The sequence below is a fragment of the Microchirus variegatus genome, assembly GCF_963457635.1.
Source record: "Microchirus variegatus genome assembly, chromosome: 18".
Taxonomy (NCBI): domain Eukaryota; kingdom Metazoa; phylum Chordata; class Actinopteri; order Pleuronectiformes; family Soleidae; genus Microchirus; species Microchirus variegatus.
In genome coordinates this window covers 15,469,399-15,613,577 of record NC_139819.1, presented here as the reverse complement: position 1 = coordinate 15,613,577, position 144,179 = coordinate 15,469,399, and the positions used below count along the sequence as shown (strand labels likewise).

At 40.1% G+C, this 144,179-nt stretch overlaps 5 protein-coding genes across 5 annotated transcripts; 2 read left to right on the top strand and 3 right to left on the bottom strand.

Moving 5' to 3' along the window:
- Nucleotides 1-9,149: 9,149 nt before the first annotated feature.
- Nucleotides 9,150-13,982, bottom strand: nudt12 (nudix (nucleoside diphosphate linked moiety X)-type motif 12). The gene is made up of 8 exons (XM_083904462.1): nucleotides 13,896-13,982; nucleotides 12,565-12,794; nucleotides 11,731-12,031; nucleotides 10,596-10,875; nucleotides 10,283-10,450; nucleotides 10,058-10,171; nucleotides 9,750-9,949; nucleotides 9,150-9,289 (listed from the first exon to the last, which is right to left on the bottom strand). Exons 2-8 carry the CDS (start codon nucleotides 12,765-12,767, stop codon nucleotides 9,179-9,181), a joined length of 1,377 nt encoding a protein of 458 aa, XP_083760588.1. The 5' UTR covers nucleotides 12,768-12,794; nucleotides 13,896-13,982; the 3' UTR covers nucleotides 9,150-9,178.
- Nucleotides 13,983-14,898: 916 nt separating this feature from the next.
- Nucleotides 14,899-33,233, bottom strand: LOC310939622 (solute carrier family 12 member 2; the record flags this gene model as incomplete). Its single annotated transcript, XM_083904427.1, has 26 exons — nucleotides 14,899-15,319; nucleotides 15,456-15,523; nucleotides 16,663-16,798; nucleotides 16,973-17,059; nucleotides 17,152-17,263; nucleotides 17,896-18,015; nucleotides 18,151-18,291; nucleotides 18,375-18,454; nucleotides 19,930-20,036; nucleotides 20,201-20,341; nucleotides 20,440-20,551; nucleotides 21,079-21,178; nucleotides 21,297-21,452; nucleotides 23,152-23,253; nucleotides 23,399-23,522; nucleotides 24,750-24,857; nucleotides 27,246-27,394; nucleotides 27,501-27,585; nucleotides 28,439-28,566; nucleotides 28,673-28,781; nucleotides 29,230-29,340; nucleotides 29,424-29,563; nucleotides 30,523-30,618; nucleotides 30,846-30,921; nucleotides 31,534-31,656; nucleotides 32,781-33,233. The coding sequence occupies 26 exons, from the start codon at nucleotides 33,231-33,233 to the stop codon at nucleotides 15,184-15,186; spliced, it is 3,300 nt and encodes a 1,099-aa protein (XP_083760553.1). The 3' UTR covers nucleotides 14,899-15,183.
- A 4,127-nt stretch (nucleotides 33,234-37,360) lies between these two features.
- Nucleotides 37,361-48,874, bottom strand: gramd2b (GRAM domain containing 2B; the record flags this gene model as incomplete). The annotated part of the gene is made up of 14 exons (XM_083904607.1): nucleotides 37,361-37,402; nucleotides 38,001-38,085; nucleotides 39,158-39,265; nucleotides 39,370-39,445; nucleotides 39,544-39,681; nucleotides 40,092-40,206; nucleotides 40,529-40,618; nucleotides 41,564-41,635; nucleotides 41,722-41,817; nucleotides 44,427-44,530; nucleotides 44,770-44,839; nucleotides 45,505-45,592; nucleotides 46,564-46,680; nucleotides 48,780-48,874. The coding sequence occupies 14 exons, from the start codon at nucleotides 48,872-48,874 to the stop codon at nucleotides 37,361-37,363; spliced, it is 1,296 nt and encodes a 431-aa protein (XP_083760733.1).
- Nucleotides 48,875-56,594: 7,720 nt separating this feature from the next.
- znf608 (zinc finger protein 608) lies at nucleotides 56,595-99,353 on the top strand (the record flags this gene model as incomplete). Its single annotated transcript, XM_083904606.1, is given in 10 exon segments — nucleotides 56,595-56,616; nucleotides 56,619-57,661; nucleotides 75,237-75,507; nucleotides 84,669-84,756; nucleotides 88,068-90,528; nucleotides 91,462-91,930; nucleotides 92,714-92,880; nucleotides 95,788-95,935; nucleotides 96,851-96,907; nucleotides 99,334-99,353. Coding segments are annotated over 10 exon segments (4,746 nt in total).
- A 4,057-nt stretch (nucleotides 99,354-103,410) lies between these two features.
- On the top strand, nucleotides 103,411-126,784 carry cep120 (centrosomal protein 120; the record flags this gene model as incomplete). Its single annotated transcript, XM_083904605.1, has 20 exons — nucleotides 103,411-103,459; nucleotides 105,638-105,794; nucleotides 106,094-106,208; nucleotides 106,287-106,431; nucleotides 108,447-108,595; nucleotides 108,981-109,178; nucleotides 109,268-109,492; nucleotides 109,575-109,791; nucleotides 109,874-110,057; nucleotides 111,203-111,352; nucleotides 111,543-111,722; nucleotides 111,808-111,904; nucleotides 112,216-112,389; nucleotides 112,472-112,561; nucleotides 113,015-113,107; nucleotides 113,795-113,956; nucleotides 114,057-114,179; nucleotides 115,255-115,353; nucleotides 125,797-125,942; nucleotides 126,577-126,784. 20 exons carry the CDS (start codon nucleotides 103,411-103,413, stop codon nucleotides 126,782-126,784), a joined length of 2,961 nt encoding a protein of 986 aa, XP_083760731.1.
- Between the last annotated feature and the right edge of the window lie 17,395 nt (nucleotides 126,785-144,179).

The window sequence follows — 144,179 nt, the reverse complement described above, 5'->3', positions numbered from 1 at the left end:
TTTTTTTTCTCTCGCCTAAATTTTTTTTGCATTTTAAAGCAAATAACACCTTTAAAATATGCAGCAGGAGCTTGAAAACGCATGGGGGTCATGTAACAACACGTGGACATGAGCTGTGCAAAGATGCTGTTGAAGTGAAGCAGAGTGAAATTACAGAGGTTTTAGTAAAGAGATGTCTAGGCGTTCTCTCTTTTGGCACTGTTTGGCACCATCTGTGCCACTTGAGATTTCCAAATGACCAAATTATTAAAACCCATTTAATTTGATTTACATGTCACTACAGGTGTAAAAAGAACTTGTTATGAAAAAAAAAAAAAGTATGATAACTCGCTGTAAATGGATGCTCCCTGTGCAATGCGTAATAACAACAGAGTTACGCAGTTACGCAGCGCCATAGCTCTGGCTTACCTTCGTCAATTAGGGTGATTGACAGCTCGTTTTAAACCTCTAAACCGGTAGAATCAGACCCCATTCTCCAAATGCGTGTGAATCACTCAATTAGCGAGTCAAAAGGACATAAATGCATACGACGCATTTGTGCGAACCTGGGCTTCCATCCCACCTCAGCAGTGCCACAGACTGATCACCTTCATGCCACGCCAAACTGAGGCAGTAATTAAAGCAAAAGGAGCCCCAACCAAGTATTGAGTAGATATAAATGAATATTCTCTCCAGAAGGCCAACGCTTGTGTGTGTGTTTTTTTTTTAATTGGTCTTATGGTGTATTTCATTTTTTTGAGATACTGAATTTTGGGTTCTTGTCTGTATTGAATTCATATAATACAGGGTTTCACTATTTGAGTTGAATTACTGAAATAAATGAACTTTTCCATGATATTCTAATTGGACAAGACACAAGGGCCTTTTTGCCTGGGCATGTTCTCCCTGTATGCATGGGTTTTCTCTGGGTTCTCCAGTTTCCTCCCACAGTCCAAAAACATTTGGGGATTAGGTAAAATTGGACACTCTAAATTGACCGTAGTGGATGGTTGTTTGTCTCTATGTGGCCCTGTGATGTAGTGGCGACCTGTCTAGGGTGTACCCCACCTTTCGCCCGATATCAGCCCCCTCCGTGACCCTCATGTGGAGGACAAAGCAGATCTGAAGCAAAGATCTTTTCTCTCTCTGCAGGATCTTAACTTCAACGAGGCTGGTGGCCGTGTCCTGGGTTACCAGGTGACCTATGAGCCCATGAAAAAGCAGCGTCTACGGGACAAATTGATACGTAACGTCACAGAGGTGATGACAGTCCTGGTGGTGGAGGAGGGTGACTGCACTGTTACTGTTCGAGCTTTCAATGCGGCAGGTTATGGACCAGTGGCACATCTCAGCGTTAACACACAAAGACAAAAGGGTGAGTGGCTCAACATGTGTATTTATAATGCCTTGATAAGGTGCAATGAACACCTTACTTGACCACTAATAGTTAGTGGATCACTAACAAAGGGCAGTTGGGATTACTGAAGTGCACAATCCCGACCCAATCAAAGCCACTGGATGCAAACCAAATGCTTTTTCGATGTCATGGGTTTATCCTGCAGTCTCTCCCATCAGTCATGAAAGAGTGAGGGCAATTCCTTTGTTTTCGGGGTTTGACATAAAAATATGAATATAACTAAGGCAAGAGTAATCAGTATTTCCAGGTATTAGAGATATGCTAAACGTAGAAAATGGCCTTGTTTGTAATGGAACACCGCATTTTTAGGTGAGCAAAAGTAAAGGAACAGATACGTAGACTTGAATGTGATTTCAATAAATGATACTTAATATTTAGATTTCCTGCAGAGTTTCTCCAGAAGTGGTTGAAGAAGTGTATGTTGTTCGTTTGAAGAGACTCTGAATCATCTACTGGTGACACATACACACATCTATTTTGATCTGTTAATCTTGTATCTGTAAGTGTTATCCGGTTAAACAGCACCACGTGTGTGCAAGTAATAGAGTGGTTTAGATAAACCCTATTGCAAAACTCAAGATGTTCTGTTTTTTTTTGTCTCAACATCAGCAGCTGCCTGATATTTTCATCATACTGTTTATCTGAAGAATATACATCATGTTGTACAATGTCAATGCCAACTTTCTGCATTCTGTGAGTGTTGATGGAGAATGTGCTGATGAAGAGTATTTGTCTTCATTCACTGCAGCTCTTCCTTCGGTCACAAAGCTGTGGGTTTCAAGTTGTTTACCAGTGGACAAAGGTCTTCTGCTGCAATGGAACATCCCATCTACCCTGTCCATCACTTATCTTGTTGTTCTGTGGCACTCTGATATGCATCCATCCGTCAGACACACACACTGGGCCACAGCGGATGCCTACAACACCTCCATTGTCCTTCAAGGTATTAAGGGTCATTTTTCCACAAGTTACGTGACATTCAACTTTTTACAAAACCAGTAGAAAACATATTGAAAACACATCAATGAGCCACACTGTGTCACATTTCTTCATCGAAAAACAAATGATGAAGTCGCCACTGACGATAGTCATGATCAAATGCACCATTTCCTCTTCACCTTGTGCATGATGAATTTTACATACTTCAAACTCCAAGAGTGTGAACTTAAGATGTTATTCTCTGATTGACTCTTCTGTTTTGTTGCCATCTTGAGACCAAACTGTCCATCCAGTTTCTCTGCTGAAAGTCTTTTACTGTGTAGACTTCAGAGGAGGCTTAATTTCTGCTTTACTTTGGTAGTAAAGTATGTTCTCCATCTAACATGTGCACTGCAAAGTAATGGTGGTGTGTTTGCAGATTTTGACCTTGACGAGTCCTACCTGATCAGTGTGTTCACTGGCCACCAGCAGCAGTGTGGAGCTCCTCGGTCTCTACCTGCAAGTCTGCAGCAAGGAGGTAAACACAGGCTCATAGGAGACGAGTCCCTCTGTGCGTCTGGATGTTGAATCACGTCTTTGTTCAGTTTTTTTTTGTATGTATTAGTATGAGGTTATTGCAAATAGTCAGAGGTGACTGCCACACATGGCACAGGCAGGAAAAACATTGCGTAGACCTCAATCTGAGCCTCATTTCTGTGTGGTGTGCTTGGTTGGGGAAACAGGTCCAGAGACTCAGGAATAATGTTCATATAACAAACTGAACTCACCAACAACAACAGTACAGCCAAAATATTTGCATTAAAAAAAATATTTTGCAGACTGCAAATCATGTTTATGTTTTGAAACCATGTTTTGGCATGTGTCGTCACCTATTGCCGTCTACCAATCATTGCATTCAGTAGAGTCTCTGCTACCGAGCAACCACGGGTTGCCAGTTACGTCAAAAACGAAACCTAAAAGACATCTGTATTTTGAATTTTATTGAATTTTTATGCCTCATTCTTACATATGACACCTTTAATGTAGTTGAAGTGAACCTTTCATTTTCAAGTTTTGTTTCCAGATTTCCAGGAAAACATGACTATGAATAAACAGATATTTCCATGAAAGCTGTGTGATGGGAGATATTTCCTCATGTTTTCCTCAGCTCTGATGGAGGCAGCCAGACTGAAGGTGGCTGCTGTGACCAAAACATCTGTGACAATTAAGTGGGTGTGGCAGAGGAAGTCCGGGTCAATCAGAGTGAGCGGATACAGAGTGATGCTGACAAAAACCTCACACAGACAAAGTTGGTCAACAACAAAACAATCCGTTTACAACAATGTTTATTCTGTCTGGATGGTGTTCACAATTAACTGTTTCTGTAAATGCAGAGAAGACTCAAGTTGTGTCTCTCTGGCCGGAGGAGCAGCAGCACACTTTTATCAACCTGTCACCCGACACAGAGTATTCTCTTCATCTATTGGCTGATAATGTTTCCACGAACATTGTCTCTGTCAGGACAGAGTTTGGTGAGTAAACATATCTCAATATGAGCCAATAAATACACTTACTGAAGAAATTGAATTACGTTTTAATTTTAAGATATTATCTGTGACCAGTTAGTGGAGGGAGTTTTTTTTATTATGAGGTATTGACATATAACTAGCACTGTGATGCCTCCAGCTTACTCTCATTAAAAAAAAAAAACTTGGCTGCCAACAGAGATGCAAGGTAAAACTGATTTTAGCCAATTCAGAAAAATCTGAACTAATAAAATCTATACCAGCTCAAGGCCCCAGCAATATTAATATTAAAGGGGACATATTCTGCTAAATCAACTTTTTAATCATTTAAATCCTTATATTTGGGACTCTGGAGGCCCTATCAGTCGGCAAAGTGTGAAAAAAAGATGACTCATGTTTTTGTGGTCCTCCTCGGTCTAAGTATAGGAGATGAAACACACGCTAAATTCCTGGAATTGTTGTCTCGCAGAGCCCCACTTTGTCCGTAAAACACGTGAGAGTGCTGGCGAGGGCAACGGTATCCGAAAAACGGAAGTCCATGAAAAGTTCTATTCTTGGCTCCACAGTGCAGCACAGAGTTCTACACAAACTTCCAGCCTCAGAGGATTTATCTGTCCAGTGGATACATGTTATATATGACGGCAATGTGCCTGCTAGAGCCTGCAAATGATCACTTTTCCAAATGCTAAATGCTGTTAGCTCCCAGTAGCCTCTGTGGCTGATGTCATTTCCTGTCCCTTAACTAAACTGAGCGTTCTGAACAGCTATATCTAGATATCAAATACCTGAGTCACAAAATAACACTTGAAGTGAGTGGTTTATAAAGTGACACCAACTTTACTCAGAAACTCCGTGTTCCCATCAGTGTGTTATCTTTATGTGTGATTTGGGGTGTGCTGGTTTTCGTGAGAACTGACCACAAATGCATTTCCTTCAGACAACGTCCCAGTGGTGGTCACAGCTGCAACTCTGCTGCTGCTCCTTATCACCGTTTTAATAATCTGCATCCTGTCTAGGACTGTGTAAGTACAAACACACACACACACACACACACACACACACACACACACACACACACACACACACACACACACACACACACACACACACACACTACATCTTGTCATATGACCCAACACAACAACCCCTGGAAAGGAGATGTCTCCAGAATTCCTCTTTACTCCACATGTCAAATCAAACTTCATTTACTCTGCAGGTACAAGACATACTTCTTCCCCCTGATCTCCAGTCCTCGAGGCAGCACATCAGGACAGTGGCTGATGGACCCAAACAAACACCAACAGGTACTGTATATTTTGTTTGTTTAACTGTTTCAATACTTCCATCCATCAATTATCTACCGCTATCCTCCACCAGAGGGTTGACGTAGGGCGATAGGCGGGGTACACTCTGGACAGTCCATCACAGGGCTACATATAGAAACAAACAACCATTCATTCACACTTTCACACCTACGGCCAATTTAGAGTGACCAATTTACCTAATTTACCCCATATTGCATGTTTTTGGACTGTGGGAGGAAGCCAGAAAAAACGTTAGGTTACTCACGTAACACCAGTTCTCTGATAACCGAATGAGGTATCTCACTATGGGAAACGCCCTCTGGTGTGACCGATCATGGAAGCTCCAATGACACCACGTCTGTCATATGACAGACCAATCATCCTGAGATGCACAGGCCAGTTCGCCCCCCCTTAAAAGCGCCCTGTGCGCTGTACCCGCCATTCTCAAGCGTATTTCTTCCACCCCACCTAAGCAAGTAGGGCAGTGTGAGATGCCTCACTCGGTTATCAGAGAACCGGGATTACGTGAGTAAGTAACCTAACGTTCTCTTTCAAACCTCCCTCTGTATCTCACTATGGGAGATATAGCCCACTCCAGGATTTGCATGCTCCGAAGCCCACAAAGCGGCGACCCTAAACCCTCCCTGAAGAGCAGTTGAATGAATATTCTGAAAAACAGAAAAGCTGAGGAGCTTGGTGGTCTTCACGGTGGAAGAAAGCGAGAATGGCGGGTACATCGCACAGGACGCTTATAAGGAGGGGGGGGGGGGGGGGGGGGGAGCTGGCCCGTGCATCTCGAGATGATTGGTCATATGACAGACGTGGTGTCATTGGAGCTTCCATGATCGGTCACGCCAGAGGGCGTTTCCCATAGTGAGATACCGAGAGACGTTTGAAAGAGAACCCACGCACACACTGGGAGACCATGCAAACTCCTTGCAGAAAGACCCTTGTTCCAACCGGGGCTCAAGGTTGTTCAGTTTCCATACTTAAAGCAGAACTAGACCGGAAGTTCCAATTATCGTGTTTTTTAGTGTGTATCTGCGTCCTTACCTTGTTTATGAAGCCCTGAAGTTTCAAAACAAACAGTTCAGCCACTGCTGAGAACGCTGTGTTTTATTGTAATCTCGGGGCTCAGCGAGATCTCTGAAAATCCCGTTATAGTTGCGTAAACAGCGGTTCTCCGGAACAGCCGATCGTCCTGCTCCGGGCACTAGTCCGGGCACATCCGGTTGTGTACAATGAACCACAGAAGAAGAATAACGTCCGTTGTGGAGGTGTTTCACGAGCGACAGTGTCTTCTGACTCTGGGTCTGACTCCGGGTCAAAGTCATAAAAGGGACTGCGGCGGGGAGTCGTGAAGAAGCTATTTTTAAACCCTGTTAAAATAATGTTTTGATAATGAGGAGCAGTGCATCCACCGTTCCAGAGGGGGGAGCTGTGCTTCTGAGAGCGGGTGTGCTGATATGCCACTTCCAGGTTGAGAGATTTGAGTCTCAAATCTCGCGGCTGGGAAACACTGTCAGAAAAGAGGATCATTTACAGCAACTAGGAGGTTTTTGACCATAAAAACAAGTTAATGTATGTAAGTAGACCTCCATAACTAACATATATGTGCAACAGGACCACTCTATGTGAGCTTTAAAACTCTTAAACAGTTAGTTTACCCACATCTTTAATTAGCAACACTCCCACAAAAAAATTTTTGTGATTCAAATCTAATCATTTCTTTCTTTGGGCAGATATCTTCAAAGAGAAACATCCTGGATATGAAAAACTTTCAGGTGACAGAGCAAAGTGTCTCTGTGGTTCGACCAAACTCTCTTTCATCAGAAGAACTACAAGGAGATGGTCTTCTGCTGCCACTTTGTCACCTCTTCAACAAACTGGAATCTGACTATGTAAGTGAAACTCAGCTGGGCACAGAGAAACTCCAGTCTGATCGTCCCAACCATCCTGATGGAATTACATCTGAGGAGAGAGAGGTCAACGTTTCTCTGCTGCATCAGACACATGAAGGTAACAACTGGTTTTCTCGACTCAACCCCCAGACATCACTGATCGCTGACACTGATCAGATCACCTGTGATGCAGAGTATTTGGTACACTCGTCATTTCCGGAGAACCCTGACCCTAAAGGAGAGCGCAGACTGGCAAAGTCTAATTATATGATCTGTGAGGCTGACTATATCACTAACAGCTGCTTTACTCCTGAAACTGCCAAATAAGGTAATAACGTTGGTTTTGCATGCTAGGCACAAAGGCTTAGTTGGAAAAGCTACAACGTCTGGAATCACACAAGAAATCACTTTTTTTGTGATTGTAACATTTATTACACAGCACAAAGTGAAAAAGCTGGATGGACGAAATGGATACAAATGTTTGTCCTGTTTATGAAGCCAGGAGTTATAGTGTTTAGAGTTAAAGGTGCCATATGTAAGAATTTGGCCAAAAAGGGTTACTACACTCAAATTCAAAATACCAAGGTCTTTTAGGTTTCGTTTTCTCCGCCATTGTAGCTCAGACGTAACTGGCAACCCGTGGTTGCGCCGCAGCTGAGACTCTACTGACTGTAGGTGGCGCCACATGCCAAAACATGATTTCAAAACGTAAATATGATTTGCAGTCTGCAAAATATGTTTTTAATGCAAATATTTTGGCTGTACTGTTGTTGTTGGTGAGTTCAGTTTGTTATATGAACATTATTCCTGAGTCTCTGTGACATATTAGGAGGATTTTATGGCCAGTTGCTTTACATTTATTACATAATGCACCTTTAAGCTTACAGGATTGTCTTGCTTATGATACGTCTTGTGCTATTGTTTACACGAACTGTGTCTAATAGGTTAAATCTAATGACCTGCATATTTTACAAATCTACCAGGTAAAAATGTTTCTATGGGATAAAAAATGTTTTTCACTCTAATGTGCAAGAAAACAATGGATTTGAAGAAAGTAAAAGTTTTGAATTCTAAATCAAAATGTTGGGATTCTGGGAAGAAAACTTTTCAGTTTACAAAGAAAACTTTTGAATTTGCAATTCTTGGAATTTACAAATAAAACTTGAATTTGCAAAGAAAACTTACATTTACAAAAAACATTTTTTGAATTGGCAAAAATAAATGATTGCAAATAGTGAAAAAGTGATCATACTACATTCTATTTGTTTGCAATTGTTTTTGCATTCAAATCCATTCCGTTTGCTTGCACATTAAAACACAAAAGGAACTCCATAAGTTTCTGCCATACTCTCCTACTTCACCTGGTCTAGCTTGTTCAACACATGCAGCAGTGGTAATCGTATTCAATTATACGACGTGACATGAAAGGGATGTTGATAATATCAACACAATTTGCATCACGTGTGATCTATTCATGTCTTTGCATTAACGTGGTATGTATGTGATTTCATTGCATTGCAGTTCATGTGTCAACGTTTGTCTTCTAGGATTGAAAGGATGCCAAACCATCTACATTTAGAATGAGATGCACATTAACAGCTGTGTTACTGTAATGCTCACAATGTTTGATGTCTGCAGGATTATCAGGACATACCTTTTTCATTTTTAAGCTGTATCATTTAATAGCTTTCGTTTAAGATCCATCATATTCATTTCTTTACAATGCAATGTTTGACATGTTAGCACAGTATTTCTGAATTAGCAGTAAACATGCCTTTATGATAATATTGTCAATATGTTTCAGTGAACAAATAGAATATCAAAGATCAACTTATTTTCCACTTAATTTCAGTTTATTAAAAAAAATGAATTCAATCATTTGCTATTTTTTGTGACCTTGACACTAACGGATGTATCATCTTTACTAGATTACATTTAATACATGTTAAAATATCATTGTTAATAAAATTGCATTTACAGGCATATGCACACATATTTTTTTTTAATATTGATTTACTGTGTTAGCCTGCATCATAAAATAGTAATAATAATAATAATAATAATAAGGACACTGCTGTTTGAAAATTCTTCCGTAGCTTTGTGTATTTTTCTGTTTTAAGGCAACTCTTGAGCTTATAGGTTAGAGTTCATGCCAATCCAGTGTTTGATGAGCTGGTGGGCGATGGTCTGTCTCGGGGGAGCTGTGAATGCTGGAGTCTCTCCTCTGAACAAAGAGTCAATCACCTACGCAAACACAAAACACAGTTAAACAAAAGAAACTGAATGTATAACTTTGACAGAGCAGTTGTGGCATCACATCATGGAGGCAAATGCGATGTGTTCAATCATTTAAAAGGATCATATTAAAACTAATAGTGCAAACTCACTTCTGAATTAAAGCAATACACTGTTGTAATTAGTACTGTATCATATAACAGTATTGTTGTATAACTGACCTTAAAAGATGCAGATTTATATATCCTTTATTTGTAGGCCCATTCATTTAATGAAAGAAAGTTAAAAGATGAAAAATAATCCTTCATTTCAACTGAATCAACTTCATGTCAGCCTGAGATGACACCACCCACTGAGATCAGATCAGTTACTAGTTAACTCAACTACTTTGTTGTCATCAATAGCTTTCCAACCTATTGTTATTATTTTAAGATTCCTTTTATTACTCATATTCTTGAATTCATCCTACCTGTTGCCTTGTGAACCAACGAGCCTCCTCTATCTCATTTTCATCCACTCTGATGTCGGTCGATATGGCGACAGCCAGGCAGCCAATCATGAGGTTGGAGGGCATCGGCCAAGGTTGACAGGAGACGTATTGTACTGGTCCGATCTTCACACCGCTCTCCTCCTCCGTCTCCCTCCTCACGGCATCCTCAATCGTCTCCCCTTCAAGAACATGAGGAGAGGAGGTCAGAGTCTGTGTGTGACTCACTTCTGTATGTTAAGTAGGTCGCGGAGAGATCCATGTGCCGTGCTCGTGTGCTTGCTTATTACCAGGCTCTATGAATCCAGCCAGACAGGAGAACATGCCAGAGGGGAAGATTCTCTTCCTTCCTAATAAACACTGATTTCCATCAGGGTGGATCACCAGCATGATGACCACTGGGTCTGGACATGAGTGGATAACGTCATATATGTCACACACACTTTAGTGGACTTACAGATAACGATAAACAAATTGCTCAAAGGCATTTAGGGAATGTGGGTGGAGCTTCGTACCGACTCGTGGATAACAGGTGTTGTGGACCCCCCGCAGGCTCCTGCAGTCTGAGTTCAGACAACTCCTTTTGTATCCTCCCTCCTCCAGCTTGGTGCTGCTGCCACATGTGGGACAGAAACTGTAGCGGCTGTGCCAACACAACACTGATCGAGCCTGAGCTGTTACTCCTGCAGGACAAAGTTAGCTGATTTTAAAATACTTAATCAAATAAGGCAGCTGTATATGATCGTTTGTTTTGACTGATACACGATAAAGAGCAGCTATGCATCATTTGTGTAAATGACACCAGATAAACAACAAAAACTTTCTCACCGGCTTCTTCCTCAGTGAGTTTCAGGAGGTCTCGGTTGGGCACCTTTGGGAAGGAGCAGTTCTTCTGTTTACAGCGTTTAAGAAGTTCAGCTGCATCTTCGTCTGTGCAGATGGCAAACCAAGCTGCAGGATCCTGAACACCCCCTTTTGTCTGAGAAGGGGAAAAGGAGGAAGAGCAATTCTTCCTTTTCTCTACTCCTAAAAAGACGAGCACAGTTGCCGGTTTCTGGAGCAGATCTTTGACGACCTCGTATTTGAACCGACACAGCTTGGTCTCACCCTGTTGGAGTTGAGACACACGGTCAAAAAAAGTCAGACGGGTCAATCACATCACGTCAAGATATTTTTCAGGAAATTTTTTTCAAGACATTTGTGTTTTCATACACAACGCTAAAGACAATTTTAAGGAACTCTGTAGATGTAATTCAAGTTTGAAAGCAGCTAAAGTGAGGGCAAAGTTTGCTTTAGAACAAGATTCAGGTCCCAGCACATCATCTAGTTCACGTGTGTCAAACTCAAGGCCCGGGGGCCAGATGTGGTCCGCGACATCATTTTATGAGGCCCGCGAGTGATTAATCCGTCTTAAAAATCTATTTTAAAATTGGTCTATGCTTTAAGGCGTGCGTTGACCATAAACTACATTTCCCATAATGCATGGCGATTGAAGAAATCACCCGTGTTTCAGAGTCTTTTTCTGAGTGTGAGTTTTTGAAGCAGTGCATGCTGAAGGTGTGTGAGCAGGTCTGCCCTGACCAGATACAGACTTTTAAAACTGTTAGTTTGTTAAGAAACACCATTGTAGACCAGGTTACATCTATAATGCATCATATTTGTAACTTAAATAAGTAATAAATACATAAAGCACTTACTTAGCAATATGTTACGGAGTGGTTACCTTTATATTTTACATTATATTTAGTTACATTTATTCTGTATGGCAGTTACATCTGGTCCTTTGAGGGCAACCATTATGCTGATGTGGCCCTCAGTGAAAATGAGTTTGACACCCCTGATCTAGTTGTAAATATATATAAACTAAACAATGATAACATTGTGCTTGTAGCACTAGTACCTGGAGCAGACTTTGAAACAAACCCAATCACATTATTGTGATCACTTGTTACCAGACACATACCCCATCATTGCTGTCCTGTGGGCTGCTGACCATGGGGCTGAGATTGGAGAACAGCAGGTAGATTGTGTCTGGGTGGCTCTGTTTGGCTTCCAGCCACACCTTGTCGGTCCTCTTTGCGCTCATGCGGTCCAACGTTTCTCTGCTAAAGTAGTTTTCCTGCTTGTCAAAGTCAGAGCCCGGCAGTAGTCGCTGGCAACTGGCATCTGTCTGGCTGAGTAAGTTGGAGATGTGTTTGTGGCCCCAGAACTTAGCAATATCGTAGGCCGTCTGTGACGAACTGTTTACCAAGAACCTATCACAGCTTAAGGATGGAGAACAGAAAAAGAAGTTAGGGATTTCAATCTATTTAAGGTTTGTTTTTGTTTTTTAAATGTAACATACAATTGGTGCTCTTAATGATTCCCCTTTACCTTGTATCATGTTCATTTAAAGTGCAGCTGATCCATATAAACCACAATCTGCTGGCTGCATGGAACTGCATTCAACTTTCGCATCAGAGCTTTCTTTAACTTCCTAATACAGCCCCTTTGAGCTAGATTTAGCCTTTTTTAAGTGTCAATTTTTACCGTATTTAGTGCTAAGTTTCTTTCTTTCAGGCTTTTCTTTGGGTTCTTTTTTAGTGTAGTAGATTTAGTCATCTTTCATGTTGTTTTAGTCCAAAACCTTAGGTCTTGTTTTTAGCCTGTTTTAACATTTATGTTTGGATTATTTTGTTTAGGATATTTCTTAATTCACATTGAAACAATCACAATACTATAACACTGTCTTGAGTCTCGCTCACATATTGATTTTAATATTTTGTGTTGAATTCAATTCAGTATCTGAATCCTTTACCCATGTGAAAGCAGATTCTCCACCAAAGGATAGTGTCCATTGCGAGCAGCCAGCATCAGTGCTGTCCAGCCCCTGTATCCTTTGGAATTGATGAATGAGGGGACTTGGGACAACAGCGTGGACACCATGGTTTGATCTCCTCTGGCTGCAGCATCCAAAAACTTCTCCACCATCTCCTCCTGTATACCCAGCTGAAGGCTCATGACTCTGTCAGGACAACACGGAGGAACCTTTGTGCAAATCAAAGACAGAGGATGTGGTAGGGAAGTAAGTATTTTTTACCCACGGAATAATCCTTTTTAAATGACGTGTAGAGCAGATTCAGTGATTTTAATCTCGAAAAAATGACATTTAATGGTGATGTTCATTTCTCATTATGTTCATCAATGTCACATCTTTTTATTTATTTATACTATAATGATATTAAACATACATGGGGCATTTTATGCTTGAAGTACTTAATAGTTGAGGTACATCTTTTAAATATATATTTGCATACATTCACCAAAATATAATTTTAAATACAGCAACTTTCATGTGCAATTAAGTTTTTTTTTTTTTTTTACTGTGTGATATTACTTAACAATATTCAGTGCATGTCTTTTGCTTGTAGTGTGATTTCTTCCACAGTGTAGCGTTAATATTTTTACTAAATTAATATTTACAGTGCATGTATTTTACGTGTAATGTAGGTTGTTTAGTGTGTAGTACAAATTCAACAACAACTACATTATTGGAGCATATCTTTAAAGTGTAATTGGAGTATTGCTACAATATTGTAGTAGTAATTTACAACAGTGTATGTATATTTTTACAATGCAGTGTAATGCAGATAATATACATATACTATACTTGATTTTTTTTCTTTTTCTTCTATTTCTGTTTCTATTTCTCGCCTGCCTCTTTGTATTCACTATGTTGTTAACAGAAAGTATATTGTGAACAATTTCGTATAAAATTAATTTTTTTAAGTATTCTGGTCACTTCCTCCTCCGGCTGACCTTCTTCTTATTGGTGGAAACAGCTGTCAACCAAAGCCAATGTGACTCAATGTGAGGAAAACAATGTTTTCTGTTTTTTTTAACGTTCCTGTGATGAAAATAATGAAGTCGTGCTGCGTTCAAGAGTCTACAAGGTTGTTGTGTGTGTGACAGTGTGTAAATGAACGGTGTGTAAATGAAACACAACGGTAAAACAGTGTGTAACAATAACAGCGTGAACACACTTCTTCTACACTACTTCACAAGAGTGAGCTGACAGAAGAGGCGTGTGAGCCGGCTACCTTCCTCCAGCAGTACAACAATAACAACAACAACAACGACGACACTTACTGGTTTGCTCCTATATTCGTAAAAATTAAGTACCAACGAAGCTGCTTTTTCAGGTTTTGGTGTATAACAACGTCCCAGGTTCCACTGTCTGTGTTTCTCTGTGCTGTAATGGAGAAATGTGGTGGCGACGAGCTGCGTTCAAGAGCAACTCCGTGTTACCTTCAGGTACACATCAAACTGTCGTATTTCTGAAGCTTTCACGTTTTGGAGATAAATGTTTTCATATTAGGGATAATGTCACACCATCTCTGTAAAATTATCAATTAATCCCTTCAAGTTGTATATGCACACATTTTAATCCACTAATAATAATTATATTAAAAAACAGTTGTTATTTTTACTTACAACAAAAACGCAATAACTATAAACAGATGATTAACTAAATACATGCAGAACTACGTAAAAATTATCTGTGAAATAAATGATAAAATTCCCCTAGTGATAGACTATTGTGCATGTCAAAAAAGGATGGAAATTTGATCGTGCAGTCACCCCAAATTTGACATGAAATATCAATACAGTAAAATTAATGATTTATTTTATGTGAATGTTACATTTCTATTGATACTATTGAAGTATTTATTTTTACAGCAAAATAGAGTAAGTACTGAAAAAATACAGCTATAATTATATTGTTGGACAGAATCAACAAACGTAAAATACGTACATGAGAACACACATAGATTATGCTTTAAAAACCTGATTAAGTGCTGATGATTCTGTACATCAACTGGTAAAATGAAGGAGGTAAAAAAAAAAGAAAAGAATAATCTGTTATAGGGAGTAATCGTCAATATGTGATTGATCTTCTCTTATTTTTAATTGATCAGGTCACAGTGAACACATTTTACTTTGAAACTAACTATTATAAAACGCTGTTCACACACAGACTCCACAGAACCTTTATTAATATTTGAATATAATGATGTACAAAATAATGGCATCAGTAGTTCACATTCTAAACACAGTGAAAGAAAAATACCCAACACTAATGAAGTCACACTTCACACATAATTAACAGTAAAGTTAGTATCTAACTGTAGTTCATATTCATGTATAACTCACAAGGCCACGGGCCATTATTGTTAAAGAGAAAACAATATTATTACTGATTTATTATTATTAATTAAGGACACGTTCACTTACATCACGTTAAAGCAGAAACTTAGAAGTAGCCTAAAGCGCTTAAACAGCAGCAGAGTTTCACATCTGTCACACACAACTTTCATCGTGACAGAAACAGATACACATGTGTTTGTGTGTGTGTGTGTGTGTGTGTGTGTGTGTGTTAGGAGTAAAAGGTGAGGACACTCTGGTGGTTTCCTCTGACAAACAGCAGAGGTGGGACGTCTCTGGACAAAGTTTCTAACCAACACATGTATAGAGCGCTCGACACCGTGCCCTTCCTCGCTAACGGCATCGTCCTATGTGCAGAGAAGGAGAGAGGCAACATCATCATCATCATCAGGTCAATGTTACCTTATCACTGGTGACACTGGTATCAGACATTTCTCAGCTAATAATCAACATGAAACTGGAACGTGAAGGTGTATTTCTTACATGACAATCAGTTTGGCATTGCAGGAGTGCTCCTTCAAAAGCTCGTTCAGCCTGATCTGACGGTTGGTCTGAAAGTGACGTAGAAACACAAACTTGTTAAAATGAACAGAACTGTTTACCACCCTATCTTGTGGTTAAACAATCCTTCAGTGCAAAAGAGTGGCTAATTAGGGGTGGGTCAAAATATACATTTGGGGATATATCGACATAAATTAAAGGTGCCATATATAAGAATGTGGCCAAAAACTGTTACTACATTCAAATTCCAAATACCAAGGTCTTGTTGGTTTCAATTTCTGACGTAACTGGCAACCCGTGGTTGCTCGGCAGCTGAGACTCTACTGACTGCAATGATTGGTAGACAGCGGTAGGTGGCGCCACATGCCAAAACATGATTTCAAAACATAAACATGATTTGCAGTCTGCAAAAGATTTTTTTTAATGCAAATATTTTTATATTATTCCTGAGTCTCTGTGACATTTTATGGCCAGTTGCCTTAGATTTATTACATAATGCACCTTTAAGGCGCTCTAAAGTAAACAGTCGCCAGGCATCGCTACTCCATGTCTCCTTGTGGCAGCGCAGCTCAAATGAATGAGGGAAACTTGGGTGGACGTTACTTGGCCAAAGAAGAGGGAGTTGACAAATGATGGCAGAGGATGACATAGACTACATATACATTCAGTAATCAGACGTAAACACAAAACCAGAAACACAAGGAACTTTCTATGTAACTTTGACACAGAAAGATCTGGCAGCTTTTTGCAAGAAGCAAGGCCTTCAGTGTATGACCATTTTTTTTTAATCTGTTTAAATGTTTAGTCCATAAAATTGTGAGAAATGTCAAATTTATGTTAACAAATCTTCAAAAAAAAAAAAAAATAGCGTCACCTTAAAGACATGCCCCATCCTGGTTCAATGAATAGACATTAAATGCACTTTGTTCTCTATGATTGTCTTGGAAAATGTTGATAATCACAGAATAGTTGTATCTCGATATTATTGATATTGTGGACCATGTATCGTGTCTTGAGATACCCTGTGACTCCCACCCCTATGATCTAATTGTGTTTTTATCTTCTGTTTTGTTAGCATTGACTATGTGTGATGAAAAAAACCTCAACTATCTCTTTAACAGCTCAGACACTGTGAGCTAATGTGTATACATTTGGACAGAGCTGATTGGTCAGCAGTATGGAGACTGACCTTTGCCTTGTAGAGCTCCAGCTCATTATCAGTTATCCTCCATGGCTCTTGGGCCTTCAGCCTCTCTGCAGCTTCCTGCTCCATGTCGTCTTCTTTCAGCCTGTATGGCTCGATCAGCTCCTTAAAACTCAGTTTACTGCACAAATAAGTCATACGCAGGTTTAATACAGTAACTGTCCCATTACCCCAAGGGTTAATCAATATTCATGACACAGTTTTTCAAAATCCTGCTAAACTACAAACAAACCAACAGATGCCACGGGGAAAACGTCCTTGGTGTAACACATATAACAAAAAAGCAGGCTCATACTTGTGTTTCTTGGGTTTGGTATTGATGTCGCCAAGGACGTTGATGTCAGAGAAGTCAATCCTGAATCTGCTGAGTAGTGTAGCCATCCTGATGGGACACAAGAAAGTACAAAACAAATATTGTCGCTCACATTTGCTTATGAGTGACAATAATGTTTGTAGCATGTGTGTTAGCCTCACACTCGGCGGTCGTGGTCGATGCGGTTGATCTTCCCCCCGATGAAGACGCGGATCCTGCAGTCACCCCACTTACTCCGGTTGGTCAGCAGATAAGGAATCAGCAGAGTCAGACCTGCGACAGACACAAAAGCTGTTTTCAGACCTGGACTCTGAAAAAGTGTCCAGAAAATTGGGTGCAGACAGAGTTAGCTGTTCTCATATGAATAGTGCAGCAGGAGGTCAGAAGTGTACACAACAGCAGGAACATTTCTGAAACTCTCAGATGAGGTGAAGAGGCTGTGTCAAGAATGCACGAGGCAAGAGACTCGCCCATTACTTGTTGTGAATTTTGCAGATTGTCCTGTTGTGTTTGTGTCACATGGGCTCACTTTAATGTGTCCAGGAAGCTGGCAAGAAGAGTGCAAGAAAATGTTCATACTGTTGATAACAGCATGTCTGACAACATACAGAGGTTACTAACAAAAGCTTTTTACTTTACCCCTTTCATGCAATGTAAATTTAAAGGTGCCATATGTAAGAATGTGGCCAAAAACGGTTACTACATTCAAATTCGAAATACCAAGGTCTTTTAGGTTTCGTTTTCTGACATAACTGGCAACCCGTGGTTGCTCGGCAGCTGAGACTCTACTGACTGCAATGATTGGTAGAAGGCTGAATACAGTAACCGTAAATAAGCAAATTTCTGTATTTTTGCATTTAGTGGCACATCAGGGATGTCCTGCACAGCTGTTGTAAAAAAATCACCTCCATCATCAAAGAGCCACCAGACATCTATGGTTCCTTTGCCCTGTTTCTTCTTAAACTGCTGGCTGGACTCCAACAGACGCTGGTCCGTCAGGCTCAGGGGACTCTTGGTTTCTGTGGCTGATGACAACACATACAGTAACATGATGCAACACCAAGTTGATCTCAAAGAAACTCTCCAATCTGCATGATTGCGCATGTTGTACAGTTACCTCCTGCGTCCAGAGACAAAAGGTGTGGTTATCGATTAGTTACCTCTCATAATAAGTGGACTGCTCTGGTTGCTGGTGGTTTTTGAAGGACAGGAGTCAGAATCCGAGTCTTTAGCCATACTTATGGAAATCACCACCTGCTTAGCGCTGGCTGGTGGCTTCTCATTTGATGAAAGCAGCTCGTCTGCAGTACACAAGCAGGGAACACAGAACTGTACAGAGGTGGTATTTGGTGAACCGACTGTAATATACCGAAAATGGATTTACCCTGTCCCTGGGTGTGAGAAATGTCCAGTCCTTCCTGCAGTCGGAGGATCACAACTCCAAACTGCAGGTCAAAGGCATCACTGGAACAGAAATCACAACTGAGTCCAAAAAGTATTTATATGGTGAAAAGTTACCAGTCATGCGGCGGGGGGTGGACTTTGTAGGTGTAAAGGTGCATTCACACCAAAAGAATGCAAGCTATCTGACTAGTTTCTCCGTGATACAACTATTTGACACCGAATTAAAATGCCCTCCTTACAAAGGCTTTCATGGTGTGATCCAATGGCTGATTTGAAAGGACATTGACATCCGCATTCAAAAATGCTCTTTTCAAATGTGCACTCAATGCTTCCGGGGTTTTAACTTTGAAAACCGGATGTCAGCATCCTTAGGACTTTGACACCAAATAGCATGTTGCTAAAGAATGTATGTGGATGTAGCAAGTGGCTGCATCATGGCTTATGTGTAAAAATGCTAAGCTAACCTGCTACTATAGCAACATCCTCCACTCAGCTAATTTCTCATAGATGGTGATGTCATAGATGCGTCGCAGAATGGTTCTTCATCCATTGGTCAACTTCATCACAAATCTGGCTGTGGACACTGTCCGTGTTGACATGAAACCTCGTAAATACACACTAAGAAATCAAAGTACGAGACTTGCACCTAAAAAGGTACAAATGCTTTGTCGCTCCAGTTGTACCCTATCAGGGTATAAGGACTGTACCTTTAAAATTTGTACCTGCTTGTTTGTACCTCTAAAGCAGGCATGCCCAAAGTCTGGCCCGGGGGCCAATTGCAGCCCATGTTCAAATTTTCACCAGCCCGCAGCCTCTGTTATAAAATCAATGATATGTGGCCCGCCAGCACTGTTGACCTGAGTATTAAATGCATGTGTACAAAAAAACAACTATTTTATATTTCACCAGAAGATGGCAGTAGCCCTGTCAATCCCCGCGGGGCATGCCACGGCAGCGCACTCCACACAGCGCAGCCTTGCGAACCAGCCGTAGTCAGCGAGCCAACGATCAGCTCCGATGATCGTGGCACTGAGGTTCCGCGGCGGTGACATGGTGCCGATGGTCTTCGCGTTCAATTTGGTTCGTCTATGCATACGTGAAAGCAAATCGTACCCACGTATTCGCTAAAGTGTTTCTTTGCAGATTTTTTCTTCACTTTTTCTTCATTTTATGTGGTCTTCAAATACGAAAGTGATTTTGGTAAAAAAGATTTTGGAGTGATTTTGGTAAAAACTTGAAAATTAAAAAAAATGTCATAAAATGGATCACTTGTTTTTAATGTTATTGGTTCAAAGAATGTCAGGCTGAATGGTCGGCCCCCACTCGTTTTCACCTTACCAAATCTGGCCCTCTTTGTAAAAAGTTTGGACACCCCTGCTCTAAAGAAACATTTCTGCACCCCTAGTGACAAAAATGTACCTGTACACACTGAGAAAGGTACAGTGTTTGTACCCTGATAGGGTACAACCGGAAGGCGACAGCAAAAGGTACAGTCTCATACTTTGTTGTCTTCGTGCGTACACATTCACCCTTACTGTAATGTGTTGATGTAAATCTCCACGTCTCGCATGTCGCCGTCGCTCCAGTTGTTCTTAAATCCCATGACCAGTGTGTTAGGCTTCAGACGACCCAAACCCACAGCCTGAAGATCAGAGGACAGATACTGAGACAGAACTGGGACAATGCATTTATAGCATATCTGATTTCATTTTTACTTATAAAATACAGTATAGTAGTTGACACCTGATACACAAACCACTAACAGAGGAAATATTGTACATTTATCTTTTGAAGAGTTGCTCATACCTGCAGGAGGAACTGTGTCCCATGTCTGAGGTTATCGGAGAAAACAGGAGTATAAAAGGCCTTGAGACGTTTCATTTTGAGCCAGCGCTGACAGCGAGTGTGATCCTGGAACAGCTCCTTAAAGTTTGGTCGACGAGATGTCTATAGGGGATGAACGAAACCCAGATGAGGTAAGCCCTAAATGTTAATTTCCACTCTGTGTGATATGAAGGAACTTGCTGTTGCTGTATGATACATACAGTCTTGATGTGACCGCAGACCAAGAGACCAACGTTCTTGGTGAAAGCATGAACCAGTTGAAGCAGAGCAGGTCGAGAGTTTGGATAGCCGGTCAGAACCAAACACTGAGGCCTTGAAATATTAAAATTTGTAATTTAGGACATTTTGTGGAACTTCAAATTTAAGGAGTATTCAGTTATTTAATTTTGGGCTCAATAAAAATCAAGTACAGTTCCACTGTTTGGATAAGCATTCTACTAGAGCTGAAACGATTATTCGATGAATCGATTATTAACCGATTACTAAATTAATCGCCAACTATTTTGATAATCGATAATCGGTTTGAAGCTTTTTTCATGATTAAAACAAGATTTCTGATTGTTTTAGCTTCTTAAATGTGAATATTTTCTTAGTCTTTTCTCCACATAACAAAGAAATCATTAAAAATGAATCATTTTGGTTTGTGGACAAAGCAAGACATTCAAGAACATCGTCATTTCCAGGTTTGCCAAACACTGATCAATGTTTTTTTTTAACATTTTCTGACATTTTATGGACCAACCGATTCATCGATTAATCGATAAAATAATCAATAGATGATTCAGATTTTTGCCTTATAACTGTGTCTTGTTACTGTCAAATCTACACAAGGAGCTAACCTGAAGTTTTTCACATGGTCCTCAACTCCAGTGAGGTTCAGACAATGAGTCAGAGCCTGGTTGTACATCAGAGCCTGAGTGGACGAACCCCAGTTTACATCTGTAGGAAAACAGTACATATCAGTGGGATATGACTCACAAGTTTAAATAAAATGTTGCTAGTTGTATGGCTTTGATATGAGCCATACAACTATATGAAATCATCAGCACGTCCTTACCAGGTTTCTTGTAGCCGACATAGATGTAGAGAGCGAGGACAATGAGCAGAGTGACCAGAGCTGCCCACCAGTTAATGACAAACATCACAACACAGCACAGAATTGCACCGGCAAGAGAAACCCACATGTTATAATACTTGAAGCTGGGGCGCCACCCTGTGGTGAGAGACAAGCATGAAGCATACAGTAAAAATACTATTACGGAGTGCAATTTTTTTGTTTGTCACTGTTATAGCAGCAAAAAATATACAGTCAGGTCCATAAATATTGGGACATCTACACAATTCTCTTCTTTTTGGCTCTGTTCACCACTACAATGGATGAAACGAACAAGATGTGCTTTAACTGCACACTTTCAGCTTTAATTTGAGGGAATCAGGAAAACGGTGTAGGAATTACAACACTTTCTATATGTGCCTCCCACTTTTTAGGGGACCAAAAGTAATGGGACAATTGACTGAAAAGCTATTTCATGGACAGGTGTGGGCTATTCCCTCATTATTACATCTTCAATTAAGCAGGTAAAAGTTCTGGAGTTTATTCCAGAAGTGACATTTGCATTTGGAATCTGTTTCTGTCACTGTCAGTGAAGTAAGCCATCATTAGGCTGAAAAATCAAAACAAACCCATCAGAGAAATAGCAAAAACATTAGGTGTGGCCAAATCAACTGTTTGGAACATTCTTAAAAAGAAAGAATGCACCGGTGAGCTCAGCAACACCAAAAGACCTGGAAGACTACGGAAAACCACTGTGGTGGACGACAGAAGAATTATTTCCCTGGTGAAGAAAAAGTCCTTCACAACAGTTGGCCAGATCAAAAACACTCTCCAGGAGGTAGGTGTATGTGTTTCCAAGTCAACAATCAAAAGAAGACTTCACCAGAGTGAATACAGAGGGTTCACCACAAGATGGAAACCATTGATGAGCCTCAAAAACAGGAAGACAAGATTAGAATTTGCCAAACAACACCTAAAAAAGCTGTTATAATTCTGGAAGAACATCCTCTGGACAGATGAGACCAAGATCAACTTGTACCACAGTGATGGGAAGAGAAGAGTGTGGAGAAGGAAAGGAACTGCTCATGATCCACAACATACCACCTCATCAGTGAAGCATGGTGGTGGTAGTGTCATGGTGTGAGCATGTATGACTGCCAATGGAATTATTGATGATGTAACTGCTGACAAAAGCAGCAGGATGAATTCTGAAGTGTTTCCAGCAATATTATCTGCTCATATTCAGCCAGCTTCACAGTGCAGATGGACAATGACCCAAAGCATACTGCAAAAGCAACCAAAGAGTTTATTTTAAGGCAAATAAGTGGAATGTTATGCACTGGCCAAGTCAATCACCTGACCTGAATCTGATTGAGCATGCATTTGACTTGCTGAAGACCAAACTGAAGGGAAAATGCCCCAAGAACAAGCAGGAACTGAAGACCGTGTCAGTAGAGGCCTGACAGAGCATCACCAGGGATGAAACCCAGCGTATGGTGATGTCTTTGCCTTCCAGACTTCAGCCTGTGATTGACTGCAAAAGATTTGCAACCACGTATTAAACAATGAATGGTTGATTTATGATTGTTTAGTTTGTCCCATTACATTTGGTCCCCTAAAAAGTGGGAGGCACATATGGAAAGTGTTGTGATGGATGGAAATACCCTCAAATTAAAGCTGAACGTGTGCAGTTAAAGCACATCTTGTTTGTTTCATTTCAAATTCATTATAGTGGTGTATAGAGCCAAAACAAAGAGAATTGTGTAGATGACAAATGCTCCACTTTGTTATTAAACTTTAAGATGAGTCTACAACAGTGTGACAATAAAAATGAAAACTGAGAGCTGAGAAAGTTTACCTGGAGAGTTGGCCAGGGAGGCATGGAAGACAGAGAAGTTGATGAGAGCGTAGGAGGCCAGGAAGAAGTTAGAGATTATGGGAGCAATGATGTTCAACTCCGCTATCAGAAAACCACACAAAGATTCAATATTGAAGTCAATAGTTGAAGCTTTAGTTGGAAGATCATAAACTAAGCCTAAACCTGTAAATGTAAACCATGAAATCTGAGTATAGATAGAGTTGTTGTGATGTGTAGAGTAACGTACCAATGAGGATGAAGGCAAGGCCAATTCCAAAAGTCAGGACATAACCACGAAGCGGCTCATTGTTTTTCCCATAACCCTTTGCAAAAACACCCAGCCCTGGATAGATGTTGTCCTTACACAGAGCCTAGAAACACAAGACCCAGGATGAAAAAAAACAAACAAAACAAAACAGTTATTTCACCATAGGATTGATAGACACAAATTGACCAAAAGACCAAGACAAGTCCAATACACAATGTATATATATATATATATATATATATATAATGATGATGTATTCTCCTGTCGGTTCGACAGATGAGTAGGCATACAAGTCATTTGCCAAGGTGGGTCCTCGTGAGAATGAAGACCAATTTTTGACGCACATGAACGGCCACAGATGCTGCACAGGAAGGAACAGACAGGGGTGGAGCGCTGTTTCCTCCTCTCTGTCTTCTCCTGAATGGCAGCTGCTCTGTTGGCGTCAAAGGCCCTGGTTCCTAACGGGCACTGGTTTCTCCAAAGCGCTCTGTCGTGGGCAATTGCTTCCCAGAAGTTGACGTCGATGTTGCAGCTCCTCAGGCTTGCCTTCAGATTGTCTCTGTATCTTTTGAAGGGGTCTGCCCTGGTTGCGATGCCCTTGTTTCAGTTGCCCGTACAGTAGCATCCTGGGGATTCTGTTGTCTTCCATGCGGACATTGTGTCCTGTCTATCTTAGCTGGCACTTGATGATCAAACACTCAGCGCTGGGGAGGCCACACCTTCTTCAGGACCTGCAAGTTGGATACTCTGTCATGCCACTTGATGCTGCAGATTTTCCGCAGAAAAATCAGTAACTGATGGAACTGCTCCAGCAGCTGGATGTCCCGGTGGTAAGTTGTCCAGGTCTCGCAGCAGTAGAGAAGTGCACTCAGCACCATGGCTCTGTACAGCAATCTTGGTGGAGAGGCGGATGCCGTGGTCGTGCCAGAGTCTCTTTGTCAGTCGGCCGAAGGCTACACTTGCCTTTTAAATTAGCTACATCACCTCCGCGTCCAGAGATCCACTGCTGGTGATTGTGCTACCCAGATAGCAGAACTTGCCCACAGTCTTGATTTCTGTGTTGTTGATGACAATGGGAGGAGGTGGTAGCATGTTAGCAGCCTGTGATGGTGAAGGCTGGAACATGGCATCAGTCTTACCAAGGCTGATCGTGAGTCCGAACCGTCCGCAGGCAGTTGCAAAGCGATCCATTATGTGCTGAAGGTCCTCATGGGAATGCGCATATATATATATATATATGTAGTCACATTCCGTTTTGGGAGCACCTATTATGAAAGGTATTTAACTTTTTCTACATGTCAGGTGATAAACAAATGTTGTGATTTCTGACCTGGAATACTTTAGGTGCGCTGACCAGTGAGGCCAGAGCTGAGGAAAGAGTGGCTGAAAATATCCCTGCAGTGATTAGAGGACTAAAGCCTGACACCAGACCCATCACCTGGACAACACAAAAAACAATTATAGTTCATTTAGTTTCACAGTCAAAATCCATTCTGCATTTGTGAACAAGTAAATTAGCTCACAAAAAGCTTGTTAATTGGAAATAGTTAAGTCATAATTTGTGTTTGTCCACACTTAATCAAAATGGGCTTTAAGGGATTAAAAAAAAAATCTAGTGAAGTGTGGATTCAAGTGTTGACTAAACGTTTTTTACCCAGTTTATATTTGTCAACAGGTACCTGGTTACAGCAACAATGATGAGTTTTATAACTTTAAATGGACATAGACTATGTGAATGCTGAATCATCAACAATGACAATATGAAATCTACAGACCTATGTGGATTTCAGCACATCATCACTAATAAACTTGTTAAGTGTTCCTTAAAAGTTAAATAAAGAAATCTCATCATATTGAATTGACTGACTGGACCAAAATGCGGAGTAACAGTTATATGTCAAACCATATACCTACCAACTCCGTGGGTCATCTGTTAGTTGTTAGTACTGATGAAACCTCACCATCGGTGCCTCAAAGCAAGTCAGAGGATGAGAGAAAGATAATTAATGATTTATTCACATCTTTATTTTGTAATCTCAAAGTAACTCATCTATCTCAAAGAATTAAAATAAAACAACAGCAAATGCCAAGCGGAATGAATGAAACTCTGTGTGTGTGTGTGTGTGAGGCGTGAGTGTGTGTGTGTGTGTGTGTGTGTAACATTGTGTGTAGGTGGACATTGTCAATGTTCTCATTCAGCTCCGTCTCCAGCCAGCAAGATCCTTGTGACTCAAAACAACAGCCACTATTATGACTGCTGCAGTAACACATGCACACACACACAAAGGCCACATCACAGACATAATGCATTCCCTAGCCCCTTACGCTAACCGTAACCATCACAACTAAGCGACTAGCCGTGACAAAAAAACGTAATTCTAAACCTCACCCTATAACAAACTCTTAAACCCTTAAAGCCCTTTAAAGTTGCGGGGACCAAGCAAAATTTTACCACAAAGTCAAAATCATAACAGTGGATTGAGGGCTGTAATGTCTGCCATGCATGTGGCAAATGCATCAGTGCAAATGTGACACAGTTTAGCTATTTGGTTTAAAAGTTATTTTACAAAAACATGGTATTGGACCAATATCGGATTTGACATTATAAAGTGACATCGAGCCACCCCTAAATAATAACAGGTACTTACAGGTGAAGCATTGAATACTTAAAGGTAGGAAGTCCAAGCCCCTTTCCTCATACTTCAAGTTTTTTGGATACTTGCTCAATTGACAATGTGAAAAATAAAAAATTCTCACAATCACCAGCCATCAGCATTCAAATGCAGCACCTATGTTCACTCTGATCTTGGATCGCTCTGCATCAGCAATATCTTTCCCAAAAAACATATTTCGTTTGCAAGCAACACCTGTTGATGGCACTTTTCTTTCCATAAAGTTGCTGCAACTGTCTCATTGGATTTGGCAAGCTACCATAAGCTCAGGTATTGTCTTCTCAGCATGTGCAATTAGTGCACTAACACGCATTGGGGGGAGGGGGGTCAGATGGCAGTTTGATTGATGCATCACTATCCATTCTATGTGATTGGATGGGGATTTACAATGCTGTCTGTTCCACAACTGACTGACATTTTTCATTTTTGTTATCTGTTACAACCGGGTTGTGAAAAGGATTTTAAGCAATACAGCAAAAAATGCTCCAGAAAACGATCTCCCCACCCTCCGTTTAAGCAAAGTTATCATTATGTAAACAAAAGAAATAATAACTGCAAAAAAGCACTGAGACAATATAATCTCAAATGAAGAAATGAGAAAAACAATCTGCCTTTCACAAAGATAACCTAGCTCAGTGTCAGATGTTTAAATTGAAGTAGCAAAAACAGTGAAATGACTTATAAAGTAACAATACTTAAATGTTACCATGACCAAGTTAAAAGAGCCATGTCCATGTAACAACTGTTACATTTCTGTTTACCTTTCTTGATGTATGCAGATGATAGAGTTGCATCCAAATGTGACATTGCCACCAATGTAGGCTTCCATTATAAACAATAACTGTGGGTGTTTAGATGCACATTACACTCTGCTCTACATAACAAACTTTCCTGAGGTTTTCAGTGTGGTTAGAGGAAATAATGTATCATCGTCATACAAAGCCTTTACCTTTTTGCAAAGTAAAATACTTTTGAATTTGCAACTCATACATTTCAGATTGGCTACATCTGTCTTCCAAGTTGTCTGGAAATCATCAATACCATGTGGTATCAGACCACTGAGAGAAAACACCAAAGAAGCTTCCACCTATGTCCTCAACCATCGACATGTGTCCTAAAAAAAAGAAATCACCCAGTCTGTGTGTGTCAGATACCTGGAAGTCATTCATTAGGCCATACTGACAGCCTCCCTCCTTGCAGATGGAGAAGTCGTAGCCTAACGTGCAGGCGGCGTCGGTGCAGTTTACTGTGTCGGTCACAGTGTCATTGTGGTCACCAGTTGCATCTCTCACAATGCAAGATCCTGCCAATGGAGAGGACACTCTGATATAAGCACTTGGCCAGGTTTGACAAGAGTTACTTTCAGTGTTGTTTAAATGACACTCTGTGGGTTAGTGAAGGATATTCACCTGCAGAGATGGCCACAGCCACATAGGTGATTCCTGTAATGAGGATGGCCAGTAGTGTTCCTTTAGGGATCGCTGACTGAGGATCCTATGGGTAGAAACGATGAGACTCGATTGAGATGATGATGATACAGACTGATGCCAATACTGTTATGACCCAGACTCCTCACTGACCAGTGTGGCAGGAGTGCAGAGAGAATCCCTTCCAAAATCCGTGAGAAAGCATTGCTCTTCTAACCTATTACGAGAGGCCAAAGTAACAAGGGGAATTCAGGGCTGTACCTGAACTCGCTTCTGGTCTATTTTCTACTCTTGTACAAAGTGTCAGGATAGTTCTAGCTGCAGGAAAATGTCATTACTGTTCACTCACAGCCTGGCAAGGTCCTAGTTCCAAAGTTAGCAACATATGTCACTAGGATACACAGCACACTTGGGTTACATCAATATTACTATATTTTTATTTGAAAACAGTGATTTCATGTAAAAATGATCTGGGTTTCAGCTCCACATCAAGTGATCTGTATCCATACCATCAAACATAAAAACATTCGGGAGCACTGGGTATGTGTGCTGGTGTAAACAGGAAGCTCTGTACTTGTTTGCTAGTCTCACGAAGTGCGACAACGAGAAACGGCAATCAAAAAAGTCAGAGTGAGGATGCAGACATGGTGAAATTAAAAGTAAAAAGCCAGATTTAATGGAACTCTTCCTTTCGCAGCTAATAGTCAAGTTGTGGCAAATGTGTGCAAATGCTTCATCATCTTCAAAGGCCTCTCTCCCATGTCCCATCATGACTAAAACACTTTTTCTCTGGGGAAGTGTGGATGGTACATGTAGCTGGAGCAGAATGTGTGCTTTTACATGAACATTGAGTAGTGTCAATTACATTCCCCTGAAGCAGTATCAGTTTTTATCATCCTCCTTAGAAAAGCTGAACTTACTGTGAGGTCTCCAGAGATATTGGCTCCAGCCAGGATCCCAGTGGCTGCTGGGAAGAAGATGGCAAACACAGAAAAGAACGTCTCTTCTTCTCTGAAGTCCGGACCCAGGTTCTCGATTAAAATGGCCGCTGTAGAGGTTAGGACCAATACAGAGAACTTTTAACTCAGGACACTAAAAAGGCATAGAATTGAAAAATATGAGATTCCTTTGCATGGATAACAGTGCACACTGACTGCGATAGCCAAAGAATCCTTTGGGCTCTTTGCTTTCTGTTGCCATGAAGCTTCCTATGAAGTAATTAGCGATTGCTCCCAGCAGGATTACCAGGAGGACAATCTGAGCCTGATAGATAGAGAAGAAATGGATCGTGAGGATGGAATTAGAACAGAGGCACTAAGAAGACTGAAAATATTCAGCTACACTGGAGGCAGGAGTACTTTGACCTGAATGTTAACATCAATACCAATGACTGTCTAAAAAGATGGACAACATGACAAATCCTGAGAGCATCACTAAAATATTGGCATCGATGTACGGCTGCAGTATCTGTCAATTCCCTCCATGTCAGCAAATGGCACATGAACCAAACTCAACAGGACACATCAAATACAGTTTTCGTGTTTGCATCTTAAGAGTAACATGGACATGGTCAATTTCATGGAAATCCATCAATTTTGTTTGAAAAGAAAAAACTACATTCATGTCTGCTTCCATCTACTGTTATATGAATATTAGCTGAGCCGTCGATATATAAGCAGTAGATGATATTCCCCTGCTTTCACGGGCCTACCTTGGCTTCCCACTCCATCCCAGCCACAGAGATTCCCAGCAGCAGGATGACAGTCAGAGTCCCAACAATTCGAATGTCGTTCAGTTCATCAGTCATCAGGGCATCGACGTCCTGCAATCAATAACCAGAACAAAGATGAGATGAAAGCACTATCGGGGTGATCAGTATCAGAGAGTTTGAGGAGTATTCCTTACATTAAGCATCTCAACGACTGTTTCTGCGAATCCTACGACGTACATGGCCACAGCTACAGCATTGGCAAAGGCAAAGATCAGACCAATGGAGCCTCCAAACTCTGGGCCCAGACTCCTGGAGATCAGGTAGTAAGCTCCACCTGGAAAAAGGGGACTCAGAAAGTTAATAAAATTTGCTATTTTCAGACTAATTAAATTAACTCCGGATAATGTCTGGAGAATTAGGTCCAAACATTCTCACTTAAGCCTGCAGGAGTTGCCAATTATTTGGAGATCCTCCTGCTGCGTTTCAGATGAGATTACCTGAGGATTAAAGTAAGGAGCTAGCAGGAAAATCTCTGGACAATGTTTGGGACTTTAAGGCATGTCTGAATCCAGTTTTTTATTTTTTTACCATGAGTTCCTATTGTGCAGGAAGAGGTGTGCAGGTAGAGTTTGGAAAGATTGGAGCAAGTTTTCTAACAAGCAACTGAATGAAAGATGTTGCAGCTGAAGCTGTTAAGGCTTGTGTCCCAATTCAAGGGTCAGATCCTTTGAAGGACAACCTGAAAAGAACTTGACTTGAGGATTACAGTTGCAGCATTGCCCATTTTCAGCTGTGGAACCTAGCACTATTCACTGTCTACATAGCTAGCTTGTTAACTTTGTGACTGCCATGTACATAATCCTGGGATAGGTTGGCCCAAGAATCCACCAATTGGATCATTTATTGATTGAGAATGATAGGACACATTCCTTAGCCACATCTTCAAAGGGGGAAGCTTAGTAACACCACCGTGATGCAAACAATCGTCTAATACAGGCCCCCGAAGGATGCAACACCTAAATAGGAACAAAGTGAATGTCTGATATTCATTTCGAAATAAACGTAAGCTGGTTTGCAATTGGAAGTTACGTAGGGAGTCAGAATATAAATGTGACAAAAACATGCAGATTTTAGGGAGTAGTCAAATTGGACATTCTAAATTCATCATAGGTGTGAGTGTGTCGCGTCTCCATGGCCCTCATGTGGAACATAATCGGTAGAAGATGGATGGATGCAAACCTCCTCAGGTAACATTGTTAGAATAAAAGCTCAAACAAACAATTGCTCTCTCACCTCCTCGTACAAAGCCGTTGGTTGCTATAGCAGAGGTGGACAAACCAGTGATGGTAGTCACCACAGAGGCCATTAGGATGATTGCTATGGTCAACCCTGTTGCACATAAACAAATGAAAACAAGCCAAAAAAAAAGAGTGTTTTAAGGAAACCACAAGGGAAGTCCAAAACATAACATATCATCTTAACTGAAGTCATGGTGAACATTTTTTCTATTTTTTCCACAGAGAACATTGACTGGCAACTACCAAAGTCCACTTTACTTTGACTGGCTTGTTGTCTTACCACAAAGTGAAACCTCAATTTGACTAATATTTACCTACCAATTCCAGCTTGTCCAACAATCCAGGACATTCTGATGAAAAGCATCACACCCCAGATGTTCAGCATGCAGCGGATCTTTAACACAGACAATTCACACGTGTTAAACCTTGTTGGGACCAACTTGGGTGCCCCGAAAGGAAATGATACCCAATTAAATACATGTATTCTGTCATTCACGTGGTCTTTAAGTTTTACATTTCAATATGAACATGGTAAATATCACAGGTAGAAACAGAGGTTTGACATTGTTGTGGCAATTCTCTTCTGCTGCTGGTGAAGAATGAAATAGAGACTTCTGCCGGCTGACAAGGTTTTATTTGCATTGCAAAGAAAAGGTCAATCTACACACGAGTGGTCAAAGATGAAGAAAGAGCCAGAGCATGGCAAGAGCTAAACTTTTATACCTAAGGAGCACCCCTCTCACATCACTTTGTCTGTTGCAGGGGTCTGCCCCTCCAGTCCGTGCTTTCACACCCCTTTTGTCTATTGCAGGTATCAGGGCCCACAGAGGTATCCTGCAGGATGTTGTATTTAGGTGCAAAGTTGAGTTTAGACATCCTAATTTGAATACACAAAAGGATCTGGTATCTTGTGTTAGGAAAGGGGTGTTGGGCAGCTCTAGCTCTGAGACAAAAAAATTTAATTTGCCATTACAACATCCCTCCAGATACTGTACATCATACTCACCAAGACTCCCTTCACCCAACCAAATTTGACAGACCCTCCTTTTGCTTGCTTTGCCGCCAATGCCGCCGCCTCCTCAGCTGCCGATGGTTCCTCTCCATTGGCCAGACCATCCTCAAACGGATCCTGACAGCCAATCACAGTTGAGATTAATACAGGGAAATACAAAAAGATGTGCAGGTTAATAAATGAGGTCATGAATTAATTGTAAAGATACGCTGACTTTTAACTTTTGAATTATTAATACAATTTAAAAAAGGTTTTATGAAATTTGTTTTAAAGCCAACGAATCTTTGAAATTGGCCTGTGTGATATTTGTGACATTAAAATCAAACCTATTCTAATCTTGGATATCTAATTAAGATGTAAATCAACACTTTGTGTGTATTCACCTTTTAACTCTTATAACAATGTATGTCTATGTTACAGCTGCATAACATACATGAACATGACTGGGGGATGCCTTCAGGGTCATGAGACACAGCATTGTAGTGTGTCCGTGTGCGTCCATGTGATGTCACTGAGCCCACTTAGAACCCACTCACTATTTATTTCTCCGTTAAAGCTTTTCGCTCACCTTTGGCTAACTTCCTGTCCTCACTCTATGTCATTTCATTAACACTTTCAATCAATGGGGCATTAATAGACCAACAAACTATGCCTATCTCCATTAGCACAGAACTCTGCCTCTTTGAATAGATAAGGTGTCATGGGATGTACTGTCAGGACCAGGTTCAACTTATTATTATTTTTATTTGTATGCATCTTTTGCCGAAAGGGATACAATTATCACAATTTGGGACTTAAGGGCCCCCCTTGATCATGCATCATCACTAATGTCTATAATGTTTTATCTATGATGGCAACCCAACGTTTTATGATGTTACTGTAATGGAGATATAAAAACGACAATGTCAGATGGTCAGAGTCTTGGTTTGACTTTGTTTTTCTCTTGCCAATACGGACAATGTTTTTGGGAGAAATTAGTTTTGTCATAAATTGTCAAAATCAATTTATGACAAGGAAAGAGCATTGTCTGGTCTTTCAAAACTTTTCTCCTCAGAGATACTGAAATCGTTGAGTAATCACTTAATAATCGATTTAAATGATATTCAATGAATTGTCGAGAATAAGTTTTACAATTACTTTAAATGTATATCTGAGTTTCAAAATTATTTAAGATGGTATAAGCAGTTATTGGGGAAAAACTAAACAAAAACAAACAAAACAAAAAAAAATCAGTTTTATACTTTATCCAGCTCATCGTGTAGCTCCGACAGCGAAGGTCTGGTCAGCTTCTCCGCGAATGGCGCAGCAGTTTGTCGGTAGAACTCGATGTTGGGAACCGCGTCTATGGTGTTGTGTCCGAAAGTCCTCATGTAGTAGGTGTTGGAATGGGAGTCGGAGATGTGCGTGTGTCCCGTGCCTGTGGAATGGAGGCTAACCGAGTCGCTCTTTGCCGTGTCAGGCTCGTGGAAAACATCAGGTGGGAGACCGATGTCCATGGCGCTGCCCAGTGCGCCTGGATCCGTGAAGCCGACCACCTTGAACCGACCTTTGGACTCCTCGGGAGGCTGTTTGGATGCGTCGTGAGCAGGAGCAGAGGCCGGGATCGCGGATGGAGCTGCGGATTCTGTCACCACATCCACCTGGAATCGGCTCCCGGAGCCGCCGCTCCTCAGGGACGGTTTCTGTCCCGACATGTTCGGGGGCGACGATGAAACCGAATAATCACTGAAGCTCCGAGAGATAAACTGTTACCGAGAATTAAACAAGCGAGTTCAAGTCCAGGCATTTAATTCCTAGCTGTCAGAAAACAAACATTTAGAGATAAAAAATCACAGCATCAGCCAGTTTGACAGTAATCCACTCATCCACTGTCCTCTGTAAACTCTTGGTACTTGATGCGCCAGGACGCACGGCAAACTGCAAAGACCGGTGACTAATCTGCGTAAAGGACACAGATCTCTCTCTCTGTCGCTCTCTCTCTCTCTCTCTCTCTCTCTCTCTCTCTCTCTCCGTCCATCCACCCACGAGCTGGCGTGACGTGGGGATCTTCCCCTCAGATGGACACTCAAAAGGTTTATTGTCATCGCTCTCTGTCTCTCAGCCTCTGGACTCCCGAGACATCCCAGCGTGTCAGGACACGGAGGAGGAGGAGGAGGAGGAGGAGGAGGAAGGGAAGACAGGATGGATCAATGTCGATTACACGTCCAAGTTTGGCACGCGCCCTGACGCTTCCACGTGGAGGGACGGAGAATGATGACTTGTGAAAAGATGATAAGTGTTTTTTTTTCATATATATATATATATATATTTATCCTCATGGAGTTCACATGCGCCAGTTTATGTGTATGTGTGTCGTCATTAGCATAGTGAACAACAGCTGCCTTCTCTGTCAAAGTTCTTGATGCTGAGGCCAAAAGCACTGGCGCAGAACAATGAGAGAATAAGAACCAATTCAATTCTGGGATCCACATTCTGTTGCTGTGACTGTTTCAGTAAAGGTCAACACATAGGTTATACACATTTATTGTGTGTTACATGTGTGTACATACACATAATATACTGTTAAAAAAAAGATTTGTTGACTTCACTTATTCAAGTCATCTTGTTGCTATGACTGAGTTAGTTTGAGTCAACTTATATTGTCAAGTTTATTACACTTCAAACCATGAGTTCCATGCAGTCTGTCACTCAACTTCCCGTATCAAGTAAGTTGGACTAGAAAATATTATTTGAGATGAAAAGACAATTCAATATAAAGGACCTTTATTAAAATTCCAGTCCAACTCTAACCAGCCTTGCTTCAAAATAAGTGTCAAGTCGAGACAATGTCGAGACACCAAAAAATAATTTCATTGGGACATGTTGCACCCTCTAACACATTTTCCCTTGCGGCTGCTCACAAACTGAAATTTCACTGTCCCACACAAATAATATAATACAACGACACAAACAATATTTTGCTGCTAACCTCACAACTCTTCATCAATGTAGGATTTTCCTTCATGTACCATGGCAGGCCCTGCAAAGCTGCCACTCTCTTCCTTTGGTTTGATGCCTGCAAAACACGTAAAGCGAATTCAGTTGATTGCAGAAGGGATTTTTGTCAACCCTCAAATGACGGAACCTGAGCTTTCAGGTCAATAGAGGTAACTTAAACTCTGACTTTCTCACTGGCAAGTTTTATTCAACAAACCCAGTTTCTCTCCACCTCTTCCATCTTGAGCAGCTATGTTATTTAATTTTCTTATTCATTCAGTCTGTATCAAAGTGATTGGAGGAGGTTTACTGTCATAATCAAAATCCTCGTCCCAGTGCGGTTGCACAGTTAATGTGGATTACAACAAGGCGATCAGAGATGTCAGACTTCACCTTTACATTTTAACGCTTTTGCCAGCCGACAAGGTTTTATTTTCTTTGCAAAGAAAAGGTCAGTCTACACACGAGTGGTTCAAGATGAAGAAAGACCAAGAGCATGGCGAGACCTAAACATTTATACCTAAGGAACACCCCTTTCAGATCCCTTTGAAGGGGTCTGCAATTCCAGGCCGTGCTTTCACATCCCTTTTGTCTATTGCAGGTATCGGGGCCGACTCCTACAGAGGTATCCTGTGGATGTTGTATTTAGGTGCAAGTTGAGTCTAGACATCCTAATTTCAATGGTCAGGGGCCTCATGTACAAAGGTTGCGTACGCACAAAAACGTGGCGTACGTCGTTTTTTCACGCTCGCGTTCAGATGTCTGAAACGTGAAATGACCGTGGAAATGTGCGGTGCCCCACGCCAACTTCATGGCTGGCGTACGCACATTTCTCCAGCTATTGTTCCTTTGGCGACACTTAGTGGTGATGCTGGGAAACTGTTAATAATGTGAAAACATTAGTCATCAGAGTGATGTGCACATCAGAGACACACGTATGAACAATTAAAACCTTGCAAATGGTGCAATCCGACGTGAGCGTGTATTTAGGGATTTACTTGCAAACGATGATAATTGGCTCATAAGCCGATTTCGGTCAGGAGTGTGCCAGTCTGCCCAGCAACAGTGAATACTATTTTCTGATTGGCTGATAGGCCGCTAATTCCAGACAGTGGTATGAATGAACTACGCAGAGCAATCACCGATTCATATATTACTAATTCATGTGTGGTGACCTTTATCACTTATCAGTGAATGGAGCAATGTGAATGGAGCTCTGCTGCCACCAGAAATACCACAGCAAGCTGCCACAATTTCCGCTTGCTGTCACTCAATCATCACGCCCACAGTGGTGCTCACTCACCCCTCCTTCCCTTCCCCACTCACTGATAACTCCCTGCCCACTTTTTGTACATTTTAAAAATCAGTCATCGGGCAGAGTTAGCCTCAGACCAGGGGTTTAGTCCCTCTTTAACATCATAACATCTCAGCACTCTAAATAGGCCAAGGAGGTGGAGTGGGTTCGACTCCGGAGAGCTCTGGGTCTCGACTCTCCACATCTGGAGCACATGCAGCAATGGCTTGCAGAACAGTGCGGGCATGAGCACGTACTGCATTACTGTCTGAATGTGACAACAATCTCGCCTGGTTAAATTCTGGCGAGAGGAATCTCACAACACAGCAGCTCGCTGAGGGAGTCCAGGGCATTGAGCTTACATTGCGTTTCAGTTTATCACACCAGAGACACATATGATCAATTGTTGGATACTTGTCTCCCGCAAGTTCCCACTGTGCTTCATAGGACGGCTTCAGAAAGTCTATCAAAAAGCCCAGTGTGTCCGGTGCCCCCTCAGCAACCGCGCATCACCTGACCGCTCATTTACCACGTAAGCCAGAGTGCAAGCCCAAGACCGTGCAAAATTATAGAAATTAAGCAAGATCTTCAGCTCTAGTCTAAACTCACTGGGCAATGGTTCGAATATAACAGACATTCAGTTAGATTTAAAAGGTACAAACTACAGCTTTAAACCTGACGCTCTCCCCACTAACGTTTAATTATTTGTATAATGGTGACTGAGCTGAGAATGAATGAATGCAGACTTTGAAGCAAGAGTTGCTAATGGTGCTAAAGCGACATGGTGTCCATCTTTGTTGGGTGAAGTCTGGTGCTGCTGTTTGGAAATCAAAACATTCTTCTTCTATTGCACAGAGCACAAGTGCCGTGTACATGAGCAATAACCCCCACGTGACCTCAGCTGCAACTATTGGACCAACAGGGAATTTTGGTAATGCCACTTTACCTGATGATATTCAGGTTTATTGAATTTAACCTTTTACCTAATTCATCAACAATTTTTAGAACATCGTCAAAATGATTGAAGAATTTGAGCGATTGGTATGTGTCATTTGGGATTGGCGCCAGCATCCCCCACAAAACTCATGTGGAAGATAAAATGGTAGATGAATGAAAATGCACTTAAAACGTGGACAAAACAATGCAAAATGACAGAAGTGAATTGGGAATAGGAAGAATGCAGAAATACAACTTTATTGGACACACAACTGTATTCTCTGACAAAGGAAAACAAATTCCATCAATATATCTACAGAATCACAGTGATACTTGGGCAGAGCGCCCCCTGCGACACTCACATGGAGGATAAAGTGGTAGAAGATGGATAGATAGATGTCTCTGTAACAGTCAGTAATTTAATAATAATTAATAATTTTCCATCAGCATAAAGCAGAGATACCACTCACCGCTCTTCTTTGTGTGCTTTGTTTTCAAGCCCAAAACAGTATATAATCCAAAGCACATCAGAGTTGATAGTGTGTAACTACAGCAATAATAAAACTATATATGTACAGAATATTTACAGATCTTTATGCTTTGATCCTGATGCATTCAGACGGCTTCTTCCAACAGTCTCTGCAGATTCCTCTGCACCTGCAGAAATAGATAGAAGTTATTAAAACTAATGATCTGATGAGAAAAATGTGATAATGGAATTAGATGAAACTAAAAATGATGATCATGAATATAATATCAGGATAACAGTATCTGTCAGCTGCTGTGCGTGACCCGAGTGTCCGTGTGAAATGTCATTCAGTGCTGGATTCGAGGCGAACTCTTCTTACAGCTGATGCTGTCATCTCTGTGTGAGCAGATCGCTGACTATAAATGTTTGATTAACAGCAGTGTCTGGTTTCACTTTGGAAACTCCGGACTGAAGCGTTTCTGCAGGTTTAAAGGCATATTGCGAAAGCCAGAACATCCTTAGGTCCATTATGCAACATTACGCTTTACTAGAAGGAATTTTGTATTGTATTACACTTTTAGATTAATATTTTATAAACATGTTAATGTTATTTATTGATGGAACCATTGACTTCTGTGTGCAAGTGGAAATGTGTCTCTGCAGACACAGAATGCAAAAAATGAGCTGGCACTAAAAATGAAGCCCTTGTGACTGGCTGCTGTATACATTACAAGCCCCGCCCAATTACATTTTACCTGGATGACCATATTCAACCAACTGACTCACCTTCTCTAGTTTAATCAGGTTGATGGTCAACAATTCAGAGAAAAGCTCAGTGTTCAGGTCAGCGCTCCCTCGCAAAAAGTTGTTTCTGGAAGAAAATAGCACACTGAGCATAAATCCTTAAATATCATGACATGTTTAAATGCATTAAAGGGGTCATATTATACCCTATTTCTCCAAGTGAACCTAGTTCCCTGGTGTCCTAATGAACATGTCTGTGACATGCTTTGGTCAAAATACCATAAGGATGAAGCACCACAGCAGTTCAATCACTCTGCCAAAACAGCCCTGTTCAGACACTCTGTTTAGTAGTATCTCTTTAGGTCCACCTTAAAAAAAATAAAACCAAACTTAAGGGACAGGAAATGACAGCCATAGAGGCTACTGGGAGCTAACAGCAGTTAGCATTTGGAAAAGTGATAATTTGCAGGCTCTAGCAGGCACATTGCCGTCATATATAACATGTATCCACTGGACAGATAAATCCTCTGAGGCTGGAAGTTTGTGTAGAACTCTGCGCTGCACTGTGGAGCCTGTTTTTTGGATACCGTTGCCTTCGCCAGCACTCTCGTGTGTTTTACGGACAAAGTGGAGCTCCGCGAGACAACAATTCCAGGAATTTAGCGCATTGTGACGTCCCAGTGAGTGCAGAAGTCAACATCGCGTTTTTTCATCTCCTGTACTTAGACTGAGGAGGACCACGTAAACATGAGTGAGTCATCTTTTTTCCACACTTTGCCGACTGATAGGACCTCCAGAGTCTCAAATATAAGGATTTAAATGATTAAAAAGTTGATTTTGCAGCAAAGGAGTGATAATCCTGGTTCAGCAGGGATAGTGTAGCACTATATTATTCCACAGCAACGACAATAGTGTTAGAAGCATCCTGAATGTGTCTCCCGTGACCACAGTTTAATCTGGCCTTCCCTGCCCTTTATTCAGATATCTTCACATACTGACATTGTTACTATTTGCAAGAACAACATTATATTTTTAACAAGTCTGACACATCATTCAAACAACAACACTGTGGTTGTTGGTTTGCAGGTGAGTGAAAGAAATGTTGATTTTCTCAATGCACGTCCATATCAGTCTGTGTAATGTCTGGTTTCCCATAATTCCCAGAAACGCAAGGATCCATTTTCAGAACGTGAACTCACTCTCTGTGGTGACTGAACTCTGTGATAGCACTGAGCGTCGACAGTGTCTGCTCCAACGAGACGATTTTAAAGGCCAGGTAACAGGAAGACAGGGCAAGGACACACACTCTGAAAACACACACATATACACACATTGTAAATAATAAAAAATAGGTGATCTGTGACTGACTGACTGACTGAATGAATAAATGAATGAATAGCAGTAAACCTACAGAAACATATACACGAACAGCAGAGTGTTAAGAGAAACAGGTTTGAGAGTCCTGCTGTCGTTCATCACATCTGATCCTGAAACAGAAGAAATCAATAAGAAGATATGAAACAACTACAACAGCAACAAAGACACAAAGCAAAACAACTACAAAAAGACACAGGAATCATGTTACCAGCAGCTTGCGTCTCATGCTGCTTGTTGTCTGAGCTCTGACGCTGGCTCTTCACCACGTGCTGACTGTCCAGATGTTCAGGAGGTCCTGAACCGTCTGCGTGATCTAACACATCCAGGAACGGAGGAACAGGGAATTCTACAGCAGTGTGAACAGGACAAGATTAACCCAGAGAACTGGACTTTTAGCAGATTTTTATCCAGCTGAGATTTCCTTCACCTAATCAAGGAAAAAAGGAGAAACATATGCATGCCCACCACTGCACTGCCACTGTATACAATCAAACTGTCCCTCAGTCAGGTCTGGTAGTATTGCTTGACAGAGCCAGTTTTCAGATGAAGGATGCGTTGAGCATCATTGGAACACATTATGGATAAAATACATTTACTGTGTGGCTGATATGATACATATCCTGTTACTCTCACACATGTCATTTATAATTATTTCAGTCAGAGGGTTGTTTGAATGGTTGGGATTTATACTTTGTCAGCTGACAAGACTACAACAGTCATCTACAGCATGTATGATTGTGAGCACAACCAGCTGACCTGCTATCTTGTCGTAGTCGGGGGTTTGAGAATCGGAGCTGCTGCTCTCCTCCTCCATCTCCTGCCTTCTCTGCCTCACTGCTCCATCCAGGTCAGCAAAGTCACCTGGAAAACTCTACAAACACAGACACACAAACACATATGAGGTTTTCAGGACTTTCAGGGGACATTGTATTGACTTACATTCATTTCCTGGAGACTTACTCTAACCTTAGCCATAATTACTACTGGCCTAATCCTAACCCTGACCCTGACCCTTACCCTGACCCTACCCTCAACCTAACCTTAAAACCTTTCTTCACCATAAAATATAATCATTTACATTATGAGGACTTGCTTTTTGTCCCCACAAGGAGGACAAGTCCCCATTATGTGACTGTGTAAACAGTTAGTTAGTCGGGAAACATAAAAGAATGGTGTGTAAGTGTTTGACTCACCAGAGGAAAGCGAGGTGATAGTGGTGTCCTTTGACCTCTGAAGCTGCTCTCTGCTGAGGAGGGGATGGGACTGCTGCATGGACTCCTCTCCTGCATTTACAGTAGTATGTGCATTTACATTTACAGGTGATGAGGAGGTGCTGAGTGGGTATAGGGTTTGAAGAGAGAAATGTGGAATGAGGTGCAGAGTTCAGTGGGGAGTTGAGGCAAGCTCTGTGAGGTAGTGAGGAGTTACCCGATGACTGGGAAAGTGCAGCTAAAGTGGTGAGGGATACAGCCAAGATGGTGTTTTTGTGTTTCCTTTGGACAGAGCAAACAAGACAAGGAAACGTGGTTGGTGAAACGAGGAAGTTCAGGACGGAATCCAAAGGAAGACGATGGAAAAGAAAAAGAGGGATGACATTCAAGCCTGGGACTCGGAGATGAAGAAAGTAGGCATGAGTACTGGGAGTCTTGGCGTGTGGCAAAGACTAAGGACGGAGGGAAGGACTTGTATCGAGTGGCTAGACAGAGAGACACAGCTGGAAAGGATGTGCATCAGGATGACGATTGAAATGTTCTATCAATTGAGCAGTGTGTTGAAAAGATGGAAGGAGCTAATGAATGAGGAAAATGAGAGGGAGAAGAGGACAGATGGAGGAGAGACAGACTAATCCTGTGCAGATGATTAGTAATGAGGAAATGAGGGCAGAAGAACGAGATGATGGAGATGAAGAGTGGAAAGGCAGTTGGTCCAGATGACATACATGTGGAGGTATGGAGATGTCTAAGAGAGAAACCGTGGACTTTTTTGACCAGATCGTTTAACACAATCTTGGAGAACAAGAAAGAGTCTGGGGAGTGGAGAAGGAGTAGTGGGCGATGTGCAGAACTGTAGAAATTACAGTGGTATTAAGTTGATCAGCCACACCATGAATATATCGGAATAAGTTGTTGAAGCTCAGTGAAGGAAAGAAGGGAAGATCAGCGAGCAGCAGTATGATTTATGCCAAGAAAGAGTACCACAGATGGCATGTTGGCTTGGTCCTGTCTTACCTCCAGGTGAAGACAGATGGACATCAGGAACTTGTAGGTGTTGTCTCTGGACAGCAGCGACACAAACACGTACTGCAACAGAACGCATTTAAGAATCCACCTAGATGTTATTCGAAAACAACCGTGTGAAGATGAAATGATTGCGTGTGCTTTCTCACCCTGTCATTTGCCGTGGCAATCACCAGAGCGTTTGGCACCAGGATAGCAGTTTTGGTCTTCTTGATCTGAGTGACAGACATCACTGGGATGGCGATCTGAGATGGACAAACACCAGTAGAACAGTTGCAGGGACGAGTTTACGCGTCCCTGCGGCGGGCGAGGTAAACACTGATACAGGAGAATTTAAATACTGTTAAAGAAGTTTCTCTAGTTAAATTTTGATTATTTAAAACTGTATTGTGTAACTTTTAAATACATTCAAATCATTGTGAAATGAGTTCACACAACGCCGATTAAGCCTATCAACTCCACACGACTCAGTTTCTCAGTATAGCTGTGTTTAGATCTTGTTTCATGCACTGGCATTCCTGTGATGCACACAGGAAGTGATTTATTTAAATTTTATTTCAACAACACAAAGAAGCACCCAAGTTTCAGAATTGAATTTGATTTCTCAAAAACCCAGTCATTCAGCAGTTTGATAAGATAAATACTTGCTTCTGCCAACCCCTGTGTTACTACTTTATACACACATGGGTCTGATAGTTTTACTTGATGGAGTGGGGCAGATAAAATCATATTTTCAGAGGAATCGTTCAAATAGTGATACAAGCACCAACATTGGCACAGATACTCCTTAGCCATTACTCTTTTCAAAAAAATATGCGGGCCACTTTAAATTCAAGATGGCCGCCCATTTTCAAGATGGCCACCATATTCAGTAATAAATATGCACAGATCTGGCCAATATGGATGATTCTGACATCAATACATAAATGTTTTACCATGTAGAATCCATATATGGGACCCTTAAACCTCTCAAAAGTTTACTTCTGCCTTATTCTGGCCTTAGATAAAAAAAAATCCACTATGTTGGCTCACAGGCTAAACCAGGTGAGAGTGTGTAACACATTATGAGAGGGGCAGAACTTGTTTCCAGCAGTTCATGGAGCCCCTGCAAAATGAGGAAGAGGCCACATTATATGACCCAATCATGAAAAACAGTAACCAGCTTCTGCTGATGGAGGATTCCCAGCTCTTCTCCAAGCTGTTCATCTCATGCTGCCAGAGCAGAGAATGTGACCTGCATGAGTTCTTTTGCCAGTAAAATCAGCAGTTCCCTGCTGCCTTGAGTGATGGTTGGAAGCTTTACTCCAGTCAGAAGTCCCAGCTTGCAGCCATTCTTGAGAGCCATGTTACAATGCCTGATGTGGAACCAAAGGGTGATGCAATCAACATTGATGGTTCAGCATTGGTGAACACCCTGCCACCACGAAACCTCGAAGACTTTTGAAGACTATGCCATGTTGGATGTTCTCCCCAAAGTACAAACAGACATCGTGTTTGATGTCATCAAGTCTCAAGGCTGAAACCAGGTCAAAGTGTGGACATGGGGTAAAACGCAGAGTAACAAGCAAGGCAAAATCCCCTCAAACTTCCTATGAGACAGTGCAGCTCAGTAACAAAACTGAGCCGTTCAGATGTCTACACCCACCTTGATCGTGACCAAAGATGTAGATGTTGCCTGCAACGACACGATCAGTTTGGGACAGCACCATGTAGTCACGAGGAAGCAGACACACCCATCTTTGTGCAGTGGAGGCGGGGAGCAAGGTCCTGATGGTTAAGGCCAGTGACACAGATGTCCTCGTCATAGCAAACAGTGTCCTGCCTCTCTTTCAACGGATTGGTCTGCTGCAGTTGTGGGTGTCCTTTGGTCAAGCATGCAACCTGAGGTGCTTTCTTATACGTGACCTTTACACCTCTATCGGACTGGGAAAAAAAGCAAAGGAATACTCTTCTTTCAAGCCTTCACTGGTTGCGATGTTGTTTCAGGCTTCCGCGGCAAAGAGAGAAAGTCTGCATGGCAAACCTGGGATGTGTGTGTTGAGGCATCTGATGTCTTTGCCAAGCTAAGCCAGCACCCACCGGATGTCCTCAAGAAGTTTGTGGTGACAATGTATGACAGGTCCAGTACAGTTGCACGTGTAGATGATGCCAGACTGGAAATGTTTGCTCGGAAACAGAGCAAACAGAAACATACGCAGTCAGACAATACTGACTGGGAATGGACAAAGAGTGCAGATACATGGAAGGTCTTCTGGACAGCACTTCCACCAACTGCAGAGACTTGCCGACAGCTGAAGTGTGGATGCCATTCAGAATCTTACCTGCTGAAGGCTATGTAGCTGCAAGTGTGAGGCTTAGGAAAACTTCAAATTCCCTATACTTGTAGACACCAAGATCATCCAAATTGATCAAAGTGTTGAGATTATGTGTGAAAATGTCCCCATTTATAAGGCTGCATGGTGGCCATCTTGGACAATGGGCGGCCATCTTGAATTTCAAGTAGTTTTTCAAAAGAGTAAAGTCTAAGGAGTATTTGTACCAACTTAAGTGCTTATATCACTATTTGAATGATTTTTTCCGTTATCTGCTGCACTATTACAAGTCTGTATGGCGGACATCTTGGGAAATGGGCGGCCATCTTGAATTTCAAGTGGTCCACACACTTTTTCAGAAGAGTAATGTCTAAGGAGTATTTGTACCAAGTTTGATGTTTGTATCATCATTATTTGAACAATTGTTTCACTTCTCTGCCCCACTAATTTGATTTGATAAAGGGACATAAAAGTTATGCTTATTTTATATATGTATATGACAACAATCCTCTTTAACAATAGTGAACTCCATCCCAGTTTACCTTTGTGTCTTTACCAAACACCTTAGAGTGGAAGCAGATCCAGTGGTCGGAGACAAACAGTCGTCCCTGATAGAGGATGTCTTTCTGCAGAGCACAGGTGTAACCTGATCAACAGGAAGAAATCAGCATGTTACCAAGAGAAATCTGCAAAACACTTCAGGTAAGGAAAAAATAATGAGCTTTATTTATAAGGTTTTAAAGTTTTGTTCAAGCAGACGCATATATATATATATGTAATTACCAAAACACTGCTATATAGGTTGGCCTTTCTGTCTCACACATCTGCTGAAGGATTTGGAAACAGCTATTAACTAAAACCTGTTTCTGATCATGAAACACTTACTTTGCCTCAGCTGTTCCTCTTTGCTGATCTCCTTGAATATTTTATGGTACTGACAGTTGCTCTTAGAAAGCTGAAACACAACATATACACACACACATGCACACACACACACGCTCTGGTTAGGATATAGTGTTAGTGTGTTGCTTGTTTGTAATTCACTAACACAGTATTGTCTAAATTATAAAACGTGCAATACTAAATTGACTTGATCAGTGTCTCAAATGAGGCATCTACTCTGTGACACATGAGGAGATCCATAAGACGTTATCAAATGTTATAAGAATATATAAGCCTATATCTTCTTTTTTTTTTATAAAATAAAATAAAATCTATTGTGAAATGATTCCTGGGAAAATATATGTGTGGATGCCTTAAATATTTTCAGGTATCGTTGACCAACCTCTGGTTTTGTCTATTTTATCAAACAATTCATTATAAGTTGCTAACTCTTGATCCTTATTAACATATCTGTTTTAATGTAGGCTGCTCTTAAAAGGAAGACATTCCATGATGTTGACGTGCATCCAGTGTGGTAATTAACAACAAAAAAAGAAAAAGAGTGTATTCTGGTCTGAAAATAGTGTCAGACCAATCTTTCTGTCATTTTTCGTGATTGTCATTGGAATGTTGGAAAATGGTCAGTCAGAATTGATGTGCGAGTGACTCCCATGCTGTAGTGCTTACAAGTGTTCTAACAGTTTTTTGCCTATCAGAGTTTCCAGACTGAAAGCTCACCTGGCTGTATTGAGGCTTCTTCCTCTCTATCTTGGTCTCTGGGTCTGTCTGCGTCTGAGTCAGCATGGAGTGATCGAAGGTCTTTGACCTGCAGTAAAAGCCATACAGAAGCAGATCAGTTAGTTTATTATTTAGCCGATCCAACATTAAATACAGTATATTAGATTAATTACATCTGTGCACTGCCACACATTCAAGCATATTAATCCATCTATAAAGCAAATTATGTGTGTCTGTCTGTGACGGGCTAATCTCGCTAACTGTTAGTCAGATCGCACTAAGATTTTGGATATGGGTTGAGCATGGCCCGATGGTGTGCATCCTTGATTTTCAAATTTTTTGGAGTAATTTTAATTTTTGCTGATTTATCACGGAGGAGAAGGGAGGCTGTCCTCACGGTGGGTGACACATTTTCACACGGTTCAACGCAGAACATGGTGTTATATTGAAACGACGAAATCTGTGTCCATTCACCGATACGCGAGCACATATTTATTTAGCATTAGCATGCTAGTATTTTGCGGCTAACTTGGAGAACCTGTTTCCAAAGGTAAGCTAGCGAGGCTACGATTAGCATTAGTGCAGCTAGCTGTTTTGTGACTGTCAGCCACGCTGGAATCTCTGTACAAGGCGTATTTGAGTTGCATTGTGCCTAATGATCATGCATTACCATAACTGAAAAATCTTCAGCTCCCACTATAAGAATACATACTTCCTACGGGCACTGCACTAGTATGTATCACACACATATACAGTAAATCTCTGTTGAATAAACCTAAAGCTGCAAAACAAGATGACACACGAGGGCACATTCAAACCAGGATAGTTCGGGGGACTCAGTTTGATCGGTTTTGAAATGTCAAAAATATTTCACCACCATTTGGTTTGGTTAAAACAGGAAGACCAGCTGGCTTGTTCACACAAACAATGGAGCAACACCACATTTTTTAATGCACACTTTATGCAGTCTTGGGGTATCTGTTTTTTCTTTGGTGTTTAAACCTAATTGGTTCTTCACAAGAAGCTGCCCAGTATGAGCATTCATTGTCTGTTGTTTACCTGATTAACGCTGGTTTCTTCCTGCTGCTGTAGAGATCGTGATCAGCTGCCTGCTGAGGCTCGCTGATCGTCCGACCGTTCTTCTGATGCTCCTCAGCCATGTTCTCTACATCTGAACTACAGAAAACAACAGTCAGCAAATGTGCACAAAATGTTTCCGTATAGCAGCAAGAGCATCAGGAGAAGATGCAACAAGTCAAATAGGACCATACAGAGTTGTAGATGCAGGGAACACTGCACAAATAGAAAAGACCAGCAAATGCAGAAGAGACTGGGGCTTCCTGACTTGTAAAGTATTTAGATCCAGACAAAGATTCTGTGTTCAGTGTGTGTCAGTTACCTTGTGGTAATGTAACACCGCATTCACACCTGATGATGATACAAACTGAAGCGTGAGGAGCCTGAAGGCAACACGTGACTGATGTTCATGTTATAGAATTTCACTTCCAGTAAATGGACTGAGATGATAAATAGATTTGAACTTTTCTTGAGCATCAGAGCTAATAGACACTTGTCAATTTAATCTCACCTCCAAAGACAGTTAGCCTTGTTTACACAGGATGAATCACAATAACCATAGCACATGGTGATGATTAAATCAAAGGGATGAATACAATTAATTGGAACACATAATATAATGAACTTGAGCCTCAGCACAGGAGGAAATGATTCCGTTTACTGACATATTAGACTTGATCAGTAATGTGGACATCATTTTTCTTGGACAAAAAATCCCCCACAGCAACAGATTTTTAAAAAGACCATGTGCCAATCTCATAGTTGATTAAAAATGACCGTTTTACCGAAGGAAAACAAATCTGCTGCTATCTTACACAAGCAAGCATGTGTGACACATTTAAAGTGAAAGATGAGGACCAATGAGGTGTCATGGTGAATTCAAATGGGGTCATGTGTTTACGAGATGAGTCCATTTGAATGCCACACTAACATTACATTCACAGCATTGTCCGTGGAAAGTTTCTTACATTTTTGGTCGCCAAATACTTTTGCTGTAATTAAAAAAAAAAATGGAGCCTGTTAAAGGTGCATAATGTAATAAATCTAAAGCAACTGGCCATAAAATCCTCCTAATATGTCACAGAGACTCAGGAATAATGTTCATATAACAAACTGAACTCACCAACAACAACAGTACAGCCAACATATTTGCATTAAAAATATTTGGCATGTGGCGCCACCTACTGCCGTCTACCAATCATTGCAGTCAGTAGAGTCTCAGCTGCCAGGCAACCACAGGTTGCATCAGAAAACTAAACCTAAAAGACCTCTGTATTTTGAATTTGAATGTAGTAACCGTTTTTGGCCGCATTCTTACATATGGCACCTTTAAAGTTAATTTTATGGTGGATTGAAAGGTTAAATTTTTTAAAACAATTTGGCATTGTTGCATTTGGCGTTCACAAATGACAAATGTTCTCCCTCTGTCAATAATATTTGCATTACATTAATACTGTAATACACAAAGCACTGGTGCAGAGCAATGCTGTGCTCTCCACTTTCTCATTTGAAGGCAATGTCATGTTAAAAACTCCTCATGTTGTCATCACACGTTATTGCGATTGCTGTATCCAAAAGTTAATGCTGCAAAAAAAACATTTTATAAAAAATGGTAAAAAGCTGAGGTATAGGAAGTCAGACTGTGAAATGGAAACATTGTCTTTAAATAACATAAAATATAGCTTTCCTGTTGTGATTTCTGTCACTATTGCTCAACATTGATACACATTGATAGGGTTAATGTTTGCTGTGATAAGCTGTCATAAGGTGGTCCATCAGTCAGGGTTGATTCACAGTGTTGGCAGAAATGAGTGTATGTGTATATCTTCTGTTTACGACAGATCGGAAATAAAAACAAACGATTTGCTTTATTAAAAGCTAAAATGTTTAAATTGCTTACGATGTTTCAACAATATACTCACAGCTTTATCTCACCATTAGACAGCCTATTCCCAGAGTTTATGTTGCATTGCGAATTACTCAAAAGTCATCAAAGTCCATAAAAAAAATCACACTTCAAAAAACCTGCACTATCCCTTGAATGTGAATAGAACAAGAAAACTATTGATGAGAAATGATCCGAACTCAGTGTTTGCCTCTTTTAGAGCTAACAGAGATTATACCGCCTCAACCTGGACTTTATGACTGTGACAGCTCAAAAATAATCTTCTGTTTGTTTGTTTGCATCACACACTCACTGATAATCCCTCTCCTCCTGCTTTGAGGCTCCTCTGTTACACTTCCAAGCATCTTCCTGAGACGTCTGGTGGCTCACACACTGCTCTGTCGTCATGTCAGCCTTTATTCCTGTGATCTGACCAGATTCACCACATGTGCTGGTTACTGGTCGCGCGTGTCCTGAAAAAGCTGCCCAGAGAACTGAGAGGTGGAGTGACTCTGCGGTGTGATCCCGATCTTGTGCTGCTTCACCTGTCTGTGGGAGTGTCTGCTACAGGGCCTCCTGGTCTCACATGTCACAGCCAATCAGAGGGTAAAACATGATAGTCTATATGTGTGTGTGTGTTTGTGTGTTTAAACCTTTGATCAGTGACATTTTACCCAGCTTTCTTTTAAATGTTTTATGTATTTTCTCCTCGGAGCTGCATTTCTTTCTCTTTGTTCACGTGGCAGATCCTGCGGAGGTGTTTGGTGTCATTTGGAACATAATGTTTCCATGCAATTTCCATGTTACTCTTTCTGGCTTAGTTTGCAGGAACTCTTTATTCACTTTTTTTTTTACCTTTAATGGCGCATTAAAGATAACAAAAAACCCTAGCCACAGTAAAATCTTATTACTTCCCCTTTGCTGAAATGGTGGGTAGTTTTTTGTCATTGTTAATCAATAATTCTGTAATAGCCTTTCAGTATATTGTTAATCAAATTATATGTGCGAGAAAGTGACTGCGCACACACTGGTATCCACTCAGTTCAAGCTTATAGTCAGAGGCGATTCTAGAGCCTGTAGGGGCCCGAAGCAAAAATTCCCAGGGGGCCCTTCCTTCCAAACAGTGTTCATCACCTTTATGTTACAAATAATCTGACACCAACGAAAAATGTATGAGTTCAAAATATTGTTTTTTTTTTTTCCAAATGAATGAAATAACATGGAAAAACCTTGTAATTAAAAAGTATGTGAATATATAATATATTAATAACATAATAATATAAATGTAAAGAACAATAAAATACTGTAAATATCTTTAAAAAAAACAATATAATTATATATAACAATAACATACTGTAAATAACTAAACAAAACATATAAACTAATGTTTATAATTAAACTGAGTAAAAAAGATATGCATTACACTGTAAATAATCCTCTTCATTTTCCAACTTGCAGAACGATAACTTCACACAGGTTAACGTGAGGTGGGGCCCCTTTAGGGAGGTTTCCTACTGAGATGTCATTGCAAATTGTTTTTTTAAGGGGGACTGGGATGCGGCTGGTCACTACACATTTCGGTAAAAACAGCCCTCAGGCGCCGAGTGTCGGGGGGCCCCCTATCAGCTCGGGGCCCCAAGCAGTTGCCTGCCTTGCCTGTTCACAAGCTGCGCCTCTGCTTATAGTAGAGCTGGCTCTAGTAATGCTGCTATAGACCTAGACTGCTGGTGGTACACTCACTCTCTCACACAGGGTATTAATATGACTTCATTACAGTATATGTCATTAAACGTTCTTTCTCTCCCTAGTTTGTCTTTCCTTCCTTTCCTCGCTCTCTCTCTCTCTCTCTCTCTCTCTGATCTCCTTCTTCCGTCTCTACCTCATCTCCCTCTTGTCTCCCACCTCTCCTCTGTCCCTCATTTTTCCTTTCACCCCAACCGGGGTGTCAGAGATTTCTTCTTCTGTTAAAAGATAGTTTTTTTTCCCTCTCCACTGATGCCTAGTGTTTGCTCATTGTGTGAATTGTTGGGTTTCTCTGCTCTGTATGGTGTTGTCTATGTACAGTGCCTTGAGATGATGTATGTTAGGATTTGGCACTATACAAATAAAATTGAATCGAATTGTTTAGAGACTAAGGGGCTATACATTCAACAATTATAGCATTCCCTTCTACACCATTATCTTGCCTCAAGTCAAGTAATGAAATGCAGAATCTGCTGGTGTGACATTTCAGTCATGTGACTTCAAAAAACAGGCTCACAACAATGGAGAAACAAGAGTGTGCGTGTGCGTGTGCATGTGCATGTGCGTGTGCCTGTGTTCACATAATATAAATTGTTGACTGCTATTGTGGCCTTGTAACTCACAGATGATAACACTCAGCTCAGATTACCACACACACACACACACACACACACATTGCACTTTGAAATACAAACGTTTGCCAAATCTTTTTTTCTTATCTGTCTACTTTTAAGCTTGTTAGTGATTTTTTTTGTCCGTTTTCTGACACCATGTTAAAGCTAAAACATTATCATGATGTGATAATTATTTTAACTAAATTGTGTTTTCTATTACCCACGTATTGCAGGTATTTTCAATTTTCCCATATTGTCATTAATCTTCCCTGAGTTCTGTTCTGCTCTGAAACAAAAAAAGGTGAAGATCTGATGTAACTTGTTCTTCAGTGGCTTGGACTGATTCACATTCAGAACGAGTGACTGGCATCTGGACTTTAATCGGTGAGAAGTGCAAAGCTTTCCCTGTGTGTTGTGGTGTGCAAACAGGGATCAGACGATCTTTGAAACACAAACATGAACCACCTGAACTGAAGCTGAAAACATGACAAGACATCGCAGGACAGATTCAGCTATTGGCAAACGTATCATTGTGCGCGGACTGCCGCACAAATCAGCCCACAAATTCAAAATACACCTGAAAATAATGTTTAGCTCATGTATTATCAGAGTGGAACACATTTTTTAAAAAGACGGCTTTTTGTAATTTAAGTCAGAATTTTCATTGAAAACAGATCCTGCCATCCTCAGGTTCTTAAACCACACTCTCTGAACATAATATGCATGTCTTTGATAAGTCAAAAAATTGGACAAAATGAAAATGTACTTATTTTATGAATACTATTCTATTAAAGAGGAGAAGGAGAGGGCAAACCAAAAGAATCTCGTCTGCATTGACTTTTTGAACAGAAAACCAGTGGGAGGCAGAGGAACACATACAGTGACCCCACAGGGAATGATCCTCTGGGTGCAGCAGGTTTTAACACCTTCCTGTGAAAATTGATCATGGTGATGTAGCTATACAGTTAAAAGTTTAAATTATACCAGGCAGCATTTCAAACATTTCACTCCATAAACTCCATAAATGATGACTAACTTTTGCTGTAAAACCGCCATCCATCCATCATCTACCGATTTATCCTCCTGGAGGGTCACGGGCGGTGCTGTGCCAATCTCCGCTGACATAGGGCGTTAGGCCATTGCATGTGACCAATTCACCTAATCCCGAGATTGCATGTTTTTGGACTGTCGCAGGAAGCCGTAGAACCCGAAGAAAACCCACCCACCAATAAAGGCCTTTGTTCCAGCTGGGGATTGAACCCGGGTCTTCTTGCTGCAAAGGCAAGAGCGCAACCGTGCAGCCTGTAAACCTGCTAGATAATAATCATTATTATTATATTATTATCTTTTTGAGGCCAAGTTATAGTTCAGGATTTTGAAGTAAAGATGTATGAGGTTTTGACAGTCACCCCTGACTGTGTTACGTGTACCAGCCAGGTAACATGGAGGCTCTCCAGGTGTGATACCAGGACAATTAAGGAGTGAAATGGTTCAGTTTGTGATTTTTTTTTGCGTTTCCATTAGAAATAGTACTAAAATAACCGGCTCCAAGATTCAATTTTTTGGTACCCTTCCCTTGTGCTATACCAGAGTAATGGTATGGTACGGGTGGAACTCAACCCACGACAGTAGAGCTGATTGTGTGACAGAAAAGCAGCACTCTTCTGCGACCAGTGTTTCTTCAACACCCGCAGTCTATTCTCATACAAAGTTTCACGTCTAGTTGAGACAAACAGCCACAAACCGAGAGGAAAATCATTTCTGATGGATGTCCTCCATTGTTGTCCATTGTGTTGCTGTCTGTTGTTCACATTGTCGGTGCACCTATACATAGCCATAGGGTACAGCTCACACCCCGCCTACCAAGTAAAAGTATACTGTTCTCAGTCGAAACGCAAGACTGACCGAGAGCTTTACCGCTCCAAACTGTACCAAACTGAACTGTACTATGATGGAAACATGCCTGTTGACATTAGCCACTAAACAAAATGCTCAACTACCTAAATCTATGCCTGCTTATGTCTATAATATCTTGACAACAGGTTGGTTGTTTTATGTCGTAGATGAGGTCAGGACAGGAAAGAGCACTCATTTAAAGACTTTTTACTTTCTATTCTTTGTAATTGTGTATTGTATGTTTTGGGTAACATCTACTGCACGTCTGTCCGTCCAGGGAGTGGATCCTTCACCTGTGGTTCTCCCCAAGGTTTCTACCTGGTAGTTTTTCCTTACCCTGATCGAGGGTCTAAGGACAGAGGATGTTACCAAACCATGTTGTAAACTTTGGGCTATATAAATAAAATTTGATTGATTGATTGATAGTTAGACTGCTTTTTCAAGCTGGAAACCGATGTCCATAGAGGAAATCTACTGGTTTATTGCTGCCTCTTTGGATAAGTTTGTCTCACTGATGGTGGCAACAGTGGATCCTGTGCATAACAAAATGTTAATCTAAACAAAAGTTACAGATTTGTGTCCAGGTCTGAGCCTTTCTGTGTGGGTTTTCTCCAGGTGCTCTGGTTTACTTCCACATGTCCAAAGACATGCAGAGGTCAATTGAACACTCTAAAATTGCCCATCGGTGTGAATGTGGGAGTGAATGATTGTTTGACTGTAAATCAAAACCTGAATACCTTAAGACACTGGGAACATTGTTGGTCGATTGAATCAATGCTGATATTGAGCTGGGTTTGCCAGAGCATAGAACACTTGGGACATCGTCCTTTTTCTCATGAAGAGAAACAAGACGTGCTGCAGTTTACAATTTCCGTCTGATAACTTAGTTTACGGTTCAAACGTAGACTGTTTGTTTCACATCAGTGTTTGAATAGACCCCTGTACCTCGGGCCTGTTTACTGTCAACTGTATTTGATTCCTCTGATATACCGCGGGTCATGCTGTCATTGACAAACCTTCCAAATCTCTGTAACTCAAGTGCTCTGTCCCGTCTATACAGTGGTTGTTTGGTTGGTTTGATGACAGTTCATTTAGACTTTTCACCGATCACCTCAGCTTCTCTTATCTGTGGGTCTGGTCAGTGATTGACAAACTCATGTCAGTGATTTGCTCTTTCACTGAGAAAACAAAATTGATTTTGGGAAATGTTTGTTTGCTCTCTACTCCAGAGACATCTGAAAAAGATACCAGTTTATAGCTCGATATAGGCAACATTTTTCTCTTTGATCAATAATTCAATTATAATATTCAGACAAATGTAAATCATGTAAACTGAGAAAGAAACAGCGTTCTGGACCTTCTCTTGACTCTTTTTCCAGGTTTGTAGAATTATGGCCTATGACTGGAGACTTTGACCAATCATTCGTCAGTTCAAAGAGATTGGGTGCCTCCTACTGGCGGTTCTGCTCAGAAGATGCATGTACATGCTATTTCAGGGAACAGCTGCCTATACTGCTAAGGAAATAAGGAAAAAGATAAAGGAAAAAGAGTCAAATTCTCATATGAAGTGTGGACATCTGTCAGTACACAAACATCTAATTTAAAGGTGCATTATGTCATAAATCTAAAGCAACTGGCCATAAAATCCTCCTAATATGTCACAGAGACTCAGGAATAATGTTCATATAACAAACTGAACTCACCAACAACAACAGTACAGCCAAAATATTTTCATAAAAAAAATCTTTTGCAGACCGCAAATCATGTTTTGGCATGTGGCGCCACCTACCGCCATCTACCAATCATTGCAGTCAGTAGAGTCTCAGCTGCCGAGCAACCACGGGTTGCCAGTTACGCCTGAGCTACAATGGCGAAGAAAACGAAACCTGAAAGACCTCGGTATTTTGAATTTGAGTGTAGTAACCGTTTTTTTTTTTTTTACCACATTCTTACATATGGCGCCTTTAATACTAAAGCTTATACTTGCACTTGAGTATACTTTTTACTTCTTTCTGCCACAAAGTACTAATAGTTAGTATATCTTGATCCAAATACAGAATGAGGCCAAGACATTGACTCGTGCTTACATTTAATTTAGCAGAATACAAATGTTTTTCAATACACATATTTGCTGTGAGGTTATTACTCTGTTATAAACGCACATGTTCAAGATCATACAGAGCTGGAGTTTAGCAAGTAGCTGAAAACATGTCATAAAAGTAACGTTTTTGTTTCTATTGAGTTATTTATTTTTGGTTCCAAAAATGTGCTCTTTTCTTTTCCCTTTAGTTCTCAGTTGGAGACACTATTTTGTTTACATTTTTACAAGCAAGTGTACGCTTTACCATTTTGACAAAGGAGGACTTGATGTTGGAGAGACTATTATTTTTACATTTTGTTTTAGGAGTTCTCTTTCTTTCTCACATTTTTATATATATTTTTTCATCTTTAGTTGCTGCCAAGTACGTTTGCTGCCTGTTGGGTTGCTCCTGTGCCCACAAACACACATATGGAATATAATTGTTGAATAAGTGGAATAATTAAGACAAAACATTTACTTTTTTCTCATGTATTGGCTTAGTCAGCAATTTTCTGCCACACGAGCTCCCGCTTATTTGTTTTTTTTTTTTACTAAATATATGCTCACTTTCTGCATATGCATTATTAATAAATCCAACTCCACTGCGGAGAAGTAGGAGGATCGAGTCTTCTTAACACTTTTTGCCATATTTATTCACTTGTCTTTTAATGTAAAAGACAAGTGAATACAATTTGACTGTAAGTATTTTGTTACATGTTGTTTGGTTAAGTCATTTAAAGACAAATGCAATGTCTCCCAAGTGGACTGATTTTATTATAGCGCCCCCTGTGGCACATCACTGCAACTTTTACACTCTCAAAAGAGAACAACTAAGGGTATCAGATCATTAAATGTGGTCCAATCCAATCAGTTGTGCCAAATATTCAAACATTAAACAAACTATACAGCGCCATCATGCGGTCAATAGATGACACTACAAGTTTTTTTCATTATCAAAAATCAAAAATCATTATCATTATTATTATTATTATTAATATTTATACTATGCGCAACACTATAGTCTGTACATTATTATAGGTATCAGAAACCACCTATTTGTAATAGTTTACACTGTTATTATTTAAAACCTGAAATATTTTAAATATCAATTTAATTTGCATACAGGGGCGTTTTGAAGGGTTTTGGGGCCTCAGAAAAGTGTCATGGGGCCACAATGAGATCATTACAAACTTTAAATATTTGATATTTACATTATAATAAGTAAATTAAATAATACATTTACACAATTTGCCAAATAACAATCAGTAATAACATACTTTTAAAAGATTAAGCTAGAATTGTAAACCTCCACTTTTGTGTTTTTGTTTCTGATGTCCACAGGGGAAGGTTATAGGGTTAGGCATTAACTAGCTATTGTTGGGGATAACACTTTGCTTATAGGCTATCCAAATTAATGGACATCCGTGCAGTGACTTGTATGTTCTTGTATTTTTGTATATAGTGAGGACATTTTGGCTGGTCCTCACATCTTTAAAGTGCTTTTGGGGGATTAAGACTTGGTTTTAGGGTTAGGGTTAGAATTGGGTTTAGGTTAGTGATGGTTAAGATTAGGGTAAGGGTCTAGGGAATGCATAGTCTATGAGTGTCCACCCTATGAATGAAGCGCAAACGTGTGTGTGTGTGTGTGTGTGTCAACTGTCACTCAGCCACTCTCTTGCATGTGTGAAGTGTGTGTTGAAAGGAGCAGGCCTCTCCCCTGCATGTGTGCACCTGCAGCTCGCTGCTCGTTGTCTCGCTGCGGAGGGAGGCTCCTGCTCCGACAACAATGACCTGAATGCTGATGATTGTGGAGATCGACAAAGGAGACAAGGAAAGGAGGAGATGAACCGCTTCCTGAGGGCTGCAGGCGAGAATGGAGCAGGGCTGCTGCTGACCGACTGCAGGAACCAGTCACCCAACCCCGCAGCTCCATCCTCCTCCACGTCGTCGTCTTCCTCCTCCTTCATCTCCATCACCTCCTCCTCCTCCTCCTCCTCCTCAACCGACAGACACGCAGCCCTACCCTCGCTCCAGACCCGTGCACCTGGCGGCGGCGGGTCGGAGCTGAGGAGATCTGCGTCTAAACGCAGCCGAGCCGGCCGGGAGGGACAAGAGGAACCGGGGGCGGCAGCGGCGGATCACTCGGCCGCTACCGTCGCGGTGCACGGCGGCGGTGGAGACGCGTGCGTCGCGAAGCAGCAGCAGCAACAGCAGCAACAGCAGCAGCAGCAGCGTCGGGAGGTTCAAGGACGCAGCGTCGGTGGAGACGCTGTGGGGATGATTTCAGCGGTCAGCAGAGAGGCTGACGGCGGCGGCAACAATAACAACTGCATCAGCAGCGTCTCCGAGGTGACCACGGCCTCTCCGTCTGCGCCATGCGCCAAAGGCAAGGAGGAGAGGAAGGGGAAAAACGTGATCCGGGGCTGGAAGAGGGACAGAGACAGAGACAGAGACAGGGACAGGGGGAGGGAGAGGGAGAGGGAGATGGACGCCGCCGCTTTCGCTCCTCCTGCTCCTCCTCTCCGCACCACCAGGAAAGAGAAGCCTGGTGATGGCGTGTCTCCTCCTCCCTCCGTCTTCCACGCCTCGTCCGCCCTGCCCGAGCATCATCTGTGCCGCGATGGCCCCGGACTCTGCCGCTGCGCCTCTCCGGACTCCAGGATCATGGGAGATAACAACAACAATCACAGCAACAACACTAACAACGTGAACAATAACAACAACAACAACAACAACAACGTCGTGAGTAACAAAAGCGCGCTGCAGGATTGTGGAGTTAAAGGCGGCGGCGGCGGCGCTATTGTTGTGAGGCGGCAGCATGACGACACACCGGCCGCCAAGAAACACAGAGGAGCCGAGAAGGTAAGGAGAAGATTGTATTGTTTGAGGCCATCATCATCATCATCATCATCATCAAAACCACACACAACAACAAACAAACACACAAACAAACAAACTCTGCACAGCTGCAGCCACTGACGCGCACATTTATACACGAAATCATGAAGAGGGGATTGAAATATGTTTGATATTCAGAGCACACACAGTCTGTCAGATGCAGGTGTGCAGGCCACAAAGAAGCAGTAGACACGCACACGTGCGCGCGCGCACACACGCGCACCCAGAAGGGCTGGTTCATGGATGGATAGATGGATGGATGGGTGACCGCTTTCCTGCCACATGATATTACCTTCTATTGTTGTTTCCCAGTTGTGGTGTCATCGTTCTGTCTCACTGTCTACAGGCTCATATTGACCAGTCTGGTCATGAACAGAGGAAGATTTTTTATTTTTTTTTGTCTTTCTTCCTTTGGAAATGAAGACGAAGAGAAGCAGGAGGAGGAGGAGGATGAGGGGGACAGCAGTAGCAGCAGTATGTCCTTCATCTCTATCCTCCTGCTCCTCTTCCTCCTCCATTTGGAATTAAGGCTGAATGATTTATGTAAAGAATGTTTATCTATTCTTTTAAGGATGTAAAGATGAGAAATTTATGAATTACTGTCAGTACAAACACATTTTCTAATGTTGTTTGTTTCAGATGAATTTTGATTTGAAACACGACTCTATTTAAACCCATCGTGTTTTGCTGTAAATTAATGTGGAGGAAGACAACATTGACATGTGCAGTGTGTCTCAGCCAAAACTGAGAAAGACTAAGTATTCACATTCTTCACATGCTCTGGCTTTGTTTGCTCATTTTAATTTCAGTAAAAGAGTCGTGCAAAAAAGAATCAGGGTCCGACTCTGCTCGATTAACAGCTGCAGCTACACCAAAGTCCTTTTGATTTGCTCGTCATGTGAGGAACGCGAGCGTGTGAAGCTGCCACATGGGTGAAATGGTTTTATTTTAGTTCATGTCATCCTCCCGGTGATGTTGGACGAAGATGGAGGAAGATGGAGGAGTGGATGGAGAGGTGAGGTGGGAAGAGAGATGCTGGATATAGAGGGAGGAGTGGGACGTGACAGCAGAGGACGCAGCCTGAAATGATCGCAGGAGAATCACGAAATACATGGAGGATATGTGAGGGATGAGACCATGTATGATTGTGTCTTGTATTGCCATAAAAAACACTCACAAGTAATTCATTGATCCACAATATCACTATCACTAAAAATATTTATACATAACTTTTATATAGCTGGGATGATATGCTTTCGGATTATATCTTTTGGATTGGCATGTTGGCATATTTTCATTCCGATCAGGCTTTTATTCTGATTACTCTTGTCCATGCAAATATAGCTAGTGTCAGTGACAGACTTAAGGGGTCTGCTCAAATAGACACAAAAATAAGTGAAAAAGCAAGGCTGTATAAACGGCAGCAGTGGCCTCCCTCCTGAACAAAGAAACAAAAGAGCAAATCCCTGGTTGTCTCGCACAATTAGACATCAAAATACATCAAAATACACGTTTACAATACAACATTTTCAATGAGCAGAGAAAAAAACAAAGCAACACTAAATTTGCACATTTCCAAATATCTCCCCTCGGACAGGAAACATACAAAATGGATACAGTTTTAGCCAAAATAATCATAAAACAGCTTTATCACATACTAATTTGTTGTCATTAACAAACATATATAGGTTTGATATATAGGTTCAGCTCTTCTCCTGCATCGGCTACTTCCAGGTTTTAACTAACATCTTGCAAGAGTCGCGACCTTGTGGCACTGAAATGTTGCACAATCTCGCAGTAACGAACATCTCTACATGCCTTAAAGGTGAAGTAAGTAGTTTATAGTGCCATCTAGAGGAGAGGCTGAAATTTACAACAAAGAACTGCTCCTCTGCTCACCCCCTCCCTTCCCTGAGCGATTACGGTATCCTCAGCCGGTCAAATGTCGTCCTCGTCGTCTTTCTCCGTGTCAGCAGATGAGGTTCGTGAGGCGAGGGAGAGGGCGAGCTACCGCGGCCGTAGCAGACGAAGCGGAGAGAGTGGAGGCGGGACTTCCGCTACAAGTAAAGAGACGCTTGATTTGTTCTCTCGCGTTTGTCTATACAGGCTCCCGTAGAAACATGGCGTCGTGGCAATGCAGTAGCGGACCGCGACCGTGTTATTTTACATGACTTTTTGAAACACTACGAAAATGAAACAAAGAATATTATACAGAGACTAGACAATGCAGGAGCACATAATATGTATACAAAAGTGGATTTTGGGTCATATAAACCCATAAGTACTACACAGTGTCAGGGGTGTCAAACATACGGCCCCCAGGCCGGACTGGGTCAGTACTACCGAGTATTTTCATAAAATCAAACGGTACCCGGAATCAGTACTTGAACGCATCCTTGTAACATTATCCGAGTGGAAGAGTAGGCAATTTCCTAAGCTGTCTTGAACGCAGCACTGCTCGCAAAGAGCGTGATGACGTAGTTTGTTAACATCCGTCATTCATTGGCTGCGACGTTCGAGCGTCATAACGTCAATGTGCTGCGTTACCGGCAGTTAGCTCCGGTGTGGCTAACAACAGCGCTAAGCAGTTTCAGTTCGTCTGACGCTCTCTGTGCGTTGCTGTTATTTTATCGGCATTGTTGTCCGGTCCAACATAGTTATATGAACTGTTGGCGTGTCTTCGGCGTTAAACGGAACGTTAGATGGGCACACGGACGCTTTTGAGCGAAGAGAACTGTAAATCAAATCAATATTTGGTGTGACCACCCTTTTCAATTCTTCTACGTACACTTGCACAGAGTTTTTGAAGGAACTCGGCTGGTAGGTTGTTCCAAACATCTTGGAGAACTAACCACAGATCGTCTGTGGATGTAGCCTTTCTCACATCCTTCTGTCTCTTCATGTAATCCCAGAAACACTCGATGATGTTGAGATCAGAGCTCTGTGGGGGCCATACCATCAATTCCAGTCCTTCTTGTTCTTCTTTACGCTGAATATAGTTCTTAATTTGGGGTCATTCGCACACCTCCCTGGTGGTATTGCACGATGGTAGTATCTGCCTGTATTTCTCAGCATTGAGAACACCATTAATCCTGACCAAATCTCCAACCCCATTTGCAGAAATGCAGCCCCAAACGTTCTATGAACCTCCACCGTGCTTCACTGTTGCCTGCAGACACTATTATTATTGTACCACTCTCCAGCCCTTCAATGAACAAACTGCCTTCTGCTACAGCCAAATATTTCAAATTTTGACTCATCAGCCCAGAGCACCTGCTGCAATTTTTCTGCACCCCAGTTCCTATGTGTTTTTGTGCATACTTGAGTCGTTGGCCTTGTTTCCATGTCGGAGATATAGCTTTTTTGGCTGCAACCATTTGGCTGCGAAGACCATTTCTGGTCAGACTTATCCGGACAGTAGATGGGTGTACCTGGGTCCCACTGGTTTCTGAGCTGATGGCGCTGCTGGACACCTTCCACTTTCGAAGGCTAATAAGCTTGAAGTTTCCTTGGCCGACACTGCGTCTACGATCCTCAATGTTGCCCGTTTCTTTGTGCTTCTTCAAAAGAGCTTGAACAGCACATCTTGAAACCACAGTCTGCTTTGAAATCTTTGTCTGGGAGAGACCTTGCTGATGCAGTACAACTACCTTGTGTCGTGTTGCTGTGCTCAATCTTGCCGTGACATGAATCTGTCTTTCACAACCTCTCCTTGGTAGCAGAGTTTGGCTGTTCCTCACCCAGTTTTAAGCCTCCTACACAGCTGTTTCTGTTTAGTTCATGACTCAAGAGTTGATGCTGGAGGCAAAAGGTAGTAACTTTGCAATGTGTAAATTGATAAAAATAAACAATCCTTATTTATATTTCTGAAAGCATTCTTTGTCGACTGCATTTTTTCACAACTGCCTAAAACTTTTGCACATCACTGTATGTAATGTACAGAACATACATAAGGCTGTCATTTTTTACATTTTAAACAAGATAATCATGACAGGAATTTTTTCCAGAATGTTTGACCTACTACCTGCTGACAGGCCTCGGCTGCTTTATTTATTTTTTCATCTGAAGGATACCCATTCAGCAATGAAACACACACATGCACACACACACACACATGCGTATATTTGACTTACATGACTTCAGGAGACATTGCATTGACTTACATTCATTTCCTGGAGACTTAGGGCCAATTCCAATTCCTATCTTAACCCTCAATCTTAACCCTCAAGCTCAACCCTTAATGTTACCTGGCCCTCAAAACCAAGTGTTGAGGGTTATTTTGTCACTTAGAAATGGGACACCCCTTAAATGCAGATACGTCTTCAGACTGCGGGAGGCAGAATAACGCGATTGCTGCGTCCAGTCTGTCAACTCCAAAAAAGAAGAAGAATAAGAACACATTTACGTCACGATTATTTATGTATTATTTTATTTCAGTCAAGTTATTAGGTTGTCAGTAAGTTATAAGATGATACTCATACAAATACCACAACCACGGACATATTCAGCTGACAGTTACCACACACCACGGCTTATTGAAGGGTAAACGATAGCAAACGATCGCGTGTGCGCACCGGCCGGCTATTGACAAAAGATCGTAAAATAAAAATAAATGTCACGCAACAATGACGTCAGTAATCCATAATATGGGCCTAAACTAAGATAATACAATGGTTTTCATCATTTTTATATCTCTATTAACAAAGAAAATACTTAATTTGTATTGCACTCGCTTCCCTGCTTTCGACGCCATCTTTCTTATGTGAAAACACGCTATGCATTCTGGGTAGCCCTAGCTCCCAAGGGTGGTCTCGGAAAATCTCAATATTGAGGGCGATACAGCCGTTAAACTCGCCCCTCAACTTAATTTTTCTGAGAATCGGGACAGCACTTGCACTAGCGGGAGTGCGCATTTTTGAGATTGAGGGTTAAAATTGAGGGTTAAGCAAGGAATTGGAATTCACCCTTACTCTGACCTAATCCTAACCCTGACGCTAACCTTACCCTAACCCTAACCTCAGCCTAACCTTAAAACATAGCTTCACCTTAAAATTCAGTAATTTATGTTATGGGGACTTGCTTTTTGTCCCTAAAAGGAAGAGAAGTCCCAATAATGTGACTGTGTAAACAGGTTTCGGTCCCCACAACATTAGTAATACCTGGACGCACACACACGCACACACGCCACACCAGGCCTCTGTGGTGGTGGCTGTTATTCATCCCCTGTCAATTGATCTGAGCTCCACTCATGAATTCACATGTCTGTGATACTTTAGTGTAGGAGTTTGACTCACTGATACACTGAGAACAGGGTTTAATTATGTCACACTACAATGGAAATATGTAATGTTCACTGGGTGGATATTGATCCAAACAACAGACACACACAGTGGTGTGCCCTCTTCAGGCACAAGACCTCCGGCAGCCTGTCAATAGAGGGCGCTAGTGCGTCCTTAGAGGAAATTATATTCAGTGCTGCATTGAAAATGCTAATTTTTCAGTGATTGAATGTGATTAAACAATAATGTGCGGACGTTCATTTAGACATCCACATGAAATCCCCATGGCCGAGCTGCCTTTGGCCCCATGTCACACTTCGGACATTCCTGCGTTAAAGCTCACATAGAGTGTTCCTGTTATATGTTAGTTATGGAGGTCTACTTACATACATTAACTTGTTTTTATGGTCAATTCGTATTCGTATTCGTATTGGCCAATACCCGGAAGTGACATATTCGGCACACCCGCTCTCAGAAGCGCAGCTCCCCCCTCTGGAACGGTGGATGCACTGCTACTCATTATCAAAACATTGTTTTAACAGGGTTTAAAAATAGCTTCGTCACGACTCCCCGCCGCAGTCCCTTTTATGACTTTGACCCGGAGTCAGACCCAGAGTCAGAAGACACTGTCGCTCGTGAAACACCTCCACAACGGACGTTATTCTTCTTCTGCGTTTTAATGTACGCAACCGGATGTGCCCGGACTAGTGCCCGGAGCAGGAGGATCTGCTGTTCAGGAGAACCGTTGTTAACGTAACCGGACCTGTTTTTTTCAGAGATCTCGCTGAGCCCGAGATTACAATAAAACACAGCGTTCTCAGCAGTGGCTGAACTGTTTGTTTTGAGCCTTCAGGGCTTCATAAACAAGGTGATGACGCAGATACACACTAAAAAACAGCGTTAATTGGAACTTCCGGTCTAGGTCCGCTTTGAGCGAACTAGTGTTGCCTGCTCCACCGGTGCACAGTAGGTGCCCTTTTCATTTTTGCCCCTGCCCTTCCAAACGTCTGTACACGTCCTGCTCCAGACATTCATGCAAATCCTCACACACTGAGGCAACAGTGACAAAATCATGTGGACGCACTGAAAAATGTCTGACGTTTGCAACTGAATATCTGGTGTGAAGTTTCATTGTTGTATTGTTGATATTTGCTGATATTTTGTCTAAGTGTAACAAATAGTAGCTCTGGATCAATATATCGGTTCAGTGAGCAGTGACATAATGTATGAAGGTAAAAGTTAATTTTTATCGCCAACATACACTCTGAATGTTGAGTATTAAAATTGAAAAGCTGAAGTCAATTTTGACACTTTATGTGTCTTATATGGATTGTGGGCCACTGGAAATTTAGAAACTATCCACAAATGTAAACATTTGAAAACATCACATGCATTTCTGTGGATTAATTGGGAAAATGATAAACACATAAATGGATTATGATAATAATCATCGTTGTAGCCCTGCAGCCAACCCAACCCTTTCAACTGATCCCACCAGACTGGGATTAAGGCTTTTTCTGTCAATCAATATTGGTCTCATATACATTTTGATGTAATGATGAAAAGGGCACAATGCATTTCATGAAAATTAATCTAGCAGTTTTTAATGTTCTTGTTCTCTTTGGATTAAATTTGGTCTTGTTTCACAATCAATATTGATTTGAACAACTGTTTTTCCTTTTGTGTTGACCTCGGCGAGACGAGATGCAAACAAAATAAATGAAAAATAATGTCTTTAATTGAATGTCTGTACACAATGTAACAAAAACCCTTCAAATGTGTTCTTTTAGAGTCTTGGTTGAAGAGGCAACACGCAGCATTTGTGTCTTTAGTGGCTTCTGTCTGAGGCAGCAGTAGAAAGATGCTGGGTGTGTTGAGTTAACTATTATCTTCAAATATAATCTGCAATAGAGCCTGTCCATCGGTGGCTATGAAAAATTAGTAAATATTGGATGGTGTCATTTGTCAATTGCCATTATAGTTTTAACATCACCATAATGTCAAGTTTCTGCCAAGAAAATGTGGATGTCAATTTTTAAGAAAATTAATAAAATCCACCCTCGTCTAATTGACAGAAATAAAAGCAGTTGTGCTGCAGCAGAGGCTCAGGCTGTCATCTGCATGACAATGAGACAATAAGATGCACTTGAGTGTGTGTGTGTGTGTGTTTGTGTGCATTTTTCTGTTGGATTTTGTCTCTTCATTTGTGATCATCTCAGAGGAGCGTTAACATGCTCCTAAATGTCCTCATCTTCTTCTCCTTCTGATTATTACTATTTGTGTTTGTTCTCAAATTGTGATGAGATTAATTGATGCTCTTTGTTGTGAAAGCAGCAGCTTTTGGAGTCAGTGTTTACCTGACAGGTTTTAACAGTTTTTTTTTTCCAATAGCGCTGCAGGCTTCTGTTTCCATGGTGATGACAGCTTTTGGTTTATTCAGTGGGAGGTGTTTGTGACTGGGGTGTGATGTTGCATGTAAACAGCTAATCCTGAGAGAGTGAGCAGGAAAAAAAACAAACAAAAAAAACATTGTAGAAGAGACGTCATGTTATCATCAGACTAAAGCTCCATTTCAGTGCAGGTGAAGCTGATTATGAGGAAAATAAAGGCAATGATTGTGTAATGAAAGTAAATGTTAATAACAGGGACTTTCATTTTGTTGATAACAACAGTGTAATGACGCTATAATCAGGTTTGTCTGTTTAATATGTATCAACATTTGGAAGACAGTGACATCCCTCACTCAGACAGTAACATAGTCCCTCTACACCTAGATGCGCCACTGCTTCTCCTCCTACTCGTCGCTTCTGATTTTAAGGTTGAATAGTGGACCTCTGGAAATCCATTAGATTCACACTTCACCACTAGTGACCAATTCACCTAATCCTCAAATATGCATGTTTTTGGACTGTGGGAAGAAGCCAGAGAAAACATTCACGTTGACATCAGCAGCTGCAAATTTACTTCTGAGTTTCTGTCACTGTTGGATTGCTTCAACTTTGTGCAGCATGTGCAGGATCCCACCCACAGCAAGGGCTACCCACTAGACCTGGTTGGCTCAACTGACTTACCTCTCACCAACCTACAGTGCATGGACCTAGCTATTTCTGACCATCATGCTATCAGTTTTAATGTTCCTGCTCATGTGACGAAGCAGCTAACTAAGAACTATTAAGAACCATTACGTTCAGGAAAATTAAGGCTGTTAGTGCACTCTTAGAAATAAAAGCCATATAAGGTTCTCATAGGAGAACCCTTTTAGGTTCTACCTGGAACCCTTTTAAAACCATTTATTCAGGAAAGGGGTTTTAAAGGGTTCTCTGGATCAAAATGGTTCTTACTGGAACCATTAGTGTTACCAAGAAACCTTGATAAACCCTTTCTTCGGGAAAGGGTTTTTCAGAGGCAAATGGTTCCAGGTAGAACCTCAGCCCTTGTAGAAGGACCCTTTTGGAACCCTTATTTTTAAGTGTTCCTTGTCCAGTCTGTTTGCCACTTGGACTCAGATATCTACATTTCCTGGCCTGATAACATGCTACAATGCAGCCTTTTCCAGCAGCCTAGACTCTCTTGTCCCTCTGAAAGTCCTGACTATTTCATTCACCCATCCTGCACCTTGGTTTACCACTGAGCTTCGCTCCATTAAAGCCTCTGCCTGGCGACTGGAGAGGAGAAAAAAAACTAGCCTCACTGTCCACCGACTGGCTTTCAAAGACTGTGTCAGGTCCTACAAGGATGCTCTCTCTCTGGCTAGGACTGAATATTACAGGGCTGTTGTTAAGGCCCAACAAAACCGGGCTAGGCATTATTCTCCATCATAAACAGACTGCTTCCCCCCCGTACTGCCCCCCACCCCTCTGCCAACTCTGACCTAACTTGCTTTAAGTTTCTTCCCCTGTCCCTTCTCCTTCCCTTTCCTCACCAAGGCTAAGGTTTCTACATGTTCTTTTGACTCTTGACCCTATGACCACGGCTTTGGTCAAAGCTTGCCTTCATTCGGGACATGGTTAATACATCTCTCCAGCTTGGTTCTGTACCCATCAGCCTGAAAACTGCCTCTGTCACCCCCATCCTGAAAAGCGCAGGTTTAGACCCTTCCAACCTTAATAACTATCGGTCAATTTCAAACATCCTGTTTCTCAGCAAGATCCTCGAAAGAGTAGTTGCTGCACAGCTCCATCATCGCCTATCCACCAATGAGCTCTATGAAACTTTCCAATCTGCCTACAGGATCCACCACAGTACTGAAACTGCCCTGGTCAAGATCACAAATAACCTGATGATGGCTGCTGACTCTGGTTGCATCAGCATCCTGGTCTTGCTTGATCTCACCGACACACAGTTTCCCAGTCCATTCTGCTCAAGCGCCTTTCCACTCACCTTGGACTCAACAGTACCGCTCTGTCCTGGTTCCACTCCTTCCTCTCTGACAGGAAACAGTTTGTCACCATTCATGGTTCATGCTCCCACCCTGCCCAAGTCAACCACAGTGTGCCACTGTGGTTCTGTCCTTGGCCCTTTCCTCTTTTCCATTGACATGCTCCCGCTTGGACAGATTATTCACCACCATGGCTTAAACTTCCACTGCAATGCTGATGATACCCAGGTCTATCTCAGCACATATCCATCCACTCTGCTCCCTCCACAGCTTCTTATCAAGTGTTTACAGGAAATAAATCGTGGTTGACTTCTAACCTGCTCCAACTAAACAGCGGGAAGACAGAGTTGATTGTGGTCGCTCCAAAGTCTCTCCTCAACAAGGTGGGAGATGTGGTCCTCTCTGTTGATGACATCACCACTTTATTGTCCACAGAGGTTCCCAATCGTTAGTGTTTTGTTAGTTTTGTTTTTCTATTTGCACAGCGATCTTGGGTTTCATGAAAGGTGTTGAAAAGCCAGAAATAACAAGCTCTGAAAATAAATGTGTATTGTCCTTCTCATCATAGCTCTGCCTCCAAAACACTGGAAGTTGTGGTAATGCAAGGCTTGTCAACATGAGTAACATTGTGTGTTTTCTCCGTCCCTGTTGGTTTTCTATACTCCCATTTCCATGTTTAATCATCAGCAGCACTTTGATGTTAGCCCTTTCATTTTCAGGGGTCTGTTGTTGACGGTCAGCTGACAGCCCGCTGCTCTCACATCTTTCATAAACATTATTTCAAAAAGCACTAAACAATGCATGTATCTTGATGTGGATTCCTCAGTCTGTGTCTGCTGAGACGTATGATATGGCATGTCACAGTGGTTTGCAGCTAGGAGTTGACTTTAAATAGACAAAAATAACATGGATTAAAAAAAATTATAATAATAATTATACATCTCTTTGTAACATAATGATAAATCTCAGGGATCAGAGGAGAGAACATTTCACTGAAGGTGTTTTTAGGAGCTGAGTGAGTCAAAGTACAACAGCTCCAGTGAACTGTGATTGACAGCAAGTTATTAGGTAGAAACACAAGAGTCAGACAGAGAGAAGACAGATGAATCCTGCTCCATCGCTCTGAGCTGCAGCTTCAGAAGGTTTTTTGGAAAAACAGCAGTTGACCTTGACAGTCCTTTTTTATTATGTGAACTGATTTCATCATCACGAGGTGGGAATACAATACACAATATATGGTCCAGGATAACAGTAATGTGATGCAGCTATTATATGATAATTGAAATTCATTTTGACGAGACAATATCTGTCAACAAAATTACCCCAAAATTGGTAAAATGCAGATTTGGTGGAGTTACATTATTTTCACTGCTGTCTGTCTGTCTGTCTTTCCCAACGTTCTTGTGATGAAGAAGTGAGTCATACTGGTGGGGAAAGTGTTTAGATTATCTATCCATCCATCCATCTTCTAGCACTCAGAGAACATGCAAACTCCATGCAGAAAGGCCCCTGTTCCGACCAGCTTGTGAACCCAGGTCTACTTGCTGCAAAGTTAGTTAGAAAGTTCGATTATCATATAATTTCAATTAAAATATGGATATTTGGTTGCCAGAATCCATCTATAAAGCAAGTTGTGTCTGTGTGTGTGCCTGTGACGGGTATATCTCGCTGACCGTTAGTCAGATCGAACTAAGATTTTGGATATCTGTGGAGCATGGCCCGATGGTGTGCATCCTTAATATTCGCTGATTTATCACACTACACCATGCAGGGGTGCCGCCAGGGTTGTCTTTCATAGTAAGCACAGTTTAAACAATGCATCTGCAAACACTGTGTCAAAAAAATACAGTATGAGTTTGTTGTACAGACATCGTGTACAAGCTCATGACTTTAAGGACTGATGAGTATTTTATTGTGACAAAACATATTTTTACCGCGAGTGAGTGTTTTAAAAATGCATGGATGTGGCCACAATGGATGCGGTTCTAGAGGTCGCGAATCGCCTTCTGCGCTCTTATTACTACAACCTACTGCATCTTCTCAATGCACACATCATTTTCTTTTTTTTAAAATAACAATTGCTGTGTCTCTTTATATCTCAATGTACATCCATGTCTTACCCAATATACACTTTGTATATTAACACTACACAAGAGTTACACCTCTTTGTACATCCAACCTTCACACACAGCCTCATTTGGCCATAACTCTTGGTCAGGTTTATTTTATAATACTGACAGTGAAAATTCAAACAGTTTGATGTTGTTTCAGAAAACTGGAAACTCTAGTTTTACAAAGCAGCTGCGAGACAAACCTTTGTCCCATTATCTGCAGGGACTATGGAAGATTCACACACTGATGGTCTTACAGTAAATCTGATACTAAGTTCTGATTCTTCATAATTATTTTTCTAATGAAAACACTGTGACTGTGTTGGATTGAATTTATACAGAATTGGTTTGATATAATTGTCGTCAGTAGTGACAGTGCATCAGTGTTGTTGTGAGGTGCTGAGCAATGCCCATTGGAGTGAAAAAAGGCAGCAGAGTGATTAGAGATTGAGAAAAGAGATAAAAACATGGCAAAAAACAACACACACAGAGAGGGATGATTTCTGACTGACTCAAACACACTGTCGGTGAAGCTGCTCACTGAGGGAGATAATAATGAAGGGAAGAGGGAGAGCGAAGAGGAAGGAAAGAGAGGAGGGGAACATGAAAAAGACATGAGGGGAAAATAAGAAAATGTCAAAATGAGGAGATAATTAAATTAAATATAAAACAAAGATCAACAAAATGGGTGAGAAAAAGGAAATGGAGATAAGCAAGGGAGGAGAAGGATGCAGGAGGCACAGACATGAGTGAAACGAGAAGAATGACAATGAGAAATTATAGGAATGAAAAAGGTGGAAGAATGAGGCAAGGAAGCAAAAATAATTGATGAAGGAAGGAGGTATAGAAATGTTTAAGAAATTATATAAAAAAGGAAGGAGGGTGGATGGAACAGAACCATTGAAAATGGATTAAGAAAAAAGGGTGTAGTGAAATTGGAAAGAGAAATTACAAGAAAGAAGGAAGGAATGAAACGAAAAAGGGAGAACAAATAATGGACCAAAATGAAAAGAGTATGATAAATGGATTGTTGATTTTATTATTTTCTCAACACAATGTTCCTAAAATGTGATTTAAGCTTTGAAATAAAGAAGAATGTACCAACGAGAAGACTATTTGTTTAATTATAGATTTTAGAGGCAGAATTAATGGAAAGCTCTGCTGACTCCCCTGACACACGCACACACATGCACACGCTAGCATTGTTTGATTTGGGTAAATCCAGCTCTGTCTGTGAGCAAGGACACCAAACTGCAGTGTATCAAAGAGGGAACCACTAAATTAAGTGTGTCTGAAGTTGAAGGGATTTGGGTTGAAGTGGACAAATGGACGTAGTAAAAAACTGCTGCAGTGAAACTGTGGCTGTGGTGACTGTGTGTGAGTTGTGATTCGTGCCTGTTTGTACAGCATGCGTAGTGTATTTGTATAGTGTTATTGTGAACCATTGTTTTTTAATCAAATTTTGTTATTATGGCTGGGACTGTGTACTTACCTCACTAAAGTCAAGGCATTGCAATTATTATTATTATATATATATATATATATATGTATATATACAAATATGCGCTAAATATTTAGGAGGATCTCATCAAACATATCAGACAATAAGGGTGCATGCCCCCAGCTAGACAGACCTTTTTTTTTTTTTTTCTTTTTAAATCTCCGCACCGCCACTGCACTGTGCTTTTCCGTCTCTAAACGGGCTCTCCATATCCAACGCAGCCTGAATAATTTTTCTACGTGCCACTTTACCCCCACATCCAAATAATGATCCTTATGACATGGATTGAGTACAGTTGCGATGAAGTTGCGGGGGATCCGAGTAGATCTTAGTAAAACGTTTTGGTTTATGTGGGTTTTCTATAAAATAAAAAACAGTGCTGTGATTTCAGCTTCTTAATGTGAATGTGTTCTGGGGTATATGCTCCTTTGTGACAGTAAACTGAAGAAAATATCTGAGGTTTTGGGAAAAAATATTTCCAGAAAATAATCAGCAGAAATCAATAATGCAAATATTTGTTAGTGTATGTTTAATGTATGTAGTGTATGTGATTACTGTCTTTAGGATGTCATCCTGGCATTAAAGCATAGTAGTTGATTAAAAATGATTAGAATTTATGTGTGAACATTTCCTTACTAAACAGCATTTCTTCCACATCTGCCCAAAGTTTAATGCTCTGCCGTCTACTCTTAGTTCAAGAGTGTTCTTTTCAATGCAGACAATACTCTTAATGATCATTACAATCCTTTTAGAATCATTAGGCATTTTAGAATAGTTTTTACTTTTACTTTGACAACATTTCAAGGTCACACTTTGTGTACTGCATCTTTTCTAATGCTAATCTGTACCAGAGAAGGGAGTTGTCTTTTTTATAAAAAGTGAAGCTGCTCGCTTCAGGAGCTGCTGCAACTGCACTGTCAGACATTTTTAATTAAGAAACTGAGGGATTTGTTTGAAGTGCTGAGCACACGAGAGAGCAGCCTCACTTTTTTCTTATTGTTATTTTGCTGTGACTGTCGCTACCGAGTGTTTCTATTCCTGCTGTCTGAGGGAGGTAGAAAAAGGCGTCAGCGGCAGAACAGAACCACTGGGGGATTACGATTATTCGCTCACAGTTAATTTGCTGTGTGATTTGGTTAAAGTTGTCTTCTGTGGTCTTTGTCAGCAGCTGTGTGGGAGTTAACAGATGGCTCCAGGAAGTGCACAGAATTGTCACAGTTTTGTGTTATTGCCCCTTTTTTATGATACATTTGCATTGTTCATCAGTGTTGTGACATAATCAAACTGAGACTACAGACGTGGGGACTATTGTGATGCCTTTTTATCCTAAGCCACGCGGGATAAATGACGGGAAAATATGAGTGGAACTTTACAGAGACATCATTGCAAATGACTTCACATGAATACATGGACCTGTTTACCATTTGTCTACATCAGACTCATCCTCAGAGGAGCAAACACTCTGTGTTCTGTTAAAGGGGGAGTAAAGGTTTTTTTGACTAACCATACAGTATGTGCTGACTGCACTGTGAGAATTAGCCTGAGAGGTTTGTGTCACATCCAAACCAAAGGTTTCAAACACCAAAGTCAGAAAACTACATTTCTGAATTTACTGATGGAGGCACCAGGAGATCACCCAAAGACAGAGAGGAACAGAAACAAAAAAAATCAGTCATCAAGTTTCCTCAATTGAATGTTTAATCTTGAAAGAAACAACCAACAACAATATTTTTTAAACAAGGCAGCTGAACATATGCCATCCTAACACTATTGTGCTTCTCGAAAACAGTTTATCGAAGACAGTTTTTCCGAGAATCTAACTTGAATTAATCCAAAAGGCTATGGTGGTGTTTGTCCACTCCCAATACAAAGGAAAGTATAGCCCAGTGAACCAGTGAGACACAGACCTGATCAGCATAAATATGGAATCTGATTGACTGCACAAGTTGGTGTTCATTTACAAGATGTCAAAATTAAATGTTGTCTGACCTAACATAAAATCAATGGCCTTCTCCTCTGTGTTGGCCAAGAATACGTTATGTTGTCAGTACGTCTTCCCGCTGCAAGGAAAAAAAAAATCTCACAGATTTGCAAGTGCAGATGGCTGAAAAGGCCAGAAACTACACCATTAGCGTCCCTGGAGCCTGGCAGCAGCAGCAGAACAACTGGAGAAGCCAAGGAGGAGCTCCACAAGTTTTCTTATTCTATGCCACATAATTGCACCTCTCCGGGGCATGTGGAGGCTTTTTGAAGGACCATTAAAGTGACTCATGAAGAACTCTATATTACAGAAAACATGTACTTTGGGAAGCAGCTGGGGGAACACATGAACAAGAAACATCTTTATTGGCAAGAGCAATATAACTAGGGATGCACCAAAATGAAAATTGTTGGCCGAAACCAGCCACTCCTGTGCTGCGTGCTCCCCCATCTCCAAGCGGGCTCTCCATATCCAACGCAGCCTGGATAATTTCTCTAGCTTTATCCCGACATCAAATTATGATCTTTATGAGGAGGATCGAGTACAGTCGCCATGAAGTGCAGGGGAGTTCATAATCTGCGCTGTATGCAGCCAAGTTTCGCTTTTGCGTAAAAGAGACTTTCCAGCATCTAATATGTGCTGTTCCACCATGTACTCACATCTTGTTGGAACCGTTTTATTGGTGTTCCAAACTGATCTTGGACAGATTCTGAGCGGATATAGACAGGCTGCAGTTTTTGCATGCGTCATCAAAACATCGTTTAGGTGGTTTTGTTTCGGTGGTATTGTTTAGGTGATAAAAGTCTTTCGGCCGCCAAATTTTCGGTGCATGCCTAAATATAACATCTTTATTGGCAAGAACAATACAACCGTAATAATGACTTTCTTCCCACTCGGCACCTGGCTCGCAGGGTGTCCCTGCTGGCTAAAAGACTGTTCTGTACTGAGCTGGCGCCGGGACCACTGCTCAGAAACCTCCAGAAATATATGGGCTGTCTGTCAGTGTTGAATAGCCTACTCTGATTGACCCTGTTTGAAGATCGTGAGATTCTAAGAGTTTATGTACCATCAGTTAAGTTGCAAGGGGAGGTATCCCCACCGAAGATACAATTAATTTAGCACAGATAAGCATAGGAAAACCAGAGGGGGGAAATCCCCCCCATCCCCCTCAACAAATCGCACCCTGAGTATATAAAACAAAGTACTTGACAGCTGCCTCCAATTAAAAGTAGACATGACCGAAGCCATAATGACTGCTGCAGAAAATGTATTTCCCAATTATCAATTGATCTATGTGGTCGTCGGTGCTATGCTCAGCCCAGCATTAAACATTTAGGTGACACCACTGAGCAATCCCTCTGACATGAATTTTCACTTAAGCAGTTTGGTATGTTCATGATTCATCAATCTGAGGAACAAGGCAGAAAAGATGGACATTATATTCATGCTTTTATCTCCACTCATTTAGATTGTTGTACTGCTCTTTTTTTTTACCTGTATAAAACAAGTCACTGTTACCCCTTTCTGCCAAAAATCACGTCACCTTCTATAGTTTTCATGTTTCACGGTCATTTTAAAAACCTTTAGGGTGCTTTCAAACCAGAGCTGTTTAAACTCACCATAGTTTGTTTCCTCAGAAAAGAAGCAGTCACGGCTTCTTTTCTTTCTTTTCTGTTTCAAGGAGCCACTACAGCCACAAGAGGTGACTGAGCTTTTCAGGCTGGAAAAGACTGACTCCTGTCTGACTTTTGCGAAACAGCTAAACACTTTTTTATCCCAACAGGCATTTGGCTGATCTCTTTTTTTTTTTACTATTTTATTACTTTTTGACACTTGCTTTTAATTCTTTAATTGCATTTCTGTAAAGTTGTATTTGTAATTATTTTTAACTTTGTGATTACTGCTGTCTCACATGGCCAGAGTCCGATTTTCTCTCGTAGTATGCTAACTAATGCACATAATGTGAAACAGACTCAGGACCCACAACGATCAGATGTGTGTAAAAACATAACTCAGAATCTGTATTGGTCCTGAGTGGGATTTGATTAGCTGCCACTCACTACGAGGAAGTTAGTGACTGCAGATCGAGTAATGAACAGTGACATTTGGATAAAATGTCTCCTTTAATAAATTTGATATTTTCCTGCAGGATCCACCACTAAATGAGCAGATGCCATGAATAATCTTTTCTTAGTCGTATGTCTTTGTGAAAGCCTCCTGAACATAGCTTTTATTTAGTCAGTGGTGAACTGCAGTAGAATGATCTCAAACAGATCCTCTTTTTTCCAGGTAGACCCCATGTTTACGGTGCCAGCTCCCCCTGCTCCAGGTCACCCTGGAGCCCCCGGTTCCTCTCTGCCTTTGGCTCCTTCCTTCTCCCCTCCAGCACTGTCCACCTTGAACCCAAAGCAGATGGCGGTGAGGACGAGGTCAGTTGGCACCAACACACAGGAAGGCAGCGTCTCACGGGCACTGGAGGCGGACTCGGCCTGTCTGGGGCCATGTCAGCCAGGGACCAGCGTTAACCTGGAGGGCATCGTCTGGCATGAAACTGAAGAAGGTAAGAAATGGCATCTGAGAGCCTTCTGGGATGTACATAGTGATTGGGCTTAGGGTTAGGGTTGTCTGTCACTTGTCTATTGAAGCAGCAGCTACCAAAATAAGACTCTTTGGGCCTGATTTACTAAAGCTTTGTGCATGCAAAAATGTGCTCAAACTGGATTGCACACAAATTTGCGTTGATGCTGATCTACGGACAGGGCGCAACAAGGATTGCGCCTCTCAGACGGGCAAAATACCACTCGCAACCCATTTAGCGGTCTTGCCTTAATGCATATGCAATGTGGGGCGTTTACACGGGGAAAATGTAAATATGTTATTTTAGCAAGCGCAAAGTGATTTATCAAACCTGAAACTGATTGCGGTGCTTATTTTTGCGTCTATAATTAGCACGTTTGAAAGGCAGGTCTTAACTGGCACAGCCGTGCGCACACATGGCTGCGGTTATTCACATATTTCTGCACCCTGCTGAAGCATTATCCTCTGAGAAATCCATAAACAAAAATACTTTTTTGTAAATCGGGAAATAAGCTTTTCCAGAGCATCATCAACTACACTTTCACAGATGACACACATTCATTTCCTATGTGGTATATCTGAATAAAATAAATATAGATATCCATAGGAGAAATGCGTGTTTGTACTGGTATGGGGTTACCTTGGTCTGCAGTTTGGGTGAGACTAATCCTAACCCTATGTGTAATCTTGAGAGAATCCGAGAGTGCTCCATGGCGGCTGTCAGTGAGCTGCAGATGAGTCAGGAGGAGAGCGCAGCACCTTTTTTTTTTTCACTGCAACTTCATAGTCCATAATTTCTTTGTTTGATATGTCAGGTAATGATGGAGCTGTCCATCATACCGACGCAGAACAGCGGGGAACATAGATACGGCCCCTTCAAGGATGTCATATCCCTCGATCCCAGTTATCTGCTCATCGCAGAACGTCAGCTGTACTTTCTGTTCAGTGGCTTCAAATTTCATTTTGCGCTTTCCGTTGAGTCAGCTCTTTCTCTTTCTTATTGTTTATTTATCAATAATTCCAAAAAAGTGATCTGAGAGAGAACCCTGCGCATCCAGACTCGTCTCCAGCCTTGGGGATATCTGTCCCGTTGGGAGGCTCTAAATAATCCCATGTCAATTCAGAGACAAAGAGAGAGCAGATCTTTACGTGGCTCATGTAAGTTTTGATGCCTGGCACATGTGATGACAAATCTGTCTCTACTCGCATCTTTCTGCATTTTCACCAAGAGAAAATGCACTGTCGCATTTGGTGTGAATGCTCCTTTAAATACATCCCCAGAGTTTTCAAAACAAAGTTTGACCATTAGTATATCCTGAGGTTTCTGATTTAAAGGCTAAACACTTTGGAGTTAGGTAGTTGTCATGTGTATTTAAAAAGTTTTATGTCACTGTTGTAGTTGACAAGCAACTAAAAGGGAAAATGTGTGTTGATTTTGCAGGTTAATTAAGGTCATGTTGGATGATTGTCATTTGTTTCAATCAGAAGCAGTAAAATATGTTTCATGTCAGGTTGTTTCTCCTACATTTAGCTGCAAAATCAAAGTTTTAAACTTAATTTTGTTTTTCCAAACGAGCACAGATTTAGAATTACCCTGGATACATTGCTTGCCTTAACTGAGTCTATTTATCTTCATGTCTCTAGAGTTTTCAGGCACATTATTTTCCCCAACTAAATAATGTGGTTTATATTTGAACATGACTGGAAATCCATTTAAGAACAGGTTTGGCATGTAATCATGAGTCCAAACCAGAAGAGATGAGGAACCGCAGACGGGTACAGTGTTTTAAAAAGATACCATGGGAGTATGAGGCTGGAGATCAGACATCCTGATGATTCACCCATCGATTTCCACGCCACTGCACTTTGATAGGCCATTAACGAGGATACTGCTTGGCTCTGCAGCCTATGAGCGGAGGTGTAATTCTGTACTGCAGGCTGCTAATGAATAAATCCCATCTCGCTCTGCCAGCCACTGGGTGTTTGAAATGAGAGCAGCATTTTTTTCGGTGGGCAGACGGTTGTATCCCTGCCCGGTTTTAATTAACAGGCACTCTTTTCTCGCACTGCCTGGACAAAAGTGAAGAACAAAATGAAAATGCAAACATGATCTGAGAGTGCTTTTTTAACAAGACAGAGAGACGTGTAGGAAGACAGAGACAACATATAATGTCTCAGAGTTAGTGCTTCCACACAGATCCTCAGACAGAAAGACACAAAATGTGGATGATCTGCTTCAAGGACAGACATTACACAGGCATAGGACTTACAGACAATGCTTTTCCGAAGGCGCAATGTAATGGTAAACGACATTTAATAACACGTAACTCTCCAGCATGGAAGCATTATATGCTCGACTGGCTATAGAATATAGAGTGATGTAGGAACTGCCGTGTGGCTAACCGGTGGAAACTCGCCTTCAAAATAAAAGACACTTCGGGATTCCCGACAATGAAACTTCACAGTGATTAACTAACAGCTAGATAAAGTGTTCTTTGGACCACTTTGTTTTGACGTCTTTCAGGATGAGAAGAGGATTTCAACAAATAAGACAAAAGTTACAAGTTTTAAATGAAATTCCTGAAATTCAAAACTGTAACTTTGTTTGTTTATTTTGGATATCATATCAATCAGGACTGATAAATGACAGACAGGTGTTGGACAGCGGATGGACAGAATAAGGACAGAGGAAACACAACTTAGTGGTTGAAATATACAAATAGAGTCATGACATTGTCGGGGCCCACGGTTGGTGTAGTGGTTAGCACACTCGCCTTTGCAGCAAGAAGACCCAGGTTCCCTGGGTTTGAGCCCAGGTTGGAACAAGGGCCTTTCTGCAAGGAGTTTGCATGTTGCATGGGTTTTCTCCGGGTTCTCCGGCCACAGTCCAAAAACATGCAATATGCTGTCCAGGGTGTACCCCGCCTATCGCCCTATGTCAGCTGAGATAGGCAGAGCACCCCCCGTGACCCTTGGGTGGATGGACGGGTGGTTGGATGATGACATTGTCAGAGAGAGAGGGAGAGAAAAATGAGAGACGTGAGAAAGAAAGTGTACATTTTCTCTCCCCCCCCTTTATGGTGCAGTAGGTGATTCAGTGAGGAGATCCATGTTGAATGTTAATTAAGCAGAATGCAAATTTAAAAACCAGAGGAGGGAAATGAGACCTCCACTTCAGACCCCCCCCCCCCCCACCCTGCAGGAGTCCAGAGTCTGACAAGCTCTAATCAGATGCTGATTGGCTCGTCTCTGCAGTATTCAGACTGACTTGAATGTCTGATCATCTGTCTGTCTGAAGTCTGATCATCTGTCTTCTGTGGCTTCTCAAACATTCATGAACCAAGATCTTGACTCACCTTTTAGTGCATCAAAACCTAAAAACATACATCGAGTGGTTCACATTTATCTAGTCCAGTTATTTCACATTCTGACTTGGAGGCCAAACTTGCCATCTGGTTATCTTTTCCTGGTGCCTGTGTCTTCAATCGTACCTGGCATCATACCTCAAATAATCAAAGGACACATTCAGATTTCAGAGTCAGATTGTTTTTTTTCCAGGGCTTGTGTGGACATAGAAATTGAAGTATGAATTCTAATTTTGATGTAGGATTTGTGTCACTTCTGTATGTTGTCGTAGATCGCATATTACAAATCTGATATGTGGCTATGTGGCCGTCCACAAGAGGATTTTGCTTATTAATTGCTGTGACCTATTTCCAACTTCAGTATAGAGAAGACTGACAAATATGACATTTTATGTTGATGATGCATACTAAAAGACATGTCTGCCATTTGACAGACAGGGCAAATCAAATACAAGATACTTATAGTTATGAATGTGACTGAATCTGATCTGTATCAAATCTGCTTTGAACAACGTGGCTGTCAATCTGAAAGAAACCACATTTTTTCAAACCTCCTCATGGCCATTTCAAGGAGGGCAATTTATTTGAACTGGATCAACAAAAATTATTTACATGAATCTAATGTTGTATGACGTAAAATAGCTAAACAGGACACAAGATGTGTCCAGCAACCATATAAAGACAGGGGCAGCAAATTAAGTCAAGTATTTATTAACTGACCAAGGATCGAGAGGATCAAGAGCAACAAACATATGACAAGACAGTGCAGTCAAATTATTAATTGTTATATTAAGTGTAAAGGAAAGTGAAGTGAGAAACATCTCTTAGCTTCAGCTGTTGTCATGGGAGTAGTAATGAGAATGTTCAACAAACTCATCGTTACAGAATTGCTCACACTAGTAGCCATCTTGAAAGTAGCAAGTGACTTGATCGAAGATCTCGCCTCCTCTCTTTGCTCAGTTTATGTATGACGCAAGTGTGTTAGGGCGACTCCCAAAATCCTCAATGAAAATGCATTGGAGAATAATTTTCCGAAAAGTTATAACATGAGAGTAAATGGGAGAGTGCTCGGGGCGATTCTCCACGACAATGAAATCGCCCCCGAGAGACGCGGGACCATTTAAAACATGACTTGAATCTTACGATTCTGATTGGACAATGACAGATAATATGTCTGGAACACTGATAATAACCACTTTTGCTGGCAGAGACGGTTGAAAGGAATATTAGTACTAAGGATCGTTGGAATCTTTCTCCTAGTTGGTAATGCGTTGCCCAAACTGCCCGTATACACCATCCGAGATTAAGTGCAGAAAAGTCCGAACTAAAGGAAGGGCAATGACAGCAGCTTTCCTTCTTCACATAAGCTGAAGAAAGACCCAGAGCATGGCAAGACCTAAACATTTATACCTGAGGAACACCCCTTTCACATTCCTGAAAGGGGTGTTCACCCCCTCCAGGTGAAGGAGGGGGTGAACACCCCTCCCTGGAGGTCGACCTTATAATTTGAATACACAAAATGACCTTGTATCTTGTGTTAGGAAAGGGGTGTTGGGAAGATCTAGCACTGAGACAAAGAAATTGAATTTGCCATTATAGGTGTTACACATCTAGACTCCTTGTCGGTAGCTGCTGCTTGTCCTGTGTGGTCTCACGATTGACTCTCCTTTCTTAATTTGTCTCCATATTTCCCTTCCCTTTCTTCTCAGCATTATCTGAGAAGTATAGAGAAGGCCAGAAGCTGTTGCTCTGTGTCTTTGTGGATCTAGAGAAAGCTTCTGATCAGGTGCCAAGAGAGGGACTGTGGTACTGTATGAGGAAGTCTGGAGTGGTAGAGAAGTATGTGAGGGTGATGCAGGACATGTATGAGGACAATGTGAGAGTGGCGAGGTGTGCAGTTGGTGATGGATGGGTTCAAGTTGAGGGTTGGATTACATCAGGGATCAGCTCTGAACCCAGTCTTGTTTGCAATGGTGTTGGACAGGTTGACAGATGAGGTCAGATAGGAGTCTCCATGGACCAGGTTGTGGAAGAGAACCTGGAGAGGTAAAGGTATGCACTGGAGAAAAGAGGAATGAAGGTTAATGAGAGAAAGATATAATACCTCTGTGTGAATGACAGTGTGACAGGTAGTACAGTGAAGTTGCAAGGATTAGAGGTAGAAGAGAGTGCAGGCAGGGTCGAGTGGGTGAAGACAAGGGTGACAGAAAGATAGCAGCAGAAGTTAAAGGGAAGGTCTACAAGATGGTAGTGAGACCTGCTATGATGTATGGCTTGGAGACAGTAGCACTGTCTCAAAGACACGAGGAGGAGTTGCAGATGGAGAGTTTTGGTGGGAGTGACCAGGATGGACAGAATTATAAATGAACGTATTTGAGGGGCAACTCAGGTTGAACAGCTCAGGAATAAAGTCAGAGAGTCAAGTCAGTTGATGTAACAGAAGAGGACACAAGGGATAGGACAAGATGGAGGCAGATGACCCGCTGTGGCGACAGCTAAAGGGAGTAGTTCAACCACTAATGTCGTGTTACCACCGGCGCGACTCACCTCGCCTTAACATGATTAAGTTGTGTTTCCAGTAGATATAGAACTTGAAGTTCCAAGCTAGCTGGGACAAAACTGTGTGTGATGTCGCCAGACTGCTGGATACTGATTGGTCAGAGTGCTGTCACAGGAAGAGGCGTCCGACACAAGATTAAAGCTGAAAATGCCCAACTGTAGATCAGTTAAAAAGACTTAAAGGTGAAGTAAGTAGTTTATAGTGCCATCTAGAGGAGAGGCTGAAATTTACAACAAAGAACTGCTCCTCTGCTCACCCCCTCCCTTCCCTGACCGCTAGGGTATCCTCAGCTGGTCAAATGTCGTCTTTCTCCGTGTTAGCAGATGAGGTTCGTGAGGCGAGGGAGAGGGCAAGCTACCGCGGCCGTAGCAGACGAAGCGGAGAGAGTGGAGGCGGGACTTCCGCTACAAGTAAATCGACGCTTGATTTGTTCTCTCGGGTTTGTCTATACAAGTTCCCATAGAAACATGGCGTCCTGGCAATGCAGTAGCAGCCCGCGACCATGTTATTTTATATGACTTTTTGAAACACTATGAAAATGAAACAAAGAATATTATACAGAGACTAGACAATGCAGGAGCACATAATATGTATACAAAAGTGGATTTTGGGTCATATAAACCCATAAATACTACACAGTGTCCCTTTAAAGCGTACCTAGACCGGAAGTTCCAATTAACGCTTGTTTTTTAGTGTGTATCTGCATCATTACCTTGTTTACGAAGCCCTGAAGGTTCAAAACAAACAGTTCAGTCACTGCTGAGAACACTGTGTTTATTGTAATCTCTGGCTCAGCGAGATCTCTGAAAAAAATGGTTCTCCTGAACAGCCAATCGTCCTGCTCCAGGCACTAGTCCGGGCACATCCGGTTGCGTACATTGAACCGCAGAAGAAGAATAACGTCCGTTGTGGAGGTGTTTCACGAGCGACAGTGTCTTCTGACTCTGGGTCTGACTCCGGGTCAAAGTCATAAAAGGGACTGCGGCGGGGAGTCGTGAAGAAGCTATTTTTAAACATTGTTAAAACAATGTTTTGATAATGAGGAGCAGTGCATCCACCGTTCCAGAGGGGGGAGCGGGTGTGCTGAATATGTCACTTCCGGGTATTGGCCAATCACAAGACAGTTGGGAAGCCGGGATGAGAGTTGAGTCTGAAATATCACGGCTGGGGAACAGCGTCAGAAAAGAGGATTTCTATCGGCTCGTTTACAGCAACTAGGAGGTTTTTGACCATAAAAACAAGTTAATGTATGTAAGTAGACCTCCATAACTAACATTTATGTGCAACAGGATCACTCTATGTGAGCTTTAAGAATCCTAAAAATGTGGGTTAATCTCCAACAATTACCAAGAATACCAATGTCTAAAATCTCAATATTTAACAGAGGAGTATGGTGCATTTAGTGACAGCATTGCTGATAGCGCGCGGAATCACAGACCCTGCCACTGTATTTCTGCTGTGCTCGTGTCATGGAGGAAGTACTGAACAAATAGTTTTAATTTACTGATTCTAATGATTCACTAGTCTGTGTGTGTCACGTGCAAAATGTAAAAAGTCACTGCAGTTCCATGCAGCCATGCACACTATTTTATAGTGGAAACCTACCTAAACCGTGCCAAGGCGAGCATGGACCATAGGTGGAAAAGGGGCTTTAGTGAGAGTGAAAATAAAAACTAAACCTTCAAGAGAAAAGCTGCAAAAGCAAAGCTTCTGTCGAACACGGTTAGTAAACAGTAGAGAAGATCATGATTTACTACTTCGTTACGTTTTGATAACTTTTACTTTAGTCTCTTTAAAGTAAGCTCCAATGTCGCTTGACTAAGATGGGTTGAAATTGGGGGCGAGATGGTAAAGAGTTGCAGAATTTATATTTTTTTAATTCATGGTTGAAGGTGTGGCCAAATTATTCGATGTGATTGTGACATTTGATGCAGAGAAAATGAGGCAAGAAACAAGTAACCAAATAATGGACCAACCAACAGACACGAAAAAAAAGAACAAACAGAATAATGAAAGAAACAAACCAACAAATGAACCAATCATCCAACAAACAGACATAAATATAAACCAATGAACAAATAAATGAACCAACACAATTAACAACAACTCAGTGACACAATCAGATTCTCTGATTCTGGGACATTTGTTTCAGAAATCTTTGAATCAACTTCAGCCTGAAGGTTGATTTTCTTAATAGTGACACGAAAAGCGTTGAGATGATGAGTTTTCTGAGTCATACAGTCTATAAATAGAAACACCATCACCTCTCAGACCATCAAGGCTACAGGGGACATGAGAGTGAAGAGGAAAAGCTCCCTGGTTGCTGCTGGTATGCAGACATTAAAAAGAGTATCAATTTATTTGACTTTTATTGTGTATCACAGAGAGCTGGGTTATCACCATCTCTTTACTGAACTGTCTTTTCTACCATGGGGCTTGTCTTTTCTTGTCACAATATAGCTGTCAAAATGTCATCAGAGAAGGTCGGTGGTTCCATTTCCGGCTCAGTGTTTAACTCACTGTGATGTCATCCATTGCTATGTCGGCTGCTGTTTGTCCAGCACCATGTCAGCCACCTTTTTTAAATTCAAAGGTTTGAAGGTGACAATATTATTATTATTTGTTGGAGCCGCGATCACTTTTTCTGCCTTGAACTCAGATGTAATCTCCTGTGATGCCATAGGTCTGTTTGGTCTGAGTTCCGTGATGTGCTTCCTTTAGTGGAATACTTCTGTAAAATACATACCGTACATGGATTGTGCAGTGAGTATGTGGACAACTACAATCCTATAATGCAACTGATTGGTGACGCAAATGTGATATGAAACAGGAATGTTTACCTTAAGATCCGATCTACCCCTTGGGTCTTGTAATGTGTCTGAAGTTTGATTTGCTTGGCTTTGCTGCTGGTGCATCACAAAATGAAGGTTAATGTTTTCAAAAGTCAGTGAAGAAAAACATGTGTGTGTTGAAGGCTCTTCAGTCTCCAGGTTAGAGTTTATGAGAGGACTGAAGATGACATCAAGAACAGTGTCACACAGTTAAGTTTTTTAAGAATTTGTCATGCATAGGTTGTCTTTGGTCAGAGGTTTGTTTCTACATTCAATACATTCAATGTCTCTACATTCAAAAGTCAGAACAAAAAAGATGCCACGACAGCAAAAGAAAGTGTAAAAAAGTGTTTTAAAACAGTTCCTCTGTCCTGTGTGTGTATGGCAGGTGTGCTGGTGGTGAATGTGACATGGAGGAAAAGGACCTACGTGGGAACTCTGCTGGACTGCACTAAACATGACTGGGCTCCACCGAGGTAACTAACACTTTCTGTAACAGTAAACAACAAAAAATGTGTGGCAATGGCATGATAATGTAAGTTCAAGTGTTTATTTCCCCCACAAAGGTGGTTTTAATTTGTTATTTGATTCTATAAACACAGCCTGACCTCATTGAGCTTTATTTTGATACAGTGTGAATTTGCATATTTAGCTTAAATCTAGCTTGACCCAGTAGATTTAGATTTAACATTTAGATTTAGATTCAGATTTATATTTATGTTTAGCATGTAGATTTATCATTTTAATTGATATTTAGTAGTTAGATTTAACATTTATCTTCATATTTATATTTAGAATTTAGTATTTAGATTTAACTATTTAAAGGTCACATAGAGTGGTCCTGTTGCACATATACACCTGTTGCATGCACATCCGGTTGCGTACATTGAACCGCAGAAGAAGAATAACGTCCGTTGTGGAGGTGTTTCACGAGCGACAGTGTCTTCTGACTCTGGGTCTGACTCCGGGTCAAAGTCATAAAGGGACTGCAGCGGGGAGTGGTGACGAAGCTATTTTTAAACACTGTTAAAACAATGTTTTGATAATGAGGAGCAGTGCATCCATCGTTCCAGAGGGGGGAGCTGCGCTTCTGAGAGCGGATGTGCCGAATGTCACTTCCGGGGTACTGGCCAATCACAACACAGTCTGTCTTCTCAGGCGAGATTTATGTCTGAAATAGCGCTGCTGACTAGTGCTTCAAAAAGGACAGATTTCTTAATTAATTAATATATATAGTTAATATATGTAAGTAGACCTCCATAACTAACATATATGTGCAACAGGACCACTCTGTGTGACCTTTAACAAATCATGTTTTCAATAATTACAAACCCAGCCAACCAATAGACAAGAATTTGGACAATAGCTGTACAAAAATATGGTGAATTAAAGTGAAAACACTCACAGTTTACAAACTCATGATCCAACAAGAGCAAAATAACTGTCGGTGTAAAAACACTCTAGGGAAGCACCAAAGGAAGGGATGTCACCAAAGTGCTGTCTCCTTTCAAAACACAGGAGTTTGAATGCAAGTTTTTACAGTTTTTGACGCTCTCCATGGTGTTATTTTTTGGAAAGGGGTGTAAGGAATTCAGAATTTCAGTCGTACGTGTACTTGCAGCACACCATGTACTGAAGGACAAACCTACAGATAAACCCACATTGATGATTAATATAATGCCAGTAGCGTCTGTAAAATTAGCACACTGTTTAACTGCTTAGTGACTGTGTTTCCATTATAATGTTATATTCCTTGTTATATTCTGGTTGTGTTTTATTTACTAAGGGTTGTTTTTATTAATATTAACTGGGCATGGCAATTATTTTTATTCAAAATGCTTTAATCTTGCTAAAATGATGAAACATTTTAAATTTGCCCTAAGGCTGTTAGCTGTTATTCCACAATGAGCAGTAATAAGAAAACTGCTCTCTATTTTCCTTTCCGAAATACACTTGGGTGTTTTTTTGTCATTGCTGAGTGGAACTGCTCACAAGGCTGAAACCTCTCAATTATTGCTCCTGCATGCAAATGATTGTTGTCATGGCGATTACAGCTTAATCTGAGGAATCAAAGAATAGATTTATTTTATTGAACACAGCTTTATTATATACTTCGCTGGAATGAAACACTTCCTGCTGTTATTATGTGTGAAAGATAAACTAACACAAAATACCATAAATATATGGCTGCACAAAGTAGGAAAGGTCATTGTGACATGCATTTTTGTGATGTAATTATAATGTGTACATTGTGATGTGCATAATACATGTTTTTTCAATAGATTACCTGAAATCCTATTCTGGGGGGATTGAGATGTGAATGGGAGTGTTTTATCTGCCTAACAATGAACAATTATCAATTCTGGAGCTAAATATTACAAAGAGCTGTATCCAAGTTTCTGAACCTCATAGGACCACGCTTCAAAATACCTATCACTTCAAATTAGTGTTTTGTTTGAATGAAGCAGCACAATAGTTCTTGCATTACATGTTTGTCCTAATTCACCTTACTAATCCTTGCATGTCGCTGATGTGATGTGCATTTTCACATTGCAATGACAATGCCTTAACATTTCAATATGCAGACACAACTCGAAATCTTCTGGGTCGCATCAGGGGCAATGCAGTGAGAGATGTCATTAAATGTGCTCAGAGAAACTACAGAAAGTTTAAATCGCATGTTTCCACATCTGCTGTGACATTCAGGGGCAAACTGATGGAGGAAAGCAATTACAAACATCAGAGAAAATGTGAGATACCATCGTTTTAAATCCACGGGGGGGTGGGGACAAGAAACTCGAATCTAAATGTGCTCTGCAGTCTGTTTTCTTAATAAGGTGATTAAAACCCAAACAGTTTTTCCAAGGTTAGAATTTATTCATCGAGTTTTTAACACCAATCCGTCCTGTGATGTAAGGTCGTAATTAATGCATTAGAGAGCCCGCACAGATGCAAGGTTCAAGTCTGCATGGCTTTGAAAATAGAGCCTGACAAACACACAGGTGTTTAGAAAAGCATGTTAGCAATGTTAAGATTCAAGTCACAGTTTAAAACAGCATGAAAAAACTTCAAAGCAGAAAGGATGGCTTGCGAATACATATCAAAACACAGAGATAACTGTGGTCGGTATACATTCTTTTTATGTTGTAAAAAGAGAAGCAGGTGCAGAGAAAAATATTTTTTTTTATCCTTGGCATCTGGGTTAAGTGGTTGACAATGAAGATCCACTAGCTTCTACGGTTTGGGTTCAGTTGGGGTGAAAAAGTATAGTTTTTCTTAGTTATAACATATAACAACGAAAACAGCATTGAAGTGATATGAAGTGATTTGATACTTTTAAAGGTGCATTATGTAATAAATCTAAAGCAACTGGCCATAAAATCCTCCTAATATGTCACAGAGACTGAGGAATAATGTTCATATAACAAACTGAACTCACCAACAACAACAGTACAGACAAAATATTTGCATTAAAAAAAATATTTTGCAGACTGCAAATCATGTTTACGTTTTGAAATCATGTTTTGGCATGTGGCGCCACCTACCGCCATCTACCAATCATTGCAGTCAGTAGAGTCTCAGCTGCCACGGGTTGCCAGTTACGTCAGAAAACAAAACCTAAAAGACCTTGGTATTTTCAATTTGAACGTTTTTTGGCCACATTCTTACATATGGCACCTTTAATATTGTGTGACACAATGTGATCCAGCTCATCTATGTTCATGTTGTCAGTAAGTATTTATTATGAAGAATTATCTTTTAAATATGTTTTTCTTCATCTGTCCAGGTTTTGCGAGTCTCCTTCCAGTGACCTAGAGTTGCTAGGTGGGCGTGGTCGGGGGAAACGAATGCGAATGGCCATGGCTGAGCGGTCCTGCATTGAGCCAGTCCCTGCTGCCAAAGTCCGAGGTCTATCACAGCACAGGAGCCGTGGAGGTGGTGTGTCTGGAACCACTGCACCTATTCACACCAAGGGACGGAGAGGCAGCCTCAACCTCATCAACAGCACCTGCCGAACTCCATCCTCTTTCTTCACTGTTGAGGAGATGAAATCTTCCAACAACAACAGCCTATCGTCTGGTAAGCGAAAGAACAAACCACCAGCTGACCTGGACCTCAGCCTAGTGTCATCTGATGACATTAAAAATGGAAATGGAAAGCGGATTCGAGCCAAATCCCGGAGTGCCCCATCAACACCTCAGGGCAAATCAGACCCTTCATTCATGGATCCAGGTGGAGGTGCTTCTTCACCACCTCCCCCTCCCATTCTCATTGACTGCCCCCACCCCAACTGCACTAAACGCTACAAGCACATCAATGGACTGCGCTACCATCAGACACATGCACACCTGGAGGCTGAAGAGCAGAGGAAACCTGAACTGGAGCCTGTTAAGGATGGAGAGAGTGAGGAACGACTATCAGATTGTGAAGATACCATCAGCAACATAACATATGACCTGTCAGACACAAATAACAGTAGTAATGCCAACAGTTCCTCTAAGAAACCTGCTCCTCTATACAAAGTGACCACAGTAGGGTCTCCTAAAAACAGGCGGCTACTTCTTAGTACAGACCACAACCCCATAGCTAACTCTAAAACCAGAAGAACCTCACTTCTAAAAGATGGGCTGATTGATGACCTCAGCAATCTGCCCATTATCTCTAACATGACTGTTGTTCTGGAGAACTGCATGGTCCCAGACAGGAACTCCATGGTAGAGATGCCCAAACTAGAAGCTGAAGGTTTGATTGACAAAAAGGGAGGTGCTTGTGAAAAGGGTAAAAAGGCCAATGGGAAGGTAGATAAGCTGTCCAAGTCGCGGACAAACCGGCCAATTGCCCCAGCCCCTGCTCCACCCAAGCTGATTGCCATACCAAATGCAACATATCCCTCAACTACAGCAGATACTCCTGCCTCTCAGCAGCCCTCTCCCATGGCAGCAGTAGGCCTCACAAGTAAAAACCTTCCACTAAAACCCATCAAACCAAAGCTGAGCATTGTTGTGGAGCCAAGTCTTGTCAAAGCCACCCTAGTTACCTGCAGCAAAGAGACCAGGAAGAAAGAAAAACGGAGGCTGAAGGACAAACATAACAAAGATGTGCCAACCAGGATGCAGAATGGAGACAGCAGCGGAATCAAAATGGAAGATGGTGGTGGATCTAAAATGGGTGTCAAGGAAATTTCTGGAAGTCTTCTGAAGGAACATCTCAGTAAGCAAGATGTGATGAATGGACTTACGGAGAGCCAAGAGAGTAGGATGGCTAGTATCCGTGCAGAGGCTGATAAGGTCTACACCTTTACTGACAATGCTCCCAGTCCCTCCATTGGCAGTTCATCACGGCTTGATGCAAATGGTAGTTGCCTGGCAACAGCAGATGGCAGCAGCAAGAACAACAGTCCAGCCTACTCTGACATCTCAGATGCTGGGGATGATGGGGGATCTTCCGAATGTCGCTCAGATGGAGTCAGGTCCAAGTCGGGTTCCTCAGCGTCTTCTGAGGTGAGCTCCAATAGTAACCATGGAAACCCTAGTAAAACCCCACCTACATCATCTGCCCCGCCATCAAAAGACTCCCAGTCACCGTACTACCACAGCTATGACCCTTACTACCTACAGGGGTATATGCAGTCAGAGAAGCAAAACAGCAGCAGCGTTGCTTTCCACAAAAGCTCTGGTCATGATGGCAAAGGAAAAGACAGAAAGGATGATGTTAATGAAGATGACAAAAGCTCCTCCCATGAGTTTTCTGACTCTAAGAAAGGTGAGGGGCCACCCCAGTCTCAGCTCCAGCTGGCTATGAGTCACACCCAGACTGCTTTGGCCCAGTCCCTGTACTATGGACAGTACTCCAGAGGACTGTACATGGACCAGAAACTGTTACTGGCCTCTAAATGCTGTGACCAGCCACCCAGTGTCAAGCAGAGGGGCGAGCGGGGACAGGGGTTAAGAGACAGTGAGGATGTGAAACATATTGTTGGATGCTCAGTCACTGAATCCATGCTTGGGAAAGGTCCAGATGGTTCCAAAGGGTGCTGTTCCAAACCAGTCCTCTCGTACGTGGAGATGAGTGAGAGAGGAGAAAGGGGACAGTGTCTGAGCTTAAAGGCGGTGCACGGGGGTATGGTGGACCAGCACCAGGTCTTGATGAAAGAATGTGATGACAAGTCACCGTCTACTTCCTCTTCTTCATCGCTCCACAACGCAAACAGTCAGGCAGATCTGGACTCAAATGTTTCCTTTTCAAGTGTAAGTTTCTCCCTCTGCCTCTAACCGGCCGCCGCCGCTGATGGTGTAGTTGGTGTGCTTTAATCACCATTGTGTCACACAGAGATGAATCACACATCGTGTACAGCTAAACCATTAGGTGCTTAAGACCGTATGGCCTCTGTGGTGCTGCAGCTCTTCTTCAGTCTTTTTGGGTTAAATCAAAACCGTGTAGTTTGTTTTGAGTGATGCATGAACGTGTAATTCCAACTTAAAGTGTCAATGTTAAACATAAAATACACAAAGAAACAAAGGAATGCTTTCTTAAACATAACTGGTGGTTTTGTAATGAGCTGCTTTTCAGAAAGCTTGTACAGATTTTGAATCCCGTTATCTCACAGTGCATTTAACATCTAATGCTGGCCATGTTGGGTCATGTAAAGTGGTTGTATGAATGGAATGAAAGCCATGTTGGGGTGGGTTTGGTTGTGTTTTCCCTTCAGTTTGGCCTAAATGCTGCAGTTGATCTTGTGTCATGAAGTGTCTTGATTCGTGTCACTGAGAGGGACGTCACACTCGTCACATCCCACCTCTGAATGGCCGCCTGCTGTTGAAACGTCATCCTTCATCAACATCACACTCAGAGCCAGTGATAGGTGCTCTGTCTATGGCTCTGTTCACTTGAGTACACAGTGTTTCCTCTATAGTCATTCAGCAGCGGTGGGCCACCGCAACAAGAAATTCTCCACCTCTGTTAAACTGAAGTAAAAAATTTGCCTTGCTTTCCCTCCAAAAACACAAAAAGACAAAATGCTAGAAGGCTATTATTTACTGTAAAAAAAAATGCATTTAGTATTAAGAGAGACTTGGACTGATGTTGAACTGACCTCAGAATGACTCCCACCCACCACTGTTAACAAAGAATTATAGGGGAAACACTGCAACTAGCACCAACACTTGTCCCCATCGATCTAGCCCTCAGACGGCCCCACCTGGGCTCACCGCCTTGCTCACAGCAAATACTCAGAGCTACAGAGTCAACATGGAGAGGAGGCTGAGGAAGGTGAGGCAGACATGGGGAAAGAATGGGGAGCTACCGTGGAGCCTGCTGGAGCCAAGATGACCCAGGGTGGAGGAGAGAGGGGAGGAGGCGTAGGCGGAGACACTAAAAAATCCCGGGTCCATGGAGCCCACGATCTCCCACCTAACATCAATGCTGAGGACTCGGACCGGCTGGAAGGGCTGGATGATCAAGGCCAAGAGCCAATAGGAGGGTTTTCTGAGGAGTCCCAGAGTGCCCGCTCAGCAGTGTCTCCTCCAATGACTCCCCAGCAGCCCTACATCCAGTATCAACACTCCTCCTACCAGCCCTACCTGACAATGTGTGAGAGCGGCGGGGGCTCCTACAGAGGGGTGTCCCCGACACTGGTCCACAATTACCCAGGTAAGGGTAAAGAGTATAGATTATTTATTGTTATTATATTATTATTATTATTTCATTCTAGAAGAACAAAGACTTTGCAAAGCAAAGGGGTCTGGTTTACTGTATAAAATATCCTAAGTCCCAAAATAATTTGACAAAATCTTGCTAAAATACATACAGTATATATATATATATATATATATATATATATATATATAGTATATAAGTAAAGTAAATGATTGTATTGTTTTGCTAAATTACTTAGCTTTTTTGCCTTTTTCATAGCAATCTATTTCCCAGTCCAGCCCACTGTGGCTTTTAAAATCCCTTGCTTCTTTTGAACTGTCAAAAAGGGGGAAATATTAAACATTAAACATAAATGCAAATCTTCATCATTCCAAAATATTTTTTAAAGTTATCTTTGCAAAATGAGTATGGGTATGCCTGAGAACTTCCCTCATCATCAATGGGAAAAGTGTGTTAAAAATGTATACTGTAAACAAGGTTTAAGGTATTTTCCACTGTGATTTATTTAGTTGCTACTTATATCAATTTTGCTTGCAATGTGAAACTCCTCCTCCACTCTTAAAACTGTGTTATCAATTAGTTTAGGTTTTCGATACCAAATAATTAAAAGCAGCTGCTGCACTGTTGCAGTAAAATACAGAGACTTTTAATGGTACAAATTCAGGCATCAGGACTATTTTTATCCAAAGAAAACACCTTGGCCTCTAAATTACAGAAAGAGTTCTTCAGTACAAAACATAAAAGCATCGTTTCCCTGTGTTTGTGTGTGTCCATTAGGTTTCCACTATCCTCTGTATGGTAAGACGGCGGGCAGGGAGGAATCCGAGGTGACGCCACCTGGCAGAGGGGCTGTGAGCAGCAAGCAGAGCAGTGACTCCTCCTCGTCATCAGCCACAGAGCTGCTGCAGCAGCAGAGCCACCAGTACCACGGAAAATCACCTGCTGTGAGACACCACTCACTCCAATGTCACATCCACATTGCAGTGCTCAGCATTAGTATTTAAAGGACACTTTTATACTTCTCACAGCAAAACTGTTAGCTTTCCTACACATGACACAAAGTCTGAACACACCACTGGAATCAACTGTTAAGGCTGGATTATACTAATATATTAGATATATTAATATTATTATTGTTATATTAATAACAATAATATGTAGCAATTGAGAACAACACATTGAGTATCAGGCTGCTGTGACTTTTCAGCTGGTTCAGCATGAATGAGAAAATGGCTGTTATGATTTATTAACCCTAACCCTAGCATTACATTAAAGGGGACATATTATGTGCAAAACTTTTTAATCATTAAATCCTTATATTTGGGACTCTGGAGGCTGTATCAGTCAGCAAAGTGTGAAAAAGATGACTCACTCATGTTTTTGTGGTACTCCTCAGTCTAAGTAATACTGCGTTCCAGAGTCCATCCAAACCAGTTGGACGTGGGACTTATCCTACTTCCAACTAGAAAAAGTGCACTGGAATGCCTGTCGAAGTGGGACTTCCTGGAGCGCCCATGGAGTCACATGAATAGGCTATAAACTTTACTTTTCTGCGTATAGACTTGTTTTAGACACAGCAATTTTAACTTGTTTTTTATGTTATGGCGTGAAATGATGTTGTTGTTGTTATCTGTGAGCATGAAGATATGTAGGGCTACGGTAAAAGTATACTCATGATGTTACATATCGTATATATGTATGACAGTCAAAATGCCTCTTCAAACATAAAGCGAAAGCACCGCGATCGTCCATGTTTTCTAACATTCGACTTCAATTGCTGGAACGATTTGAAGTAGTGCTGCGTTCCAGAGCCCATCCAAACAAATGGGATGTGGGACTTATCCTACCTGAATTGTACTAGCTCCTACTTCAAAGCGCTCCACCAATTGAAGTCGAATGTTAGAAAACATGGACGATCGTGGCGCTTTTGCTTTATGTTTGAAGAGGCATTTTGACTGTCAGCAATTCAGTCTACTTACATACACAAGCAAGCCGTATATGTAAAAGTGATACCGATAACATCATGAGTATACTTTTACCGTAGCCCTACATATCTTCATGCTAACAGATATCAATGACGACATCATTTCACGCCATAAAATGAAAAACAAGTTAAAATTGCTGTTTCTAAAACAAGTCTACACGCAGAAAAGTAAAGTTTATAGCCTATTCATGTAACTCCATGGGCGCCGCCATTATTTTCCGACGTCATTTTGGTGAAGTCGGGGTAGGTCGATCAGCCCCGACTTCGCGAGTAGGAGGTCCCACTTCGACAGGCATTCCAGTGCACTTTTTCTAGTTGGAGGTCGGATAAGTCCCACGTCCAACTGGTTTGGATGGGCTCTGGAACGCAGCATTAGTAGGCTACAAGAGATGAAATGTGATGTTGACTTCCGCGCTCACTGGGACGTCACAATGCCCTAAATTCGTGAAATTGTTGTCCTCCACAAACTTCCAGCCTCAGAGGATTTATCTGTCCAGTGGATACATGTTATATATGACAGCAATGTGCCTACTGGAGCCTAGAAATGATCACTTTTCCAAATGCTAACTGCTGTTAGCTCCCAGTAGCCTCTGTGGCTGATGTCATTTCCTGTCCCTTAAGTTTCGATTTTCCATTTTTTTTAAGGTGGACCTTTAAGGTGGACCTAAAGAGATAATACCAAACCGAGTGTTCTGAACAGGGCTGTTTTGGCAGGGTGATTGAACTGCTGTGGTGCTTCAACCTTATGGTATTTTGGCCAAAGCATGTCACAGACATGTTCATTAGGACACCAGGGAACTAGGTTCACTTGGAGAAATAGGGTATACTATGTTGCCTTTAAAGTTACTTTGCATGCTATCATGTTGTACTGCCATGTTTGTTTAGTAGCGCTGTACTGGGTGTATGAAGGGGTTTTTCTTGTTTTTGTTCTACCTAAAGGCCACCGTAGTTTCTCATAAACACTTGGGCGAGGAGAATGAGGTAAATGGACGTGATGTTGCTGTTTCAGTTGGTGTGTACCAGCCTTGATAGTAACTACTACGTAAAACGTGACAACATTACTAATGCTTGATGCACTTTAACTGCAACACTTCACTGAACTCAGTGACTCTGGACAGCTACATTTACAGTGTGTTGTAATCATTTTATTGAATCAGAAACGACTTGACACTGAATGAAAGCTTCATTTTTGTTGCATGAACATAAATTATAACCACAAATCAATAAATAAACGATTAAGACTTGGCACAGCATTATTTATATGCAGTAGTGCCTATCATTTTGAACATAAAAAATACACACTGTAAAATTGACAACCATAAAACAATAAGGTGATGAATAAAATCCAATTATATGAAAGAGACAAAATGGCATAATAAACACAAAACGTGTTACAAAAAACTTAAGCACTTTTCCATATAGTTAACAATTATAATAAATTCATCCAATAAATGGTCGATATGACCACCACCTGCTTCTGTCTTTTTAATTTTTAGAGTTAATGTTTTTTTTCCTTTTTCTGCCAACAGCAGCTGCAGCAATGATTCAAGCTATGTCACATGGATTTTTAACCTCAAGTAAAATCAGATCTCAAATCTCTTTTTTTATATATAACTGCTGTTGTATTTGAATGAGTCAAATGTCCAGAGGCTCAGTCTAACTCTCCAGTACTCAAGCCAAAAAACTCAAAATCTTGTCATAGAGTTGAGTTCAACCTGTGCAGCTTCAACTTAACATTTGTACTGACAGAGACTTTTTATTTGCTGCTTAGTTTTTTTTTAAGCTCAGAATTACTGCTCATTTTCATTCAGTATCATGAATAAACTCGACAGACTGCTAATGTGAATCCGTGTGTGTGTTCCTACAGCCTGGCGAGAAGGGTTCCCCTGAGGGAGAGAGAGACGCAGAAAGAGAGAGGAACCATGTGCAGTTCGCTCGACACCTTCACACACACCATCACACTCATCTGGGCATGAGCTACAACCTGATGTCAGGGCAGTATGACATCTACCAAGGTATGACCACACAATGCTCCACAAACACTCCCTGTGTGTATTAGTACTCCATTTACACTTGTATGTGTTTTGTAACCAGATTGTTTGTTTTTAATCAGATTATATCTAAACCTGCCATTTTGTCCATATTGACAAAATATGATCCCTTAACCAACAACAACAACAACAACAACAACAACAACAACAAAACACCCCAAATCATGATGAGTAGATGCTGCTTTTGATCCTATTTGTCTCAATCTTGAGTTTTATATCTCAAGAACCTCTTGATGAATCCTTTTAAATTTGTTATTTGGAGCAAGTGTAGTTAAATTCCACTCAAAAATCAAGGTATTACATGCTGATGGTCAAATGTCACTCTCATTTTGTGACAAATCACATCCTTTGCCTTGCGAATATATTTAATATTTAATTTAAAAACCCTTTTTTGCATTGTGAATGTGTTATCTATATGGCACAAATGTTCACTTAAACTCACTGTAACCCACTTGGTAAATTCAAATACTCTAGGTTCGCAAGGAGCTTATGGATATAGACCTATAGTAATCATAAATGAATGCACACATACAACAAGTTTGGGTTTGAAGGGGATAACTCACAGCATTTGTATAACAGATGAATGAGAACCACAAAAAACATGAAACAAAAAATGTACTTGGTTTTGTCAACATTCTTTTAAGTCTGTGTATTTAAGTCAGTATTTGTCCTGTGAGTCCACTGTTTGTGGTTTCTTTCTGAATGTCTATGATGATTCCTTTTCTCATGATGTACAACTTTTTGTGAATGTGTTAGGACACCAGGGAACTAGATTAACTGTCTCCTTTAAACTGCAGCGTTTTTTAGATTTATGTAACCATACACAACTGATTGACACTGACTCACAATTTCCCCTTTACTGGTTCTTCTGTGCTGAAGGGTTGAGCTCCAGGTCGCTGGTCTCCAGTCAGCATGTGTCAGGACACTCGTCCACAGGTGAGCTTGGAACACTGTGTGACTCTGGCCCAGTTAGGCTGACAGACTGCAAAAGTGTTATTTTTACACTTCAGATGCTTTTAATAGCAACTTTTTTATTGAAGGGAATAACTAAGTATTCTGCTGCAACTGAACAGCATGCTGAATAATGTCATTGTTTCAGCATGCTGTTACATGTTACACCATGCTCTGTATCTATACACATCTGAAGACACTTACATTCTCATATTCTCATATTCTCATATTCTCATATCCATCCATCCATCCATTATCTACCGCTTTATCCTCCACCAGAGGGTCGCGGGGGGTGCTGTGCCTATCTCAGCTGACATTGGGCGATAGGCGGGGTACACCCTGGACAGTTTGCATATTCTCATATGATTTTTTTTATTTTTTTTTTCTCCGTCTGCAGCGAACCAAATAAATTGGTTTACTTGGACAGCCTAAGCAAAGTTTTATCCCTAACCTTAATGCAGAAATGAGGTTCGGCCTCATCAGAACCAGGTTTTGCACATTGTTAACTCAATCATGTTTAGATACGGATACAGCATTTTGTCATACATAACGCTGAAGAAATGGTGTTTGTAAAAGTTACTATGGATTCAGTTTCTGGGTTGAACGTCTTCTGTGTCTCTGCTGTTTTCCCAGGTTTGACCCAAACTCAAAACTGTTCCACGTACTGTTCATCTTATTCCATGAATCGACTCAAATTCTTTTTCTTTTTTCTTTTTCTTTTTTATAAATAAAACTCAACCATAGAACAGAATGAACTGCAGACTTGTCTCATCTTCACACCATCTGCTGGTTCAATAAATCTAATAACTGAGCCTCCTCTCTCGGGAGTAACTGCTCGCTGCTCATTTGGCTAAGAGACACTTCCGCCTCCTTCCTTCCTGAAATGACCATTATTCACTCTGCAGTGTTTTCCATATATTTTCATCGGCTATACACCCCTGCCTTTGTTTGAAGTTGTGAAATAATGCAGCAGATACCTGCTGCCAGGCAATTTAACAGCATAATGTGACGATTACCATACCAGGGCAAAGACTGCAGTTGTTGGAAGATGGTAAACGGTGGAGGAAGCTGCGGACCAACACAGAAACATGGAGAAAGATAAAATGTGGCTTTAAATCAGAAGAACACTCATTAATTATCCTCTTATCTTGAAATGAAACAAAAGCTTAATAAGCGTTCTGCACATTTGTAGTGCATTTTATTAACTGCATTTTATCTCTTTATTTCCATGACTCATTGATTTAGAAATCGAATCAAATCATGATACTGTTAGTAATGGATTTAAAAGTTGAATTTGACCATGGCATTATTGACAGAGCTGGCCCAAGGCATAAGCAAACTAAGTGCCTGCTTAGGGCCCCCGTGACCACTAGGGGGCCCCTAGAGCATTTCATATTATTCTTTTGTTTGTGCATGAGAATAACAGTGAGTCTTTTGCACATTTTACATCGTGTTTTGGACAAAAGTTCTTAACACATTTTGTTCAATATCTACATTCGTTTATATTTTTATTTAATAGCGTCTTTTGTGCATTTGCACTTATTTGTGAATTAACGACTGTGGTGCTTGTGGTGTTGTATTTTATTGTTAACTTTAATATGAAAAAAAATATCTATCCATTATCTACCGCTTTATCCTCCACCGGAGGGTCGCAGGATTAATATGAAAATACAGTATAATCATTTATTATTATTATTTTTACATACATTGTCTGTTGTTTTATTGTGTTACTTTAGTAGTAGGCTGACAGGGCACTCACTTCTTAGTATTTTGAATATGAACGGGAAAATCAACACAATACCACTCTTCTCAGATCCATTTAATATTAAATCCACTTTTAAGAAAATGGCAGACTGACATCAGGATGATTCAAACAAAACAGCTACATCTGTGCAGAATTCCCCCAAAAGTATCATATCATTTACTGCTTTATTACTGGCATGCTTGGGCCGGCCCTAATTCTGAAATATCCCTTCAAAGTGCTGTTAATCAAGTAATCTAAGAGAGACATAGACTTATTGTTTAATACATTCCTAATGGCTGATCTTGGCGGTCCCCAATGGGCACCATTGTCCATCAGTGTTTGTACTGAATAATAACGTAAATGGAAAAGTTCCTGGTCAGTTTAACTACACACTATACACAAACACAGCAGGGCTGGTTTAGCTGCAACTGCAGCTCTCTCACAGCGGGACTCTGCTTTTCTTTTTGTTTTTCTTCTATACCTAATTTCATTATCCTTTGGGAATTTAAATAAAGTGGCAGAGACAGTGTTTACCATCAGCTCACTGTCACACTGATAAACATGTTTGCCATTTAAGGTCAAACAGTTTCACAGAGGAATTAAACTGTCAATGTTTTGACCTCTACTACTTCTTCCTTGCTTTACCTGTTTCCTCTTGTCTCCACAGAGAGTGAAGCAAAGAAGTAGGATCATGTGACCACCATCTCACATGAGGAATTTTATCAAACATCAATTCCACGGTGTTGTATCAGCTTAGCCTCACTGAGAGGCAGAGAACTAAATTAAACACACAAAAAAACAACTAATTCATTTCTTACAAATGACAAACACCTGTTTTATAATACATCACCCAGAGAGGGACGGACAGCGGGATGGACGAACAGTTGAATGGACGGCAGGATCGGCACCTTTTTGAAGGAGAAACTACCTGTACAGATCCAGAATCAGACATTTGAAGATTTCAGTTTTGCAGAGTTTTGACAGACAATGTGTATAAAACAAAACATCCCAGAGCGCCCTCAGCTCAGTTGCAGCCGTGAGCTGCAGTGAGCGACTTAATAAAATGCACATTTATCGTAGTGTATTCTTATGAAGATATGACTGAATGTAAGGATTACTTAATTTATCCAGATAGTGTTGATTGTTTGTTTTTTTAAACTTCTATTGGGAAACAGCATTAGGAAGCTACAAAGTCTATTATTATCCTCATTATTCTCATTCTGAATAATGAAGTGGTCCTCCCTCCATAGTGCTGACGCTACATTTGTATTACTAACCTGTTCTTGAGCGTAACCATGTTGATTGTATTGTCTTTATGTGAGAGTAAACCTTCACATCGACCTGCTCAGTGCCATGTAGGAGCCCAGTGGTGTATATATTCTGTACAGATTCATGGCCAAGCACTAACATGCTTTATCATATTCTCTATGTTGATCTCCATCAGCCCTGCAGGGGAGCAGCAGGCAGAGCAGGACAAAGCAGCAGGAACACAACCTCCATGTGTTTTGGTGTCGAAGTTTAAATCATAGGTTTGTTCCTCTAAAGTCATCAATCGTATTCTGAGACTGACTCTGTGGCAACTTTGGCCTTTTCATTCACCATAGTTCAACAAATCTTGGTAGTCATGATATATACAGTGCTTAAAGGCGACATAGACCGGAAGATCCAATTAGCGTTGCTTTTGGGTTTGGATTTGGATCGGCTCGTTACTAGTTAATGTTTGTAAGTAGACTATACATAACTCACACATGTGAGATAGGACCATTCTATGTCACCTTTAACAAATGTCATAAAAATGAAAAAACATATTGGGTCAAAAAACTAAAAATGCTATGAGCACGTCAACAGCGTCACCATGACCGGAAAAAGACGCATGTGACCGATTGTTGAAATGAGTCTGGGAACGCCGTCAATGTGCCCAGCCCTATTATTTTGATAATTACTAATACTGTTGATTTAGGGCAGCTGTGGAATAAACCTTACATTGGGTGGTGGGCTAATACATTAAGCACTGTATTTGCAGCTGTTAAACAATAATAATAATAATAATAATAATGGTATTATAATAATAATAATAACTTTATTACCAAAGTTGCTTAATTAATCACTTGAACTTACACTTAAACAGTTAACAGATGAGCATGGGGTTAATATTTTGTTAATATCTTACTTGTAAAATCTCACACACATTCAAGTCTGACAACTTGCCAAATTCATTTATTAATGTTGTGTTACAGCTTAAGGTCACGCATTCCCCTCGACTGGGATTAACTTCACAAGAACGTTTTCTTTGATATCTATTTTGAATAACAAGCCACAAGAACACACAAGATACTGTGTTGCACAATGAAAAGGCGAGAAAGCCAGCTTGAAGTACACGCTGATGAGGAACCAGCCATGATCCTGTTGGGAAAGAATGCATTCTGCCTCTGCTCCCCACACCTTCTACAAGCTAACTAGCTCATTGCAGAGCCTCTGATAAACAGAATGATCAGTACTGAACTCATTTTGATTCTCATTTCCACGAACCGGTGCTGCTGGTCATTTTCAACCACTGAAACACTTCCCAGTATACACGGGTTGAACCATTCAGGTATTCCAGGCAGCAGATCTTGAGAAAACTGGACTCAGAGGGCTGTGTGGGTTAATTTGGGGTTAAAAATCACCTTTTCTGTATCGTCATTTTTTTTTTATCATCTAACCTGGCCCATGCTTACTGGTATTTGTTCAGAAATCCATGTGAGACACTGAGAATTATATATTTGAAAACAAAACTATTCTTATGGAAAACGTAAGATTAGGTTGGCTGCATGAGGTGTCATTCCCATCAACATTCACATGAACAAAACAAAAAACTAACAACAAAAAAAAAAGTTAAATGTGAATTCCTTACTTTGATACATTGATTGAAACTCAACCTAAAAACTACAGACTTTACTGTCAGTCTAATGTAGCAGCTGCATGACTTGCTGTATCATACCCAAAGTATCAAGTGTGGCTGTGTCACAGAGAAGGCAGTGTTGTTAATGAACGAGTTTACAGCCCAGATACTTATAAACTCTGCCTCATAATGTTTGACCACAGCAGTTAACTCCGACTGTTTGACATAACACGCCATCATTGCTTGTCTCCGCTTTCTTTTTTCAACATTTTCTGCCATGCATGAATGTAACGCTCTCTGACATGTGTTTTGGCAGGTTTCCACTTGAAATAATGCTGATCTTTAACCAGACATGTCGACAAAGGACACGTCATACAACATAGATGTAACTGCATGCTTTAGGTCTTATAGGCTGTGTTCTGTTTTTCACATTGCCCTAACACTGTCCCCCGCTGAATACACCTTGTGTAAGCTTAGTGCTGATCTCTGTGACTGTGAAAAAACAGAAGAAGGATATTCACAGCCACTTTGTACTCCTAGATTTTATTTACCCAGGCAGTTACAAGTATGAAGTTTCTTTTTCCAAGTAAACTCTTTGAAATGTTTTCGCAAATTCACAATGGCTCTCCTTCAGAACTTCGGTTTTGTACGTCCAATTTCGTTGTACACAATGTACTGTCCTACTGGTGCTACAGTGTTTTTATGTATGAAACACTGGATAGGCTAATGTGGTCATCACATGGACGAGATCAGCTGCTAAACCCAGCCATACGACTAACATTAACCATTGAATATTCAAGTTGTAAAGTTTGGTGCAAAGTGGAACGCACATGCTGTAACTCGGGTATGATGTTATTTCCTGTTCCGACTTACGACTTGCGAGGCAACTGGTGTGCACTAATTGGTGACAGTGAACAATCAGCATGGTCTAGTATGGCCAACACATGTTGCATTTACTGTCCCCTGATGCTGCATTCACATCACAAGGAATGAAAAAAACAAGTCTTTACAATCGCTCATAAATCATGTAAATGCAGCATGAGGTCAAATACATATAATTTTCTAAAGTCTCTGCCTGCACATTTGACAATAAAACTACATTGGCTGAAGTTTGTCTATCAGCAGCTCTGCCTCACTTACACAACACCTTACCTGCATAGTATCAGTGATCATTCTATTACTTGAATATAGTGCTATGAACTATGTTTACAAAATGCTGTCAACTTTTGGAGACACAGTTTTGTCTTATAAAGGTTGCTTGGTATGTTCAGTTCATCCACCCTGTGTAATCATTTAATAACACACTGAAGTCATATATATATATGAAACCTGCTGTTGCTTTTTTATACTGTATATGCCTTAATTCATATATTTGGCAATCATGATTAAAGGACGTTTATATATATATATTCTTTGGTCTGTGGAGTTTTTTCTTGTTTATACAGTTAATATTTTGAATTCTCACGAAAAAAATATAATGATAGTTCTTTAAGTTGTTTGTATAATTGACAGTATTTAATGACTGTTGACATTATAGTTATATTATAAACTATAAATCTAGAAAGTCCATACTACTCAATAGAAATGTGGTGTATTTGTTGTGATGTTTCTGGTGGTATTGTTGTAGTTTTACCTCCTACAAGCAGAGGGCGCTCGAAGCGTCACCCACTTTCCCCACTTCCGGTTTTAAAACAAAATAGGAAGCGCCAAAGCTTAATACAAAAGCGGCAGTTCGCTACTTATAATAGCGTCAAAATATGCTGTATTCCGAGTTTGTTGCGTCTTAAAGGCAATTCTACATTAAAGGAGCGTGTAAACCGGATTAGCGCGCTGTGGATTAACGTTAAAGTGAACAGAGTGAACATGGCTTCGAAGAGAGACCAACTTCTGATTGTTGTGTCCATTCTGGAAGGTAAGAGATCAACCGTGTTCGATTAAAGCATTCACTTTACGTTCTGTTTTAACGGTGTTGGAAACACAGTAGTCAAAATATCATAGCAGGGCTGCCAACTTGTGAGAAAACCTTGGAGTGACACTTCGTGGCGTGCGGGGCAAATGTATGGCTGGCCCACTCGAGGTTTCCACCACACACCCAATATATGTATTTATAGTACTATTTTATGCATCCCAATCTTATAATTCATGGTAATCTACTTATAACACTATGACTCGTTGTAATAACTATACTGTAAATAACGTAGACACTCTTACCACTACGGACGTATTGCACTTTTCAGAGTAAGTGGAAGCTTTTTTGTTCAAATAGTAAATTAATGCTTTTTATTCATATGAAGACTGCAAAAAAGCTGGTTCCAGTTTTGTTAGGTATTGTTGACGGTGTCCACTAACGTTTAACGTTTGAACGTTTAAATTGTTTAAAAAGTGATTATTTAAATATTATTAATAGGATTTTCAGTGATATTTTATTATATCTATCTATCTAGATATCTAAATATATAAATAGGAATAACAGTATTTATTTATATATATATGTATATATATATATATATATATATACATATATATATATATATATATATATGTATGTGTATACGTACATATATATGCACATATATGTATGCATGTATATACATATATATAATATATAGTGCAAACTGTTGTCTAGTTGTTCAAAAATTGTTATTTATTTGGCAGATAGCTGAATCCACCTTTTTATAACCAGATATGAGCCAGCTTACTGGGCTTCTCTGAATAGTCACAAAGTACATAACATAACATTATTCAACCTGAATGAGCTTGATGCGTTGTGTCTATGGCCAGGGTCACGTGCTGTACGTCACCCTTTAAAGAGGAAGTCAGCAGTGCAGCTGCCAACAGGTAATTTGTGCAGGTTCTGTCACCACCAGCCTGTAAAGCAGGGGCCCACATATTCATGCCTTTTTCCCTGATGTGCCAGGGAAGTATATCTATTGCCCTGCAAAAGTATTTTCCCTGCACAAGACACAGGGCTTGGTCAGGGACCTATGACCTGGGGGGGAGTTCCAATGTCATAACTTTTCGTTTGGGTGAGGTGGGATTCGAACTTGCGAGATTGGAGCTTTGCTCCAAATAATGCAAAAACTCGATCCGTTCCGCGCATGTGCTTAGCTAAATTCCTAGAACCATTGACACTCGGACACCTTTCTTGCCGCTCAGTCCAGGATGATTGATAATTGATGAGGATGAGTGGCTTTTCTCAGGCTCAACAGATTAGACCACAAATAATCTCAGTTGTCAAATATATTCGGAACCGTTTTAATCTTGATGTGAAATTCCTCCCAGAGAAAATTGTAATTGTGCGAGACATTGTTCCAGAGTTACAGGAAAAAAACAAACAAACCCCAGATAATGTATAAGAATAAGTGAAGTAAAAAAAAAAAATACTCATGGGTACTAAGTGGGTAAACCAGACCCTATGACCTATAAGTACTATATCTGAAATAAATGCCAAAGAAACTAAACTAAACTAAGAGGTTTACTAAAATAGAAAAATTAGTTTTAAATCTGTAAATCACTTAGGTCAATCCTGGTTGTTTTTGTTGTGTTTGAGAAATTAAGTTGACTTTACTTGACTCCAATCGGTCTGTACTAGTGCACTTAAAATTTGGAAATATAAATACAGTATAAATAAATAGTAACACAAATCTCTATCAAAATAAAGTTTTACACTGAGCAGAATTTAGTACGTTTGTGAAAACAAAATTTGTAAACGTACATTAATTAATTATTTGCCATTAATTAAATAACATTTCTCTACATATTCCTTTTGCTATTTTAAGTGAAAACAATTCTTCTGCTGTTGCTTTTTGTCACACTTTTTTTTACTATGGAAGAAACAAAGGACCAATCGGTCTTCTTCACACAGTGACACAAAGATTAGACCTTAATTTACAGAACAGGAACAAACGAGGCTTAGATTAGGTTAATTGATGGTACTTGACACACCTGAGATTGTGATCTGTGTGGGAAGGCATGACTTGGAGAATAAGGATTTCCATCTTTCTCCAGGACGTCACTTCCCAAAGACTGGTCGCCTTAGTCTGGTGGTGCAGGCATGACTTGGAGAATAAGGATTTCCATCTTTCTCCAGGACGTCACTTCCCAAAGACTGGTCGCCTTAGTCTGGTGGTGCAGGCGAGCTTTGATGGAGAGCAGCTCGCTACTGATCCAGCTGAGCACAGAGAGCAGCCACAGTTCAGCACCGAGCTGGCCTGGGAGCTGGACCGCAAGACCCTACACCAACACAGGTCCATTTTTTACAATTCCAATGTCACAAACACCTGAGATTCTTCTTTTATTTGGTTTTCAGTGCATCATCTTAAGAATGCCTTGAGAGCAGAATTTTTAATTTGGCATCAATTTTCATTTAGACTCACAAGTTAACTCCATAGATTTGGGCAGATTAAAAGGCAAGGTGTCACAGTGGTCTCACAAACATGTCTTAATCCCCTTGAACAGTTAAGTCTGGACATAAAACATGACATGAGTGCCAAACATATTTTCCAAGTTGTATAACACCGATCATGTCAACATCATGTCTTTTCAGACTGCAGAGAACTCCAATCAAGCTTCAGTGTTTCACTGTTGACTCAGTCAGCAAGAAGAGAGAGGGCATCGGCTACATCATCCTCGACCTGCGATCAGTACAGGAGGCCAAACAGGTAAATGTCTCTGCATGTGTCTTCATCTTCTGTTCACTGAGCTGCAAAGGGGAACAAAGTTTCTGTTTCATGTTTCAGGAGCCTCGCTGGCTTCCACTGCTGAGCAGTAAGTACACCAAACAAAGGCCCGAACTCCTCCTCTGCATCACACTGGAGAATGACACCAAGTCCTCTGACCCCTCTCCTGAAAGGTTCAAAGCCAGGAAAGCCCCGCCTCGACAAGGTCAGCTCATCCAGTAATAGTGTCTTTCTCTATGAAGGTCTAGTTTATAATGCATTAGGAGCACATGCATAAGACCTTATAATGCATTTATAATGCTCATTATAATGGTTTATAGTAATGTATAACAACTATTAACAATGTTTATTTTAAGTGTGAACATAAATGTATTATATGGGTTATATAACACATTATAACCATCATGTTAGAGCAGTTCTACACTGAGAATAATTTGACAGCTCGAAAGGTTTTTAACACAAAATAAAACCGGTAGGGATGCACAATATATCAGCACTCTAAACGGTTATCGGCCAATGTGCCTCACTATTCAATAGTTATGAAGATCATCTTTATGAATGTCATGCAACAGCCGGCCAATAATAGGAAACTATGTTTCCTGCCTAGCCAATATTCCCAATCGATCACTCTTAAATGTAGGGCTGAAATAATAATCACAATTATTTTGATCGACATTGAAATCATGATAAATTAACACGATTATTAATTGATTTGTGAAAAACAAGCAATTGTGAATTGGAGAGAAGTTGGCCAATCATATAGAGCCATTGGACAAACATTGGCCATAGCCAGTACAAACATTTGCAATGTCCTGAAGAAGATAGAAACCACTGGTGTACTGAGCAACAGATGTCAAACAGGTAGACCAAGGAAAATATCAGCAGTTGATGACAGAAACATTGTGAGAGCTGTAAATGACCCTAAAACAACTTTTAGTGACATCAGCAACAACCTCCAGAAGGCAGGAGTGAGGTGTATCACGATCTACTGTTCGCAGAAGACTTCATGAACAAATGTACAGAGGCTACACCAAAAAATGCAAACCACTCATTAGCAAGAACAATAGGAAGGCCAGGCTCAAATTTGCCATAATGTACAGAGACAAGCCTGAACAATTCTGGGACAAAGTTTTATGGACAAAGATTAACTTTTACCAAAGTGACGCAAAGGCTAAACTTCAGAGAAAGAACGGCTCTGCTCATGATCCCACACATACAAGCTCATCTGTGAAACAATGCAACCAAACTGATTGGAACATCCTTCTTCATGCAGTAAGATAACAACCCCAAACACACAAATTAGTTAATCAGGGCCAAGAAGTGGAAGATTTTAGACTGGCCAAGTCAGTCTCCAGACTTAAACCTGACTGAAGGGAGTAAACCACCAAAACAAACAACAGCTGAAAGAGGCTGCAGTGAAGGCCAGGAAGAGCATCACAGCAGAAGAATGCAAAGGTTAAGTGATGTCAGTGGGTCACAGGCTTGATGCACATTGAAATCAAAAGCTTTGCAAATAAATTTTAAATTTTTCACTTCAATCCTTTTTAAGTCGATCTGTTCTGTTCCAATACTTTTGCTCACCTAAAATGTTGTATTCTATTCCAAATAATGCTATCTTCTTCGTTGTGTATCAGATCCAGATGTAAATACCTGGAAATAAAAATGATCAAATGTTGATCTCTTGTCACATATTCATCGTTTGATGTCAAACCCAAATGTGTTCAGTCTACGACAAAAATAAAGGAATTTTCCTCACTGTTCCAATACTCGCAACTATATATCTTAAAGGTGCATTATGTAATAAATCTAAAGCAACTGGCCATAAAATCCTCCTAATATTTCACAGAGACTCAGGAATAATGTTCATATAACAAACTGAACTCACCAACAACAACAGTACAGCCAAAATATTTGCATTAAAAATATATTTTGCAGACTGCAAATCATGTTTATGTTTTGAAATCATGTTATGGCATGTGGCGCCACCTGCCGCTTTCTAGCAATCATTGCAGTCAGTGGACCATGGGTTACGTCAGAAAATGAAACCCAAAAGACCCCTGTATTTTGAATTTGAATGTAGTAACCGTTTTTGACAAAACATTCTTACATATGGCACCTTTAAGAACAAATTAAATATAAAAAATCACTGTCAACACCTTTTTCAAGACTTGATATCAAGATTTATTATTAAATGTTTCCTGTCTTTCTGCCACTCTGCAGGTTCTCCAGCAGTAACTGAGCTGCTCCCAGAGAAGCTGGAGGCTGTACTGATCCCAGACCAGGGTCACCATCAGGTCGGACCTGCTGATCACTGCAGCGACATGTTCATCCTGTCCATCACTGTCGCATTCGCCACTAGACTAGAACAGGTCAGCCTAGATGTCATTTTATAATATCACATTTCAATGGTGATAAAGTGTAAAAACAACAATCTGTAAATACACTCTTTTCAGAATGTATTTTATGAAACTGTAAAGAAATTAAAATAACTGATTAAAATCTTCTTTTGGCTAAATTCCTGTGCATTGGTGCCATTAAGCTTCTCCTCCTGATGTCACCTCCTGAACAGTTTTGATAAGTGAAGGCTTGTATTCATTTTAACCTTAGAAGAGAGTGTCTTTGTGGAGTTCATCCATTATATAAAATATTGTTGGATTTTTTCTAGATTTAGATTTGAGAAACCAATGTGATAGCTGTAGCAAAATATTTTAACAGATTTCAACTGACATTTCACTGACTCACCGTTACTCACAGTTGATCCCAAACACCATGAAGCTGTCTGCTGAAGGGTCAAACTTCTTCTTCTACTACTCTTTACTGGGCAACGACATCACCAGTGAGCCTTTCCAGAGCCTACTGAGTCCTGACTTTGAGCCGGAGCGCGCCTCTGTACGCATCCGGAGCAACAAACAGATTCTCAAGTGTTTCCTGTCTCAACAGCCCAGTTTACAGGTGAGAGTCGGAGTGTGTGGTGCATAAGGTGTTACCATGTCAACCTATGTCATCATGTCACATGTCATCGTCTGTTTGTCCATCCTCAGATCCACCTGTGCTGTGGGAATCACTCTCTGGGCAGTACAGATGTGTCTCTTTCAGATCTGGCTGCTATTTCTGTGGATCTGGACAATAAGGCAGCCGTAGTGGAGGGAGTGTTTGTCCTCAAACCTCCAACACACATCACACAAGCTTTGCCTGTGCTACCTGTTGATCTGCAGCCAACTGTCAGTGTGTCCATTACTCTGAGAAGAGAGGAGGTTACATCACAGGTATATTAAGAGTGAATTGTAGTTTGTGCTCTCTCATGATGATAATAAAAGTCTGTGACATTGTCGTTTGTGCTCCATTCAGATTTCAGGGAACAAAGTTGATGGTGGAGCTCAGATACAGTCCATCCCACTTGCTGCTCCTCCTGTTGAACCGAGACATCGCACCTCTCCAGTCCAAAAACCTCCCATCTCTTCGACGACAGCTACTCTTCATCGTCCTTCTTTCTCTCACACAGAGAGCGAGGAGGACAGTTTACTGGAGGAGCTTCCTCGTGTTAAAGAGCCGAGGGGACCAACAGGTGAAGCTCAAAAACTTGAAGTTAGATGTGTCAAACTTTGGACAGCCCTTGCTATTGTTCTTGTCCACATGTTCAATTGCAGATGTGGAGGTTCCGGTGCAGCTGCAAAGGCAGAACAAAGCTGCAGACAACTGCGGGGCGTCATCTATCGGCATTTCTGCTCCCAAAGTGTCCATCCCATCCTCTACCCATCACTACAACTTCTCTCTGTACCTGCGGAGCCTAGGAGGTCTTACCCTGACGCACCCCATTGCTGCTACACTCAGGTTCTGTTTGTTATAATATTTCATTTTAAATTATTTTTTATTTAAAAGGTGCAGTCAGTTTTTTCATATGTAATTGTAAATAAGAATGAAGGATATAGCAGCACCCAATAGTGGAGCTATAACACTCAAATCGTGTCCTGGTGGCATTGCAGCACATGGCTGAAGTTAAGTGATATTTTACAAGACAATCATTTAATAATACATAACAATGTCCGTCTAACTTAAGAATACAAAATGACCCTTTTGCGACAAACAGTAATGCCAGGGTTTCCCCCAGAAAACCTGTCAAGCCCGGTGGTAGGGCCTATCGGGCAGCCTCTCGGGCAGCCAGTGAATCTTAAAACAATCCATGCAATGCTGGTCACATTTAAAAGTAAAATAAATCAACATAAATAAAAAAAAGTGGTAGTACCCCCTCATCTGGTGCAGACAGACGGCCCTTTTATACTGCGCACCGCCCCTGCATTGTACTGTACTCACTGTCCTGCACCGTGCACTTCTACGTCTCCAGTGGGCTCTCTTAGTATTCAACGCAGACTGGATCATTTCTCTATGCCCAGTTTTATCCCCACATCCAAATAATTGTCTTTAAGATGTGGATCGAGTTGTTTTCACTCCGTCGTCTCAATGTCTTTGTGTAGAAGACGATTTAGCGCTGCAATAGGGGAATAACCGATGCATCGGATGAGCTGATCTCTTTAGTTAACTGCTCAAAGGGGTTGAGAATAGAGAGAATGTTCTGTCGCTGGGAGTTCATAATCTGGCCTCAGTTTTTGCATGCGTCATCATAACATGGTTTCGGTGGTTTTATTTCAGTGATAAAAGTCTTTCGGCCACCAAATCATATTACCTACGCAGCACGCTTGGAACCTCGCCAGAGCAGGTACAAAAAAAAGTACCTGGTACCAGGTATTATGCTAGTTGGAACGCAACTTTGGCGTGCCGAGGGGAGGCAAGGCGAGGAAATTAGAGCCAGTGGAAACCTGCCATTTGATGTTCATGTCCAAGGATGATTTAATCAGAATATTATTAATTGAGTTTTTCTAATAAATAATCCTAGTAACCAAACACTGCAGCTCACATGTCTCTATCATGTTGTTGTTCAGTGATAGTATTGTTTATTGCTGTGTATTGTTCTGTTTCAGGTATTCATATCCGTTCTTCAGCAGTCCAGCGCCCATTATAACCAGCCCTCCTGTGGAGCTCCAGAGTAACATGGAGGTGACCCTGCCTCAGTCCTACTGCGCCTTTGATTTTGCTTCCTTACCGCAGCAACTGCATGACACCTTCCTCAGGTAAGAATGCTCCCATCTTCTCTCTTGCTAATAAATGAAAATAAATAAATAATATCTGTGAACCATTTGTTAGATTTTTCTTACTCGTGGAGTCTAATGGTTTAATTTATTTGGTATTTTGTTTAGGTTGCTTTAGAAAACAGTGGTGTGGTGCAGTATGTTTGTGTTATTGTGCGTATGTGTTTTGTAGAGTTCCTCTGAAGATAGAAGTGTGGGACAGCTCCACCAATAGAGACCGGCTGATTGGACAAGCCTCAGTCCAGCTATATCACCTGCTGAGCTCTGAGAAGATCAGGTTTCCGACATCAACTGGAGATCAGAGCTGGAAGCAAACTTATCAGGACCTAATTCCTGTGGTCAGCACACAACAGTATGTAACTACACTACATCGGCCATCATGACTGACAATAAATGTGTTTGTACACCTCTGTTAATGTCACGTGTCCATCCATCAGCCTATCTGAGAAGGTCGCAGAGTTGAGCTATGTGGCAACGCTGGAGGACCTCGGACTGGTCAAAGCCAGCGACAGCATTTTGTCAGACTTTATGCAGGTGACGTGACTGTTAATTACTGTATATTTGAATTCCACTGAGATCTGTGTGTGTTCGGGTTGTAACAAAAATAGATGTCCTAAACACAAGCTAGTCAGTCAGATCTGTTCAGAACTTGTTTTTATTTCATTTTTATCTGCAAAATTTTTTTGTTATGAGTATGGGACTTTTAATTTGAAATTTCTCAAAAATTGTTTTACACACAGTTAATATGTTTTAGGTGAGTATTTTATAATTGAGTTTTGATTAAAGTCATGAGAGAACATTTTATTTTAAATTGCTTTTTATTATTTTGATTTTTTTTGTCTCAGAATGAAGTTACTCCCACACATCCGCCCTCCTACCCTGCAGCACCCAGACCGGCTTCTCCCAGCCTGCCTGCTGCCCCCCTGGGCCCCACAGCCCCAAGAGAAACCCTTGAGTACCGCAAAGCCCTGGAGCTAGAGCTGTGGAAGGAGGAGCAGGAGGAGATGTTCAGTGATCAGGTACAAACAACACACTTCTACACATCTATCGGTTTGTTGGACTGTATTGAATTTAAAGCTGAATAATTATTTATATTTTCAGTTGAAGAGGAAGGAGCTGACCTACATGCAGACATTAAGAGACGAGTGGAAGAAAAGGGATCAGGAGAGAGAAGCTCTGGTCAGAAAGAAGGTGAACACATACTCAAGCACGAGTCTGACTAGTGATATTCATACTAAATATGATAAATTAAATAATCTAATTGTGGAATTATATTTGGAGTCATGGCACTTGGAATTTAGTGAAAACAAATAGATCTATTGTTTTATATATTTCTTTTCATCGAAAAATAAATACTAGTTGAAGCACTATTCATCCAAAATATATAAAGCAGTAAAACCAAATTCACAGTAGTGTGTCATTCATTTTGGCTGGGTGGTAAAACAATATTATTGGATTAGTTTGGATCCAGTGGATCACGTGACATAGAAGTTATTGAATACTTGTATACTACATACAACTGTGTATACATATTAATTAAAAGAAGCACTGCAAATCAAAATATTGATATAGAAATACTATCCAAAGTACACAACAACCCACAATTAATCAAACTGTGTTTTCTCTCTTTCTGTCTTTCTTTAGGAGGTGGAGTTAAATCTACTGGAGGAGCAGCTTCAGAAGTCTCTGTCTGATTTGGAGAAAAGAGAGAAACAGCTGGCAGAAGCAGAGCTCCACGTCTGTTCATCCTCTGACACTTTACACAGAGAAAGATAAACTACAAGATAAAACTGAAAACCAGTCTGAGACACAGAGGCTCACTTTGGCTTTTAGCATGCATGCAAGGAAAAGCAATTTTTTGCCATTTAACAAAAGGCTCACCTCATAAAATTGTTTACAATATTATATGAAAATGTTTGCAACTTAATCTCACCAAAATCTGAATTTTTAGCTCATGGCACACATGAGTTACTCGTACACTGCTGTCTTGTTTTAGTAAGTTTGTTAGTTAGTTAAATATAAACAAAGGATTTCTAACACCAAAGTCACAAAATAACACATTTGAACTTACGGAACATCAACTGTGTATCTCTATTATGTGAGGCTGTGCCCCAGAATAGCCATGTTTTAACAGAGATTAAACCTCCATGTCGTAGACTGGTTCTCAGCACAGTCAGGGCTGACTAATTAATGAATTTATGTACACATGTAGATATAGATATATATGTAGATATAGCTGTAATTTAGCTGCTACATTATGGTCAATTTAGCTCTTGTCACAATTTATATTGTGATTTGGGTCACGATTGATTGCCCTTAAAAAGTGGATCCCCAAAGAATGTAACTATAGTACAGGGTGACATATTTGTATTAATGGATTTGCCCTTGAACTCTGCTCATCAGTGTGTGTTCATGTCTGTCTAGACCCAGAGGCTGCAGAGGGAACTGAAAACAGAGCATGAGCTGAGTCAGAGGGAACTGCAGGAGAGCAGCAGGAGGCTGCAGCAGGAGTGTGACCATCGGGTGGTGCTAGAGAAAGAGAAAGTGCTACTGATGGAGGAGGAGAGAAGCCGGGTGCTGCAGCAGGTAGAGGCAGATGCAAAAAAAGTTATTTTTCTTCTATAGGGCTTAAAAAAGTTGTTGTACTCTTTTTTTCTTTCTTTTTTTTGACGATGTGTTTGTGCAGATTTCAGATGCAGAGTCTCGATACAAACAGCTGGAGAAAGAATTTCAGTCCTACAGAGAACAACAGAACATGAGACCTGAGTTCAAACTACAGTCAGAGATGAACCTGATGATGCTGGAGAAGGTGATCTGCGAGTTTAAAATGGCATTTCTACCAAGATAAAGAGCTTTCTAATACACACAACACAAATATAAACACACAAAGAAAAACTTGTGATTCTAGTTAGTGCTATGCTAGTTATTGTTATGTGACAAAACAGAGTAACTATCCAAAAATAACAGTACAACTTTATCAATAAAGTGGCTTTAATTTGCGAGCATTAGGATCAATGTCTAAACAAAAGTCCTGGAGTAATGGCAAGAAGAACACAATGGGGATCAATGATCTAAGTTCACAAACTTCAATAACGTGCGACACGCACGTTATTGAAGTTGTGTTACCATTAGCCTCACGCAGAGCGGTACACCGGTATCACCAGGTTGTCAATCGTGGCCGTGACATTCTATTTTTGTTCACCATTTCAAGTTTGTGTTTATATTTTTGTTGACTATATTTGATAATCCACCTTTACAGCATATAACAGAGTGTATCAAGTATGGGGTAGTGTTGAGGCTGATTTTAAATCTACATTTTAACTTAGTTTATGAATAAGAAATAATTGTTTTAGATTTTCAAATCATCCTTATTCTAGAACCTGAAACTGTATTTAAATCTCTTACTTATTGGCTGTTTTTGTAAATCAAACCTTGACTGATATCTATATTGTCCATTTAAATTTGAAACGATAAATTGACTTTATTATTTAGTCTGTTCTTTTATATATTAGTTGACACAAATTTTATTTTGCAATCAGTCAATCCTTAAACATTCACACATACGGGCAATTTATAGTGTTCAATTAACCTCTGCATGGTTTTGGACTAGTGGAGGAAGCCAGAGAACCCAGAGACAGGGAGATCATGCAAACTCTATGCAGAAAGGCCCTTGTTTGGACAGGGTCACAAACCTTGGACTTTTTGCTGGAAGGCAGCAGTGCTTGCCACTCTCCTCCTGTGTGGGCCTTATGTTTATATTTATTAATTTACTTTTTTTTAATTGAAATTAATTGTCAAAGAATGTTTCACTATTTAAATTTAGTTGGAGGAAATTTGTGATTTTAGTAAATTTAATAATAAAACTTTGTCCTTTGATTGTCTAGGTTGAACTGGAGAGAAAGCTGGAAACCACCACCAAGTCCAAGCTTCATTACAAGCAGCAGTGGGGACGAGCCTTAAAAGAACTGGCCAGGTTCAAACAGGTACATTTGCACCTACAGTCGAGGTCTCAGCTCTGTGTCAGTGTAATGTCATTGTTACACATTCAGAGAGAAATTATCTTTCTTCATAGAAAACAAAGAAAATCTGCAAAATGTTTAAGAAAATCAAACCAAAAAATGTTTAATTGAGAACTGATGAACATTCTCTCAAGAAGTTGTTGTTTTCTTTTAGTTGATGTTTATCTCTCAGAGAACTTTCACACGCTGCAAAAGAAATGAACACACTATTCATTTGATGCACATTGAATTATTAAGGCTGAAACAAAGACGCATACAATTGTAAAAATTTATCAGGCATTGAAAAACATGAAATCCCACAAGGAATCTGGATCTTTAATGTTAGAAACCTCAGTTGCCTCAGTTGAATCTGTTGAATGCAATTGATGTGTTTTTCCTATAGAGGGAGAATTGCCACTGGAAAGTGAAATTCAATTTTAAAGAGCTACTGCGTGTGTCAGAGAAAAATGTAAAACATTGTAATACAAAATAAGAGATTTTTTTTGCAGTTGGCGATATAAAAACAATGAAAAAAACCCCACAAAAATAATTAACAAAGACATGGCACAAACAATCTTTACTTAAAAGAATCCCTTAGAAAACAATATTGTTAAACATAAACATTAAAAATGGTCAAATCACTGCCACTAACAATGGACCCTGGGGTGCCTTATATCTTAGACCAGAGGGTAGAATGAATTAATCCAGAAGTGGATGATGACAACTTGACAGGATCTACTTGGCCTTGTGTTAAACTTGTCTGTCATATATTTGCGTAAGCACCAACTATTTTGTTGGCTTCCTAAACAAAGTTGAACAGACAGTTTTGACTTTAAAAAAAAAAAGCTGAAATAAAAAATTGGGTATGGCCGAGTGGAGCTTTCATAGCATTCATACTTTTCTGCAGATAATTTAGTTTTTCTGTGCCGGGATGCTGCAGATTGTTAATCTGCTGCTGGAGAAGAGCTGACAGTGTTAGGAAATTTGAAAGCTCTGTTTAAAGACATGGAGCGAGTGTAGGAAACTGAGCTCAGCACTGCCACCATCTGTCAGCTGATTATCACACCATGACTGCGAGAGAGACAACAGATAGGTCGATGCCTGTTAAGACAAGAGACGATCTGTGGAAGAGCAGCAAAGACACATGACTACTCATAACATACGTCATCCATTTAGTGATGTTGGCAGCCATTTATCAAAAGCAAGAACACACACACACCTTCACCTCAGCTAAATATTTGGCTCCGGTACAAAATTGCGCACACACACACACGCAAAAACACACACAGAGCACTAAGTGGGGGCTTTACTCAGCGTAAACTAACGTAAACACACGCAGACTTTATCTGAGAAGCCAATAACTGTTACTGACATTAACCAGCTGGAAAATCTCTCTCAGTCTCTCTTTCTCGGTCCTCTTCTCTAACCTGCACACAATTTTTTTCTTCCCTCATTCTCTTCCTTTCTTACTTTTACTTAGTTTTGCGTCATCGTCTTTTAGCTTACTGTATCCTTTCCCCCTTCTATCATTGTTCTAAAACTTCTCTCTTTTATATACGTGTATCGTTAAAGATATCAAAACTGCCTAATGTATTGTAGACTTAAGGTGGTGTAGATTTTATTATTTGAGTCGTTTGTCTGTCAGTTTTTCCTGTTGTCCCTGCTGCCAACAATGTTTTCACAGTGAGCCTGCTGCCTTCTAGGTACAGGGGGCGCTCACAGCGCAGCCTCCTCTGGCTTTGCATCAGTACCTCACATAATCACACTTCAAAAACCTGAGGTATCGCTTTGGTGGTCTCTCGCTCTTTATTCTTTTTTAAATTAATTTTTGTCACTCTTTTCTCTATTGCTTTCTCATAGTCCATCTCCCTCATCCTCTCTTCTCTAAGTGCCACATCATTGTAAAGAAAACACTGTGATTTATATAGGTCTAAGGGGGGTTTGGTGCCGAGTGTCACCACTCGCCTATTAATCATGCCTGTGATTGTGTTGAGCTGTAAGCTGTCTGTGTACTAACCATTCAGATGTCACACTCTCGCTTTTAAAAAAAGAAAGAAAAAAAATATAACAGGCCTGTGTTTACACGACCATCCGTCTTGGTCGTTGGTGTTTTTTTTTTTTTAAACTTAGGCTTGTTTGGTTTTTCTCGGCTTCTCCCCGTCTATTTATTCTCTCCTATCAGCGCTTCGCATGGCATGCTGTTTATCTCAAGTTGGATCATAAAAATTCTTGTCCAAGGAATAATGTGCTTTTCAACCCAGGAGGCATGGGGGGGGGGGGGTCGGAGAGGCAGAGTGAGAATTAATATCCTCACAGCAGCAAAGTATTAGATCAGAGTCTCAGCTGCGGTGTTTTTACATTCAAAATATTGGGACAAGGAGCTGAGGTTTGGTCTTTTCAAAGCAAAAATATTGAATCAAAGAGTTTATAGTTGCAGTGGAAAGTTTTCATTGTTGTGATTTATATTAAGAAGGAAGCAAAGACCTCATGATGTAGTTATATCTGTGAATCCAACAACAACACGGACTCAAAAAAAACAAACCCTCACTCGACATACTACGGTGGTGTTTTTACACTTAATACAAATCCATTTCTTTAGCGCCATTACTTGCTGTAGTCACCATTGCATCATTTGTGTTTACTCAACGTACTTGCACAAGTAAGTAAATCTGACTGGTATAATTAGATTTATTTAGAATAATATAGAATTTGGAAAGAGCAACGTTTGTAAGTATTGCTTGCATCACTAGCATTAGCGGTGCTGTCGCGTTGACCTGCTGTCATAGAAGAATTAAGACTAGTGACTGTGAGAGTAGGGGGAAAGTTTATTGATGCTTATTTTTGCAGACTTATCCGCAAACCAGTGGAGTCACCCCCTGGTGGCCATTAGGAACTTATTTTTTTCATGTTTTGTTTGACTGGATAAGTATTGAAGTTTGAGTATATTGTGGTTTTATACCAGCTCCACTGATCAGTGGCTGTGTTTGGACCCGTTCATGAAGTTTAAGCTTCAGTTCCCTCATGTCAGTCCAGACTAAACCATTCTCTCTCATGATGTTGCATGTCTGTTTGTGTAAAACCATGTCTGTCAAACAACAGATGTAAGATGTTGTCTGAGGGAATTTCAGTTTTACTGGTCTCAGCAGAGATACTGGTGGTTCCCACTGTTCATTCCTGGAATATTACTGAGCTTCAGTAACGAGGGGTGTTTGTTCAAGACAGGCAGGGTCAGGGCATTCAAAGGGATTTTACTTGAATGGTTTTTAGTCCAACTTGGCTTAAAAACATCAAAGACAAACAGTTGTAAAATGTAATGTGAAAAATTCTTGCTTCATTGGTAAACTTCCTCCAACACAAACATCGTGCTGAAGGAATTTAAATGCGACATCAACTAACTTTGATCCTAGTCGGAGGAAGTTTGATTGTCAAATTCCTTAGAGAAGTGATTTGAGACATGGGCTTTATAAACGTAATACTCCTAGAGTATTTTATAAGCTTGCCTGAGATCTGAAACTGATAAATTAAGGTATAACAAACTTAAAAAAACAACAACAACAAAAAACCTTGTTGTTCTGTGATCTGACAGATGATTGATAGATACTTTATTGATCCCCAAGGGGAAACTCAAGGTCCCAGCTTAAAGCATCACCCGCAATATGATCCGGGGATGTACAGTATGCACAGTAAGCATGAGGTGCTTGCAGTGACAGGGCAGAGTATGCAGTGGTAAGGGGCTCTGAAGTGTGTGTCATGGTGGTAGTGCAAATAAGTCTAACAGTGCAACGGTGCAGGGATAAAGACCAGCATTAAATATGGATTATAAGAGAACAGTGTAGACATGGTAATATAAGAACTATAGCTAGAGACTAGCATTAAATATGGGCAATATAAGATAAAAGTGTAGACATAGTAATATAAGAACTATAGTAGGGCAAGGATTGGTTTGAATTAATAGGGTAATATCTGTTTGTCAAGTATTAAGTTAGGTCACAGTCCAGACTGGGGGATGGAGGGAGGGTTTGTGCATATGGGCTAATCTAGCCAGTAAACAGTGTAGACGGAGTAAGCAGTAAACAGTGGGGCAGTGGACAGTCAGTACACAAACATTGTTATAGGAAGTAGAGGAGCGGTGGAGAGACAGACAGACTATGCAGAGAAGGCTACCTCTCCTCTTCCCTATAGTGAAACATTGAAGGGTTGTATGGTCCTGTGGAGAAATGACTTTACTTTGGTTTTGGTTTCACTTGGACCAGACTGAAAACCTCTATCACAGACACACAAGCCACATTCCTAAACTCTGTTCTTGTATACAATATCTCCTGCTTATCAGTGTGAAAACCAACAGAGTGTCCTGTATACAGATCCTGAAAACATGTTCATGTAAATGTTACAGTGCTATGAGTTAAAACTTGAAATATGATTAAAATAAACCGTTTCTGTGATTTTAACTAAATTAACCATAAATCGTAGTATTGATACGCAATACTAAAAAATACTCATTAAACCCAAATATAATGGTTTGTGATGTGATGGTGTTTGTATCATATGAGATCATATGAAGATACACAAAACCTTATTGTTCATGGTAAATTAACTGTATTACTACAACACAGCAGTAGCTGTAACACATTTAAAAGTTTTTTTATTTTTTTTATTTTTATTATTACTATTTTCTTTGTTATTGCAGCTGGGTGCAGTCTGTTGTGGAAACTTTTTTTCTCACTCTAATGTGGGCTCCAATTGGACCAATTTCTCTGCATGTTTTATCCATCATATCCCTAAAAAACCTTGTAAAGAGACATCTAAAGAGAAATACAAAAAAAACACAACTCCCACAGGTTGCAAGCTGCTCAGAAAACTACATCTGAGCTGAGAAAAGTGTGTCCATATGTGAGCAATGACATGAAAGTGTTTGTATGAGCTGTTCTCCCCCTGCTGCTCTGTACAACTTACTTACTAGAGGCGAGTAATGGAGGAAGGAACAAGGGGAACTTGAGCGATGAGAAGTCATTCTTTGGTCATTCATCCCAGAAATCTGCCCCTGACTGTTTGAAACCTCCATCAATCCCATGTGGACTTCCTCTCATGCCTCACAGTCCCTCTGCAGCTCACAGCTTGTTCACAGTTTACCATTGTCTGGCTTGTTTGAGTTGGAGTTATAAAGGAATGATGAGGGTCGGACGTCATCTTTTGCTGCCTCTGCCCAGCGCTGTATGAGACAGATATCAAGTTGCTGGTGTGATCTGTTGAAAAGACGATCAGAATTTATTTTTTCACCATTTCAAAAATATTTAGACAAGCACAGGACTTTCCATGGCCCCTCACGACACCTGTAGCGAAGGTGTGTTCAATTACATAACAAATGGTTCTTTTGAATGAGTTGATGTTGATGGGTTTTGTGGTTGATCAGCCAACGTTATCCCAATTCTGATTTACATGAGCAGTCATAACGACTGATGTTGTAATGTTAAGATCCAACTACAGTCCCATAACCTACAGATGACATAATGGTCTGGCAAACAAATCTGATGGACGTAATGATGTCCTATTTTATTTTTTAATTTGACAAATACAACTTTCAGTTACTGTTTAGTTTCTCTTCCAATTGACAGAACTTTCTGTAACATACACAAGGCATTAGTTGTGTTTCCTATATTTATGTGAATTTTGAGTATTTGTGAAATAAATCCTTGATGGCGAGGTATGATAATCGCATTAACTGCAAGGTGGATTAATTGGTGATTCTCGTATAACTACATGTGATTAGAACTCAAAGAAATGTTTCCTCTTCTTTTAGACAATCAGAAATGTGGAAACATTAAAACAGACGAACAGTGTGATCGTCTGTACTCCCAGGCACATGGTGGTATTTTTTGTAGTTGCAGCCACTTGGGCTGACCCAACCTATCCCAAGTTTCATTGCAGAAAATGTTTGAAAGGTGATGACAGTGGTCAACATTGACAGAACTCACTTTTACATAAAAATATCTGGCTTAAAGGTACTCTTGTTTCATGCCATTAACACTTAAATATGTCAAAAGTTGATGGTGATCTGTAACATTCCCAGCTGCAGCTCTGTTGGAAGGTGACATTTTAGTTCAGCCTCCTTGGACTATGTATCTTCTCCACAAGCCTGGGGCAGTGTCCGCTGAGGCTGCTGGGAGGTTCAAGACTGAAAAACATCAGTTTCACGAGACAAAGTTTTAGTAGCTTTTCTGTCACCCCTGCTCCCACCACATTGCTTAGGCCTCCGTATCACCTCGTCCTCTAATTGTTTCAGGACTCAGACTCAGATTGTCCTTGGCAGCGGGCACTAGAGAAAATGTTTAGCCTGTTTGTTTTCCTTGTAATTAGCCTTAAAACGGCTTGAAATACAGACAGCTAATGGTCCACAGGGAGCCGGGCTGTGTCAACACACCATCTGTGCGTGTGTGTGTGTGTGTGTGAATGAATGATGTGTTCATGAGAGATTGTGTGTTTTCTTGTGTATTTTCTCTGTTAGGAGGTGAGGAGATCAGCTATGTGAAAATGGGAGCTGTGTGTGTGTGTTCTTGTATTTGTTACCTCTTTAGGACATTCTCCAGCATAAACACTGACCCTGACAAGGTCCAGTAGTCCTCATGGGGACCAAAACCTGGTCCAAATGAGGCAGAACCTCATTCCTGAGGATTTATTTAAGTCAAATACTAAGATTTGAATTGTGGTGAGGTTAAGGCATTAACTGGTTATGGTCAAGGTTATGGATACTGCTTTGTAATGGATACGGCTTCCATTCCAAATGAATGGAAGTCAGTACAGTGTCCCTTGCTTGCGTGCCCGTCTGCTCTGTATCACCAGAACACCGATAGAATCCAGTTTTACCTTCTCTCTCACTCAGTCTGCTCCCTCACATGTTGTTTTTTAATGATGAAGTCGGTCTCTTAGAGGAAGTATATGTTTGTGTATTAATCACTATTCGTTGCTAGTGAGTGAACATATTGTAATGTAGCCTTAAATATGGGACATTCCTCGACTGGACTGGACAAGGATGTATTTTGTGGGAAAACTCAAAGGATGCGATGCTCATGATCCTGGCTATCTAAGAGAGAACTATACTTGTGCAGCTCTTTGAAACTGTTTCCAGACTACAGGAAATCTGACTCTGACAGGTGACTTTAACATTCACACTGCGGATGTATACTTCTCTTCTGTGATAAAGTTGCTAGTCCAGCATTCGTAACAACTGCCTACACTGCAAAGAAACCTAAAAAGCAGAAAAGTTTTTAAAGAGAGACAGATGATGAATACAAAAATAGGTGTGGAGCCTTTAAGAGATAAGGAGATTGACTTGGGTCATATGAAGTGTCTACTCTTTGTGTAGAGACCCTTTCATTATCCAATAATAAAGCAAATGATTTACTGGAATTTTATTATAAATTATACCAAAGTAAAACATTTTAATACATTCTTTGCAGCAAGAAGACCTGGGTATTGGACCCGGTCGGAACAAGGGCCTTTCTGCATGTTTGCATGAGTTTGCATGTTCTGCCTGTGTATGTGGGTTTTCTCCGGGTTCTCCGGTTTCCTCCCACAGTCCAAGCACATGCAGATTTGGGGATTAGGTAAACACTCTAAATGGACAGGTTGTAATATTCCTTTCGACCTATGTCAGCTGAGATTGGCACAGATGAGTCTCATGTGGAGGATGAAATGAGTGAGTTGCAACGTTTAATTCATAACTTTCAATTTGTACTTTGTAAGTTGTGCAAGGGCCTGAGACACATTTCTTTTTTGTTTTTGTTTTATTGCTCAGACAGTTCCCCTGATTTATTAACATTCAGCTGTAAGCCAGTACAACGATTCAACAGTGGTGCTGAGGGTAATTATGGCGCTGGAGCTCGAAGCAGATGAGAGAAATACAACTTTTAGACATTTTTATGACATTTTCTTTCTGTTCTCATGATGTTGCCTTTGGACTGTGTGTGAATTCTCGAAAGGTCCCGCAGCATCTTTCTCAGGGAGGTTTTATGAAAATGTGAAACCAGACAAATTCATCACTAAGCTTCAGTCTGTGTAATTAGAAAAACAAACAGCTTCTTGGCATCTGAGCACAAATGTTTCAACAGCAAGGTCAGAGGTATGTTTTCAAATGTTCTCAGTTCAAAACTGCTCAGTGTTGGATTCATGTAGGGAAGTCAAACATGTTTGAAATCGAGGTGGTTTTTTCAAAACACGTTGAGTCATGATGAAGAGTTTCAGAAAATCCATTAACTGATTAACATTTATTTTTTAATATGTTCATAATAAAATGTAAATACATTGTATTAATTAAATCATCAAACCCATTTTTAGATGCAAATTTTTATCAGCTTCTCTAGTTTGAGGATTTTGCACCCTTTTCAGTGTATTCTGAAAGAAATTTCAGTTAAATATATCATATAGGAGACAAACTAAAGTTGATATGATTTACAGAAAGTCTGCAAGAATTATTTACACAAAATTAGGCATGTGCATAAATTTAGGCACCTTTGTCATTTTATTGATTTCAATACGTTTAGCAATAATTATTGGAACTCAAAATTGGTTTGGTAACCTCAGTGACCCTTGACCTCCATACACAGGTGAATCCAATCACGAGAAAGGGTATTTAAGGAGGCCAATTGTAAGTGTTTCTCCTCTTTGCATCTTCTCTGAATGAAGAAATTTTCATCATAATTAATTGGAAGACTACAGGCACAGTTCTAGTTAAGGCCCGAAGTGGCCGACCAAGAAAAATCTCAGATAAGCAGAGGTGAAGGATGGTGAGAACAGTCACAGTCAACCCACAGACCAGGTCCAAAGACCTACAACATCATCAGCGCACTTTACACAATGAGATGCTGTATGGAAGAGTAATGCAGAAAAAGCCTTTTCTCTGTGACTGTTCTCACCATCCTTTTTCTCTGCTTATTTTAGATTTTTCTTGGTCTGCCCCAATTAATGCTAAAGGTATTGAAATCAATAAAATGACAAGGTTGCCTAAATTTATGCACACGCCTAATTTTGTTTCAATAATTCTTGCACACTTTGTGTAAATCATATAAACTTTATTTCACTTCTCAAATATCACTGTGTTTGTCTCCTGATATATTTATCTGACATTTCTTATTCAAACAACCAATGATTTATAAAGGAAAATCACAAACATTTACAGGTGTGCCCACACTTTTTCCCATTGGCTGTAATAAAAGTAAATTCTTCCATATCGAGCAAGGGAGGTGTTTGTGTAACACTGTAACCACTTTACATGAAAATGAAATCAAAGGGTTTTTAATGCATTTATTATACAATATTATCCATGTTGATGCCACAGTGATGCTGCAGTTGACTGTTGAATCTCATCTCCAGGTGGTTGAATACTAATGTTTTAGGACGAGGCTCTCTGTCCTGAAAGTTTCTTCCCATATTGATACCTATATTTAGAAATATTGTTTGGACTGTTTTACCTATCTTGGCAGCGTAAGCTGTTGTTATTAAAGTCTAACTAAACCCCTAAACCACCTATTTCAAGTAAAAGCCATTATATATGTGTATCTAGTCATGCAAATTGAGGATCCTTGTGCAAACCTTCACAGTTTATGGTAAAGTATCGAAATTATACGTTACTACCTCTCTGCTCAAACACCAGCTACTGCATTCAAATTGTGTCATTGGCTATTTTATTTTTGACTCTAGGTTAATGTGCAATGGCAAAATGCTATTCTGTCTATCACTTGTTGTCTGTAGCTGGTTGTTCTGTGTGGGATTCTGAAACGTACATACATTTGGGACCATTATCACTCTTTAAAATTGTCAATCGGAATTGTCAGTTGTTTATTCAAAGTCTCAAGACGTCCAAACTAGGCCGGATGTTTATTGCACATCATGTTTTACATAGTTTTGAGTAGCTACCGCATACCTGTATTTGTTGGAGTGTTGCAAAATCCTCAGGTAGCCCACAGTGCTGTGTGAGCGAGAGGGGGAGTGGCTACAGTAGCGCAGTGAAAGCCTATGTGTGCTTCTTTCCCCGATACATTTAACCACGGCACTGCACTTACTCAATTTATAGCTAGATGATGAACGAGTGTTGTAGGTTGTTGATGGGTGACAGTAGTTCAGTGGTAGAGCGAGTTTGTCTTTCAACCCAAACGTTGTGGGTTGAGTGATAAAAAAAATATGCTGTGGTGTATGACAGTGTGGGTGAACGTCAAGACAATTGTGTAAAGCAGCACGTTTGAGTGGTTACTAGAAAAGCGCCATCTGTATATTGCCCATTTACCATATGTAATTATTGACTGATAAAATGCAAATTTCCTACCCCAGCTTTTAATGGATGATTGAAATCCCATTCAACAATTTGTACAGATGTTGTAGATGTAGATGTTTTAAAAATGAAAAAAACAACAACAACAACAATTATTTATTTTGCAGCATGAGCAGGAAAACACCATGATGCGTTTGAAGAAGCAGCAGGCAGAGCTCGAGGCCATGAGGCAGCATTACCTAGCAACAGAGGAGAAGGAAGCGGACCGTCAGGACAGGCGGGAGCTGGATGACATCAGGAATGAGCTCAACAGGTAAGGAGTCATCGATGTCCTCGGGCTTCAACACACTTAGTATAACACAAGTCTGAAACTTTTTGTTTTCATTTTTAATATTTTATCTGTTTTAGAGTTTTTCGAACTGTTTTAAAGATGACACCGTTTTTATATATTTAGGACAATTAACAAAAGTGAACAGAAAGAAACCAAATTCAAAGCTCCAGTGCGGAACTTAAGAAGACATTATCATTATGGTTCTGTGTTCAAGACACACAGGACGACATTTGACCGGCTGAGGACACCGTAGCGCTCAGGGAAGGGAGGGGCTGAGCAGAGGAGCAGTTCGTTGTTGTAAATTTCAGCCTCTCCTCTAGATGTCACTATAAACTACTTACTTCACCTTTAACTTCGAGTTACTCGACCAGACGCAATCCAAGAAACTTGTTTTAGGAGCGCTTATTTGCTTCACCTTCTATCTGCAAAGCACTAATTTTCAATACAAGAAGATCAAGTTCACGAGGAGCCAAAATTTTCATCATAATCAAAATACTTTATTATGAATTATGAAGGTTTCATTTTCAGCAGTGCTTCCAACTTGCCTTGCGTCAGTCTTTGTACCAAATTAAACCATGTTTAAAATATAGTATATTGTTCAACATGTTTTTCTCAGATTAAAGCAGCAGGAAAGATTAGGCCCCGCCTCCTCCATGCCTGGCCCCGCCCCTGCCACGGGTCTGAATGAGAGTGCTGAGGAACATCTGAGCCGCCTGCTGGAGGAGAGAGACACTCTGCTGAGGACAGGTGTCTACACACACCAAGACCGAATCATCGCTGAGCTCACCAGACAAATCCAGGAAGCCATGACGGACAAACTCTGACCACTGTCATTATTAGAATTATTAGAATATTTATTATTAGAATGTGACCGTAGCAAGATTCATTTTCTCGCCGTGTAAAACGGAAGAAATGAAATGCCCTTACATGGTGATTTCATAATTAGATTTTCTGTTTCCTCAGAATCATTTTTTCATATGTGAAGACTGAAGAGAAAGTTCAATATCTTGGGAACTGAAGTTATTCTGAATTAATTAACATGTTTGAATTCTTCATTAGATATTTTCTCTCTGGCAAGCTTTTTGTTTGTGCAGAGATTGATCAAAATAATTTATTAGTTCATGCATCCAGGCAAAAGACTATTTTGATTATTTCAATGATATTCATTTGAGCAATTCAGTTTTTATACAGAACGCAAAAAAAAAGAGAATTTCCCAAAATACAAAACTATTCTTTTTTTCAAATACAGAGCAAAGTAAAACATAAAGTTGTATTGATTTGACAAATAATTATACAACTGGAAATAAAGTGTAAAACGAATAATAACGACAATAAGAATACTAATTATAGTAATTAGTGCTTATTTTTACACTTAATTTCTTCTTTAATCAAATTAAATGGCCACTTTTTCTTCAAACAATAAAATAAACAATTCTAGTTTTTTCCTAATTTCTATTACGCGCTGATCACAACTGTAGTTTTCTTTTTACATGTTATTTTATTTAACTTCAATTGATAACATAAGTAACATTATATTAAACCAAATGGAGTGAATGTGTGAAAACCTGTTGATATATTTATGTTTGTTTATGCTTGTCTTGTGTTTTTGTGTTTTTACATTATCATAGATTTACAATAATGTTTGAAATGTCACTCAAGGTCCTTCATATTTAACAGCCAAACAAGACACAAATGTGTTTATTTATTTTTAGAAGCTGATCAATAGCTGTTAGTAAGTAAGTTAGTAGTAAGAAATGCATTATTTCCTCATTTATCATGTACACTTTTTTGCATTTTGTCTAAATGTAAAAATAAGAATCATGTATACTTCTACTTCGACATTTCAGAATTATCTAATAATAAGTAATTGATTAATCATAATTAATACATACATAAAGCTGCAAATGTTCACATTTCCAATGCGATTAATTTTTTGTTCTCGGTTTAATGAATAACTTTATAGTCCTCAAAATGATTTAATTCTGATTCATTTCTTTTTGTCAAATCTGCAACGTTAATGGACTAAAACATAGAATCACCAGAAAGCTGAAGTGAATCTATGATGACATCATCAGTGGACAAAGAGTGAAGCACAGTGTTTCTGCTGCTGCTGATAAAAGGTCACTACCTGACAGAAGGTGGCGCTGCAGCCTTAGATAAGGCTGACCTAAAGATACTGTGAGACTTTGATCTGTTTATGTGTGGGTAGAATTGGTTTGGATTAAATGTGTATATATAGTATTTTCTAACAAACATGTTGTTGACATACAGTTTATTTGTTTTTTACAGACAGTACAGACAGATTTTATTTTTTTTACACTAGATAAGTAAATATTTGTGTGTTTTTGTTTGTTGTCTTGTTAACCACAGCTTAATTTATTTTACATTTCATTACAGGACCACTGTATTTGAATTGTGTTGTTACCTCATTTTATTTGAAATAAACACAAAATCATATTTCCCTTGTTTTGTCCTCACCCTCTCTCTCTATATTGGTTTAAAAAATGTGTGCAAAAAAAAAGATAAGACGTGAGAAGAGGTGCAGTGTGAGGTCGCCCACAAGACAGATGACACGTGTTATCACATGTACGACGACATGTTAACACACACAGATGTGGCTGCGGCTCTTGGTGCTGATGGTGAACAGATGTTTTTTCCCCCCCGACTCATCCATCTGCTGCGAGGAGGAAGAAGACGACGATAACAAGGAGAAAGAGAGAGTAAAAAAAAAAAAAAAAAGGAAACTTGGTGGGAACGCAGTAATCAGCAAAAGTGAAAATGAACAAAGGTCACTCGGCCAGGATCTTGGTTTCATTCCTCTTCAGCTCTGACTGATGACGTATATGACATGTTTATCACGGTTTTAACAACTAACTCCATTTTGACGTGAGGTAAAATGAGGCCCTTTCTTCTCATGGAAGAGGAAAAAATCAAAACTGATAATAATGCATTATAAAAAGCAATAAATAAATGGACAGTTTTCAGCATCAATGAACTGGAAATGGATGAAATGAAAAAACATTAACTCACAACGGTAATGCAAATCGAAAACGCAAACACTAAGTCAGGAAACATAAAAACATTAAATCAAAACGGAAGCTGTTGATCCTTTTTTGTTGTTTTTTGAGTTGCATTTCTGTTTAGACATGCATTTCCATTGTGTTGTCTTCTTTTTTGTATGCGCTTTATGATTTGCGTTTCTGTTGTGAGATAATGTTGTGTTAAATGCTTTTGTTTGTGTTTTCTGCTTGGGGCGGGATTCGAACTGGGGCTATCTGTAGTGTGCACTTCTACATGGAACTACTGCTCTACCAAGTGAGCTACAGTGAGTTAATGTTTTCGTGTTTTCTGCTTTTGTATTTGCGTTGTGTGATTTGTGTTTGCGTTGTGAGTTAATGTTTTCGTGTTTTCAGCTTTTGTGTTTGCGTTGTGAGTTAATGTTTTCGTGTTTTCTGCTTTTGTGTTTGTGTTTTTTGATTAGCGTTTGTGTTTTTGATTTGTGCTGAGGAGGAAATATTTGCATTTACGCAACGTGTGTATTTCTTTGTTATTTGATGTTTTATGGCAGACTGACTCTCATGTTGCTTTAGTTATTTCTTAAAGAGTAAAAATCCATATTCACTTGCTGTGTGTTCATGTCATGGAACTAAAGGCCTTTTAAATAAAACCTGTATCTTTTGTTCGGTTCTCTCACTTATTATTAAATGCTGCTGTGTAAGAAGTGGTCAAATATTGGCTACACTTCTGAAATATTGACTATAATTAAGACTCAAGTAAAGACACTTAGTGACTCACTTATGTTCCATCCTGCTGGAAGTTGTTTTCACCAACTGTGACAACAACAAAAGCAAAAGTAATGTTGAAAATTTAACCGACTCATCTCAGTCAAGTTCCAGGAAAATTCATGAATGTTTAACTGTGTGTAATGGGTGTATTGGTTTGTTTTTGGTGGAATTTCCCATTTGGGAAGGGAGGGGGGTGGCATGGATGTTAAGCAGGCGAAAGGTCATACTTTCAAAACCAATTAGATGCAAAGCTCTTTAGTTTTTCTAATTTTAATTGGAAACACATTGAAGCCAAAAGTGGGAAAGTCTCACTGCGAGAACAAACAGAAAATAACAAGACAAAAAAAAAAAAAATACGAAAGGAAATAGACATATGACATTTGGTTGCACGGTCATTTGTTTGGACTCAGGCTTTGGATTCTGGTTCCCACGATTACAAAAAACACAGTTGATTGATGTCTGCAAACTCTGACTGTGTTTGTTTTGGTGAATTTGTCGAATCCTCACAGGAATAATCGCTGAAATCAGACTAAGTGGAACGTCCAGTTTTTGTTTGCAGACTGACAGAGAGGAGGTCATGGCTGTGTGTGTGTGTGTGTGTGTGTGTGTGTGTGTGTGTGTGTGTGTGTGTGTGTGTGTGTGTGTGTGTGTGTGTGTGTGTGTGTGTGTGTGTGTGTGTTCTTGTACTTGCGGCATACTGAGGACCAGTGAGGGTTTTTAACCAACAAAGTGAGGTCATTTTTACTGAGTGAGGACATTTTGGCCGGTCCTCACTTTGCTTTATCCCTCCTCCTGCACCTGTTTTTATCTATTGTGTATTGCATTTATATTATGTAATTTTTTGTTGTTGTGCAAATAAATAAACAAACAAACATATCACTTCCTTAGGTTGCTATAACATGCTATACTCAATTTGTCAAAAAAAAAAAAAATCACATTTTGGACGTCATAGTATAGTATGACGTTTTTGTCAAATTTTGGACCAACATTTTTTTGTCAAAGATTTTTTCAAATATTGGACGACATAGTATAGTATGACGTTTTTGTCAAATTTTGGACCAATTTTTTTTTTTTTAATTTTGGACGTCATAGTATAGTATGACGTTTTTGTCAAATTTTGGACCAATTTTTTTTTTTTAATTTTGGACGACATAGTATAGTATGACGTTTTTGTCAAATTTTTGACCAACAATTTTGGGTCAAAGATTTTTTCAAATTTTGGACGACATAGTATAGTATGACGTTTTTGTCAAATTCTGGACGACATGCAATAGTATGACTTTTTGGTCAAATTTTGGACGACATGCTATAGTATGACTTTTCTGTCAAATTCTGGACGACATGCTATAGTATGTCTTTTTGGTCAAATTTTGGACGACATGCTATAATATGACTTTTCTGTCAAATTCTGGACGACATGCTATAGTATGACTTTTTGGTCAAATTTTGGACGACATGCTATAGTATGACTTTTTGGTCGTTTTGGACGACATGCTATAGTATGTCTTTTTGGTCAAATTTTGGACGACATGCTCTTGTATGACTTTTCTGTCAAGTTTTGGACGACATGCTATAGTATGACTTTTTGGTGAAATTTTGGACGACATGCTATAGTATGACTTTTTGGTCAACTTTTGGACGACATGCTATAGTATGACTTTTTGGTCAACTTTTGGACGACATGCTATAGTATGACTTTTCTGTCAAGTTTTGGACGACATGCTATAGTATGACTTTTCTGTCAAATTTTGGACGACATGCTATAGTATGACTTTTTGTTTTTAAATTTTGGACGACATGCTATAGTATGACTTTTTGGTCAAGTTTTGGACGACATGCTATAGTATGACTTTTCTGTCAAATTTTGGACGACATGCTATAGTATGACTTTTTGTTTTTAAATTTTGGACGACATGCTATAGTATGACCTTTTGGGCAAATTTTGGATGCTATAGTATGACCTTTTGGTCAAATTTTGGACGACATGCTATAGTATGACTTTTTGGTCAAGTTTTGGACGACATGCTATAGTATGACTTTTTGGTCAAGTTTTGGACGACATGCTATAGTATGACTTTTTGGTCAAGTTTTGGACGACATGCTATAGTATGACTTTTCTGTCAAATTTTGGACGACATGCTATAGTATGACTTTTTGTTTTTAAATTTTGGACGACATGCTATAGTATGACCTTTTGGGCAAATTTTGGATGCTATAGTATGACCTTTTGGTCAAATTTTGGACGACATGCTATAGTATGACTTTTTGGTCAAATTTTGGACGACATGCTATAGTACGACTTTTTGGTCAAGTTTTGGACGACATGCTATAGTATGACCTTTTGGTCAAATTTTGGACGACATGCTATAGTATGACTTTTTGGTCAAATTTTGGACGACATGCTATAGTATGACCTTTTGGTCAAATTTTGGACGACATGCTATAGTATGACCTTTTGGTCAAATTTTGGACGACATGCTATAGTATGTCTTTTTGGTCAAATTTTGGACGACATGCTCTTGTATGACTTTTCTGTCAAGTTTTGGACGACATGCTATAGTATGACTTTTTGGTCAAATTTTGGACGACATGCTATAGTATGACTTTTTGGTCAAGTTTTGGACGACATGCTATAGTACGACTTTTTGGTCAAGTTTTGGACGACATGCTATAGTATGACCTTTTGGTCAAATTTTGGACGACATGCTATAGTATGACTTTTTGGTCAAATTTTGGACGACATGCTATAGTATGACCTTTTGGTCAAATTTTGGACGACATGCTATAGTATGTCTTTTTGGTCAAATTTTGGACGACATGCTCTTGTATGACTTTTCTGTCAAGTTTTGGACGACATGCTATAGTATGACTTTTTGGTCAAATTTTGGACGACATGCTATAGTATGACTTTTTGGTCAAATTTTGGACGACATGCTATAGTACGACTTTTTGGTCAAGTTTTGGACGACATGCTACAGTATGACCTTTTGGTCAAATTTTGGACGACATGCTATAGTATGACTTTTTGGTCAAATTTTGGACGACATGCTACAGTATGACCTTTTGGTCAAATTTTGGACGACATGCTATAGTATGACCTTTTGGTCAAATTTTGGACGACATGCTATAGTATGTCTTTTTGGTCAAATTTTGGACGACATGCTCTTGTATGACTTTTCTGTCAAGTTTTGGACGACATGCTATAGTATGACTTTTTGGTCAAATTTTGGACGACATGCTATAGTATGACTTTTTGGTCAAATTTTGGACGACATGCTATAGTACAACTTTTTGGTCAAGTTTTGGACGACATGCTATAGTATGACCTTTTGGTCAAATTTTGGACGACATGCTATAGTACGATTTTTTGATCAAATTTTGGACGACATGCTATAGTATGACCTTTTGGTCAAATTTTGGACGACATGCTATAGTATGACCTTTTGGTCAAATTTTGGACGACATGCTATAGTATGTCTTTTTGGTCAAATTTTGGACGACATGCTCTTGTATGACTTTTCTGTCAAGTTTTGGACGACATGCTATAGTATGACTTTTTGGTCAAATTTTGGACGACATGCTATAGTATGACCTTTTGGTCAAATTTTGGACGACATGCTATAGTATGTCTTTTTGGTCAAATTTTGGACGACATGCTCTTGTATGACTTTTCTGTCAAGTTTTGGACGACATGCTATAGTATGACTTTTTGGTCAAATTTTGGACGACATGCTATAGTATGACTTTTTGGTCAAGTTTTGGACGACATGCTATAGTATGACTTTTTGGTCAAGTTTTGGACGACATGCTATAGTATGACTTTTCTGTCAACTTTTGGACGACATGCTATAGTATGACTTTTTGGTCAAGTTTTGGACGACATGCTATAGTATGACTTTTTGGTCAAGTTTTGGACGACATGCTATAGTATGACTTTTCTGTCAAATTTTGGACGACATGCTATAGTATGACCTTTTGTTTTGAAATTTTGGACGACATGCTATAGTATGACTTTTCTGTCAAATTTTGGACGACATGCTATAGTATGACTTTTTGTTTTTAAATTTTGGACGACATGCTATAGTATGACTTTTTGGTCAAATTTTGGACGACATGCTATAGTATGACCTTTTGGTCAAATTTTGGACGACATGCTATAGTATGACCTTCTGGTCAAATTTTGGACGACATGCTATAGTATGAGTTTTTGGTCAAATTTTGGACGACATGCTATAGTATGACCTTTTGGTCAAATTTTGGACGACATGCTATAGTATGACCTTTTGGTCAAATTTTGGACGACATGCTATAGTATGACTTTTCTGTCAAGTTTTGGACGACATGCTATAGTATGTCTTTTTGGTCAAATTTTGGACGACATGCTATAGTATGACTTTTTGGTCAACTTTTGGACGACATGCTATTGTATGACTTTTTGGTCAAGTTTTGGACGACATGCTATAGTATGACTTTTTGGTCAAGTTTTGGACGACATGCTATAGTATGACTTTTTGGTCAAGTTTTGGACGACATGCTATAGTATGACTTTTCTGTCAAGTTTTGGACGACATGCTATAGTATGAGTTTTTGGTCAAATTTTGGACAACATGCTATAGTATGACCTTTTGGGCAAATTTTGGATGCTATAGTATGACCTTTTGGTCAAATTTTGGACGACATGCTATAGTATGACTTTTTGGTCAAGTTTTGGACGACATGCTATAGTATGACCTTTTGGTCAAATTTTGGACGACATGCTATAGTATGACTTTTTGGTCAAATTTTGGACGACATGCTATAGTATGACCTTTTGGTCAAATTTTGGACGACATGCTATAGTATGACCTTTTGGTCAAATTTTGGACGACATGCTATAGTATGTCTTTTTGGTCAAATTTTGGACGACATGCTCTTGTATGACTTTTCTGTCAAGTTTTGGACGACATGCTATAGTATGACTTTTTGGTCAACTTTTGGACGACATGCTATAGTATGACTTTTTGGTCAACTTTTGGACGACATGCTATAGTATGACTTTTTGGTCAAGTTTTGGACGACATGCTATAGTATGACTTTTCTGTCAAATTTTGGACGACATGCTATAGTATGACCTTTTGTTTTTAAATTTTGGACGACATGCTATAGTATGACTTTTCTGTCAAATTTTGGACGACATACTATAGTATGACTTTTTGTTTTTAAATTTTGGACGACATGCTATAGTATGACTTTTTGGTCAACTTTTGGACGACATGCTATAGTATGACTTTTTGGTCAAGTTTTGGACGACATGCTATAGTATGACTTTTTGGTCAAGTTTTGGACGACATGCTATAGTATGACTTTTTGGTCAAGTTTTGGACGACATGCTATAGTATGACTTTTCTGTCAAATTTTGGACGACATGCTATAGTATGACTTTTTGTTTTTAAATTTTGGACGACATGCTATAGTATGACCTTTTGGGCAAATTTTGGATGCTATAGTATGACCTTTTGGTCAAATTTTGGACGACATGCTATAGTATGACTTTTTGGTCAAATTTTGGACGACATGCTATAGTATGACCTTTTGGTCAAATTTTGGACGACATGCTATAGTAAGTCTTTTTGGTCAAATTTTGGACGACATGCTATAGTATGACTTTTTGTTTTTAAATTTTGGACGACATGCTATAGTATGACCTTTTGGGCAAATTTTGGATGCTATAGTATGACCTTTTGGTCTAATTTTGGACGACATGCTATAGTATGACTTTTTGGTCAAATTTTGGACGACATGCTATAGTATGACCTTTTGGTCAAATTTTGGACGACATGCTATAGTATGTCTTTTTGGTCAAATTTTGGACGACATGCTATAGTATGACCTTTTGGTCAAATTTTGGACGACATGCTATAGTATGTCTTTTTGGTCAAATTTTGGACGACATGCTCTTGTATGACTTTTCTGTCAAGTTTTGGACGACATGCTATAGTATGACTTTTTGGTCAAATTTTGGACGACATGCTATAGTATGTCTTTTTGGTCAAATTTTGGACGACATGCTATAGTATGACTTTTTGGTCAACTTTTGGACGACATGCTATAGTATGACTTTTTGGTCAACTTTTGGACGACATGCTATAGTATGACTTTTTGGTCAAGTTTTGGACGACATGCTATAGTATGACTTTTCTGTCAAATTTTGGACGACATGCTATAGTATGACTTTTCTGTCAAATTCTGGACGACATGCTATAGTATGACCTTTTGGTCAAATTTTGGACGACATGCTATAGTATGTCTTTTTGGTCAAATTTTGGACGACATGCTATAGTATGACTTTTCTGTCAACTTCTGGACGACATGCTATAGTATGACTTTTTGGTCAACTTTTGGACGACATGCTATAGTATGACCTTTTGGTCAAATTTTGGACGACATGCTATAGTATGACCTTTTGGTCGAATTTTGGACGACATGCTATAGTATGACTTTTTGGTCAAATTTTGGACGACATGCTATAGTATGACCTTTTGGTCAAATTTTGGACGACATGCTATAGTATGACTTTTTGGTCAAATTTTGGACGACATGCTATAGTATGACTTTTCTGTCAAGTTTTGGACGACATGCTATAGTATGACTTTTTGGTCAAATTTTGGACGACATGCTATAGTATGACTTTTTGGTCAAATTTTGGACGACATGCTATAGTATGACTTTTCTGTCAAGTTTTGGACGACATGCTATAGTATGACATTTCTGTCAAGTTTTGGACGACATGCTATAGTATGCCTTTTTGGTCAAGTTTTGGACGACATGCTATAGTATGACTTTTCTGTCAAGTTTTGGACGACATGCTATAGTATGTCTTTTTGGTCAAATTTTGGACGACATGCTATAGTATGACTTTTTGGTCAAGTTTTGGACGACATGCTTTAGTATGACTTTTTGGTTAAGTTTTGGACGACATGCTATAGTATGACTTTTTGGTCAAGTTTTGGACGACATGCTATAGTATGACTTTTTGGTCAAGTTTTGGACGACATGCTATAGTATGACTTTTCTGTCAAATTTTGGACGACATGCTATAGTATGACTTTTTGTTTTTAAATTTTGGACGACATGCTATAGTATGACCTTTTGGGCAAATTTTGGACGACATGCTATAGTATGTCTTTTTGGTCAAATTTTGGACGACATGCTATAGTATGACTTTTCTGTCAACAAAGTGAGGTCATTTTTACGGAGTGAGGACATTTTGGCCGGTCCTCACTTTGCTTTATCCCTCCTCCTCCTGCACCTGTTTTTATCTATTGTGTATTGCATTTATATTATGTAATTTGTTGTTGTTGTGCAAATAAATAAACAAACAAACATATCACTTCCTTAGGTTGCAATAACATGCTATACTCAATTTGTCAAAAAAAAAAAAATCACATTTTGGACGTCATAGTATAGTATGACTTTTTGTCAAATTTTGGACCAACATTTTTTTGTCAAAGATTTTTTCAAATTTTGGACCAATATTTTTTTGTCAAAGATTTTTTTTAATTTTGGACGACATAGTATAGTATGACATTTTTGTCAAATTTTGGACCAACATTTTTTTGTCAAAGATTTTTTCAAATATTGGACGACATAGTATATTATGATGTTTTTGTCAAATTTTGGACGTTTTTTTTTTTTTAATTTTGGACGACATAGTATAGTATGACGTTTTTGTCAAATTTTGGACCAAAAATTTTGGGTCAAAGATTTTTTCAAATTTTGGACGACATAGTATAGTATGAAGTTTTTGTCAAATTTTGGACCAACATTTTTTTGTCAAAGATTTTTTCAAATTTTGGACGACATAGTATATTATGATGTTTTTGTCAAATTTTGGACGTTTTTTTTTTTTTAAATTTTGGACGACATAGTATAGTATGATGTTTTTGTCAAATTTTGGACCAAAAATTTTGGCTCAATGTTTTGTTTTAAAAATTTGGACGACATAGTATAGTATGACGTTTTAGTCAAATTTTGGACCAACATTCTTTTGTCGTAGAATTTTTCAAATTTTGGACGACATAGTATAGTATGACGTTATTGTCAAATTTTGGACCAACATTTTTTTGTCAAAGATTTTTTCAAATATTGGACGACATTATATTATGATGTTTTTGTCAAATTTTGGACGGTTTTTTTTTTTTTTAATTTTGGACGACATAGTATAGTATGACATTTTTGTCAAATTTTGGACCAACATTTTTTTGTCAAAGATTTTTTCAAATATTGGACGACATAGTATATCATGATGTTTTTGTCAAATTTTGGACGTTTTTTTTTTTTTTAATTTTGGACGACATAGTATAGTATGACGTTTTTGTCAAATTTTGGACCAAAAATTTTGGGTCAAAGATTTTTTCAAATTTTGGACGACATGGTATAGTATGAAGTTTTTGTCAAATTTTGGACCAACATTTTTTTGTCAAAGATTTTTTCAAATTTTGGACGACATAGTATATTATGATGTTTTTGTCAAATTTTGGACGTTTTTTTTTTTTTAAATTTTGGACGACATAGTATAGTATGACGTTTTTGTCAAATTTTGGACCAAAAATTTTGGCTCAATGTTTTGTTTTAAAAATTTGGACGACATAGTATAGTATGACGTTTTAGTCAAATTTTGGACCAACATTCTTTTGTCGTAGAATTTTTCAAATTTTGGACGACATAGTATAATATGACATTTTTGACAAATTTTGGACCAAAAATTACAAAAAAAAATAAAAAATTGATAAAGTTTTCCAGCCCTTTCTGTTCTGGGGCTCCACCTGCAGACATTTTGTGGTACTGCAACCAATAGTTCTTTGTAGATGTCATTCATGAAGTAGATATTTGGAATTGTGTTGATTTATAAAGTGGAAATGCTGGTCCTCACTTTGTCAGCAACCCAGTCCTCAGTATGCAGCAAGTACAAGAATGTGTGTGTGTGTGTGTGTGTGTGTGTGTGTGTGTGTGCGTGCGTGCGTGTGTGTGCGTGCATTGCACATTATTAACAGTAATTCAAAGCAGCTGTTAAACCTCCTGTGCGGCAGTTTGTAAAAAGATTGTGATCAAACTCATTTCAGATCTAGTCTCAATGAATCACTGTCGGGATCCTTTAACCTTAAAGGGATGATGGATGATAATTATGTACATGCATGTTCTGTGACTTTCAAGTTTGTTGCACTCAAAGGTACTCATAAATATGTTTGTATACGTGTTTAATAGCTTTAAATTATCATTTTTTTGTAGCCTTGATGTGACCACAGCAGCCAGAAACAACTTAGGTGTATTTTTTCATTGTTATTATGCCAACAATGGTGATCACCTTATTTATGAACCAACAAATATGGAAGAGTAAATTGAGGAATAATTAGTGTGTCATTGCATTCAAGCTGTTGGTCTCACTTTACTATTGAAGTGAATTAAATTTTATTTGTTTAGTGCCAAATCCTATACATTATCTTAAGGTCCTGTACATAGACCACATCATGCCGAGCAGAGAAACCCAACAATTCACACAATGAGCAAACACTAGCCATCAGTGGAGAGAAAAAACTCTGACAGAACCAGACTCTTTTTAATTATAACATAATAATAATGGTGATGACATGTATTATAATAATAGTCTGGATCTGGATCCTGCAGCCTGCATGATGAGGGCACAGAGAGAGATAGGAAAGGAAGGAAAGACACAAACTAGAGAGATAAAGAACAAAGTTAATGACATATAACGAAGTTACACGAGCCAGCTCTAACTATAAGCTTTTATCAAAAGTCTATCTTTAAATACAGAGAGAGTGTCCGCCTCTCTGATTGGGAGCTGGTTCCACAGGAGAGGAGCCTGGTAACTGAAGGCTCTGCCTCCCATTCTGCTCTGACAGACTCTGGGAACCATAAGTAAGCCTGAATTTTGGGACCTAATTGATCTGTTAGGGTAATAAAGGTAAAACTAGGTCTTTCAGGTACGAAGGGGCCTGACCATTAAGTGCTTTGTAGGTGAGGAGGAGGGTTTTAAACCGTATGGGGAGCCAGTGTAGAGATGCTAACACTGGATATATATGAAATATAATATGAGAAACGTGATGCAAACATTCACTTCCTTTTCAGCGTGAATGCTCTATTAGACTTGAACTTGAACCAACGTTTTAGGTATGTGATCACACCCCTGCAATGTTCTTGTGTCTGAGCTTTTGCTGAATTTATAATCCAGATTTTAATGTGAGAGTGAATGCTTGTTGTCCAGGGTGTACCCGCCTTTCATCCTCCGTCAGCTGGCATTGGCACCAGCGGCTCCTCACGTGCAGGATAAACAATGAATCAATGAATGAACCATAACATCAGTTGAACAACACAAGAAATGAGAGCGTCACAGTTAAGAATCAAAACTGGGTTTCAGCTTTATTTCCTCAGGAACAAGTTTTCTGATTTTTGATCTCATGTTGTCATAATTTTTTATTTTTAAAGGAAAGGGGGGTGGGGGGTCATGCAAACAAGACTGAAAGACTGAGTCAAAGTGGCTTCATACACATTTCTGTTTTTCACATTTATAAACCACAATGAACGTCTTAATCTCTTGTGTTTATGAATATAACGACTAAAGAAAACCAGTCAGAACTTCGAGCAAACGCCTCATTTTGACATAGTTTTGTGTCCGTAATGTACTGGACTGTTCAGCCGTGGGCAAAAAATATTTAGTTGTTGGCTGACTGATGGTCAAAGCACATTGTTTTACACCTCCTATGATTTCAGCCATCTTCTAAGATCACACTGTGTGACATAGATCTATAAACTTGAGTGCTAAATCAAGTGTGATGTATGTAGACTGTACAATTGTGACACTCACTGAATTGTAGGCTATGATGATGTTAGTGTGTAGAGGATAAATCACAGCAGCACACACAAATTATACAATTGTGGAAAAAATGACCAACAAGAAAGTACATTATATAGAACTATGTGAAAATGAGGCATTAGACAGAGGATTGCTTTAAATAACTATAATAATGTATACTCATGTTCATATTTGTCTTTTTTATTCTTCAGTAAACTGCAGCAGAATTGTGTCTCTGTTAAAGTTCACCATCTGATCCTGACACATGTAAACGGAACATCGATTTGCTTTGGTTCATATTTACATTTGTTGTTTCACCTCAGTTTCTTCCCGAGCGTTTATATAAAAATCCCATAATTTTGTATTTTTTTATATACAGCATTGGATCAATGTGCATATTTGAGGGGAAAAAAAAGAAAAGAAAGAAGAAGTTTGACTTTTAGCATCACAAACATCTGTAAGAGACGGAGAAGCGTGAGGTTCAACAAAAAAAACAGTTTCATTTTCACGAAGGAAAAATGTGTCATTGAATTCTTTGTTTTTCGAGAAATGGAACAGTTTGATGATCAAATGAACTCGAGCAATACACAGAAATGTAGCAACGAGGTTGGGGAAAGTGCTGAAAATATCTCACTTGATTGAAGCTGTTGATTACACTTCACTAGTCAGTAATAACAAGGTTAGCTCTAGCGTTAGCTCCAAAAACAAGTAGTTGTCATTCACGTAAGTCACATGAGTAAACACACATGATGCAGCCACACTGTAACGAATCACGTCTGTTTCTCGATAAACTGCTCACACTTCTGCACCAAAGTCCACAGAGAAAATCAGTGATCACAGTTCACAGGAGCCGATGATCCACTGCCTCGTGAGTACGTTTAAATGTGTCAATAATGACTTAGCAAAGAGACACACATAAACAAAGAGGCTGATAAAACACAGATTCAACATGGAAATGACCTCAGCTCCTCTTATAGACGTTTGTGTGACGACCTTTGGTAAAACATTTGATTCAGACTGAACATTTCCATCCAGCCGCTCCATCACCTGTTACTGTTACTTTTTTGGGAAAAGGAGTTACAGATTATTGTCATTATTAAAGCTTTTTTTTCCTTTTTTTTTTTTGGTTAACTCTCAGGCACAAAAGCTATTTGGTGTTCATGTGATAACTGTGCTTTTACCCATGTTTATTATGTTTAATACAAAGTGTCTCCTAATGTCACATGTGGCTATTTACACATCTAAGAAATTGCTTTGTGAATGGATTCAAACTGCGTAGAAAATATACTCTATAATACAACATTTATCATGAGAGGTATGAGCAAAGCATCTATGGAATCCACAAACAAAATCAATAAATGAGTTTTCAATGCCAGGATAAAACAAACAAACAAACAACAACAACAACAAAAAACACACGTTCAACATATTTAACCAGTTTCTTTTATGAACTGTGTGGAGACTTAACCCTGCCAAGGACCAAAAGTAATGAACCACTTCACACCACGCTGGATGGATTGTTTTACTCTTTGAGGGGATGTAAGGAAAACTATCACATTATTATTATTATTATTTTAATTAAAGCAGCATTTTCCACTATTGTGTGAACCATAGTGGAAATAAATATAATTTATGTGTCCCTTCTTTTTCTGATACGTCTTGTCATTTTGTGCATGTAGTGGTGTAAAAACGTGAGTGTTGTTGCTGTGCATTCTCAGTCTGTTCACTTTGGTGGTGGTGGCCTCCTTTGGCGTCGCGGCTGCCTAAACAAAATCAGAAACTGGGTAGTAAAGCTACAGACAGACTGACAGTCTGACAGATTTTTTGGTATTTCATTGTTTTTGTCCCAGTTTCAACAAAGACTTTTCTTTGGAGGAAAAACTGATGTCATTCCAAAAAGGTCTCCAATAAATATCCGAGTCCCATAATGTGAACGTAAAGCTCTGATTCCTGGTGGAAATAAAAGGATCTTTGGTTTGGTTTGAATCTCTCCAGTAGAGTGAAAACAGCTTCAACCTCCAGAATCAGTCAATTAATCAGTCAGTGAAGTCAAGAAGCTGGAAACAGTCAGAAAACGTCCACCCTATACCAGCAGTCCGAGAATAGCTTTCACTGTCAGGAGAGGTCGTCCTCAATATCTTTGTCCACGATAAAACACAGGCTGGTGTTTCCATGTTTCTGTTTTTGGGATCGTTGTCCACGCTGACACTCAGGCTGCATCCACACTACTATGTTGTTTTTGTTTGAAAAAAAAATTGGATCCAGAAGAGTTTTTCAGCTCCAAGTCATCTGCATCCATACTAATAATACATGTAAAACGGTATAAGGCGACCGTTCCTGTTCACTGGACATGCTCTTGCTGGTGTAAAAAAAAAATGAAGCAAATTCTCTGGTTGTTTCGCTCAGTTTAAGCGAGAATAATTCACAAGAAACAACAATGGTGAAAAGAAATATATATATTTTTTTTTTAGAATGACACCCAATGACAGAGTGAAACTGAGACTGGTATGAGTAATGGCAACTTTCCACTATGGTCCTGGCTCGGCTCGGCTCGGCTCGCCTTGCCTCGCACGGCACGGCACAAAATTACCTCCTCAACGTGGGCGGAGTCATCACTGCATGGCTGCATGAGACTGCGGGGACTCTTCTGTTAAATATTGAGATTTTAGACATTTCCCTAGCAATTGTTGGAGATTAACCCATGTTTTTTTTTTAAAGGTATTTTTAACTGATCGACTTTTCGGCTTTGGTCGGCTTGGTATTTGTGTTGGACTTCTCTTCCTGTGTCGGCATTCTGGCCAATCAGTGGCTGGTAGTCTGCCGACGTCACGCATAGTACCTACTCAGAGTGCTTTGAACCTCGCCAGAGCAGGTACTAAAAAAAGTACCTGGTACTATGCTAGCGGAAAGGCAGTTAACCTAGTTCCCTGGTGTCCTAATGAACTAATGATATAAGGTCTGTGACATGCTTTGGTCAAAATACCATAAGGATGAAGCACCACAGCAGTTCAATCACCCTGCCAAAACAGCCCTGTTCAGAACGCTCTGTTTAGTAGTATCTGTTTAGGTCCGCCTTAAAGGTCCACCTTAAAAAAAAAGTAAAACTAAACTTCTATTACTGGGAGCTAACAGCAGTTAGCATATGGAAAAGTGATAATTTTCAGGCTCCAGCAGGCACATTGCCGTCATATATAACATTTATCCACTGGACAGATAAATCCTCTGAGGCTGGAAGTTTGTGTAGGACTCTGTGCTGCACTGTGGAGCCAAGAATAGAACTTTTAGTGGACTTTGCGGACTTCTCGTCTACCTCGTGTTTTACGGACAAGGCGGAGCTCCGCGAGACAACAATTCCAGGAATTTAGCACATCGTGACGTCCCAGTGAGCGCGGAAGTCAACATTGTGTGTTTCATCTCCTGTACTTAGACTGGGGAGGACCACAAAAACATGAGTGAGTCATCTTTTTTCACACTTAGCCGACTGATAGAGCCTCCAGAGTCCCAAATATAAGGATTTTAATTATTAAAAAGTTGACTTTGCATAACATGTCCCCTTTAACCGTGCCATGCTGAGGCGAGGCGAGT

Coding starts and splice junctions, on each gene's coding strand:
- nudt12 (XM_083904462.1), bottom strand. CDS start 12,767: ATGAGCCTTCAGCTGGGTATACAGGAGGAGATGGTGGAGAAGTTTTTG. Junction 10,876..11,730: donor CACAGGACAGCAATGATGGG/GTATGTGTCTGG, acceptor CAACTCCAACAG/GGTGAGACCAAGCTGTGTCG. Junction 10,172..10,282: donor CACCTGTTATCCACGAGTCG/GTACGAAGCTCC, acceptor ACTCATGTCCAG/ACCCAGTGGTCATCATGCTG.